Source organism: Pholis gunnellus (genome assembly GCF_910591455.1).
Source record: "Pholis gunnellus genome assembly, chromosome: 4".
Taxonomy (NCBI): Eukaryota; Metazoa; Chordata; class Actinopteri; order Perciformes; family Pholidae; genus Pholis; species Pholis gunnellus.
Window position 1 is genome coordinate 3739616 of NC_136530.1, and position 137336 is coordinate 3876951.

Sequence of the window (137336 nt, forward strand, 5' to 3'; positions counted from 1 at the left end):
TTGTTGCTGGTATAATATTGGACAAACTCTGTAACAGGTAAGCATAAGTACATTTAAGAAGATTTGATGTCACCTGGAATTTTACATTTATTTTGATTATCCAAGATGGAAGCCAGCAGCAGATGACAAGGCCGTCACAAAATGCAGAAAGCCATCCATGTTGCTCATTTGAGGGTTTTTTGTGGAGGATATTCATTTTTAAATGACTATAACATGCGGTTACCATTATTGCACAGGGGTCTTCGAACCGCTATTGTTTATTCATTGTAAGGCGCTCTAATGTGATTCCTTCAAAGTCATTTATTATCAAGATAACACTCATACCGAGAACATGACTTTCTCCCAAATAAAAGGCACGGGGCCGAATCCAAGTGCTGCGGGGAATGCACCTTTTATCTGACAGCGTACCAATAACAGCTCTAAGGGGGTCCACCACGTATCTATTGTTTTAGTCAGCAGGAGGGTTCCTGGAATTGTACAGTATGCACTAAATCTCTATACATTGCTCACAAATAACAAGTCTATGAAGCTTAATGCTGCTGGATTAGTTCACAGATATACTGGCAGGGAGCTGCAGGGGGGGTCCCCCGTGCCATGTTGAAGCTGTTTAGGGAAGGCAACAATTAACACGGTCAGCGGTAGACAAACAGCTTTGAGAGAAGCCCACTCATGATGTGATATAAACGCCTATTGGCCCGTGTGGAGGTGGTACCGACAAGCCTGGTTGTATAGCTGAACATGGGGGATTCCCCTGTCCTCTGTTTCCGTCTGCATTTCTTCCTCCCTTCTCCCTCTCTCTCTCTCTCTGCCTAGTATCCCCTCTGCAGTTTCATCTCACCCGCTGCCACATGCACGCACACACACAACTCTTTTTGATTTTCCATAGAAAGGTGTGAGATGTTTTTAAGTAGGTCTCTCTCTTGCACCTCCGTTGTCCCTCTGACACTGTCTTCTCTGATGCATAAGCGGATTCACAATGACTCAGCCCTGCAGCAGAAACCTGTTCCACACGGCTCTCCGCTCCCCACAGCCATCACACTTGCAGTTTTGGGAGCACAGTACCAAAAAGTGTGGGTGGGTTGTCCAAGAAATGTGCCCATCTCCTCTCTGTGTGAATGAAATGGAAAGTATGAGTTTACCAGAAATGTAGGCCGCAGATCGGTCGATTATATATACAATCGTTTCTGCAAATAACGGAGCAGCTTTTAACTTACTTTACTTTAAAAAATAAATAATGAGTTAGCATCTCTAAATAATGAGTTAGCATCTCAAAATAATGAGTTAGCATCTCAAAATAATGAGTTAGCATCTCAAAATAATGAGTTAGCATCTCAAAATAATGAGTTAGCATCTCTAAATAATGAGTTAGCATCTCAAAATAATGAGTTAGCATCTCAAAATAATGAGTTAGCATCTCAAAATAATGAGTTAGCATCTCTAAATAATGAGTTAGCATCTCTAAATAATGAGTTAGCATCTCAAAATAATGAGTTAGCATCTCAAAATAATGAGTTAGCATCTCTAAATAATGAGTTAGCATCTCTAAATAATGAGAAAAGTTCTCAATATTTTTTACTCAGTGAAAACAAGATGCTGAGTCAAAATATTGAGTTAATGCTGGACTTGCAAACGATTCTTTTAGATTTGTAAATTACGTATCTGTAGTGCAATTAATGACAACCAACCCGTACCGATGGTTTTGATGTGGCTCTCAGAGTTTCAGCAGTTTGGTTGAATGTTGCATATTCTTGCCCTACTGTTAGTTGGTTTTATTAGTTTATTCGTCTTGTTTTATGTTATCAGTTATCTACAGGTTTTGTTTGGGAATTTCTGTTTAATGTGTTTGTTTTGTCCCTTATCCCATCAGATCCATTTATGTTGGGTCCCTTTCCTGTTTGCTTTCATAGGTCACCTCCACATGGATCACGTTTTGTTTTACTTCCTGTCTTTGAGTGTTTCCTGCCTCCTTGATTATCCACTCCTGCCCCTGATTTTGCCATTAGTCCACCCTGTTTATTTACTTCCTTTTGTCTCTTTCCATCCTCTGTGTGTTCATTGCTTTTCTGCATTCCTATCGTCTTACTTATTTTGCTTTGTGTCCTGCTTTTTGGATTTTTTGCCTTTTCGTTGCCAGGTATTGTTTGCTGTTTGGACTGATACCCATGTAAGACCACACATCAACACACATTACGGCAGATTCTTTCGCTCCAGAGTCACCAAAGTAAATGTTGGACCCATTTTTCCAAAGCCACATATTTTAAGAACATTCTGGCAATAAAAATAGCATTTTTTTCAGACACACACATCAAGAGACAATCACTTTGTTTCGGACCTTTTATTTTGTCTCTGCAACACACTCTCACGAGATCTGGCAACTAACGTTCGTGAAAGCCGTCGTTGACTAATCTTCGTGATGCTAAATATGTCTGTAAGCTGTCTACATTATCTAATGTTAGCAACAGATAATATAAATACAGGAGGCAAATATAACCCAATCTGCTTTCATCCATCTACAACAGAGACTGACTAAGAAGTGGATTTAGTCGTGTTGACGTCGTCCATCAGTATTTGGACGTTTTGAAGACTCTGCATTCAGAGCTTGTAATGTGTCAGTTTTTTTATAGAGCGTCTTTGGTGTGAGGTTGTTACGACAGGCCCAAGCTAGTTATGAAGCACGCACACACACACACACTGTTATCACATGATGAAATAGAGACTTGACATTGGACAGCACAGCTACATACATATTACCCAGAAATTATTATTTCATATATTTATGAAAATACCAAAGAAAATGTGATTATTCCTTTAATTGAAATTTGTTTAATAGTTTATATATGTTATTTATAATTTATGTAGAACAAGTAAAAACCTTAGTCAAGTTGCCTGTCTCAATAACTTTTTAGGACAAACCCCCAGTAGAGCAACTGCAAACCCTGCACTGTCTGTATCTGTTTGGCCCGGGGCTCTACTGTTAAGAAATGAGGCAGGATTGGAAGTTAGAAGAATTCACGATACATTTTTTAAACATTAAGGATGCAAGTTTTATTACAGGTGTCTAAGGAGGAGGAGAGGGGGGGGGAGGAGGAGGGAGATCAGCTGTTTTATATGAGCAATGTGGTTTCACAAGGAAACACGACTTGCTGCCGCTTTTTAAACCGTTGTGGTTATTTTAAATGAAAGATTTCTTCTTTTCTGAGTTGAGAACTCTCATCTGAACAAACCACTAATGAAACAGAACAGCTGAGCTTTTGACTGTGAGGCTCATGGTTCAATCATCCCAAATCTTTACTGCTACAGTTCACACACACACACAAACATTTTGCCTTTGAGGAACATTTTTGTGCTAATAGAAGAGCATGTTACCGGCATCTGTGGTGCCACCAGTTGTCCCTGGCAGCATGATTTGAAAACGTTTTTGAAAGCAGTTTCTCTGACCCATATAATTAATCTGACAGGAAGCAACCCTTCCTTCCCCAACATCACATGCTGCTGTTGTTTGTACCTTTTACAGTAAATCAATCAACCAAATTCAGATTTGACATTAAACTGTGTGTTGATATGTTCAGTAAAACCTACAAACAAAATGACTTAAAACTGAACCAAACTAAGGTACTTTCTTTGATTGCTTTTGTAGATTGAATCTTTTATATTTCAATGAAACTGGGAAACTTTCTCACAGACAGCGGTGGTGGAGCTGGTGGAAGTCCCCCCCGTCCATATCATCTATATATAAAATGTCCCACTTTCCCTGAACTGATGCTGAATCATTAACCTGCAAGAATCACCTCAGGTCAACTACATTTTCTGCATTACACTGATTTTTACATTGATGTGCCCAGCAAGAAAAGAGATTTAGACATCCATTACTACTGTGGATGAATGGATGATATGTAAGACAAGCCTATCCACCAAGTATGTATTTTCCGTCCAAAATAGTAGCATTTAAAAAAATTGATACAACCACATCACATTTACACACAAACTTTCATTGTTGTTTTCGGAACAAGTCCGATTTCCTGAGTTTTCTGCATCCGTCAGAATTGTTTGACCCCCTCAGAGCCCTAAATGCAAACATCATCATCCAAAATGGCATCTGATGAGCTGAATTCACTTTGTTTATTCGTCTCCCGCCACAAACCACTCTATGACAAACAAAGTAAAGAATACAGAGATGTTGAATTTGAAGATCGATTTTTTGGCAGGTGGTTGCAGAACAGCCTGGAATCAGGAACAGTAGGCACTAATCGCTAAAACAAAGGATGTACGAAAGATTGAACAGTAGTGACAGTAGTCTTTTTGCAAAGAATAGAATATCAAAACACATCGGTCTCAGTGTGCAACGTTTCTGAGAGGAACGTTTTCTCTCGGTTGAAAAATACGGATTTGGTTTGCAAAGACCTTAAGTTCAGGCAGCAACCTCCAGTAATGAAAAGTGTGGCAGCGCTTTAAACTTGCATTCTTCCTAATGTCCATTAGGGGGCGACTCGTCTGGTTGCAAAAAGAAGTGATTGTATGGAAGTCTATGAGAAAATTTGTTATTATCTCAGAAAACATTGTAAACATGAGTTTGTGGTCTTAATCTCTAGTTTCAAGTCTTCTTCAATACAGCATGTTCATTTCGTAAAGCAGAGTATGCTTTACGGCAGGGCTACCTTGGGATTGACTTGAACAAAGTGCTCTCACTTCAACATTTTAGTGGCCTAAAAATAGCTTTGGTTAAGCTCAGCTGTAAATAACTCCACCCTCTCTTGTCACCTCCGGTTGCAAAACATTCAAACGAGCCAATGTTGACTTTTCATTTAACACGGGACAGGAACAGCAGTCTCCTGCCAAAGAAAGTGGGGATTCCTGCCAACAGGGAGTGGATGAAGGGATGAACCATGAGTGGGAGGGAAGAATATCTCCTCGTTGTGGGCTAGCAAGGACGTGTTGTTACCTGTTATGTTGTCTGAGACTTAGAGAACAATGAATGGACAGCTTTTTCACCTGCCCTCAGCCCCAGGCAGTCACGCAGGAAGTCAGCTGACCTGTGTGGTGGGAGAACTGCTATCATGAAGGGGATGTTTATGTGTCACAGCGGAAAGACAGACCAGTGATATTGGTAGATATATTGTGTTCCAACTTCACCTCCCACGGTAGATCTAAAGCAAAGCTGATCAGATGGGCAAAATGATGGACTGTGTTACAGGGGGGGAAATAAATGGTTTTGTGACGTACGGCAGCAAACCACAGACTTTCCCAAATACACAAGAAGTGAAAAATCCTACTCCTACTTATATTTTCACGTATCAGATTGTAAAGAAACTTCAATATAATCTGAGGTTTAACCTCAATCCCACTCAGGCAGTACATTTTAATCTTAATCACAGAGTTAAGCAGCAAAGCCAGTCAAGTTTCATTTGGCACACATAATGTAAAGAGTTTTGCTAAAACTTCCACTGACATTGTTTTTTACAGGTCGGATGCATAGACTGTATAAAATGTGGACGAAGTCTTCGTGATGTCACCTGTGGGCGTCTGAAGAGCCAATGTGAAGCTCACAGTGGGTGGCTCTTGCCGGTGACCACACAGCCTAAAGCCCTCGTTAAACTTTCCGCAAAAAACGGCCGCACAGACGAGCTGACGTGGACTCCTGACAAGGAAACATTTGGATCTTTTAAACTCCCGTGTCAGGTTTCTCCTAGCAGCAAACAGACATTCTCAAAGCTTCTCCAATTTCTCCGCCCAGCCACATCCGCGTAGTCGTTGGCTGTGCGGACACTCAATATAATTAAAATGGATAGATTGGTACCGGGCTGTAAACCTGGTACCAAAGCATTTTGACATGGATTTCTATGGAGATTGACTCGTCCCAAGTGTCCATTTGAGAAACTGCAATTTTTGGCACTTCTGCTTTGGCTTCATTATTCAGCACGGGAAGTTGCCGCTTGTTAGTCTACTTAGTCTCTCATTTCCACTTCGGGAATCATCAATACTTTATCTCTAATGTATCTAAAATGATAATGCACAATCTATTATAACATGGTTGCTAATACGATTTTGTTCATTATTTTTTAATTGATATTTTTTAATGATTCCTTCCACTTTGAACAACTGATACTGATGCATGCTGGGGGATCTAATGTAGGAGCTAAATACACAACCATCCAGACCCTCCACTGTCCGGGCACTGATACACACACACACACACACACACACACATTCATGTGTCCATCACTTTTGAGGACATTACATTAATTTGCAATCATTTCCTTGAGACTAACCATAACCACTACTTGCCTAAAACCTAACCAGTGCACTAACCTTAACTTTAACCTGACCTTACCCTAGCCTAATGATTTATTTTGTAGGGATATGCATTTGGTCCCCAAAAGAAGTGGGAGTCCCCACAAGTCACGCTCATGCTCACACATACACACACACACACACACACACACACAAAATCAACGAATACTTCCAGTCTCTCGCAAACACACACCAGCGGTTAATTGCTATTTTCTTGACTTCACGAATTGTAACCTGTTCCTTTTCTTTATGATCTCATTTTAACTTGACGCTTTGGCAATGTTGTCCTTGTTACATTCATGTCAATGAGGCAAATTGAATTGAACTGAATGCAAAAACTAAAACTCTTCCATTGAATTTGACTCACTGGTATTGAGTGTACCTCCACAGTCGACTAACCTGGGACCTCACCGATAAAGTTTTTTTTGGAAATTCACATATTTGTGGGTTTCTCTGCCACATCTCTGTGCAGCTTTTTTCTTTACCTGCAGTGTTTCTAAGTTTTGATTTTCAGGAAATGAAAGTCTTGACTAAACACCCCCATACCTGCACAACAAAGTAGGTAATGTGTCCGTGCCAAAACGTTATAGCAAGAGTACGGTGAAGTTTAGGCATCAAAATGTTCTGTTTTAAGGTCAGACGTTTAAGTTTGTGAGAATGGAACCACACTCCTTGGCATCAAAAGCTTAACATAAACAAAATGAAATGCTTGACGTGGAGAGGTGGTTTGATATTCTATGTGATTATTTATTTAACACCTCTGATGTTGTAATGAAACAGAAAGAGGTCCTGTTGCTACAAAAAAAAAAAAAGCCGACACTTTTAACCTAAAAACATCATATCAAGACCTAATAGTGTAAGAAACATTTTAATAAGATGACGCAGAAGCTGAAAAGCCCCTTCAGCAGAGAAAGGAAGGAAGTGCATCAGAAAAAAAAGAAAGAGTTAGAAAGAGTTAAAGTTGTAAGACGAAAACACAGACAACGCCACAGTAGTGACCTGACAATCACAAGGTAGCCCCGCCCTAAAGCACACCCTGCTCTATTTCACTCTAAATGGAACTATAATGTATTAAATGAACATCATGCTGTATTGAAGAAGACTTGAAACTAGTGGAATAGAAATTATTATGTAAACAAAAAAAACGTCTTTCCTCGAATTATAGCTTATAGCTTATGTATGATATTTAAATTTACATCATCTGCAAATATTAACTTCAACCAGCCCAATGTTCATCCCAAACCCACATTTGCTATGTAACACTGTTAGAGTTGTGCCTCCACTTTCGGGTGAAGCGTTTATTTAGCGGACATCTGAAATGTGGCTCCTGAGCTCCTATTTTAAATGTTGTACATCTGTCTGTCCGTCCGTCCCATTCTCCTGGGTATGCAGACTTCCCCTCTGAACCTGAGGGCACTGCTGTTTAATTTACTGCGTGCAGAAGAAGAATGTTGGAGCCATAATGTAGTTTTGTTGTTTTCTTTTGTGGTAATGAGAACCAGGTGCGTGTGGACGGGAAGCTAACAGTTTTTGAGCGTGTCAAGGCAACGTGTCGTGTCAAGGTATCGTGTCAAGGCAACGTGTCGTGTCAAGGTATCGTGTCAAGGCAACGTGTCGTGTCAAGGTATCGTGTCAATGTGGCGTGTCAGCGTAGAGTTTCAAGGTGATCTATTATCTGGTCAAGTATCCCTTTTGTTCTGTTTTGGTGTCAATATGCAACCGGAATAAATGGATCAACGGATGGACAGAAAGACAGCGCATTGGACAATAAAATGTTTGTGGAACACGCGTCCGAACAAGTTCTCCCGTTCGTCCCCCAGTGGCTTTAAGATATAAAATTGGATATTTGTTAAAGTCATTACACTACATATCAATATGAAACCATTCAACAGTGCTGTTATTTTAAGTTCACTTTTGATTTTAGTGTTGCAAATTTCCGTTCTGGGCATGAAATAACTTTTAAAAGCCACTTTTTGAGATCACCTCGTCTCACATCTTCTGTTACAAGAGATGTTGATGTAGATCAACGTTGCTGAGCAACGTTCTATGACTGTTTGTGAAACTGAGAGCAATGCTGCTTATTTGAGGTTACCTACCGAGGCCATTGCCAGTCCACAAAGCAACACCGACTAATCTATGGAAGTCTCGTCCATTCCCCTTTTCTTTGAGGCCACACAATACAAGCAAAAACATTTTTTTTATTAAAGCACTGGTCAAATTTGGAATTTGGGCTATTTTGCTTCCATAACATGTGTTCTTTCTGCATCTGTAGATGACTCCTAAATTCACCAAAAAATCCCAATTAGATAATGCCTCATTTGCATATTCAAACATTAGATTTTAGGAAATTAGCAAAATAACAAAATATTGTCATAATGTAAGTCATCAACTGGTGAAGTTTAATGGTGATACATATTATTATTATTGTTATTATATTTGATTGTACCGTATTCACCTGTAGTGTCTTCAAATTGTATGTAATTTAACTAAACATCTCTTTGAAGGCTGTTTTCTCTAAATACATTTTTTCAGAAATCTCCACTTCAGCAGTTCTTACATTCACCAAACTCTACAGTTTCATTCCTCTCTATGTTCTGAAGGTGTGTGCAGAGGGGTTTGTTCATAGATCATTCGTAGCCTGATTTATACAACATTTTCCTTCTAAAAACATGTCAAAAGTGTTTTTTTCATGGCTTAAGACAACATGTTCTTATTTCTGTAGTGATACAAAGAGATAGTCAAAATATTATAACATTTATTCAATGTTCAGGTTTCTGTATGCAAATTCCCATCCATGGAAATGTGTGCAAATGAGCACATATTTAATAAGATAATGCCTCAGTTAAATATTAAAACATACAATTGCTAAAAACGTTGTCTTAAAAATATTGTCTGAATGTAAGTAATCAACTGGGGAAGTTTCATGGTGATATATATATATCTGCAGTCCGATCTACATCTCGCTTCCTCTGTTCTCTTCCACAGTCTCACTCCAACATAACTGCCATTCTACAGTCGACTAGTTCCTGCTGCTGGGTTCTTGTCCATCACGTGACCTCATTACCTGCCCTGCTACCTTGCTACCTATCACTCATTAAACTCATTAGCCTTAGTAGGAATTGTGACTGTCGACACTCTCAACAGCAAATGTGTACAAATGTAAAGATTGTACAAGACAAAATGAAACCGTTGACACTGAAAGTATCTCTAAGTCTTATAAAGGCATATGTGATAAGTGAGACAACCTGTATTTCTGAAACTCAGATATTTTATAACAAAGGACATAATATGTTTGCTCTCAGCAGGAACAGTATCATCTATCCTCAGGTATGTAAACAGCCGTGTGTGTGGGTGGATAGGGCGGGGCATTAACCACAGAACAGAGCCATCATTAATGTTGTGCTGTTGTCTCTTGAGGAAATAGTGGTGAGAATATCTGAACAACCATCTTCATCTGTCTTCCTACTCAATGTTCCACTGAGGAAGAAGCAAACGGAGTACACTGGAAGTTAGCCTGAAAATGAGTTCATCCAGGAAATAAAAAGTACATTTTTGGAAAGTACGGATTTTGAACATGACCAGAAAAATCTTGAGTAAACTAGCGATGTGTTTTTCAACCGTACAATCGTGTTCTATCTATTGGTGCAACGGATCATAAAACTCACGGTTCGGATCGTATCACGGATCAGATCACAGATGAAAATGACAAAGTGACAAAGTGAATGAATACATGTTTTGCAAAGTAAATACACCGGCCTTCATCAGTGACTGGTGCAACTGGGCAACAGCCCCTGGGCCGACCCATTAGAGGTGCCCCCATGTTCAAACAAACCCCCGCAAAAGTGCCGTCCTGGATGCTCATATGGTAGAAAAAACATGATGAAGTGCCCTGAAGAAGATGGGATGAAATACCCTCTGTGGTGCCGTTCCAGTGGAGGAAATGTTTAGAGTAATTTGTGTAAAACTGCCCCTAATGTGTACAGATATTTGAAGTTGTTCGGTTCACTCATACAAAAATATGAACTACATCATTTTAACTCAGTTTGTAAAATAATTGCTTGCTATTAATGTTGTAAAAAAATCTACTTTGTTGTATGTGCCAGTTTTACTGAATGTCACATATCGTGTGTGAAGTACTTGTTGATGCAGCTTTTCGTTTTTACTCTATTAGTCATTTTCGTGTCCTCAGGGCCATATTTCATTCCCAGACTGCCCCTGGGTTGAAAAATGTATTATAAATAGCACCAATTACAGTGAATAATAGTCCCATGAGGAACATTGTGGTTTGTTTGGTTTTGGTTGGATGAAGCAATGCTACTTCAATGTGTATGGGTGGATGCACAGGTGGGAGGAACGGAGGCGTTTCTTCAAAGTTTGCATCATGGTGATAACTTTCACTTCCTCTTTGAACGGGAAGGATTGATTAAGAGTACACAACAACAGCGTGTAGGAGTATAACAACGTGGCATGCCGAAACAGGTAAACGTTTGAAGTCTGAGAGCAGGTTAGTTCAGCTGCATAATTGTTGCAGTTTCAGCTTAATGGCTGTCTGGCTTTCTTTATGTACAATTCAACATCATAGCATATAAAATCAAACAACAAATCATTAAGAGTAAATAAAAAAACACAATCACAGCACTTTTCTCTGTATCAGTGCAGAGCCCCTTTGGAGTAGTATTGCATACTGTTCTTTTTTATAACATACTATAACATGCCTTTTTATGAGATGTGTTGTGACATTTTACAACTGTTTGGGAACATGCTATGCTATGATATTGTTTTGAAGTACGGTATTATAACTTTTTTTGTGACTTACTATACGATGACTTTTTTTAGAACGTACTATACTTTGACTTCCCTACGACATTTCTGGTGACATACTCTGCTGTATTTTTTCTAATGACAGTTTTATGTCGTACTACAGTACTTTTAAACTTTTTTAAACTATACTAAATATGAGTTTTTTGTTTTATTTTCTGATATTTTCTGAGGTACTATACTATGAATGTTAATGACATTTATAAAGACATACTATAGACATATTATACTCTGATATTTTTCAAAACCTTTTTATACCATGTGTTTCTTATGTTTGTGACATACTATACTCTGACTTATTTAGGTTCTTTTTTGTGACACAGAGCCTAAAATCAACATACTTGACAGTGTCAACAAAAAGCACAATCTACATCCCCCAACATGACCATACAGTTCAATCAATACTTCTCTAAGAGCACACAAAGGGAATGTTGTAATTTCAAAAGATACCTGCTTGATTTGTCAAACTCAAACTGCTGAAGCTTCAAATCAGCTTAAGATTAACTTTATTATTCATCTGTTGTGAGTGAGAGAGGTTGAGCGAGTTGTCTGTATCTGTGTATTTGCAATATATGTTCTGTAATGCCGTCTGGTTTGTATGCGTTTTATAATATTGTGTTTGTCTCTCTAGGACTCCCTTGAAAATGAGACGCTACATCTCAAAGTGCTTTCAGAGGCAACAGAACCACATCACAAAGTTACGAGACTTTACAAGCTTAATATTCAAGTCAAATTTATTAAATACATGGCAAAAGAAAATCACAAATTAGTTTCAGACAGCATTAGAATCTGTTGATTGTTGATATGGATTAAATGGACTTATGGCAATATGACATTCCTATACTCACAACATATTCAAATTAAATACAAAGCAAGCTTAAATCTGCACTAAAGAATTCCATCATTCACAGAAAGCAGTGAGGTCTTCAGGATTTGTAGAGAGTGAAGTCTTCCACATCTGTAAATTCTACCATCTTTAATATGACAAACAGTGAGTTGCAAATTGAACACGCAGCCCTCGCCTTCATAATCGGTCATCCTTACCGGTAAAAGTAGTCAATCAGAGAGAATAAAATGACTAACAAGAAACCTTCGTAGAATTGGTGTCAAGAAAGTAAAGCACATTATGAGTTACCATTAAGGTTATGAGCAATATTTGGGCTTTGTAGCAATTCCTTGCCAATATATATGTTTCAATTTAAACTAGCAGCCCCAACTTATGGGACTTTATACTTTAATTTAGTGTAGCAATCATGAAAATGTCTGCTACAACAGAGTAGTTTGTTCAAGCTTGCGTGAAAACACCTGTGACTGCATCTTTTTGCCGCTCACCTCTGGAGGAAAATCACATCCCTCCTCGTCCTGAGACCTCAGAGCAACAAAACCCACCGTGTCCACGGCACAACACAGCCATGAAACCGCTTTGCTTTTCATGAAACTACCTTCTGGTAAGTGCACACATGTGGAGTAGTGGCATGCCGCACATAAACATAAAGCCCTGACAGCAGTTTGTGTTGCTTAAATGCAGGCAGTTTGTTTTCGGCCTGGTCAGAGTTCAGAGAAAAGGAAGTGGCAGCTGTCTGGGTTGGTAGACATTAAGTCAATGCTTATTCTGGTGCCACTGTTCAGTCCAACCGTAACTGAAAATATAAAGTCAGAGTCTTGTTCGCTCGTGCTCTTTTGGATTATAACACTGTAATTATTCCGTGTTTGCACGAGAGCAAGCTCTTCGCTGTTGGCGTTCTTCACCTTTCCGTAGATGAAGTAGCGTGCCGTTTTGGTCACAGTGAAGATGACGTATCTTCTCTGTTCATCCCTCTCTACGGAGCAAACAGAAATATTCTCCATCAGCACAAATGAACATTTCAACAGGAATGTTGGAAGCAATTGAAATACAAGTGATGCTTACTTTTTTCTTCACAGGTTATGTTGAATTTTTCTTGAGCCATCGATGTCCTTGAATCCTGTAGACAGATCGATTATAGAGAGACATGCATTCACACGCAGAGACGATATTTGGTTGGAGTACTTTAATCAATGCTATGAGGTGTTTCTCACCTGGTTGTATGAGGCCTTTGTGAACATGAAGAAATGCAGGATGAAGCCCGCCACCAGAGCCAAAGTGACCAGTCCCATCACTGTTGACAAAGCAACCGCACAGCTTAAGCAGCCATGGCGGTGTGCAGGTGAGCCTTTGGGTCGATGAGCGGCTTCCAAACAGTCCTTCTCCACCCTGACCTCCACCAGTGTGTCCTTCTGTTCTTCCTGTCTCTCCATAATGCAGACTGTAATGCTTGTTGTGGAGATTGTCCCGTGCTCCTTAATATAGTCCATCTTCCCACACACAAAAAGAGAAAGTGGGAATCCTGAGCTCCAGTTAGTCCCGCCCCCTTGCGCAATAAAAAGCAAATAGAGCGAGAGCAGAGGGAATCCCTCGGCACCCACGCATCAAAACCGGATTAACAATGACGCTGTTTTCTTCCTTTGATCGCAGCTTTATTTGAGTCTGTTTCACAGAACTAGAATGAAAGACATAGTCTTGCCTTTAGGTGTTTTTGTAACGAGTGTGTGTTTCAGAGTCAATTTCATATTTGTTGAGTAACTTTCATTATAAATCATAAAGTGTCTTTGCCATTCAGTCTGTCCTAGCATGTAGGATTACTCTACTCCCTCACTTCTGCCCACTCATTTCAATTCCGGGAGAGGATCCTGGGTGCTGGATTGATGATAACTCAGACATTCATCATCGCTCTGTAATATGTTGTCTGTAGTGCATGCCCAAACAGGCACATGGCTGCTTTCTGAATATTTAATCACATGACTATCTTTGTTTCTGTTAATAAGGCAGAGTAATCATCAAGCACGAGTGAACACCCGATGCTACTGCTCTGTCATTTCTGGTTTGTGCAGCTTTTTCATTCCTCCCGCATGAAGAGACGGTGTGTAAAGTGCATACGGCAGGATTTATCAATATGGCAGCACAAGTGAGGCTGCACAATATCTTCATGATAAGACTTGGCTGGTGCACATGGTGTCCAACTTTATCTATTTGTGCAACCGGTTTTGCTGAAATGCAGGGGCGGCAAAAAAATGGGAGCTTGACTGAAACGCGGAAGTACAAAGAAACATGAAAGCAACCTATCTCCCTCTCTTTCACCATCTCTCTCCCTCTCTCTCTGTCTCTCAGTCTCTGTGTTTCAGTCTTCTGTAACCCATTAAGTAGGAAATTCCTCCACGAGAGAAACTGCCAGGTGTTGCATCACTGGTATTCCCTCCCACACTTGAAGTACTCAGCAGAAGAACAGCTCTTGCATCATCGTTGCTGTTCTATATCCGTCTTGGCTGCGGTCCTGTCTGATAGCAGGTCCCACGTTCAGACTTGAGTGGACACACACACAAAACAGACAAAATATCTGTCACTCTTTGCATACTTATCTAACGTGTGTGTGTGTGTGTGTGTGTGTGTGTGTGTGTGTGTGTGTGTGTGTGTGTGTGTGTGTGTGTGTGCGTGTTCAGTTTCATTGTCTTCAGCGTTTCAGTCTATATTTTTCTATGGTCGTAGAACATCGGCCTCATGAGACAGCTCACTGTGAATTCATGAGCTGGGAAACACTTAGCTGGACATTAAATGAAACCTTAAAGAAGTTCAAATAACTTGTACTACAGGTTTCAATGATAATGTCTGTTTCTTCAAGAAATCCCCTTCAATCAATGTTCTATAGTTGCAGCTTGGCCATGGGAATAAAGTACAATAGCATTACAGGAAACTCCGTGTCATAAACTGTTCTTTGAACTAACGGCAGAGAGAGAAAAACAGGGCAGACAGTTGCAAACACATTCCTCTCCAGTTTTATTTGTGCTGAGTCTCTGTAAGCACACAGAGGTGCGGCACTGTGCAGAATGTAACGTGGGCTCTTAATCCAAAAGTCCAACTGTTAAACCATGCAGGTTATGTGTTCACAGCTGACTTAATATTAAGGGTAGGATATTTTAAATGTAGAACTATGCTTGGGAAACAAAACAACTTGTAAACTGTAAAAGACAGCAGTGTCATTTTTTTTTAAGTGCATACTAGCCTGCAGGCCTAATAAAATATGTCTATGCACAAAATAAAGAATTGCAGCTCCTTAAATATTTGGAAGCAACGTCAATATTTCAACCGAAAGGCAGGCCACAGCCAACCACAATCAACAGTAAGCATCCATAATGCAGATATCAAAACAGAGATGTGCGGTCCCACCAACGATCAGAGTGCACTTTTAAGTTCTTTGTGCAACCACAGAATATAATCATCTTTCATTTTTCGACCTGCAGAGAAACCTGTTATAGTCGAAACTGCTGTTAACCTGAAACCACGGTAGAGTTATTACTCAAACCCGCAAGGATTTACCCATCGAAGATCCCCTTCTAACATAATCTTCAAAGAGCTTTCATGCGTTGAAAAGATATCGGTGCGGGGTTTTGGACGAGCTCAATTCCACCTGACGGCTTTTAATGAAGCTTGAAAGACAGTCGATGAAAGTTACATTGTTGATGTATTGGAAACTTTCCAAACTTAGGACATTCCTCATCCTCTCACTCTCTTATTCCAAGCCTCTTGTGCTCCATGCTGCCACTGATGGCTGGTGACTGTACACCAGTTTCTCCTCACAACACTGAGAGCCCACAGCCGATGCGGCTTCGTGAGTGTGTAGTTAGACTCTTTGGTGCTTTGCGCTAAATGCTAATGGCAGCATGTGGACAATGCTGACATACAGACACTGAGTAGGTCTAATGTGTACTGTTTATTTTTTACTTTAGCGTGTTAGCCGGCTAACATGTGTTTGCTGAGTAGCATGAAACACAGAAGTAGGCCTGTACGGTTGAGGCTGATGTCATTAGTTTAGCAGCTATTTAGTCATGAACCAAAGCATTGAACCCTTTGAAATAGATCACTTGAGTTTTTTACAATTCATCCCGCAAAGAACATGAATGTCTAATTTCACAAGAATTAGTCCGATAGATGTCCAAGACATTTCACTCAGAACCAAACATGTGAAACCTGCTGCTGTTGCTGTGGAGAGCACAAACAGACAGTTATGATACATCATCTGGGAACCATGAATATTTGTACATGTAGATGTTGAGATATTTCACTGGCTAACCTCATGGTGACACTGGAGGAAACTATGGGACCACCAATAGTAGGATTCATCCTCTGGGGACCGTGAAAGACTAGATCTATAAATGAGATATTTCAGTCTTGACCACTGTGTTCTCCAACTTACTCCAGTCCCCTCATAAAAGTCAGAAATAAGTCACGTGAACAAATTATCGTTTCCATTTAATCTTCTGCAAGACTCAAGCTGTGAGAGTAATGCTACACTAAGCTCAGTTTCATGATTTTTTTTCCAATTATCAGGTAAAATCTGACTACAATAGACCTGCTGCAAATATGAAATTAGTGAAGCTTGTAATGCTTTTTTTATGACTAGCACTTGAAAATTCAATACTGCTTGCTACGACAAAACCACAACCAACTGTCTGTCTTGAGTATCTTTTATCTTTTATGTTCTGCCCTTTGCACTTCATGAGGTTACAGTGTAGTTACAAGAGCAGCAGTATCACCATGAAGGCTCAGAGTTCAGTACCTGCAAAGAGTCTATAAATCAAGTCTCATAAAAGAGGCTTCTGTTGCTCTGTCGGAGGGTATGGCCTACCATCGAGCACATTATCCACGAGCAGGAATAAAAACATAAAAACGTCCCCATCAGAAGGACAGAAAAAGTAACTGTTTTAAATGTGTGTCTGAAATCATAGTTATTGTGTCTGGTGACCATAAAATGCAAATGTGTACGTAAATTGACTTTTAATTTGAAATGTTTTATTTTTTGGTGATTTTTTTTCCAACCACAATATTTACGAGGGATAATGTCGTTTGTTGCAACCTGGTGTAGCAGTTTTCCTTTAATACAACATGTTCAATTTGAGCTTTGCACTATAAGCACCATGTCTCATGTCTGTCCTAAAAGTAGTGCTCATTGTTTACTGTGGGAGGATCTCTTTCAAGGGTCTCTTGTTTAGCTTTTTTAAAACCCAAAACAAAAGGGCAGCGGTGGATGTAATGGGATGAACTGAGTGTTTCTCTGACATAGCTGTGACTAATAGCATGCCCAGCAAACTAGCTTCCTACTTCAGAAGCAAACTAGCTTCCTACTTCCAAGGCTGAGGAGCTCCACATCACCAGTGTTGGGCAGTAATGCATTACTTAATAACACTTTACAATTAGAGAATGGGTTCAGTCAACCAATGCTTTTTTTGTCCAGGTCTTCTACAAGTAGCATCGATCAGACAGCTGGCTTCATGCTAAGACCTGTAACTTTAGCCTAATCAAGTGCACATTTAAGATCGTTTGACAGGGAAAGAAACAAAGCAGCTGAAGACATCAAAAAACTCTGTTTGAAAAAAAACTGTAAAATAGTATGTTGCTTAAAATTTAATTTGAAAGTCAAATTGTGGTATTGAAAAAGTCATATTTTAAGAAAGTCATAGTACGTCCAAAGAAATAAATTAAAAAGTCATAGTATAGTACGTCAAAAAGGTCACATACAAGTCATAGTGTAGTATGTCAAAATGTCATAAAAGGCATAATATACAATGTCGAAAAAGGTCTTAAATAAGTCAACGTATAGTGTGTCATAATAAGTTCATAATTTAGGATGAAAAAAAAGAGTCAAGGTATAAATTCAGTTTATAATTATAAAATATCATTAAAAGTCACTGGATAGTATGTCATACAAATATCCCAAAAAGCAATTGTATAGTAAGTAAAAAGAGTCTAGTATAGTATAGTATGTCGAAAAAAGTCAGTAAAAGTCATTGTATAGTATGTCACAAAAAAGATGTAAATAAGTAATTGTATATTACATTATAAAAGATTTCAGAAAATGAGTCATGGTATAGTACGTCACTAAACATGTCGTAAAAATGTGATAAAATATTCATAGTAAAGTAAATAAAATAATGTATAAAGTCATATAAATGTAAAAGTATAGTAGTAATGGAAAATATCATTCAAATGTGATATTATAGGATGTTTTAAAAATATGTCACTAAAAATGTAATAAAAAAGGTGCAAAATAGTATGTTATAAAATGGCAAGTTATAATATAGTATTTTATAAAATGTTATAAAATGTTATCATCGTATTTTGTGAAATTGTCACACAAAGCCACAGTATTGTATGTTGAAATGTCAAGTAAAAACGTCAGAGTAATGTTATATAAAACATAATATAATATAGTAAATCATACTAAGGTTATAAACATAAAAAAAATCATGGTCATAAAAAAGTCATAGTATGGTATGTCATACAACTGTCCATTGTTTAGGCCATTGTGTAGTATGTCATAGAACTTTTTAGAAAAAATCATAGTTTCGTATGTTTAGTATGAAAGAATCCTTATATTTCATTGTACAATATGGTATCAAAAGTGTAAATACAAAGTCAGAGTATAGTATGTCATAGAAAGTGCCATAAAGAAGTCAAAGTGTCGTATAAAAAAATGTTATAGTAGAAGTAGTAATAGTAGAAAGATGTCATGCAAAGTCATAATTCAGTGTGTTAAGCAAATATTGCGTTTGCACTCACACCTACACACCTGTACATACCTGTGGGTGGTAAATACAGCTGTGTCGTGACATGCTTATGTTTCAGCTCTCGGCAGGAGTAAACCCATGCTTGTTCCTTAGAAAACTATCAAACTGTTGCAAAAGTCTTGGAGAAAATCTTCCACACACATCCTGAAAAGCCTGCTGTGCCTGAACATCGCTCTCAGTGGAAATATTGCCGTTGTTCTATTATTAGAAATGAAAGGAGACAAACTTAAATAACGGCAAGCTGGCGATTTAAGCTCGTCAAACACCTCCGTAATAATTAAATCATTAATAAAACACACGGGGAAAACCAACCGTAAGCTCTAAAAGCCCTCCGGCTGTGGAAGCGTGCAAACGGACTGACGTCAGGTCGTGTGACGCGAGAGGCCTCCTTCTTCAGTTCACTTTCACTTTTGGCTAAACAATGTTTTTATCGGGCCAGGTGATGATGATGAAACTGTTGACTCTCACGACAGCCAGAGAGAGAGAGAACAAAGAAGAGAAGCTTATTGCAAAAGGGGAACTTTGTTTATTATATATTCAAGTTTCATCCCAACCGGTGATCAGTGCCAAATGCTTACATCAGGTATCCACTGGATTAATTATACAGTGGCATTCTCACATCACAGCATTATTTCACATTCACATGAAAGCCATTCCACTGATATTCATCTTTTGTTAGTTTTTTTTGTGAAAAATCAATAAGTTCCTCCTTTTAAACACATGATCTCTGATAAAATATTTTATTTATGATATAGTCAGGATCAAAACAACCATTTTAAACCACAATAATGTGAAACATGACATCGTTTAATAAAGCTCAGCCAAGATGGTAAACTCGCCTATATTATGAGTATCAACAGTACAATGTACCTTACAGCATACTTAAAAAGTATTATTCATCGTTATTACAACATAGCTTTTCACTGAAAATATCATAGCTTCTCTTATACCATACATACAACAACACAAGTACAAGTATCATTAGAAACACACACACACACATTACATAGAGCACTGTGCAGATGCAGCACATCCTCTGGTCTTTACCCTGAGCCGTCATCAGACCTGTCTGACGCGTGTTTAACTCTCCGGGAGCTCCAGCTCCACTCTCACCGAGATTAAAAACAGGCCGTGTTCGTTAGCACATAAGGTCACAGAAAAGAAGAAGAGAGAAGAACAACAAACGGTGATTGGACGGTAAACTCGTCAGCGAGACTCATTGTTGTGGGGAACGCTTTGGTAGCCACACAGCACACACACAACATTTATGAGACTCAGATTGGATGCTTCACCGGAGAATAAATGCACCAATAACATTATACATTCATTAGGTACCACGCAAATAAAGTAAATTGATTATGTATCTACATATATTAAATCTAGAAGGCACCGGAGGAGTGCAAAAAAACGCTTCTTAACATGTTATCTGTGTTAACCACTTCATCCCAATGTCACAGCGATACGGTTCATTTTGTAGCAGGGGTGCTTACAAAACTTTTTCATCATGACTGTACATGCCGGGACATGCCGGGACATGACGGGACATGCCGGGACATGCCGGGACATGACGGGACATGCACGAGTTGTTGAGATTTCCTGCCGGCGGTCAAACTACCAGAAGCATCCCTCTGTCGAAGGTGTGAAACACCACACAAGTCGCGCCGCCGGGGCGAGTCCTGCTCAGAGTGTCAGAATTGACACTGGCTCCCCAGCATGTAGCTCAGGGCCACGGTCACATTCTTGATCTTGAACCCATCAGTGGAGTTCAACTGCAGGCTGAGCGTGTCCTTGTCCCTGAGGTAGGCGATGCTGTGGAGCCCTCTGCAGACCTCGTGCGAGGCCTGCAGGGGGAAGGAGCTGACGGGAGCTTTTCTCCCCACCACCCGCAGCTGCAGTGTCCCGTTGGCTCCCTTTTCATCCTTGTCCTTGTAGCACGCGTACATGTACAGAACGTAGGGTCCGGTGCAGTTGACGTAGATCTGGTCTTTCCCCTCCTCGGCCAGACTCATCATGTTGCTGCTGTAAACTTCGCCGAACTTCACCGTCACGTTTCCTGAGAAGTCTGAAAGGTGAAAATGTGAGAATGATAGAAAGTGAGGGGAGGAAGAAAAGGTGTGTTAAGCTTGTTGAGAATTTATTTACATTCTTCTGATATGAGTGTGCAAAAAGATAACAAGATAGAAATGACAAACTAAAGGTATTCTTCTCACCTGAAACGGGATTAAACCGGATGTGAACGTTGTCTTTAGATGCCTGCTCTGCTCTTGGTGTTCGAGTCTGGGAAACACAAAGCGGTTTGTTTTGTTTGTTAGTTTGGTGGCTGACAGAAACTAGGGAAAGTCTCACAGAGAGATGATGAATAATGGTAGTGAGAGCGGCATCGCAGCCTAAATGTAGAACGAATGTTAGTCATTAAAATGATCGCGATACAGTAACCGCGCTCATGTGTCCGTGCAGTTAATCAGTCATCCAGGTCATTGGATGAGCTCTTTGCAGCTCTTCTCTACCAGACTCAAGCAAACTTTTACTGGATTTTAATACGACTCTAGTTTTAAGATTAAGACTGAAAACCACCAGTAAAAGTTGCCCCTTTGAAGGCGGTTTCTTTGTTCCATGTGATCATAGTGAAACGTCCAATGTGGCGTCCTGTTATGAATATGAGCTCACTCTACTAACAAGTCCCCCTCCAAATTTAGACAAACAACCAACTTCATATTTTCTGGATGAGAAGGTTTGTCTCACAAGGCAAGGCAAGTTTATTTGTAAAGCACATTTCAACAACAAGGCCATAAAATAAAACCATTAAAAGCATCAAAACATAAGGCAAAAGAAAAGGAGATTTAAAAACAATTAAAAACAGTCATTAAAACACTATAAAGCTGTGTAAGAAATAAAACACAGTAGTGAAATGCAGGAGATTGATTAATATCCTTGAATCTGGTTGAATTAAAGGCAGCAGCAAACAGAAAAGTCTTCAGTCTTGATGTAAAGGCGCTGAGGGTCTCAGCAGACCTGCAGCTTTCTGGGACTTTTTTCCAGATATGTGGAGCAGAAACACTGAACGCTGCTTCTCCATGTTTAGTTCTGACTCACAGGGAAAATGTTTTAAATGTAATATCTGCCAACCGAATATCACTCTGTGAAATCCTCCTCAGTGAAGGTAGAACAGCTGCTCCCGATAAAGGGCAGGTACAAGGAGCCCTTATAATAACGTTCCAGCCCTCTCATCAGTTGGTCATTTGGAATTCTGACCAAAGTTCAGGTGATTGTTTGATTTCAGAACGTCCAATAAGCACGAAGCTCTTTGTGGTGGTAGTCTCACTTTAAAATGACATGTGTTGAAGCAGTCTACAGCTTGCATGCACAACTTGGACCTTTAATCACAAACAGTGTGAATGAAACAAGGCTGCTGTGAGGGGGACGTTTCCATATATGCAAAAAAAAAATAAACAAATAAGCCAGACGTACAATGTCTGATAAAGATAAATATCTTAAAGATATTAAGAATCCACTTAGATGATTATTACATCCACTAAAGCAGTAGTTTTAGGACACTCAACATGTTTGGTTTAACAAGTTTTAACTAATTTGTGCAAAAGAAGTTGCTTTTGTTCAAATTATCACATTTTTGAGGTGAACATGTTCAAATCTGCAGTCAACTCACCTGAACGTCCCAGCAAATGTAGAGCGTGACCACCAGGCACGCGGTCACCAGCACGTTCTGCACGGCGACGACCACCTCGAGCTTCCTCGTGCGCCTCTCCCGGTGGACCGCGCGGCCTCTGTTAGCATCCATCCTGCTCCGCTCCATCTCTCTCTCTGAACGCCCTGCAACAGTTCGGCGGGGCTTTTTAAAAGTCAAGAGTGGGCACGGCGCGAGGAGGGGAGTGACTGGAAAGAAACCGCTCGTGAGATCTGTTTTCTTGTTTTCCCTTGTTGCGTTTGAGTGTAGGTGGGGGTGGGGGGGGGGGTTGAAGCGCGCCCGTGCAAACACACACGCACAGAAACAGACTATGCACGCGCGCTCCCCCACAAAGCGAGTGAGCGAGAGAGAGAGAGAGAGAGAGAGAGACAGAGAGAGAGAGAGAGAGAAAGAGAGAGGGAGAAAGACAATGTGTGTGCATTAAGAAGCCAACTGGCATAAACATTTAAATTATGTGATTGATTTTGTATGTACATTTATAATGTATTCAAGTATTTGTTTCATATTATTGAGCTGTATTTCTCAAATAGTTTAAGAGAGAGAGAGAGAGAGAGAGAGAGAGAGAGAGAGAGAGAGAGAGAGAGAGAGAGAGAGAGAGAGAGAGAGAGAGAGAGATGCTGGTGATGCTGGCACACACCTGAATGGAGTGAAACCGCCCACACCACCAACGCTTCCATCAGTCATGTTCCCATAATATTCATCAGGGGGGGGTTGGGAAGTTTAACCACAACTTGTTTCAAGGAACCCAAAAACAAAAGCGGGTCCAGAGAAAATCCCTTTATGCAATATTCCATTGAAATATTCACCCTGTAATAGATAGTGAATCAGTCTGAGGTTACGTCATCATTCAATAAGACACGTTTGAGTCTCTGGGGCTGCTCCAGAGACAATGAGTTTCAGCTTTGCATCAGTGTATTGTTTGTCTTTCAGCGTTCTTTCAGTGTATTACTTGTTTCAGCGTTGCATCAGTGTATTGCTTGTGTTTCAGCTTTGCATGAGCGTATTACTTGTTTCAGCTTTGCATCAGTGTATTGCTTGTTTCATCTGTGTGGGTAGTTTCCCCTTTAAAAATCAAAGTGCTGCAAGACTCAATGTGAGTCAAGCTAAGTGAAAGTAGACTGGTGATTTCAGTCGGGCCTTATCAGTGTGAGATCTATTCATATTTTGGAGCACCGGTGGTCTTTGCCTCACTTTAAAGAGCTTGTTTGCGATACTTGTAGAAACTGTCATAATGTCATGTATGACTTCATCTTCATCTCCCACACAAACATATTTTGATTCCAGGAATGTTGATACTCCTGTAATAGGTGTTGGGATTTCTGCGGCGTCTGTCATAATCAGTGGTGAGTTTACAATGACTTTAGTGAAACTTCACACGCATGAATTATCCTAGAGGGATATCTAGCGTTTGTGGTACGTAGTAATTAATTACAAGTACTCGTGTGGTATAGTTGGTCCACTTTGTTGACCCCAGGAGAAACATATTTAGAGACCAAAGGGAAGGGGGAAAAGTCAGATGGTACACGCCGAATGTTTTATGGCATGATGTCAGCTACAAACAGACAAAATGAATAATTAGGTGAGTGTTAATCAAATATAAAAGATATGAGGAAACTAAAGTGTGAAGAGGCACATTTAGCATCTACTCTGACATGTCCTGACATGATCAAATCTGTGGTTTTCACCAAAGTTTCAATGTTTTGGTAGGCGTCTCAAGTAAAACACCTGCTTAGCCCAAACGAAACAGGTGTCCTACATCTTCTGGCTTGTTACTCACATAAACAGAGAGAGAGGCTGGATGTGACTGCAAGACGAGCAGGCAGCTGAGTGTGAACATCTGCTTGTGGGAAAGGGGGGGACCTATACCCGCCGTTTCACAATGAAGTTTCCCTTCTGTGGCTGAAGCAAAAACAACTAAGATCACTCAAATCAGAGATTAAGATTATAGACACTTTACAGCCGTAACGCCATGCAGGGCTAACAAACGAGATGAAGTAAATGTCAAGTGAGGAGGGTACTCCTGTGGTGAAAGATGATCTGTAACAGGAGTACAAGCTGAAATGGGGAAATCCATCACCAGAGGAAGTACTGTACATTTAGATGTGTTCACAGGACACAAAATATTGATTCAAGGAATACCGGGTTTGTTAGATTCAGTGGGGAAAAAGGTTTTCTTTTGGTTCTTTTGGACAGGCCGGGGATTTAAATGTCAACTGACAGAAAAAAGGTCAAGAAACGATTTGAGTTTGTGGAAGAAGAGTGTCGCCCACACACATCCTTTCTTACAACACCCAAAGAGGATGTGATAAAAGAAAAAACGCACACGAGGCTCCGTAATTAAGGTTAAATGTTGAAATTCAGAAGATAACATTCAGACATGTTTCGTCTGCTTGCAGCCAGCTGCTCTTACAGTCTGTACAGCATCGGTAGCTCAGAGCCTGAGACAGCTGGATGCTGCTGCCGACTCAGGTGTGCGAACCACGACTGACACCCCCGCCGCACACACACACACACACTTCTATCTTCAAAGTCTGCATCCAAAGTCTCTGACGCTAAAGCTCCAGATGACATTTATGAAACCAGTCAAAAATACGGCGAGAAATCAGACAGTGAGGCACTTAAATGCACACGATTTGATAGAAATAATCAGATTGCAACAAGTTTGAAGCCTTGTATTTATCGTGTAGCATTATTTATTCATTAAACTATTCTTAACATAAGCCTGTTTTATAAAAGAGAAGAGCGCTTTGTTTTGTTACACTAGATCAAACAAAGCCGGCATGACGCTGCTTCAGTTGAGATTTAAGATGACATCATGCTGGTGTGACGTGTAACGCAACAGCCTCTAGTGCGTGTGTGTGTGTGTGTGTGTGTGGTCCCTTTGACACAGATGTTGATTCGTCTCATTAACAGACTGCTTCTCAGTGGGTTCTAGAGACACAACCTCTGTGAGGACGTTTCAGCGGCGCGATGGGAAACTGTCGTGCATGTTCTGCGTCAGCTGATCGGCCAACGGTGAAAGCGGTTGAAAACGAATATCGACCGATAGAGATCTGTGGCCCATCGATCAGAGCGTCCTCAGACACGAGCGCCTGTAATCACATCTGTGACTAATGTGTCACTAAAAGGAGTTACTGGAGACTCAGACGTGAACTAAATTTAGGGCACGAGAGGTGATTAAAATGTGAAAGTGAGGCGAGGAAAGACTAATCTATTTATTCTAAATTAAATGTCAACTATAACCAGCGTGTTCCAGATCTGAGCTGTAACGTATCTCAGGACCAGTATGACTAAAATAAAAATATCTGAGCGGCCAAAGTGAAAGTCCCTTCCAACAATGCAGCGCATTAAATCAAATGGGTTTCTTTTCATAGTAGCAGTGACAGCATCAACACTTCATTACAGACACTGTGCTCTTCAGCGGTGACCACAGGGAAGAAGAGATGAGAAGAGAGAAGCACAATTAAATAGATCATAGTTTAATGCTGGAGATGAACCCACACACTGTGTGCCCTCACTTCAAGTCCGTCATGTCAGTAGCTTTTCTCATATACGGCACAATATGGCACTCTTCCATACATACATATACACACACACACACACACACACACACACACACACACATACACACACGCACACACACACACCCGCCCACACACGCACTCACGAGTTTATTTAATATTATCATCCACAAATGTATATTCTTTTGTCTCATAATTCTACGTCACTACTTAGTTAAATATATACACAATGAAGGAGGAAGAGCCGAGTTGATTCTCCTTTCCTTTACGATCAAAGTTCATTTTCAATTCGAGGAAAACAAACAAACATTTTTCGGGTTGTCAAATGGATTTCATTTCCTGACTTTCCTTCGACAGGAATCTCCTCTTCAGTTTCTTGGGCCGTGAGCTCCAAACAGCCGTCGACGCGGCCGTACGGTGTCTTCCATCGAGCCGTCGGTGGCTCCTTGTCACCTTCCCTCCTGCTCCTCTTGAGTGTCTACTTCTCTCCGAGCTCCGTCCTTCCTCCTCGGTTGGAGGAGAAGCCGGACTGGGACGGAGAATTTGGCACAACCAGGAGGAGACGAGGGAGACGTTCTTACAGCAGATACCGTCCTATCGTGTACAAGCAGTCCTGAGAAAAAGTTTGTATAGGAAGTCCACTCAAGTCTCAACAGAGTGACACGGGCCAAGGGGGGTGGGGTGGGGGGGGGGGGGAACACACAGTTCTTGTTCCACCCTGTCGATCCTTTTACTCCCTCTTTACCTCGCGGGCCTGGAGAAGAGAGGAGGGCCCTGGTGTTAAAGTCCTGGCCCTCGTCTCTAGGGGTGAGGGAGGTTCATGCGGTCCTCTATCAGAGTGTTGTCGGGGCCCTGCGCCTCCATGCACTGCTTCACGGTGGCTACGACTCCAGACAGACGCCTGTCCAGGGCGGCGAGGTGCGGCTCGGCCAGGACCGGCTGGATGGGGTCGAACGCCAGCGCCTGTCGCATGTCTGCACTCAGAGCTCCGCTCCTCAGCAGGTTCAGCCTGTTCCACGTGGACACGCGGACCCTGACGGCGCAAAGTGAGAGATGTCATGTTAGAAAAAGACTGATCGTAACAGTCAAGAATTGGGATCTGAGCCTTTCCTGAGTACTCACATGCAGCACTGGTAGAGCGGTGCGAGGATACTTCGCTCATCCAGAGCCGCGTTCCCAAAGCTGCATACAAACAAAGAAACAACATAAAACAAAATTACTAAATAAAAACTTAAGTAAGGCATCTGGAGCCGGAGGCCTGTCTGCACTGCGGCTAGGAGAATCCATCAAAATGCATTAGCCACACTCCACTGGCCGTGGCTGCACACACACACACACATACGCCAAAACACTCTTTCTAATGCTACGACACGCTCCACTCAGCACAGCCAGAGAGAGCTCATCTGTCTGGGTTCTGTGTCTGCTGCTGCAGCAGCTTTCCTGTCAGTCGTGAGCTCCTCTGAGGAGCCTTCAGGGTTAACAGTAGGACGACATCATCTGGTGAAAACAAGTCAACCACCTTTCAAAACGGACTTTGGGATCAGCTGGAAACGCACAACAGACTGAGATCAAGTGGGAGAAAAAAGCAACACATGATTACTACTCAGCATCAATAAGTTATTTGGGTTTTTAAGTGTAACAAGTACAGTCCTGAGAACTCTTAATAACAGTAACGATGAATGAATCCGTATATTTTCACACACTGAGGTTCAGGTTCCTTCTTTGTCAGCGATGCTCCCGACATCATGTGGTACGGTTGGTAAACAGTTTTTTTTTACAAAAACAGATATTACATTTTGTCTCAATGTATGATTATTATCATGCCAAGAACAACGCTTCTTTGATGATCTGCCAACTGTGATTCATTCTTGAAAACATGTTTCCATGTGAAGCAGAACATTTTCCACGGTTTGAAGTTATTTTTGGTTTTAGAAGATAAGAACAACGAGGGAATGGCGGCTCGACGTCCTCACTTCATGGAAGCGGCGGTTCAACATGAGTCAGCAGTTTCAGTGTCGATAAATCAAGAGGAGGGCATGCGGGAAGATGTCAAAACAAACTGCAATTGAAAATGAAAATAAGACTTCATGTAAAAGATGAAAAGATGAACTTTGTGGTTGTTCTGTTGACAACGTGCCAAACCATGTCGGTTGAAATGTGCAGAAAAAGTGCACGACTTCCCAGTAAGCCAACTGCTGTTCATGTTAATGCTGAAAGTAAATCTAAATCATTTCATATTCATTTAGTGTGAGACAGGAATTCAGACAGTATTTCTGTACCCTTGTATTTTTTTTTTTTGCTGACTCGTATGAAGTCGACGTTGATTGCATCCTGTACTGACTGCAGTGTAATGACACCGCTGACATTTGGATTGGTTCCCTAAACCCATCACTTTCACTCTGCCGCGGGGTCGCGACCTGCAGGGAAGACGATGACTCGACTTACGGCACAAAGGCAGCAGACAGAGTTGAGCGTATAGTTATAAAGGTTATAAAATAACACAGAGTCTCTGTAGTCTGGACCAAGAGGAAGAGTGATGAAAACCGCCTACTACGAGAGATCAGTCATGAATAGGGTTGGGTACCGAAACCCGGTGCCAATATGGAACCGGTACCTATACGACCGGTACCTACCGGACCGAAACGCAACGCAGATTTCGGTGCTTCTTTTCGGTGCCTGAGCCGATTGAAATACTTTTTTTTAACACTACTCTGATGACTCCGTCCTGGCAGCAGGTAACGATAGCTACCGTTTGTATAGCTACAGCAGCTAGCTAGCCATCAACCTTTTAACAGAGAAAATGCCGAAAGGTAAACGGTCAAAAGTGTGGCTGTTTTTATTTTGAAAGTCCGTTGCTCACTGGCAGCGGTGGAGGAATGGAGACTACTGGACATCGCTGCGGTAAAGTTAGCAGACACTCAGGTCTCCGTGGTCAACTCAGCAGACACTTAGATGTTAGTGACCTATACGCTGAAATTCACGGTAAACGCATTCAAACGGCACAGATCGGGAGCGAGCGAAGGACTTTGAAAGTTAGCGGAAAGATTTAACGTGAGACAACATCCGGTTTCTTCAGAGGAACATCCGATTTTCAGAATAAGATGCCAACAAAGTATGAATTAAATTCACATTAAGTATAAAACATGCTACCTGCATCTCGTGAGTTAAAGGGAAAATACACCTACATTGTGCGTAAGTGTGTCTTTATTCTTTGATCGCTGGGTAACCATCATCACCTCTGAGTTACAGCATTATATTGATGAACAGTAGAGCTGCATTCACATGCTCTGTCATGAAGACGACACACGTTTAGATGAAACGTGCTCAAACATTGTATTCCTGTTGCACAGCAGTGGAACGTTTCACATGAAGTCACACACTGAGCACAGATAGTGAAGAGATATAACTGCTACTGTGTAAAGGGAATACTGCTGTTAAAAAGAACCTTATTTGTTTAAAGTGTTTGCAAACCAAATGTTATTGACCTTTTGTTCATATAGCAGTACTTTTAAAATAAAAGTGCACAATACACTACCTTTGAATTAATTATTGAACTTTGCCATAACAATGAGATTAATCGCAAAAAATCCATGCGATTAAAAATTGTAATCGTTGCCCAGCACTAATATGTATAGTATACTTTAAACAGTTAAATATATTGTTAAATTTGACTTGGCAATAAAAAAAGTATCGGTTCAGGCACCGTTTAGGCACCGGTATCGTTTTAAAAGTATCGTTTTAGCACCGGTATCGGAAAAAACCCAAACGATACCCATCCCTAGTCATGAACAAAACCTGGCTACATATCAATACCAGCTACCGGGTGTTTTACTCTAATCACAGCACTGAGATCTGGGTTCTTTCTTGCTTTGGACAGCAGCTAACGGTGGCTAATGGTAGCCATGTTGCTAACTCTGTTAGTAGTTACAGACTCTGAAGAAAACAAAGCTTTGCAACAGTAGCACAACAATAATACCACTGGGGGGGGGGGGGATTATTCTCTGGTCACCTTTGACATTTAAAAAAAAAAAAAAGATAAAAGAATCGATCTGTGTTTGGTTAAAATCCGTCACGTGAACACTCGCCTCTTTGCGTTGTCGAGCAGGATGAGCATGCTGGCACCGCCGTCGTCCTGGAAGCTCTCGTAGTGATGCCGATCGGCGTTCCCGATGAGGTAATCAAAGATGGCCGTGTCGATGACGTCCAGCAGCCGCGGCCCGGCGTCGTACGGAGGCATCTTCTTCACCGCCTCGCAGTAACTCTCGTCGTACTCCCACCTGGAACACACACACGCACACACACACACACAGTTACTTAAGCTGCAGTGCACATCTTATCAGTTTAACGTTCCACGGCTCCGGTGTCTCCCTGCATTCAGAGCAGCAGCACCGCTTCTACTTTGTTAGAATATAATGCAATACATATACTAGGTCTTTTTACATTTAAGATTCATTTTCTATCTTTTATGGAACCTCCCAGAAAAAGAGGGTTGTCTGGTAACCGCAAGGTCGGCGGTTCGATCCTTGGCTTGACACGTGTCCCTGAGCAAGACACTGAACCCCTAGCGGCTCCCCGGGCGCCTGTCATAGGCAGCCCACTGCTCCCTATATACAGGGACGAGACACATTTCCCCCTTACCGGGATCAATACATGATCATGTTGTGCAACAGTGTGTGTCTTGCATATTTTTGTGCTCTTACATAATCCTACATTTCTGCATTTTGATCAACAGAAAAGGTCTGACGAGGTTATGAGCAGCTGAGCTCAGCGAGGTTGCTCAGCTGGTCTGCGCACATGTTCAGCTTCAACTGAGCAGGAGACCTCGCTGTCCTCATCGACAAGAAGCTGAACCAGCGTTCAAGTCCAATTCTGTCAAAATCCACTCGTCAGCGAATCTGTAAAGTCAGCTTTTGCTCGATGTTCAGCGACCGAGGAGTGGGTGGGAATCGTCAAGATCGCAGGCAAATTTGCCAAAAAATCCTGTGAATTTCCCCGCTGCAGGACGAATAAAGGATCATCTTATCTTAAATTCTCTTTGATGTCAATAGAATGTGCTGATGGTCCCGCTGTATCGACACTTAGCCATCAGTCACAAAACCTGTGGGCAGCAGAGTGAAGATCACCACTGCTGCTGATCAAACCATCAGATAAGTGATCAAAGCACGCTGCGCCCTCACTCTTCACTCGTCCTCCCACTCCAGGAAGCTTTTCTCAGAACAAAAAGGAGAGAGTCATTGCCCTTTGAGGTTAGGAAAGTACAGGTGGACCTAAAACACCACCACTATGGAAAGGCTGTTGATGGTCAGTTCCATTATTCCTTCTGAACATCACTAACAATAACGCAGGTTTTTTCCCTGACTTTGGGACACCCACCTGGCCAGCTTCCCCTCTCGGTAGGTGCGTCCCCAGGGGTGTCTGTGTTTCTGCAGCGGCCAGACGTCCGGCAGCCAAAGGGTTAACGAGCCCTCCATGATCTCTCCCTCCGCACACGCCGGCTCGCTCTCCCGACAGTAATAACACTTTCCATAGAAACATGTGTTGTTACCTGGAGAGAGAAGAGGTAGCCATGAATATGAAGATGCAGCGTTGGCAGCTCATTTTAAACCTTCATAGTTTAAGTTGGGGGCGTGAAGCATTAACGACACCTAAATGCAAAATACTGTGCTGCAAATACGTTGCATTAAAACTATTTATACCAACAGCGATGCAAATTTGCGTCACCTTTTCAATAAAAAGCTTTCAAATAGATTTGTGCAGGCGGAGGACCAACAGGATCCCGTTGACCCAGAGCAGCATCTGAGCTCCTCTGACATGTTTTAGTGAGTTTCCTTTCAGCAAAATGCTCCGAGTGAATCAGAGTTCTCTCCAGTAAACAGTCTAAGGAGAGTAGATAGTAGAATAGTGTACGTTTTGAATATGTTCGCTCCACACAACGTGATCGGTCGATGCCTATTTATGAGGAACAAAGCTCAGGGGGAAAAAAAGTGTCGTCGCTTTTCTGCTTATCTGCAATATTCACGTCCTGTGAGAAAGAACAGTTTAGAAAATGTTTTAAAAATAAAAATAAATGTCTCATAAGATCCAATCTTATGATTATCTGATGAAAAACAGGTTGAATGACTCAGAATGCTGCTTAGCTACATCTTTATGCATTATAGTGACACAGCTGGTGGCTGAGGAAGAAGAAGAGCGACGAGAAGCTGAAAGGTGACGAAAGTAAAGAGAGATTCTGGTAAAGTTTCTATTTTCTAAACTACGTTTCAGTTTCTTCTTTTTTATGATATGTTGGATGAAACGTATGCCGTCACAGTTCTTTGAAAGAAGTTGAGTCAACAACAGACTGAATAAATGTGAAAGAATTCAGAATAAAATGAAGCAAATCTACTACTGTGACCTATGACTGGAGCCTCATAGGAAGTCCCAGTTACACCATTTGTTCTTGTCTTTAAATGTCACTTATTTAATAAAATCTGAGATATGGACGCTGAGAAATCACCCATACTAGAAACACAACAGGGACAGACCTCCAATCTGAAGCTATTTAAGCAACATCTCATCTTTTTGAGGTCACGTTCACAAACCAAGTAACAGATATGAGGCAGACGGAGTTTACACTACTCACACCAGAACCCACAAACAGCTGATTACACTCAGAGCAGATGTTCAGAGCACTGACTTCATCTCTACTTGTGTCTGAGCTCAGCGGCCATCTGCAACATGCTCACTAAAGTTTGTTTTGTCCCGGGGGCTGTGGATAATCTTTTTGCTTTGACATTTTGTTGTTTCCTGTGGAATATTTGTAATGTCCGCTGCAGATCATCTCAGCTGTCTACAGATTGAGTTTTTGGTGTTGATGGTGGCGTGCGCTCGATGACTTGATCTGATCACAGAACGCTGGCTTTAACAGACAGAATAATCCTGGTTCTTACTGTCTTATGCTCAATCAAAAACATGCTCTTCACCATGTTCCCTCCTTTACTGAGTCAACTTCATGAAACCCCCCTCGTCTCCCTAACGAGCTGCTGTTATAATATATATATATATATACGTATATATATATATATATATATATATATATATAGTAAAATCCATGTAACAAGGTGGAGATACAAATCTCATCGTTAGAACCTGGACGGATGAAAGCTTCAATTGTTGAGGAAGCAACCCGTCTGAGTTCTGCTTTATTAAACTCTTCTGTTGGCGACTAGATGACACATCCATGCCATTTTGGACGTGGGTGTCATTTTGCACAGCGGCTGTAAAGGCCGCTGTAGAGATGAGTCATGTTAAGTTCACTGATTGGTGGTAAGTGACAGCTTTGAACATAAAGCAACTCGCACAACTTCAAAGATGTGAGTGGCCTGAACAGCTGACTGACACACACACACACACACACACACACACACACACACACACACACACACACACACACACACACACACACACCTTCTATCGACATGTTAGACGGAGGTTTCACAGAGATCCGGTTCATCAGGTCACACCTGTACCCGGACTTGGGATCCATTCAAATAAAACACTCTGAATGCCACGTCGCTAGTCAGCAACGGGTCAATGTGGCCTTGTGTGCTATTTGGCACGGAGCTACCACACCGATCATGTTGTTTTTTTATAAAAACCCACTCAGCTGGTGTTCCTCACCTCTGTTGTGGAGGAAGGCAGTAACGGCAGTAACAGGAGAAACACTGTCATTGATGAATCTGACGATAATCTCTCTGATGAATCGATTGTTTGGTCCACTAATCATGACAAAATACTGAAAAAAAAAATGTCAATCCAAACGTCTTAGAGCCTAAGGTGACATCATCAGATGCCTCGTTTCGTCCCATCAAACAATCCAAAAAACCCAAATATCACATCTAACTATAAAGAAATGAATATCTGTCTGCCTGTCTGTATCTGTGTGTGTGTGTCTACTGTAACGGTGTGTTTACAGGTCTCTGTAAAAAGTAAATCAGAGCGCTGCAGCTGGAGTCCTCACTAAGACCAAGACAGTGGATCACATCACTCCAGTTCTGAGGTCTTTGCACCGGCTTCCTGTCCAACAAAGACTTGACTTCATAATCCTGCTGTTGGTTTATAAAGCACTGAATGGTTTCGGGCCAAAATACATCTCTGATCTGCTGCTACCTTAAGAACCATCCCGACCCCTGAGGTCGTCTGGGACCGGTCTACTTCCTGTTCCCAGAGTCAGAACTGAACATGGAGAAGCAGCGTTCAGTGTTTCTGCTGCAGGTCTGCTGAGACCCTCAGCTCCTTTACATCAAGACTGAAGACTTTTCTGTTTGCTGCTGCCTTTAATTCAACCAGATTCAAGGATATTAATCAACTTCCTGCATTTCACTACTGTGTTTTATTTCTTAGGACTGCTTTATAGTGTTTTAATGACTGTTTTTAAATCTCCTTTTCTTTTGCCTTATGTTTTGTTGCTTTTAATGGTTTTATGTGAAGCACTTTGAATTACCTTGTTGTTGAAATGTGCTTTACAAATAAACTTGCTCTGTCTGTCTGTCTGTAGTGTGTGTCTGTCTGTCTGTCTGTCTGTCTGTCTGTCTGTCTGTCTGTCTGTAGTGTGTGTCTGTCTGTCTGTAGTGTGTGTCTGTCTGTCTGTCTGTAGTGTGTGTCTGTCTGTCTGTCTGTCTGTCTGTCTGTCTGTCTGTAGTGTGTGTCTGTCTGTCTGTCTGTCTGTAGTGTGTCTGTCTGTCTGTCTGTAGTGTGTGTCTGTCTGTCTGTAGTGTGTGTCTGTCTGTCTGTCTGTAGTGTGTGTCTGTCTGTCTGTCTGTCTGTCTGTCTGTCTGTCTGTAGTGTGTGTCTGTCTGTCTGTGTGTGTGTGTGTGTGTTCTTTGAAAACAATCGCAGCAAATTTCCAAACATGCATTATTTGAATAAAGTGATGAATGATGATGAATGAAACTAAATGGTTGTTTCCTTGCATGAAAACATAAATCCACAGTTAATGTAATTACATAATATCAATATGTGTCATGGTGATACAGTACATGTCCCGGACAATGAAGTGGGAAACTGTTTATGGATAAAACATTATTAAATATCAATAAGTGACAAATGAAGGTAAAAAATATCCTAAAAATACAAATACATTTAAAAAATCCAATATTCAAATTATGCAATACACACAAAGATATTTAAGGAGGAGCTACAACGACCCTGAACGACATCATCGGGGTTGTTTTGTCACAGGAGACGTGGTGTCACCGTTTCACAGGTGGAGCAGCGCTCCGAGGACCAGCAGACTGACCTTTATGTGCAGCACTGCCGGAGTTCCCCTCTAACTAAGGCAGCGCTGACTGCAGGGATCACGTATTAGTTTAAAATACATCTACGTATCTTTGCTTCGTGCTAGAAAAATAAACATACAAGAGGAGAGTTAAAACCTCTTCGAATCTTTACAGGACTAAATATAAACCTGTGGTTTTAGCAGTGAGTTAAACAGGGTGCTTCTACTGCCTTAACTGTCACACCATCAGCAAACAGGATGAGGGTATATCCTCGAGTGTGCTGACTGATAAAGAAAAAAGAAGAAGAAGAAGACAGGAACGGTGGGAGGAGTGTGAACACTGAGATCAGAAGGAGAAAGAAAGTGGACCGATGAGTCAAAGGAAAGATAAAATCACCGGTGCAGTGACTCCACACTCTCGCTCTCCGACTTACTAGAAAGTCTTCTGAGCGGTGCGGAGGAGTGGACGATACTAACCCTGCATGAGGAAGGTGCCCAGCAGCTGGTCTGTGGCCACGGGTTTGATCTCCGTCCGCACGTTGACGTTTCTGCCGACCACTAGAGGCGCTCTCCTGAAGCCCAGGATCCTGCAGACGGGACCAGAACTTATCACACAGCGGTTTGAGGAGCGATTACAGAATTGTTTCACCTGTTACCTTAGCTTTGTCCTGCTCAATGTTCTGTTATATTGCCTCGTATCCTGCTTTTGCTTTATTTTAAGGCACTTTGTAAACACTGTTTTTTAAAAAGGTGCTATATGAATAAAGTCATTATCATTATTATTATTATTATGCTCCAATAACAGATCAGCGAGGCTGAATGTCGGACACTCTGATAATGACGTTTACACACCTGTCCAGGTGAAAAGCAGCCACCTCCGCGTTGTGTCGGTCATAGCCCGCGTACGGCTCGCCTTCAACCACGTAGTCTCTGTTATATCTACGGACGGGCGGAAAACACACAAACAAGACGTTTGAATCGCTCCTAAAGCATTAAACAAGTGTGTGTAATCTTAATATTTACAAGTCTGACCTCTTGGGCTTAAAGACCACTTTCTGCCCCCCGTCCAGCACCAGCAGGGCTTTGAGCTGCGTGCCCTTGTAGCCCACGTCCGCCCGCTCCACCCGGGCGCTGCTGAGAGAGGTGAGCACGGCCGCCAGCTCCGGGGTCTCCTCGGGGTACACCTCTCTCGGGCCCACCCACTGGCTCGCTATCTCCCACGGAGACTGGAGGGTGTGTGTGAGGCGGGCTCCCCGCGACAGAGAAAGGCCGGCTTCCATCTGTCAAGAGGTGGGCGATAACACGATAACGTCACGTACGTGTCTGGCAACAGCTCGGAAGTATGACTCTATACAATCACGGTCTTGTGCATCCCTCCAGATGACAGTACTTTTTGTAAACAAGACTGGAAAAAGAATTGCTTAATTGGGACTCTGACCTTCCGAAACGCTCTGAGATCCCGTCGGCTGGCCGCGGAGCCCTCGCCTCCATCCAGCAGGAAGATCTTGGCCAGGCCCAGCAGGAGGAGCACGGCACACAGCACCACCATGCGCTGCTTGAGCTTCATCTCCACACCAAACCTGCCCTCGACCTCCTCCTCACCCGACGCTGTGTGTGTGTGTGTCTCTCCCCTGCAGTGAATCCCCCTCACCCCTAATGCATGACCCCTTGCAGCTCTCCGTCTCCGGACCCTCCCCCTCCCTGCCTTTAGACGAGCTCTTCTGAAGGATGAGTGCTGCTGTCCTCTGGTGCTCCAATCAGAGTCACCTGGAGAGGAGAGGAACAGAAATGAGAGAGGGCTAGGAGGGAGGAGACAGACGAGGACTCAGAAAAGGGAACATGAGCTGTCAATAATATGTGGCAGAGAAAACTGATCGATTTGCTGCCCGCTCAGGCTTGTTTTCCCCCCTCGAGGGAGACGATGACCCAGTACTGCAGCATAGCTGAAGCCTGTCCAGGATGTGCAACTACAACGGGATGACACGCCAAACACACAACATGTACTTTGTGCACAAGCTGTCAACTAAAAAAGCATTTACAGCATTCAAAACATCCCCGTTTCGGCTCCCTCTCCAACACTGGATTTGGGGGGAAATGGATTATTTCCAGTGAGCAGACTGATGGACAGGTAGTCCTGCTGTGGTGCAGAGAGAGAGAGGGAGTGTATGTGGTGACAGCCTAACCTTGCATAAGAGGAATTGGGCTGTGATGTTGCTCGAATTACAAAAGAAGCGCCATGTTGACTTCACCTGGCTGCTCCAGCAACAAACCGGTTGAGGAGGAGGAGCCTAAATGTTAACATGTCAGCAGTCAAATTAATACAACTGCCACGTTCAACCGGCAGTTAACAGACGTTAGTTAACGGACGTTAGTTGACAGACGTTAGCTGCCAACGGACACGGCGCAACGTTTTTCAAAAACGGTGACATAACGGCAGCAAAACTAGCTATTTAAAAACGGGTAAAATGTTACAAATGACGGTTTTAAACACAGCTCATGGCCACGCAGGCAACCGCTTCATTCACACAATCGGTCTTTCATGATGCTGCTGCCTTTTTTTTTTTAACAACTGATTATTTGGACGTTAAATCAGGTCACCATAAACAACGACATATAAGTCACACCTATCGCTACAGTGCTTGCTATCTGCTTTAGCAAACCGCTGCACACCTTTGCTGTGTCGGTTAGCTTTACGCTGCCTGTTAGCTGCTGAACGTCGTGGGTTGTTTTTACTGGCTGCGGACCAAAGCGGACTTACCTTATATCCATACGCCGATCACCGGAGACACAAAGTAGCCCCCCAGCGTCTGTAAAGTCCTGCGATATTGAAGTGAATAATAATAAATTGTCCCGCTGGTTTTTTAATCATTTTTTCCTCTTTCCCCCCCCCTAGTAGCTCCCTCTCCTCCGCCCTTTTCCTTCGATTCCTTCTCTGCCGTCAGTGTTCACTTCCGAAACACTTCCTCCTTCCTGTAGGAGCTCCGTGCGGCCACCAGGTGGCGGTAGTGCGCCATGTCCGTCCATACACGGCTGGAGATAGATGCAAGAATCACTAATGCAGTTACAGCAGTGGTTCCCTTTTTGTTTTGTTTTTTTACAAAAGGCTTCATAGTTAAAAGAATATTTAATGTAATATAAATAAATAAATAAAATAAATGACAAGAATATGTTGATTATAATATAATATGTCGAATATTATACTATACTATAGAAGTGTAAAGAAATTGGTGAAATAATTCCAAGTTCCCCAGATAAATTCTCTGAATGAGTTCCAATACCAATATAAGCGAACTATTTAGTATGTCATAAAAAGATTTAGGCCCAATCCCAACGTCCTCCCTAAAGCCTTAAACCCTGAATCCTCAGGGACTTAATGACGTCACCTGTTAAATGGTTGAGTGCGAGAGGCTGCGAGGCCTTGAAAGGGCGTAAATACGAATGAGACTTGATGAGCACTTTGATGCAACATATCACGTTACAACGACGTCGTCACAATATCTTTAATCCTTAATATTTCAGTGTAAATGAAATATGGAAGGCTGAACACCCATGTGCCTTTCTCTTTGTTTAACCTTTTTTTTTACGTCTCCGGCTTCCACACTTCAAATTTAAACCCTGACATTGCTATGAATTCTGGGTTATTCCCTCTGCAGAAATGTGCACTCACAGAAAGTGTTCCTTAAGGGCTCTAAATGTGTGCGAGAGAGCCCTCAATCACTTGACGATTTGAAAGTGGGACAGTCCTAAACCCTCGTGGACTTTGTGGGAATGCGCCTCAAAGGCTGAGAGTCCATGAGTGTGGAGATTGGGACCTTAGTGTGTCCCAATACATAGTGTGTCAAATGCAGTATGCCAACAAATACCAGGATGTACTGCATCCGGCTGCATGTTTGCAGTATGCAAGCCAGCGTGCATTTCTATTATTATCAAAATCTGTAATTAGTAAATAAAGTTGTTATAGAAATGTAGTGGAGTAAAAAACACAAGATTTCCCTCTGAGATGTAGTGGAGTATAAAGCAGCATAACATGGAAATAGACAAGTGAAGTAAAAGTACCTTAAATTCTACTTAAGTACAGTACTTGAGTAAATGTACTTAGTTACTGCACCACTGTTACTGACTATTATATAATAATAATAAGCAAACATCTGCATGGTGATGTTATCATTGTAACTGCAGCCGCATGATGTAAAGCTTCATCAAGATAAAATAACACTATTACAAGGTAATGTACGTTTTTTGGGGTATTTCGTTAGCTGATTCAAGAATCTACATTTTTTTGATAATATTTTGGCAATATTGTCTTAAAGAAATGAAGCCGACTCTGCAGAATAAATCCCTTCAGGACACTTTCCTCGACGGTTACAGTGGCTCTCCATCATCCCTACAACTCAAAAGATAAATAAAGGAACTGATTGTCAGTATTTAAAGTCTTCAACCATGTGATGCAACCGTGATACACACTACACACTCACATACACAGTCACACACACTCTCCAACTGAACAATGAGCGGGAGGCCGACGTGTGGAGTAAAAAAGGGCAGAGTGTTTATTGGTTCTCAGTCTTCACACCAGGCAGCGCATCACTCAGCTATGAGGTCACAGCGCTCGCCACAGTCATGACACAGACACACACACACGCACAGACACACACACACACACGCACAGACACACACACAGAGCCAGGTCGTCGCCCTCGGTAAACGGTGATGCTCGTCCAGATTCACATTGATTTTCCCCAAAAATCAGAAGACAAAACGCACTGAAAACTTTTCCTCTGGTCGAAACCTTCACCTCAACTGTTAAACAATTATTTCATGACCATTAAAAAAAAGAATGAAATCAGAAGGCAGCTTCACTCTAAACAGTTCATACAGGGCGAGTTGTGCATTTGTAGACAGTGGGGTCAATTTAAAAAGGAAACAACATGAAAACAAGAGATTTTTCAAACATCAAGTTTCTTTGTAACAACCCAAAATAATGTTAAACTGAACCGTTTGAACACTTTTGAACTTCCCGCTCTCATCCCAAAATAGATGATCACAGGGGTCAATCCAAGAAATGAGTCGGCTAAATCCCCAAAACAAGAAACACGTGTTTCCATTATTTTGACCACACACTGTACAGAAATGATAACAACAAAAAGAAAAGTGTGTAAACTCAGGTTACAGAGAGGGAAAACCTCACAAAAAGCGCTCAACATGATCTGGATAATTATCGATGGGCAACATCGTTAAATCCAAATAAACCTTCCACGACCGCTTCAAAAGGTCTGCTCGAGTTCAGAACTGAGAACTCAGGAAACCGAATCATCTCACTGCACATCAGCAAATAGAAAGAAGGGAAACGTGACTGGGATGCTGACTGTTTACATCCCAGCTCCTGCTGTTTACAATCCTTTTTTTTGAGACAGCATTAATTCTTGTTTAAGGCACAGTTCATACCAAAATAAAAAAACAAAAAACATTTTTTCTCTTACCTCTATAGTGCCATGTATCCGTCTAGATTGTTTTGGTGTGAGTTGCTGAGTGTTGGATATATCGGCCCCGTATGTTGGAGAGAAGGCCGAGACCTCCAACACTCGGCAACTTACACCAAAACAATCTAGAATGATAAATAACAACAGGAAAGAGGTCAAATATGTACATTTGGGGTGAACTGTCCCTTTAACTGCACCTAAATGTCAATATATTGCAAATGACAGCAGGTTAAGCTCCACCATCCGTCAATACACATAGATAAACAGCCTGTAACCCCCCCACCCCCACCACCACCACCCAAACTCTGTCTCACCCATTTCACTCAGACCCTCTTTGTCCCGCCGGCCCACCGATGAGACTCAAACACCGGCGATGATCAGCCTCCAGAGGGCTTCAGCTCTGGGATTTTTTTTGGCTTCAAAACAGTCTCTGCTCCCGTTGTGCAGCGAAGAAAAAAAGCCTCAGTGGACACAGACGAGCACCAGTTTCCACTTCCTCATCTTCTCACGGTGTCCCTCCTTTCTTCACACAAGCCAGCGTGGAGTTGTGGCGCGAGTCGGCCTCTGTGCAGCGTGAATTAAAATGTTTTTTTAGAAAAATAAAGAAGTGTGCACAGACGCACGAATGCATCCACATGCCCGTCTTTGGCTTCCTCATTCACTCGTCCACAGGTTCATCCGCTTCCATCTCTCCTTTAGTCAAAACACAAAAGGACTGAATGTCTCTTTACAGGCACGTAATTGTCTTTTGTCTCAGTTTGTTGTTGTACGTTTGACCGAAAAAGCTGAATAGTTGACTTGGACATTGTGTGTTGAGGGCAGTTTAAATGCAGAACACTGACTGAAGCACATCAGAGAGGATCTGTTCCCACCCCGTCTGTGTCTGCACACTGTAATACTAAAGGTGTCTACAGTCCACGTGGAGCATCGAAGGGATTGTGGGGGCAAACGATTGTGTAAACGTACAATGTAAACAGCTGTTTGAAAAAAAAAAGAGATTAGAATTTGATAAATATCACTGGGCGAAAAAGCTTCCCATCAGTGTCACCTCCATCATCCATTTGCTCACAACGAAGAAACAAAAACAGCAATTTGTGGCACCGTGAAACATCTGCACCGACTCCACCGCGGCTCTGCTCTTCCTAACGTTTCGTCAACCTGAAGAAAACTACGGTGACGTTACATCACTTGGCACTAATTATAAACCAAGGTGCTTATTCCAAATCAGATGTACGGGTCTAAAACTAAGCCGGGTCCTCGTTGATAGAATAAAAGGGCAAAAAACACACACAAAAGATTCAACATAACTTCTCCAAAGAAGGAGAAAAACACACAAAAAATGTAACATTCAAATTTAACAGACAAAACTACACAAGACGTGTGATCGTTTACTACATGGTAATACTGTGAAATGCACCCCCCCCCAAAAAAAGGAAAAAGAAACAACTACTAACAACAAAAAACATAAAGAAGATATAAAGTAGACTCTGCATGGCTCCAGCTAGCTTTGAATGTCCAGACCAGAGCTCTGACCACATCAAGCAACAAGAAGAAGAGATCAAATCATGGATTGTGAGTTCTCGTCGCTCTCTTCTTTTGGACTCTTTCACAGTTTCAAGTCTTTTAGTGTTTAGTGTGTGTGAGAGAGTGTGTGTGTGTGTGTGTGAGAGTCTGGTGAAACAGAGCGTCGGACTGACAGAGAGCAGACAACACTGGAGAACAAAACAAAAACAGGTGTGAACGAAATAAAAAGGATGAACTCTCGTCTACCCGACCGTGAACACGTCTTAGCTTAGACTCTGGGATGATCGTACCTTTGTGGATTTGCCGTCCCGACCTCAACCCCTCCCTCACCCGACGCAGTTACACACAACAACTACATACGTACACAACAGTTAGCGAGTATATGAGGGGAAAAAAAAGAGACACATTCAAGGAAGTGTGGGAATTGTTTCTGCTGGAATCGATTGCGAATCAGAGCCCTCAACGTTTACGCCGACGCGATCAAAGATGCGTGAGAGTGAGAGTGCGCCGTAGTTCGTCTAAACGAGCCTGTGACTCCAAGCCCAACACGTGTGAATGAAAAAGTGAACGAGTACGTTTTTTTTAAACGGGTTAGTCCGATGTGAGTGTGCGTCATGTGATTGTGTGTCGATTAAAATACAGAAATCTTGCGTTTGAGCATAGTGGGGGAGACACACAAAAAAAAAAAAAAAACAGAGGAGAGGATCGTTTGTGTCCGATGGAGGACCGTCCGTCTGAGAGGGAGGAGAGGAGTCGAACGGTTTCATCCGAGTCCTGGACAGTAAAGACAAAAAGACGCTGAGAGCGAATGGGAGACAAGAGCAGTGGTGCAGGTCTTTGTTCAGTAGTCAGTACGCCCCAAAACAGTCACTTCCATAGACGCACGCACACACACACACACACACACACACACACACACACACACACACACACACACACACACACACACACACACACACACACACACACACACACACACACGCACACAGGGTACTCTGGTTAAGGCAGTGGTGGCAGGTGAGGCTGCAGTGGGGCCGGGGCAAGAATCAGAGAATCGGCGGTCAGGGCTCATGGCAGTGAAAGCTCCCACTACTGATATAACACTCCTCCTCATCCTCCTCCTCATCATCATCCTCCTCTTCGTCTGTTTTCCCATCATCCCTCCCTCCTTCTCTCTCTCTCTCACTCTCTCTCTCTCTCGTCTTTGCTCAGTCACACTCCTCAGCGTCGGTCACTCGAATGACATCAGATTGGCTGGCACCTGGGGGAGAAAGAGAGTGTGTGGGTGAGGTGAGTGCTAAATAAGGTTAAAGAAGTTTCATTTAAAATGACTCATCGTGGTCCTGTTTTTGTACTATTCATAAGTTAAATTGATTTAAGCTGCGCCTTGTGTGATTCCAACACTGAAATAGTATCCGTCATTTCAAACTCTACTGGAAACTCTAAATGTTTCCAAACCGATCTCATTACAATGTTTGCATAGTTTTACATTCATAAATGTAAGTTAAACGTGAGTGTGTGTGTGTCAGTGAGTGAGAGTGTGTGTGTGTCAGTGAGTGAGAGTGTGTGTGTGTGACTGTGTGAGTGACTGTGTGTGTGTGTGTGTTAATGCAGCTTCGTACCTGTTGCCTGTTGCTCTGACAGGCAGCGCTCAGATGTTTGAACCACAGCAGGGCGTTCGTTCGGTTCCCTGCTTGGTACTTGTAGGTGTTACCTAGGCAACGGAGACAAACAAGAGTGAGAAGGCGAAGCCTCTCGTTTCCACCTGCTCTAAAAAAACACTCACAGGAAAGATGGCAGACGCCTCACTCGACCGTGGCCCGACCGGTAAAATAAAAACGAAAGAGTCACAGTGTGTGCGTGTGTGTGTGTGTGTCTCACCCTGCTCGGAGTCCGTCAGCAGGAAGACGTCGGGATGCTCGGGATCGTCGGCCTTTATGGCCATCAGACCCACCACACACACGCTCTTACTGGACGTGGACTTGAACTGGGCAGGAGGACAAGAGGAAACAAGAGTTTGATTTTCTTTCACATGGCGACTCTGTTCCGTCTAAATGCTACTTAAGAAGAAGAGGAATCGTTAACACAGGCTGTGTGTGTGTGTGTGTGTGTGTGCGCAGAGCCTGCATGTGCTCTCCACAAGGTTCTCATTAGCCGGTGAGTGACACACAGGACTGCAGTGATGTCATTGGTCTCATTATTCAATGAGTGCTACCATCTGTCTGTCCCCCCCCACTGCGTCACACTCCGTCCAGTCCCCACACACACACACACACACACACCCACACACCCACACACCCACACACATTCACTGTTTTCTTCCAGTTCTTATTGTCCTTCCTTCCCTCCTCTGAGCTCCTGTACAGTTTCAGTAAATGTTCCTGTCAAAGTGATGAAGTCCACACACACACACAAACACGTTTTTAATTTATGCCAAAACTACATGAAGAATCTGTAAATGTTCTCATTAGCATTTTTTTCCATGATTTACATTTCCTGTGCATACAGACTACAAAAAAAACAAACCACACACACAAAGAAGAATCACTAAGTGTGTTGCCCTGAGTTCATTCTGTAATGAAACCTTCTAAGTGAGTAAGTAATGGCTATCATGTGTCCTCTCCTTGTTAAACAGTGTTTTGGGGCTATTCCGTGTATTTACACTGATTTCTATCAACAGCTGCGGTTCACATGGAAGAAATCGGAGACTGCAGTTATGTGTCATCAGTTGTTGTCTTCGCCTGCCCAAAATAAACCCAACCTCTGAAATCTCTATCGTCTGCTGCAGAAACAGTCAGAGGACGGCGACTTACATGTTTCCTCTCAGTGGCCTTCAGGGACTTGGCGGGGTAGTAGTAGAGCTGTGTTCCGCAAAGAGCGACCCAGTATTTGGTCCATGACGCCACCTGGAGACACAAAGGTGAAATCAACTCCACTTCAGCCTGATTGAGTCAATGAGATGCCTCAGTATGGTCCTCATGTGCCATCAGACTGTGATATTATTATGTGTGTCTGGTTCTGTGCCGCATCGCTGACTAACAGAGCCGGGACAGATAAAGAGACCAGATTAGAAGAGGCAGAGCCAGGGAGACGGATCACAGGGGAGAACACGGTGCGGTTTGGGGGGAATTTAAAGTCCTCGCTTGTCTGAGCTTCGTTGGATGACCGGAGAATAATTATGCAACATTTGCATCTTGTTCCATAAACACTGAAAGCTGTGGAGACGAAAGGCCCAGACACACCAAACCGACATCAAAGAACTAGTGGCGCCAGTGTCTTGGCCAAAAAAGCTGCACTTGAACACAGAGCAGAGAGCACAGTCAGCGGCCGAACTAGCACGTACGTCCTGCGCCCGCACGAGAGGAAATAACTCTCCACACCAGCAGGTGGCGGTAGTCTGTGTCGGTCATACAAGAAGGGGAAACTCTCGCTCAACACTTATGTCGTTGTGAAAATCGTCATCGTGTATTTGAACGACCAGATGAGAGGAAAATGAAAAATGAGAAGCGCTTCTCTGCGTGTGGCCTCTTCTCTTTAGTCGTTTGCTGGCTTTCCTCAATTCTGTTTCTCTTCTCGTGCAACGATTTGCTTAAACTGAAACGATCGGAGTGATTTCTCTCACCGACGGACTCAACATGCTGAATTGGCTAAAAGCCTCCAACACAATCGTAAGGCCAACAAAGCTAAGGTAAAAAAACGCTCACGTGTGTCAGGGCCTTTATATGAGGAAAATAAAGAAAGGTTGAAGCACGTAAACGGAAAAAAAGGGACAAAGTCAACCTGCTAATTAACAGTCTTGGTGGTGCCACCAGGCAGACTTCTCCTGATTGTAAATGTTTTTTTCCAGATTGGGAACATTTCTTTAAAACCTTGTTACATCATCAAAGAAGCTCGAACAAAAGCAGTGGGGGGGGGGATGAGGAAAGAGGAACGGACAGAAACAAAGATGTTCTGCAAGTTAAGGAGTCCCTGAGGCCTTCAGACAGCTTTTACTGCCCATCTGCTCCTGGACAGTAAGTAGGAAGGTACAGGTGTATGAACACCAGTATGGATATGTGTGTGTGTGTGTATGTGTGTGTGTGTGTGTGTGTGCACGTGATCTCACTGTTGGTTTCTTGCCCTCCTTGAGCACAGTCTTCCTCCTCAACACCCCCTGCACTGTGACCGCTCCGGGATACAAGTGAACCGCGAGCTCCGCTGACTCCGCTGAGCTACAACAACAGGACAAAGAAAAAAACATTACGAGCTGTAAACGCAACCACACACGCGCCCACACACAAACACACACACACACGCACGCGCACGCGCACGCGCACACACAAAAATGCATGTTCTCAAGCACGCCAGATCAAAATCAAGAGATGAACTAGTAGTAAAAAGGCTGACGCAATCTGCAAAGCCACCTTAAACTCTGCTTCCTTAAAAGTACTTTTTTTTTAATCTATTTCCGTCTTGCTTTTACAGGACTGAATTTCACAGACATAAATCTGAACACTGGTATTGGCAGAGAGAAGAGCAGCGGTGCACAAGGTGGTGTGCAGATTGTGTCTGTCTGGAGGATCAGAGCAGGAAGCCCAGTGCAGGAGCCCAGTGAAGCCTGGTGGAAAAAGAGAGAGAGAGCGAGAGAGAGAGACAAAGAGAGAGAGAGAGAGAGAGAGAGAGAGAGAGAGACAGATCGCTCTCTATCCGCAAAACGGACACTTTTATATGCAACGTCTCTGAGAATTGGCTTCAGTGACCCTGAGGAGTCTGTTCCTCTCTACCTCAGGAATGAGGATGCAACCGTTTGTTTCCAGCAACACATGGAGCTCGATGTGACTGTGGAAACTTTTCTTTTTTTTTTTAGCTCCAAGCTGTGAAAATATCTTGGAAATGTATCACAAGAAGAAGTCCAGGTTGACCGTGTGTGTGTGTGTGTGTGTGTGTGTGTGTGTGTGTGTGTGTGTGTGTGTGTGTGTGTGTGTGTGTGTGTGTGTGTGTGTGTGTGTGTGTGTGTGTGTGTGTGTGTGTGTGTGTGTGTGAGAGAGGCAGACATGCAAGAAGTTTAAGAAAAGCAAAAGGTGGATAATAGACTGATGGTACGCAGCAGAAGATGAAGAATCATGAGCTCAGACAGATCTTTAGCCCTACACCTGATTTCACCAACACACACACACACACACACACACACACACACACACACACACGTTTACCACCACCAGCCTATCCCAGCACTACACACACACACACACACTCTAAGCACCAGCACACAGCGGCCCCCCTTTGCAAAGGACTGAGGGGCTGTGAAGTGAGGACAAGAGAGGGTTTGGTTCAGCTCAGGTTGGTTCCGGTCGGGATGTGTGTACCTGCTGGGCCTCAGGACTCCTCTGTAGGGGATGCGGGCCACGCGGGTCACTGGGCCCAGAGAGTGATAGAACCGAGTCCTGTTCAGAGTAGGATAAGACAGGATAGAATAGGGGGGGGGGGGGGGCACGGGACACTGTTAAGGCTGTGAGGGTGTTTTATTTCTGGTTGGCTGGATGAAGGGAGCAGTCGTTTGGTTAGAGGAGTTATTGATGAATGTGTGTTTACAGGATTATTCCAACAGTTTGAAGAAAATGGTGTATTTTCAGGCCAGTTGATTGTTGAACTGGTGAGTGAGGCTACGGACACTCGTTTGCACAGAGGGAGTTCTGGTTAGGAGGGGTTTCAATGTTACGCTCGTCATAAATGTCTGCAGAGGCATCTGTGAGCAGCGGGGTGGAGGCGTGGCGGCTCTCGCTGCAAAGCGGAAAGCAGGGCAGGGCGCGGCATTCGTGCGCAAGTTTTAATGGCCGATCATTTTCGCGTAGCGGTGTCTTGAGGCCAGAGCTTTGAAAATGATACAATCACATCGGGAACGGGGACGGGGGGGGTGGGTGGATTTTATGATCTTACACGTGGATGTGATGGAAAGAAAACAAACACTGCAGACACGAACGTAGCAACCTTACCTCTCAAACGCCGGCCAGGACACCTCTTCGCTGAGCTCAGAGCCCTCGCTGCTCCCTGTGGACGGATGCAAACCGTTTACACACTCATTGAAGATACAAACTGTGCATTATGGTAATAAGTATATACACGTGTGAGTCTTACCGAGTGAAATACCACTAGACAGCGTTGAGCTCTCTGCTTGTCCCCTGGTGGGACTGTGGCTCTCCATCACGCTGTCGTCCAGCAGGTGCCGAGAACCAGCGTTGGGGAACGTGGCACTTTTAAACTCCACCGTATTCATCTTATGGATAAAACTACGTGGACACAGAAGGAAAAAGTAAAGAGGTAAAGATTTCTGCTTCATGACTGTAGATGCTTTTATGCATCATAGAACGATGAAAATACGGTCCATCTACAGTACCTCATAGTAATACAAACAAAACAAAGCAAACTGACTTGTAGCCCAGGCTGTGGCACTTCCTGTGTCCGTAGGGCAGCAGGTTCCTGGGGGAGGGCGGTGTGGCCGGGACTTTGGTTCCTTCGGCTGCTATCGAACATTTACGGCCGCAGAGAGGAGACGCTGCCGCTTCCTGGCCTGTAGGTGAGAGAACAGGGAGGGAACGTGAGACGGTGTAAAGTGTGGACGTAGTCTCCGTGACGTCACCCAGAGGTTTTCTGGAGAGTCATTGTGGCTCCGGGTGGTCGCCATCTTGGTGGTGCCAACTCTGCCTAATTCCCAGAAAATACCCAAAAATGGGCAAAGGGGTGGATTGTCAGTGGAGCTGAGGCGGGCTACGAGGAAGACTGCAAGCGTTTATCGACCTGAGACGGCACCCACCTGTCACTCAAAGTAGCCACGCCCGTATTTATGCACAACTTAAAGCCGCAATATACTTTGAATGGGGTCGTTATGTAAAAGTGCAGCCCCTGTAAAGTCATCATGAACAGGGAAATTAGCTACAGAGACCAAAATCTCTGCTGTAAAGTTTTTCACATGGAGGTTAATGGGAATTGACTCGCTTTGGACTCAGCCTCAAGTGGTCAATTTGAAGAATTTGGATTTTTCAGCACTGGAAGTTGCCGCTTGGGAGGAAAGGATGAAAGTACAGCTCGGGAAGAAGAAAGGAGAAAAAAAAAGATGATTAACAGGTTTAATACGACACTTAACACCCAACGTACCCACAAGATCCTCTTTGGAGGCGTTTGCTCGTGGTGTGCTGGTGCCTGGCTCAATCTTCTGTGACAACCTAAATAAAAAAACATAGATTAATCCATCAGCTTGAGTTCATCCTCTGAGAATTCTTCATCATTAAAAAAGAAGGATGGGGATAGAATATTTTTAGGGGAAAAGAGACGAGCACTCGAAAAACTATTTTTGATCTTCCTGGCAGGAAAATTGCTCCTGCGACGTCCAAGTTTGGTTTCTTACTTGTAATTGTCGTCCTCCACAAACTTCTGCAGCTCCTCGATGTACCGGACTGAGTTGAGATACTTCTGCACGTGAGGCAACACCAGTACATCTGAAAGACAAACATGTCATCTCAAACTAACAACATATCCAGGCTGTAAAGCATGTCTGGAGTGAGGATAGAAATTCACTAATAATGTGAAACTTTATTAATTATTACAGAACATTTGTACTGTAATAATTGCTACGCAATTGGTGCTTAAAGTACCAAAAAAAAAACCTTTACATGAAAAATGTCTTTTTAGGAATAATGACCCAGTTACTCAAGATAATCCACAGACCTTGTTGTGAGCAGTTTCATGCAGGAACTATTTTCTTTCCACCAAACTACACCCGGCAACCGTATCACCGCGCAGAAGGAAGCGTGCATCTATACTCAATACCGCTCGCTTACTTAGCACCTCTGAGCTAGCTAATGTTACAGCTCAGTCGAAGAGGACGCCATTGTTGTTTACATGTTCATGAGTAGATGTACACTTCCTTCTGCGCGGCGATACGGGTGGCGGGTGTAGTTTGGTAGAAAGAAAATAGTTCCTAAATTAAACTGCTCACAGGGTCTGTGGATTATTGTGGATTATGGGGAGTAACAGTGTCTTGATTTCTGGACAGACACATCTTTTTGCTGCTTTGAGCACCACAAGCTGAATACCATCTAGGTCCATCATATTAGAGAGATAACAGACATCTCTACGGCAGATATCTAAAAAACTCTGCAAATCACACAAAAACAATCTGATAAAAAGCACTAAAGGGAACAGGACAGACTTTGACTGTTGAATGCTTAAGAGACTCTTTCATTGCGTCTCCATGGCCACAGAAAATGAAGTGGCCGGGCTTTGATACAGAGACTCCCTCCTCCTTTGTGCCATTTCTTTGTTCTTCCACATGACGGACATAATCAGACCTCAGGGTACAGTGAAAACGTGTAATGCCATTCGTGAGCTGGCTTCCTCACACACATGAAAAGCTAGAGTTGGTTTGCTGAAATTCTCATTACATGCTAATGAATGTGATGCTCTAATAAAAGTAGAAGGACCGCCTCCCGGGTTTATGCCTCTGCCAACCAGTCATGTTGCAAAACGGTCATAATTAACATACAAATTGTTGAGTTACGGGAGTAAAAAAAAGACGTGTTTTGTGACCAAATTCTAATCGGTTCCACCTTGAGTGTGAGCGGCCGTTTGTGCCAAATTTGAGAAGATTTTCTCAAGGCGTTCCTGAGATATCTGGTTAACGAGAACGGACCAGATGGACGGACGGCCGGCCAACACAAAAACTAAATGCCTCCGGCCCCGGCTATAGCTGGCAGAGAGGCATTAAAAAGGAAAACATTGTGGTATTTGCGGCTGTGTCATTCGGGCATAATTTACTTATTGGCTACCTTCTTACACGCACTCTGCCATCATCAGAGTCTTCTACACGCTGCTAGCTTGACAGCTGTGAGTACTAACAACAGCCATGTTTGTTGTTTATCATCATCATGATCATTTTGAAGGAGTCGCTTTGGAGGGAGGCCTGAAAATATGTGCCGTAAGTGTGTTGCTGACTTGGCAACTTTCTCCCTAGATTTATCGAGCTTCAGGTCAGCAGCGTCCATTGAAAATGACTCGCAGCTTAACTCACCGTAGGTACAGGATCTCTGCAGGTCCGATATGATTCTGAGAATGTTGTTCATCAGGTTCGATCTCTGTTCGTTCTCCAGGATGCTGCCCGTGGAGGGATAGGCCGAGTCTATGTAGGTCAGATCGGACAGGTACATCCCTGAAATAAAGCAGAAAAAGACGCCACATGTTACATCTCGTTCTTCCTCTCATCCTTGATTGAGTCGAGGGCCCGAATGAGGACGCCGTCCATCTGTCGGAGGCGTTTTTCTAAAACAGCGGCGAGGTAATCGGGTATTTTCATGCCCGAACACGGAACGCTCAGCTCATTAGAAAGCAAACACGAGGCTGGACATCGCAAACAGGGCCAGTGTTTTGTTGGTGCCTGATGCAAGCTGCAGCTGTGGATCTCACGGCGTGAAGACCAGCTGGTGATCACAGACTGCTTGTTTGATGTGAAGGAGACAAAGAACCCTGCACAGACTCTCATATTCGCAATAATTTGCTGAAGTTTCAAGCAGACCTTCTTTTTTTGATTTTCTGTCCTGATCTGCTCCCCATGGATCCACGTCTAAATGCCTTGGAGTCGATGATTGATCTTCTTCAGCCTTTCCAACTCAAGTCCACCCCCCCCCCCATGCTCCGTCTCTTCTTCCCTCATATTGGCAGACTTGGAGCAGAGCTGAGATTTCTTAGTCTCTCATTACATAAATATTAACATTAAGAAACAAATCCAGGAGCCATTCTGAAAACAGAGATTAACAAGCTTCAGAATCAAACTGATGGTGTGCCGTTCCTCTCTCTCGCTTGATGTTTCTTTCACACAGCAGCAGCGAGATTGCGTCCAGCTGTAAAATAACAGTCGATAACATGACACCCGCGCTCAGAAAACGGTGTTTTACTCACAGATGTGCACACGCAGTCTAAACACAGATGTACAAATAAAAACAACACAACAGCAGGACCAGATCCAGCAGATAAAAAGGGCCGGAGCTCATCTTCAGGATCTCACACACACACACACACACACACACACACACACACACACACACACACACACACACACACACACACACACACACACACACACACACACACACACACACACACACACACACACACACACACACACACACACACACACACACACACCATCTGACTGGCAGGGCCGGGAGAAGCATGGAGAAAAGCTCACTCGCTATCTGCTGAACTCAAACACATTTAAGTAAACGACAGCGACGATAAAGGACCAGATGAGCTCAGACTTCACCCGGAGTGAGGATTTTGCTCACAAGTGGGCTGTCCCCCCCCCCCCCCCCCCCTTCTCCTTTATATCTGATCTCACATACCCAGCTGAAGCTCAACAGGAAGCTGCTCAGAAACCTCAGCAGCATTACAATCAGCTCTTCCCTCTGCTGAAGGTGCCACCAGTGCAGTCTGGAAAAGGGAGTTATTACCAAGCCAGACTCGACTCTCATCTTTGCTGGACAGTTTTTAACAAAAGTTAATACAAGTTTTAATCACAAATGCATAAAATGCCTTTTTTTCTGTATCTAACTGTCTATTTAACATCTTTTGTTGATTCATAGACTTTAGTTTTTATGCAACTTAATGAAATGTTTTGTCTTTGTTCCATTGTACGTATGAAATCGACGTGCATTTGACACTTAACTTTGATGCCTTCTTGGCCATTCGCTATTTTCTCAATGGATTTTATCTGCTTAAATGAAGGTTTAATACATTAAAAAGGAGAAAGCCCCAAAAAAAAGAGGGGGATTGTGGGTTGGTAATACAAAAAAAAAAAGGGGGGTCAAAGCGGTTCATGCCTGTGCCTCAGACTTCAAGCACTTCGTCTCCTGTATTAAAACTACGACGCTCATTGTTGAGGATGAGGAACTTAATGAGGCCGCTCTGTTATTCTCTTTTTCTGTCTTTTTTTTTTCCATAAGAGTGACATCAGAGGTAGGCTGGGCCACTCCAAAAAAAACAGAGAGGAAGAAAAAAAAAAAAAAAAAAGGCAATCTCCAACTCCCACCCCCCCCCTTCTCCTCCCCTCTCTTCCTCCTTCCCCTCCCTCGCCCAGTCTCCCCCATCCTTTGTGAAAAACTCAAGGCATCAGTCGTCAGAGCTCAGTCTGTTGAAGTGGCCGGCTATTGAACCATGCCCCAGCCCGGGCCCCAGGACAGCTGAGTCCACAGAGAGGAGACCATCGTTTTGGGGAAGTGGGGCCTCGTTCAGAAAAAAAGACTTTACTTCCTGTGATTTTTCCAACAGCGGGACAGAAGTGGAGGGGAGAGCAGCTCAGAAGACGGGGACAAAGAGACAAGAGAGATGAGTCCTGAGCACTGCAGCTCGGGGAAGACACGACACAACACACACGTGAAACTATAACTGAAGGGAACACACCCCCACTACTGGTAACACACACAACTAAAGAAGGTAAATGTTGCCCGAGTTCATTCTGTTTCCAACTTTGTTTTTGGAGTGTGTGTAATGTGTCAGCATGACAGCATGTGTGTAGGTATGTATGAGTGTGTGTGTGTGTGTGTGAGTGTGTGTGTGTGTCTGGGCAGCTGTGGGAGCTCTGGCTGAGAGGTTGGAGAGGTTAGGACGTTTCGTGACTGGAGGCTCCGGCAGCAGACAGAAACATTTAGCAACGCTCCTTTGGCTTTCCTCTGGAATCTGAGGCCTGAGATACACTACGTAGAGCATCGTGTGTGTGCATGCAACACATGTAAATGAGACCGGGTCAGGGACGTTAAGGGGGGGTGTAGGGTGCCATTTGTGTGTGGGGGGGGGAAAATACAGGAAAGAACTACGGTGCTTGGTGATTTTGGCGTAAATAATGAAGAGCTGGTGTTGGTGCCTTTGTGTTTTATTTATGACGTAACAAGGAAAAACACCTCAACTATTAACATTTAGCTAAAATTCACAGTACGCCCGACCTAAAGAGAAACAGAAAGCTAAAGAGAGAAAGAAAAGTAGGGCATTCCAGCAGAACACTGGAGGGAGGCTGATCTGATGGGGAGATTTGAGCTTTGGAGCCAGGCTTGTTTATTTTTTCTCGGCTTTCGGTTTCCTAATACAGCACCATCTGAGCCTGGCCACTAACAGGATGGGGGGGGGGGGGGGGGGGGGGAGTTTAACCCGGTGGAATCAGGGTTAGATCAATAGTATCACGACTAATGAGGTGGTGACATGTCTCTCGGCGAACGCCTCTGATCAATGGAATCCTTAAGTTGACTTTCCCTTTAACAGACTTGTGAGGGGAAGAAAAAGGATGATACACTATAATCCAACCATAACCACATCCTCCATCCGATGCACTCCATGGACAGTCGGGACCGTTTCCCTGATAGGGGAAAAAAGGAGAAGCTTTGAACACTTAACAGCATCAATCTGGTGCGCTTCCATATCACCGACTCACAATTATCTTCAAATGTTTTCACTTATGTTCCCGGCCTGTTTGGTGGGATCTGTGGAAAATACTGTGTTCGCTACAAAGCCACATCTGTGAATGCTGTAAACGGCCACGAAGAGGACACTATAGCGCACACACACGCATGAGAACATTCACGACTCTTTGAGCTTCAAAAAAGCTTGAGGGGGGAAAAAAGGCCAAAAACGGCAAAAGGCAAAGAAAACATTTCATGTGTAGAGCAATAAATCACGAGATCAATACCTCCAATAACTCAGCTTGGAAAAGAAGAAAAAAAGCCGAAAAGATAAAGCGAAGGAGGGAGCAGCTGCCTGAGAAACACCCAGAACATTCTGTGCCGGCAGTGCTTTGGCCCTCGGGTTCACCTGCATGGGGGGACAGGGTCTGGGAGAAAGCTTTAAATGGGTCATTACGACCGATCCACACGTAAACCAACCATTCTGTTCACCCGAAGCCCAGGACTGTAAATCACAGAGCAGCAAAGACTTCAAACGGAAAGCCTGTCGCAGGACAAGCCAATACATCGCGGTCAGGTCGTGCATGTGCGATGGACTGTCAGAGCTCGTTACCCCGCCGCCCCACAGCCGTCCTGTCACACACCATGTTGTAACGCAGCGGGGGATTGATAGCTCACTCAGCCAGCACCGGCCCGCTTTTAGGTTGTTTTTTAGGGGAGATGGGCATGCGGCCAATCGTGTCTCATATGTGACCCGAGGCTCTGTCTGTCTGTCTGTGTGTGTGTGTGTGGACCCCTCACAGTGACAGATAACACACATACACACACACAGGATACAGACGTGAGCTTGTACAAAAAAAAAAACAACCCCTACTGATAACATGCGGTTAAATCCCAACCACAGCACGAGAAGCCGGACTACATTATGAGCTACAGGGCAACATGTAGCTCTACTGGGGTGAAGAATCGCAAAAGAATTGTGAGGAAAAAGAGAGAGAGAGAGCTACGATCACGTCTCCAGCTTCACCGTGAAGCTCATTTTGAATCCGCTTAATTAGAGCTTGGACACAGTTGAACGGACAGGTCGCCATAGGGAGGAAGAGGTCAGCCTGGAGGGTCAGGACAAGTGGAGGTATGTAACTAAGTAGGGCCAGTGGAAAATGAGAGCGTTATGCTGTGTGTGTGTGTGTGTGTGTGTGTGTGTGTAAGAACATGTTCTTCCGAGCTGATTCAACTAATATGAAGCATGTGCGGTCGGAAGGTATGAGCTGAAAAGGTGCGACTCAGGGAAGCAGAGAAAGAGAGAGTGGTTACACGAGTGTTTATCTCCCAAATCTGAACATTTCCACAAACAAAACATTTCTATAAATGCTTTTACGGTTTTTAATAACTCCCTCCTCCCGGCTCTCCTCTCTCCCCCGACCCTCCTCCAGCTCTGTTCTTTCAGCGGCGTTCGTTGTTTAATTTGAGAGAAAAGGGAAATCTGTCAGCTCGGGTGATGCGGCACCGAGGGGCCGATTTCTGTTGTTGTTTGAGAGTGTGTGCGCACAAGGAGAGCTGTGTTTGTGTTGAGGGGCAGGTTGTGTGTTTGTGTTGTGTAAGAGGATGGGTGATGGAGGAGGGTGATGGAGAGTTTAGAACCCTTAACTTGAACAAAGTATGACGGATAAGAGAGCGACGGCCAGATAAGAACTCTGGATACCTCGGACATGAGAGCGACGTGTTTGTGCATTTATGTGCTGTGCAAAAAAAAAAAAGAGGAAGCGGGGAAACCCACAAAGGCCGATTGATTGCAGGGGTTTGTGGAGCGGTTGTGTTTGTGTGTGGCTGGGGAGGGGGGGGAGAGGAAGGGTGGGGCGGCTCCCTAATCCCACATATAGACCTCTGACCCCCCAAACATCAGCCCACATGTTTAGAGTTTCACTACAGAAGAAGGAAAACAGATGGGGGACCCGGGGCCCCGGGGCCTCGGCGCTCCCTGCTCAGTAATACAGCATCATGAAGATGAACAACTCCTTATAAATACTAACTAGCAGGAGAACCCATTTGGCTTCCTGGCAGACCCTTCTACAAAGTTTTCTTCTGGAACAATTTCAGAAAGTTCTACCAAGAATCCAACATACAAAGTTACAAAGAACCATCTGTAAAAGGCTCCACCCACAACCCCCTATAAGGGGTTCTTCGGAGGACCTTATGGTGCAATGATCTCACCCAGAACCCTCTCTGGATGTTGAAAGCAGCTAACAAGAACCTAGCCAAGGAGTTCTCCCAAGAACCCGTTGACATTCCAAGAGTTTCATCTAGATTGTACAGAGAACCCCTTTTTATATACACCGATGCTTTAAACAATCCTCGAGGAACTCTTTCTTCCAAAAGGGGTCTTTGGATGAAAAGGGTTGTTAATGGAACCCTTAATCTTTAAAAAGGGGTTCTCCAGAAGCTAATGGTTCTGGGTAGGTAGCCACAAGCTAATGTCTTTCTAAGTAGAACCACTCAATCTCACTTCTCCATTTTTCCACCTCATCGTTCATTATTTGTTATTATTCCAGCGGCTGGCCCATGTCTTAATTACTAAGTCAAGTTATAAATACAGAGAAAATCTTATTCTAGCTCTTTGTATCTGCCTTGATTTCCCTTTAAACATGTACTGTTTAATAAAACAACTCCACGAATGCCGTACCCCGATGTATTTCCTGTTCCACTGTGGTTAAAGTATTTCATCTCTGTGAGGTTTCTACATTTTTGTTAATGAGGCTTTTATGAGTTTTTCCTGGTTGTTAGTGCCGTTTTTAGTGTAGTGTTGTTTTCATGAATCGCTTCATAATCTCAGTACTTTTACTGCCTCTTCCCCGGGTCATGCTGTGCTCACCTCTCCAGCCCACATCCTCGATAACCTCACGCAGCCGTTTTCTTTTGCTCTCATTATAATTCCATCCTTTCTTCCTTTACTAGTCGGACAGTTTCTCAGCTGTCGGCTCTTCTTCCTTCTCCCACTCGTGGCTGTGTGACCCCGTTGCTTCAGCAAGCACAGACGAATGAGTCGACTTGTGTCTTTGAGGGACAGAGCGACCGAGGTGGTCGTGTAACTCCTAAACGGTGGCTCATCTCATCCACATCATGTGTGGATGAGATGCTGGGAGGAGGTCTCGGCCTCTGGCTGTGTACCAACAGCCGAGCTGGCAGAGCGCCATGTTGTCATGTAACGCAGCGCTGCCGTATGTTATTGCTCCCTATCCAAACCTCCAACACGCCCCCCCCCCCCCCTCTCTTTCCTCTGACCGGTGATGATGGGTTGTGTGTTTTAGGGCATATTGGACTTGTTGTGGGAAAGTCTGGAGGACCAGATAGGGGAGCGAGGGGAAGCCGGGGGATTTTAGAGGCTGGGAAATACATCGTCGACAAAAATATAAATCAATTTCTCTCCTTTTTTTGAACTGCGATCCATCAGGCTACAGACTGACACATCAGAACTGGTGAAGTACCACAAGAGACCAGGAATTCAGAAACCCTACACAGCGTCCAAAACTATGAAAAGACGCTCCTGGCAGGAGGACAGCCTGCATCTGAATGTTACAGTCTCGTAGGCTCTCGTTCGTGCTCCTCGTCGGATGTGTGCATGAGAAGTCCAGCGCACTCCAAATGTACGAGCACATCGTTACGACAGATTCTCCCGGCTTGTGTTCATTTCGTGTGAGTGTAAAGCCTCAGGAAAGATAAACTATGATTATCTGACTTCCTGCGATACGTCACGATGACATTTTTCTTCTCCAAAACCGATTCTGAACTTACGTATCGGTCGATACCGAGTACCGATGAGACATCAGAGCGTTAAAAACATGAATGTGTATTTATTATTATTATTATTATCATCTTTAAACAGCTGTATTCAACTAACCCTGTATGGGTGTGATATGATTGCCGTCATTGTCGTATGGTCTGGTTCAGGTTAAACCTTTTATATAAAACAGACAGCAAACACATACAGAGAATGAAAGCCAAAGAACTTTATTTTATTATCTAGTTTGACAGATATTACTTTGTAAAATTGCCATATTTCTGACATTTAGCTCGCTCTGTGACACGTGCTGGCGTTGTTGTTGTTCCTATGCAGCGTAAATGATCTGATAAATGATACGGGCGCGTGATATATCGGACTAATGCATAGACTCACGGAAACGCCGATACCCAATCCAGCTTTTAAGGCTGTATCAGAGGCATTTATGATACAGGTATTGGTATCACAACAACTCTACTATCTATGAAATATATATATATATAAAAACAGTGACAGTTTATTAGGTACACCTCGCTACAACTAAGTCAGTTCTGCAACAAATCCTACCTTCATGAAGGTTATAATGATCGTTTTTGTTGAAACTCTTTTAGATAAACTCTTGTAAGTATGACAATGACATACAGCCCAAACCTGCACTGAGCCAATTTTCCATGAAAGCAGTTCTTACTAATTGTTTGTCAGTTCATTAAGCGGTTTGCTTTGGCTCGGATGACAAAATGATGCATGCGTTGTACATACAGAGTAACCCGAGGACAGCAGTGAGACATGCGGCTGAGTTTCTGTGCCAACAACCGGCGTCTTTTATGCGGTTTAACCAACGAGAAAAAAGGGATGTTTCCCCATCTAGCAGAAATGTAAGCAGCCGTCTAGCTTAATGAGTTCTCTGGTAATTTCCTCCCTGACGACGTGCAGAAGAGGAACATTTCTCCTACTCGGGAGCAAAGCTGATCACTATTAATGTACAACGTCTAAACAGAAAAAACAATGTAAACGAAAGCCAGTGACTGAGTGTGGGGGGGGGGGGAAGATAACTAAAGCAAAAATAAACCCAACCTGAAATAGCTGTGGGCTTTATCGAGGAGGTAGTGCGCTACAGATGAACTCTGCTCGTCCTTGGACTGTTCCAATAACAGCCATGAAAATAAATTAAACCACAGCTCAGACAGGCGCAGAGAGAGACGGACAGCGGGGGGGGGGGGGGTCAATTAAAAAGTCACTGTCATGCGTCTCCTGACTATTAATAACTATTAGCAGGGTGAGGACCCAGCAGAGCACTTTGGAAGACTTATGAAGCTCATACTGTTGCCCAAACATAAGACAGGCGGAGTTAGATTGGCTGCTGCAAGTCCTGTAGTCCACATGGATGTAATGGAATACCAGTTTGTCTGTAGGGCTGAGCCAACAAGACATTTAATAAATCCTACTCATATTAGGGAGAATAAACGACTTTCAATTCCTCTTCTTTGCTGCGCTGCTTACAGCCTGTGGCTTTCAAACGTAGCTGCAATCTGTTGCTTAAGTGATTTAGCTGTAACCGAAAGAGGAGAAGGAATACAAAACAGAGAGAACGCAAAGAGAAAGGAAAGTATTCAAAAAATTGGAAGGAAGGGAAAGTGAGGAGGAGGAGGAGGAGGGTTAAACAGAGAGGAAAGTAATTAAATGGAAAGAAACAGGCAGAGATAAGAGTGCAGATTTGTCAAGATTAAAAAGGAGAATGAGAGTATTTCATTTAAGAGAGTTATGCTCATGTTATGTTCATGATACCTGGCCAGGAAGGGAAAATGGGCCAGAGTCCATTTTCTATCGTTAGTCTCATCCATCTTTAATCCACTGCTGTTAAATCTTTGTTTCACTCCTTTTCTCCTTCCCTTGTTCTGTCTCCGTAGTATCGTATACAAAGCTTCGTGCTCCTCCAGGTTCTGATCGTCGGTAACATTTCTCGGAAGCACCTCACAATGCATTCCCAGCAGAATAACAGGAAACACTGCTCATTCTAGACAAGGCACACTCCTCCAGACATGCAGTACTAGAACACGTGAGCTTAAGGAAAACTACACGTGAATGAAATAAAATAGTACATGCACTGCACTTGCATTAACCTGTCATAAAAAATGCACATACATACATGCAGGACTAGCTAAATAGTTCCATTGTGAGCTAAAAGCAGAAGTGCTGGGACGATGTGCTGATATCTACCGATTCGATACAATCATGATACTTGGGTGCCGATTCAATTTAATTCAAAAAGGTATTAATTATTGCAATTCCACAGGTATTAAGATTCAATAGTATGAATTTATTGCGATTTTGGTTTATTTTCTCAACACTAGAGCACGGCAAAAGGTTGATTTCTTTTGGCGTCTGTAGTCAGAGATGCGAGTGACATGAGACGCTTTGGGCTTTGTTGAAACAGAAGTCACGTGAGTCAGACTAGAACAATACAAGTTCTACCTCAGCGCAGACTGATATGAAGCAATTGCAATCGATTCAGGTATTTTAAAAAAAATTCCATTCTACAAAAACAATGTATCCGCTTCCTGACTGTAACTCACATTCACATGCATTAAGTTTTACTCCCAGAGGTGAACACTTTATGTTTTCTGCTCAATGGCCTTTCCTGGTCTCCAAGCACTTCAGCAGGGTTTAGTTTCCACTTGTTGGGGTAGAAAAAAAAAAAGAAGCCGCACTGCATGTTCTGAGGGAACGCTGTAAACCTTGTACCTTCAAAAACACACCGGTGACCTTTCCACGTTCCCTGGAATGTCTTTGATATGTTGTGGTTCCATGAAAGAGACCAGGCCCCTCGTACCCAGAACCACCACCCAAGAGAAAAATCAGACTCCAGAAGAAGACAGGAAAGAAAGGGAAGGAGAATGGGGGGACAAAAAAGAAGAAAGAGATGGGAAATGAAGGAGGTGACAGCTGATGGATGATCTGTAATGTAATGTGAGCTGTTCATGCTAAGGGGGCATGTGGATGATGCCAAATATGGACACTTTGTGGCGCTCCCAGCAACAGTAGAAAGCCAGTCATAGCGACACTGCTGACGCTGCTGTTAAAGTCATTAGCGGCTCAGCGAGGATGCAGTACCTGGATACGCTGTCAAGACACATTCTGCTGCTGGAAAAACACACAAGCATGAAAATGCAATGGCGTCTCTGGATAGTCACGCACACACACAGCATTCAAATCATACAGATGGGAGATTACGCGTACCAGCGAGATCTGCGGTAACTGTAACCCTGTCCCCTCTCCACTTTGTTCCAAGTGACAGAATTGCCAGAATTCCTGAAGAACCACAATGGCGTCATATAGGAGAGACGCGGGGGCCCCGGGTTTCAGGGTGGAGGTAAAGGACTTAATCATGTGGCATTAAGTAAAGAGTGGCTCAAGAGTGATGGAGCGGATTAGGAGGGCTAAACCGTCTCGGCCTTCCGCGGGACCAGGCCAGGCTGTTAAATGGAGCAGTGTGTGCGTCTGTGTAAGTGTTTTTGTGCTTGTGCATTGATGAGAAACAGAACCAGAATCAGCAGGAGGAAGGAGGAGGCGGTGGGAGTGCCAGCAGTCACCCCCTCGGATTAGAAAAGGGCAGAAGACAACTTGTCTCACACCGTTTTCCTCACTTTCGTCTCTCACCCCTGTAGAGGCGGCCTGTTTGTGAAATCTTTCAAGTGAAACACAAGTACCACCTCCTACTGAACATTCATGTTGAACGTATGGAGCCACGTGGAGCAGCGGGCGCTCAGTGGTGAGCATATTTAACCGGTCTCACAGGAAGCTGCATCGGAATTAAGGGTCAATGTGCTTTACTGGGAGGGCGGCGCTGTGCTCGTACGGGACAGTAGGGTCAGATCTCTGAGCAGGAAGGGAGGTCTTGAACCCTCTTAGAGACCCTTTAACCAAACACTAAGAACACAAATCAGGAGCCAAGAGTTCATTAAGTGTTTCGACTTGCATATCCGTTGCATCCAGACAAGTGTGAAGATAATCTTGCACGTGGACCGTGTTGCTGGAAAGAAGATGCAGAGGTAGAAAAACCATAACAAAAGCAGTGAAGAGAGTATTTCATATAGTGTCTAATTGCATTGAAACAATAAGCAAATGATATCAAACATAAAAAGACTATTCTCATCCTTATCCTGAGGTTGTTACTAGTTATACGTCCCGGACACAACAACTGAACTAGGTACCTGGGAAAAAAAAACCCATTCAGGTTCATACTATGCAAGACAAGAGGGTGGAAATATATGAAAAAATAATCTTCATCCCCAGAGTAAAGAAGACGAAGAAAGACTCAGGAAAGGTACCAAAGATAAGGCACAGCCAGCAGCCACATGGCAGACCTTTTTAAATAGGAGGGAGACCAACAGGACCTCAGAAAAATGGGGCGTCTGTCAGCAGGGGAACCAACTGAGACAGAACGCAGACCTCGTCCTGTGGCCTGAACAGCAAATGTCTTTCAATCTTTCCACACAAACAACTCTTAGTGAACACTTTCCGAAACAATTGCTGATTGTCTGAATATTTGAAAGTGTCAAATAGATTTCCAGATAAGTTTCTCTTGCTCTGGAACACCATACAATCAACACCTCTGCGGTTAACATTCCTTCAGAGTCCCAAGTCTTAAGATCTTGTGTTCTTGCAGGGAAGGCCTGGGGGGACTTGGAGGGAGCACCAGCAGCTGTCCATCGATCCATCAAACCAGCCAGCAGCAATGCAGGGGCTGATGTGGAGCCTGTGCGCCCTGCTGTGCCTCTCGCTCTGGGAGGAAAGCTACTGCAGGAGCTCCAGGGAAGCCCGGAGGACCAAAGGGCCTTCTCTCATCAGGAGTAAAAGAGCCCCCATCGACCCCGATGACAAAAAGTGTTCCTACACCTTCCTCGTACCCGAGCAGAAAATCACAGGTTCGAAGGATAACTTCTTTTTGTAATACAGTTTCAGATATTTATCGTATGGCTGTCCTTATTTAAGTATCCTCTGCTTTTCTCAACTCTAAATAGCCTCTTGGTAACCTGAGTAATTCATATCTGTCATCAGGTCCAATCTGTGCAAGCACCACGGGCCCAGAGCCAGACAAGGACAGAGTGACCCGTATAGACATTGCAGATGTGCGGGAGGTGCTCAGCAAGCAGCGGCGTGAGATCGAGACGCTGCAGCTGGTGGTGGATGTGGACGGTAACTTGGTGAACGAGATGAAGCTGCTGCGGAAAGAGAGCAGGAACATGAACTCCAGGGTGACCCAACTCTACATGCAGCTGCTGCATGAGATCATCAGGAAGAGGGACAACTCTCTGGAGCTGGCCCAGCTGGAGAACCGCGTCCTCAACGTGACCTCGGAGATGATGCGACTGGCTTCAAGGTACAAGGAGCTGGCGGCCCGGTTTTCCACAATGGCCGGGGTGGTCAACAACCAGTCCATTCTCATCTCGGCACTGGAGGAGCAGTGTCTGAGGACAGTGGGACGCGGCGAGCTGCCCGTAGTTCCCCCGCTGGTACAGGTGGTACCGCAGCATCTACCGGTTAACAATCGCTTCACCAACGAGATACAGAGGGACCATAACAACCGGGCCTTTGCCAGAGAATCGCGCATGGACTCCCCTACTGCGAGCCCATTTGGGATCAACCCTCCACCACCACAGGGAACACTTACCTCCGATGGTATGTACCAATTTTAAAAAGGGGGATGGGGATGATGAAGAAATAAGTGACCGATCACTTAGGTAATTGTACTTTAGCGTTTTGTGTGTGCAAATAATTGGGAAAATTGCTAAAGGACTGCAATTAAGAACGTAATTTCCCGCAACAGTTGGTATTGCTGAGGCACAGCGGGCTGATTCTTGGCACGGTAACGAGGCATTGAAATCATACATTCCTATGATTCCCACTTGGCCGTCTGTATTGGCAGCACGGCTCTGAGCATATGTACCAAATTAGTAGGAGGAGGATTACGCCTCGTTGAACAGCATTAAAAAAAGACCTTAGAGAACGGGGATATATATATATATATATATCTACTGCAAGGCTTTAGTGAGACTTACATTAAGTCTGTGGAAGACATGAAGGTAAACACAAGAAGAGCACAGTGATGGTAGTCCATTAAGTCTCCGGCCCTAGACTAAGCTATCAAATCAAGTAAGTGAGGCTACTTTTGCACTTTTGTCACGGAGATCGACCGACTCTGAAATCTGAGATCATCTCCAATGTGAAACCAATTTGCAAAGTTAGAACGCTACTTTGAATTGACTCCGTTGTATTTTGACTGGCGAATAGACTGCGGCGGGGAATGTCGACAGAGGGTATATACAACCAGAGGGTGAAATGGATGAAATCATTCCTCACGTCCCTCAGACAAAGAGGGAATCAAATGTTTGAATACTGACAGAGGAGTTCCTTAGTAGGGTGACATAATATGCCAGACTATATAAAATAGTTCTTAAACATCAGCTTTCTGTCCCTGCCATGCCATTACAAAGAGGATATCTCTTTTATAGTATTTTAACGATACTGTTACTAGTATTGGCAAGAACCTGGCGATACGATACATGTCATGATACAGGGGGGTTGGGATTCAACATATTGCGATTTTTAAAATCTATTTTTAGGGAAAACTGTCAAAGCATAAAGAACACACCCCCATAAACGGATAATCTGAGTAAAATGTTGACTTTTTAATGAGGGCATCTCATAAAATCAAGTATTGGCCGGATATAAACTTTGCATGTAAATTAGTTATTAAAATTGATACCGTTTTTGAGAATCACAGTATAACAAAGCATTATATAGCAATACTCAATATTTTCTTACACCTCTGCTTTAAAGTAATACAAAGTGTGTATTCAATACCAGCTTGCAGCACCGTCGATCCACTTCAAGCACTAATAATGATTGGCCTTTCAAGTTCAGAGGTAAAATGGCAAGAACTCCACTTGCAGATGACAAAAACATGGCAGAGTGTTGAAGCAATGCTGTTCAAGCGTAACTTTAGCGATTTAATAGTCAATTATAGCTCATCAGAGCCGAGAGCTCCTATGTAATACTCCTGTAGCTCCACAGGCCTCAGCCACATCATGGATGACATGGTAAGCATTAAGCTGCTGCTCACACAAACTGCCAGAGCCTATTTGTTTTGTGTCCAAGGCGGAAACAAAGCTCTCAATCTGGACACCCTTGATTTATCTACAACCAAGCCAAACGACGGAAAGCCAGGGACGGATCGTATTTGCTTTGGTGGCCGACACGTCATCCTTCACCGTTTCATTTTCAGGAAAAGAAAAACAAATCCCCCCTGAAATATTTCCACCTCTTGTCTCCATAAAACATTCCTAGTGATAACACTGGGGTACTTCTTCTTTGCGATGAGATTTAGCATACATGGATGAATGTAGGCAGAAAGAAGAAATAGGCAAAAGGTCAACCGAAATAAAAGTCACCAAATACCGCTAATATGTTCTCTTCCATGTAGGTTCCCCTACTACTGTAAATACACATGGCCTGACCACAGTTTGGTCTAGCCGAGCCATTTTTAAACTACTATGACTTGTTGACTGACATTATTTTTAAACTCAACCCCTCAAAGCTCTGTTTAAAGAAACTAACAAAGTGACAGAAAAAGGAGAAATATGTCAGAGAACCCCCTCACTGACAGGTCTGATGAAGACGTATCATTACTAGAAAAATACAAGCTTGTGCTGGAGAGTTTTAGGTATCTGTGCCGGGGCAATACACTGGGTCCCTATGTGCTCCTGCACTCAGCTGAGAAAACCATCTTCCATGGGCCTTCGGGCCCCGGAGGCCCCCGTACAATGCCGGTGTTCATACTGGTTTAATACATATTCACACAGGGGAAAACAGAGGAAATATGCCGGGTTTAGGTTCAGCTGCATCAGCTTTTGGGCGCAGTGCTGCCACGCGGCTTTATTTCCGAAGGCTACCTCCAGGTGAATATTCATTTAACAATATAAGTGTGCGTGCACATGTATGTTTGTGTTGCTTTGTAAAGTTTGGCTGGTTTGAGCAAAAAAGGAGCAATTTTCCAAAGAATGTGGCCACATTGGTGCATCCACTCAGACCCAACGCTCGCTCCCCTTCTCTCTCTTTGTCTGCCGTCTAGAGCGCCTGGATTGATGATGATGACTTTTGCATATGAGATAAAAAAAAGAAAAAAAGAAGCCATCTTGGTCAATTGAAGGCGTAGTATGGTAGACTTGTTCAGGGGGATAAAACTGACAATGATTTAGGAAATGGATGGTTTTAGCACAAATCAAGAGGCTGTAACAAAATGGATGGATATAGCATCGATAAGGCCATTAAGTTATATGGTCATTTCTAGCTTTTTACTGGCCGGTACAAATCATTTCAACACGTTGTTTTTCCCAAGGGCTAAACGATATCAACTACTAAACCCAAAATACTTAGTAAACGGAGGAACATTAAGAATATTCTTGACTTACAAATTGTGGAAAATGGGAATATGGCAATAGGTATTTCTTTACAAATCAGACCACCAAACATATACAGTATTTTTGTCTTCCTCTGTTCTTTTCCGACCACAGGCCCCTTCAAAGACTGTTACCAGGTGCGACAGGCCGGCCACACCACCAGTGGGATGTACCTGCTGAAGACCAACGTCAGCGATCGGTTGATCCAAGCCTGGTGTGAACACGGCCTCGACAATGGAGGATGGACCGTGTTGCAAAGGAGGAGAGACGGCTCGGTTAACTTCTTCCGGAACTGGGAGAACTACAAGGTAAGCCGAGGGGACAACTAGGGGGGTCCCGACATTTTCCTCCGATTCTTTCGCGGAAAAATTAAATAAATATCTCCAAGCATGACAGAGAACTGTGTTCACAGCTTTTCCCCTTCCTAATTCCTTAGTGACCCAGTCTCAGCGGTTCATTTTGGGCCACTTGCTCCATCAATGTAAACAGCTTAGCGGTGGATTTCCTCACACCGAAATCACAGCCAAGAGCTGGAGCCGGGGGAACCGACATACAAATCTACGCAATCAGAGAGTCACGGTCGGCTGAGAGGGACATACAAGCTCAACCCCACTGGAAAGGATCCGTTCACACTTCTCTCCCCTCATGCGTCAGCCGTGTGATTGAGATGTGATCCAGGATCTAGCTGAGCAAGAACTAAAATGTCTGGTCTCCCCGTTTTCTCTACAACAAAAACTAAATTAAAAAAAAAAATGGCACGGGTCAGAGTTTTCCTCTTGTTCGTAAGATTCTGTTTAGAAATCAAATACTTGCATGCTGTTTGGATCAGGAACAGACGTGCGTCTCTGCAGCTCTGCATTCGATGCATTCAAATATACATCAAACTGCAGCCAAATTCACCGTTGACCCTGCCATGCAACTAATTCGCCGAAAGTGAGAAACCCCAAGTTTAAAGCCGTAACACATTATCATGTCAATGGGAAGCAGATTGTACTTGATTGCCGGCACCAGACTTCTTAAAGTCAGCACTCTTGATAGGAAGTCGTGTTAACCTCGCTCCGCTTTACAGTTTGTGTTTCTTGGAACACAGATTGGCGTCCAGCGACCACAGAATAAAAAGAGATCCGTTCTTTCAGCAGTTGGCTCACGCACAGTGTCGGCTAACTCAATTTAATACTGCTCTTTGTCGGCCAGCGCTGACATTTTTTAACATGAACCACAACCGTGAACACGCCGTGGCGCTTTGTCCCCCCTACAGAAAGGCTTTGGGAACATAGACGGTGAACACTGGCTCGGGCTGGACAACATCTACAACCTGGGGAAACAGGGCGACTACAAGCTGATGATAGAGCTGGAGGACTGGACGGGGAAGAAGGTCTACGCCGAGTACAGCAGCTTCCACCTGGAGTCGGAGAGCGAGGGTTACCGGCTGAGGCTCGGCACCTACCAGGGAAACGCCGGGGACTCGCTGAGCAGCCACAACGGCAAACAGTTCACCACGCTTGATCGGGACAAGGACGCGTTTTCTGGTGAGGGGGGGATGAGCTTTAAATGCATTTTGAGTTCTAATAATAGTCGGATAAAGGCCGACCTTTCATGATGATTAATCACTCAACTGATAAATATATGGACATCACCTCGATTATTTTTAAGTTAACAACTTATCGTACTACATGACCGTAATCCTTTTTACTTTATCGACTTACTGTACGATATATTGAAAGGATCTCAATCCTTTTTTTATCCATTATTATATTATATTGTTTAACGGAGCCTGAGAATCCATTTTATTTATTGTTTTGGTCGTGTGATTTGAATATAATTTTATTTATTTAGGATATTTAAAGAAATTCCAATATCTGAATATCCTTAAGAATTAAAACTTCATTGCTCTTTGAAAGCCATCATATCACTATATATTTGGCATTAAAGAGTCTTAAAATGGTTTTACATCATCCAACAAGAGTTATCTAAACAGGCCTCGTGGTACAGCGACACAACCGGAGGTAAGCTGCTCCTTCTTTGTCCGTCCATCACAGTTTATGATGTCGCGTCCCTCTCTTCTAGGTAATTGCGCCCACTTCCATAAGGGCGGCTGGTGGTACAACGCGTGTGGCCAGACCAACCTGAACGGCGTGTGGTACAGCGGGGGAGTTTACCGCAGCAAATTCCAGGATGGGATCTTCTGGGCGGAGTACGGAGGAGGTTTCTACTCCCTCAAGTCAGCCCGCCTCATGATCCGACCCATCGACTGAAACCTCGGACTGCGGCTCCCATCAGATGCACCTCAAGTTTCCTTCCTTATCTTTATCTACCCATAAAACAAAAGACTGTAAAAGGCAGAACCAGGACTTCCCCCGCCATCGTACAACAGTGCCGAAAGGAGGAAGAGGGGGGTGGCAGGTGTTCATGGCCAGACAATAAGGACTCCAGCAGTCTGCGTGGCTCGCTCCCAGGTTGACTTTGAGAGGAAGACCGATAGACCGAGAGCTCTCCTCTACCTGTCAGTCTGGAAAGTAACGGTCCAACCAGCTCCCTGGGACCATCAAGTATTACTCTCACGTGTCCTATTTTACTCACTCTTGTATGTAATAAAAAGGGAAATGGTCATTTACTAAAGACATGAGATTTCTTCAGAGCAGCTAAAGGTGACTTTTTTTGAAAGTAGTGTCGCCCATAACCAAAGAAAGCATTCGATGGATGTTTAACTATAGCATGGAAAATGTAAAGTTGTGTTGCCGGTTAGAGTCCCTCACAGTCAAGCGGTTCGACGGCCGGACTTGCCAAAACCTACTGTCGACTCGTTTCTGGGTTTTGTCGGGACTTTGTGGGAGGATTCCTTGGACCCTCGCAGAAAAATGAACTTGTGCAACAACGTGCTTGTCCAATGTGCATATGGCTGAGCTGGCTTTGGTATGTAAATATCTTTGGCTTTGTTTGTAAAAGGTAATTTAAGGAGGTGTGATGCTACTCAGGCCCAACGTTCACAATGTCGTCACTCTGCCATTCTTTGTTATTTATCAGTGTATTTATAGTAAACATAGTCACGGCCATTTTATATCAAAGCCCTGTAACAAAACAATTCTTCATGTGATTTACGTTTTCCCCCCATGTAGAGATACACTAATGACACTTGAACAACACACACACACACACACACACACACACACACACACACACACACACACACACACACACACACAGCCAATTTTCATCAAATTAAATTCTTTTGTAAACATTGAATGGTCTTTCACTCGTCACTCAGCTTCTTGTCAATGAACAAAATGATTTCCAGTGTGAATGTAAAACATGAGCTGAAAAGGAAGCAGAGGCTGAAGAGAAACATGTCAAAGTCAGCCGTGCAGAAGCAGATCAAGGTAAGAAACACATAACACGGAGGATATTATAAACGATGTCGCTATAAAAACATTTTGATAAAAACTAAAGAAGCGGAGAGAGACCGTGAGGATGATAAAAAGGCAAGAGAAAAGCAGACGAGGGAAGAGAAGGAGCGGAACATTCCTTCCACATTAAAACCGTTGAACGTATATCTTGGAGTTGTGGCTCCCCTGTGGACCGTTCCCTCCGAGGACCCGTAAGTCAGGACAGATAGCAGAGCAGCCGCCTGACACAAACACGGCAGCGGGAGAAGCTCACGGACACGATCAACACATTTTGGCTCAAACACACACACACACACACACACACACACACACACACACACACACAGTCAGTGAGCAGACAAAAAACTGGCTGGAAGGCTTTACTGTGAGTCCTGTGAGCCATCTAAAATACTGTATACCAATGCGGTCCAAGAGTCCAGGCCAGACCAGGTTCTGCCTGGCTGTACTACCTCCTGGCTGCACGTCATTGGGGACCAGCAGGGAGAAGAACCCCTCAGTTGGCTGGCTTTTCTGATCCGACACCTTAACCCTGGTGCTTTCCACTACATTTGATTATTCCACACAGTGTTGCTACACCAACAACTACAGCAACAGCATGCTGGAGCAGAAGGCCGTCAAAGGCCCCCATGCTGCTTTCTGGCCCTCCGAGTCTTTCTGCATTGAAGGAGACCAAGTAACAAACGGCTCCTACAGGATCCCAGCACGGAGCAGAATAACTTTACACAGGTACCGTGATCACGAGTCCTCGCTCAACAGAAGTGTAATGGTAAAACAATTATCATCTGTACAATAACTACTATCAATTACTCACCCTGCGATACCTTTAAGTCTTGGAGACAACTTTGTTTTTCTCTCGTGCCTCCTCGGTGAACGGAGAATCAAAAAAACTGAGAAAAGTCTTGATGAATTGAAGTAAACGTTTGCCAACTCTCACACAACTCATTCAGATTAATCCCAGTCTCATTTATCCGTTCGTACGCTCACTACCTTTAAAACGCATGCACCTTCTTAAGGCTTAAAAACACTGTAACGAGTCTCGCTCTTCTGCCGCTGCCCTACTCGTCTGAACGAGTCCCGAGTGTTTTAAATAGTACGGTTTCAGCAAAGTTGCATGTGTTCGTGAAGTAGAGAGCAAACGGATACATGAGACCTGGATTATACTGCATAAGGTGTGTGACAGTTTGTTAACTAGTGTTAATATCATTTACTTCAATTTATCATCATTTCATCCGTTTTTTTGGATTCTCCGTTCACCGTGGAGCGAAGCGAGAACAATAACGTTTTGGTCGAGAATTCAAGGTAACACTGGGTGAGCAACTGAGACACAAATGGTCATTTTGTGGGTCAAGTGTTTCTTTAAATCAGTGTTTTACAAATTAAACTACATGATGATGCATCGGGCTGTGAGCGCTGTCAAAACACAGCGGTGCTGCACGTCGCTGAACAAATCCAGCGTACACGCCGACGGAGAGCGCTGCGGCCTCTGCGGTCTGTGCCGCGTTCATTTACGTGGCAGCCGGCGTAGACGTGAAGGTGAAAGCACAACGGGTCGGGGGGGAAAACATTTTTTCAAAGCGTGTGCGTTTTCGTCACAGTGGAGCCATACATCTCTGTGGGCTCTTTGTCCTTGCATGATTGGAAGGAGAACAGGAACAAGCTCATCTGAGCATTTAACAAGCTGGCCCTGTGGTGAGCGCAGACAGGAGGAGGCTGTGTCTGCCAAGACTAATAGCAGGTCAGAGGTCACACAGTCGCGCACACACACACACACACACACACAGTTAAGCACAAATGTAGCACTGTGGAAAAACCGAAGCTCGGCGACTGCAGGGCAGACACAGCGCTCTTTATCACCAGAGATAAGCATCACACCTGCAAAGATGCAAATGGAGCGAAGACAGAAACACGATAGGAAGTCACAAAAGTGGCACAAATACACAAACACACTCGTTACACAAGTTAACTCTCCTGTGGTGTATTTAGCACTCAGAAAAAAACACATGTGGTTATTTAAGCCCCTCAGCTGTCTTGGTTGGGACTTTAACTTGAGCTTCAAAAAGGAACTTTGTTTTAGTGAGCAGAGATGTAATCATGTGCACCCACACATCAGGAGAAACCCCCCCGACCCGAGTTTAACCATCACACGCCCAGCACTTATGTTGGGAGGGATGCTCTGGAACAAGCACTGCGGTTTTCAGTCTCCCCGCTCGTTCATTCATTCATCCCCCCGTGTTCCCCCTTCAAGAGGAACGGTAGATTTATATCCCCCCCCCCTCCCGTGTGCCAACTTGGCTCGGTCCAGCCCCCCGGGACGGCCAAGCTGGTGACACATCACACGACCACACGCACCACTGACGGGCTCAGACTGAGGAAACACCGACCTACTCACACGAAGGAGGCTCCACCCTGAGAACGACCAAGTAGTCTTCCCTTCAAACACACACACACACACACACACACACACACACACACACACACACACACACACACACACACACACACACACACACTCTGAGGATGTACAGCTGAACTGGCAAATGTGTGCCGTTTCACAGCATTAAGCTTCGCATTTGTCTCCCACGTTCTGTCATTGTTTCCAGACATCCGTGACAGAGCGCGACGGTGAAAAGTGCCGTTAACGACAGACAGACTGTTTGTGTTTGTTTGCACATACTTGAGTGGCTAAGTTTGAATCACACGGCGGTAGCTACGATACGAGCCCGACGGTAAGAGAAACAGCCGTGGCAGCAGAGCACATCGGAGTCATCATCATGTCCAAACAAGAACAAACAGTACAGCAATAAACACACACACACACACACACACACACACACACACAGCAAGGAGGGGGTAGAAATATTTAAAAGGGTAGTTTGCATCTTTTGAAGTGGGGGTTGTCTGTACTTATCCATGAAGACCAGCTACTTCAAGAAGCAGAGAGCGAAATTAAAACTCAGGAAAACTAAAAGATAAACTTAGAGACCACAGTGGAAACAAGATGCTTATTGAAGGAGGTACTGAGGACAGAGCGCAGACAACAAATGGTGACTGAGTGATGACTGTGGCACTGAATAATCCATGAGATAAAAAGGTTCCAGACACACGTGCAGAGACAGCTCATTTAGTAAAAGCCAGGAGGATTTGTCCTCAGATTAGCCGCCGGCCCGTAAAGATAAGAAGCTGAGAGAGAGAATCTTATTGCATCCTTCAAAGACCACGCTGTGTATGTTTGTGTCGGTTACCTAGGTACGGTATACAAGAGACCATGCTCTGGCTGCTTATGAAGTCTCTCAGGCGTTTGTAGTTGTCTTCTTTGGACATCAGGTAGTCGAGCCGATCAAACGTCGCCTTGTCCTTCCGACTCAGTAACTGTGAGGCAGAGATGGAGAAGCAAAAAAAAAAGGGGAGCGTGAGAAATGAAAGCAACACATACGGCCGAGGGGAAATACGGCATCATTGAAGACGCCTTCATTCAGCTGCACTCACTAATAAGTGAAATCTGATACACACCAAAGGGGCTGGAACAACAGTTAACGGGAAGAAGAGCGAAGACCTTCTAGTGACAAACAAATCAATTTTGTGATTGAAGTGTTTCTTTTCAACATCCAACACCGTCTGTGTCACCCTGTGACACAACTAGAAGAAAATGTTCGGGCATGTTTTGCTTTCCAAATAATTTACTACCCATTTCAAAAATTAGTAAAACCACATGTTAATACTCTGCTATGAGTTGCATTAGTCACGGTCATAATAAAATGCAGTTGTGTTGTGCAGAACAAAACCACGACTCTCTAAGCTGGTTGCTGGTTTTAATGACTTGGCCACAGAGCCAGAAGCAGCCGTCCAGGTGGAGACAGAGCGTTTGCGTGATGTCTGTTTGTCTGTTTGTCTGTTTGTCTGTTTGTCTGTTTGTCCAGCTACAGATGTGAAGCGTCCTCCTGCAACAGGGCTGCACTGCAGAGTAGTTTAGCTTGAGTGGTAAAACATCAGACCACAGTACGTTTCATCTGCTGACAATGGATACTTCATAGGTTGTGACGAGAGCAGAAAGTACCAATGACAGCTGCAGGGATCGTGCGTGTGCATGTGCGTGTGCGCCCGTCTGTCCTCTCAGAAGCAGGTGAGCTGTGTCCCTGGCAAGCAACAGAATTTGCTGACTGGCTAAAATAATCTGTGGTTTTTTTTTTGTGGAGAAATTTCCACCATTACATCAGAGCATTATTATGCCGTTATGTAAGCTCTACGTCTTCCATGAGAACACTGCAACACAGCGGTAATCCCTCACACGGTGTTAAAATGGATACTGACGTTTAATATTCTGCCAAAAAATAAAAAGGTCGACAAATGATGACGTGTTCAAAATAAGCTCTATTCTGTACGAAGGGGTCACTAAGAGACGGACTGACAGCACGAAGAAATGACAGAATAAGACTCTGAAAACCTCGACCCTTCCTTTATCTCAGGAACAGGGAGGACTTTAAGGTTTTGCTGTATGAAAGACATATTTACTCTCTGCGCTTCGTAACGTTTCTGCTCGTTTTAGTTCTTACTGCAAAAGCTCAGCTCAGCTCAGCGAGTCCACCACGTGAGTCGGTTTAGTTTATATGGAAGTTAGCCTTGTACAACAGTAGCAATGGCAACTGTACACACAAAAAAATGGCCGCCGCTCTGACCGTCCTGCTACGTTAATTTGAATGGGGATGCGCCTTCTACTTCTATGTTAAATGCCAAATAAATGTTTTCACTTAACAGGTTTTTTTAAATCTCTCATCAGTAAAACAGAACATTCAGGCTTCTTCATAAGGCTTAGAGGTGTACTGCAGATACTTTTAAATAAAAGTCTATGGAGGAATTCCCCCTCGGACCCAGCGGTGGATCCCGACCCAGTCTTCGGGAACGACTGCTCTGAACAGTCCTCTTGGTTTATTTATTGTCCCTGAACTCCGCCATTCATCGCGTCGAGCCGCTAGTTTTTTAATCAGCCCACATTGTTTATGTGTCCAGTGTTTTGGCTACAGATCTGCGTGACATCCCGGTTTATCGACAGCACTCTTACAAACAAACAAACCACACTTGCCTTCAAAGTACTGTAAATATACTCACCGCCCACGTTTTGGTGAGCCTGAAGATGGGGGCACTTTGTAACGCCGACACCACAGCCATGACCGCGTGGAGGTTGTTCATGTCACACAGTTTCTGCGAAGAATTCAAAGTACAAAGAGCATGCATTAGGTTGGGTTTACAACGCAAACATTCACAAGGATAGAACAACAGTGTTGTGTCAAGCGTGGGTTGTGTGTGTGTGTTTGTGTGTGTGTGTGTGTGTGTGTGTACCTTGGCAGTGCGAATGTACAGACTCAGCACCTCAGCTCTGATCTTCAACGTCTGCGCATGAAGGATCTCTCGTACCACCCAGAAACTCGTCTACAAAGAGAAAACAAGAGATTACGACACCGATCAGCTTTCACAAACTCGCCAAAAACAGAGCCGGGGGAGCACAAAACTGACAACACAGAAAGCATTATCTCTTCTCGTGTTACACTTAATGAGGATTTCAGGTGCGTGCATAGACTCCAGAGCCTCGCTGAGTCTTTGGAGTCCAGAGCCAAGGCCCGCAGACATGAGAACTCTGGGCCCAAACCAGTACAGAGCGGCGCAGGAGAGCGCGGGGTCAGACCGCTAACGGGGACGCGCTCCATTAGAGTCGATTAGGAACTCGCTCTTGAGGAAAAACAAAAGAGCTTCGGAGGAAAATCCAACCGATTCCAACTGATTACACAACAGATATACAGCATAACTTCTAATATGTCAACCGAAAAAAAAAAAGGAGGAGTGTGTTCAGAGTACTTGGCCAGACCGAGAGCGATGTCGGAAATCTGTCTCTTCGGGGAGAATGCTGGAAAGCCAAAGTTCTGATTACACCCTCACACTCACGAGTCGGTGAATCAATCAGTGTTAAAGCTCTGGGGAGAGAGGGAATGGAAAGAGGAAAAGCAGAAGAGGGAAGAGAGGTAAAGGAGGGGAAGTCGCCGCAGGGCTCTCAAAGCCCACAGATGTCTGCACATCGTGTACTGATAAGACCGTCCCGGGCGGACTGACCATCTCCACGGTTCACTCCCTCGCTCTGCTCCACGCCCGTCCTTCTCCCGTCGGACTTCAATCTGTGCTCGATTAATTGACTTCGCCGAAGCGTCTCAACAGTCCATCCTCCGAGCCGCGGACCACGAGGTGTGCTTCTTGTGCGCGTCTATAAATTAAAGTGTGTGTGTGTGTGTCTGCTTTACCGTGTTTTTACTACATTCTTGACGTGCACATAATTTGAGCCTACAGCTGGCTTTTCTTTTTTTTTTTTTCTTTCCTGGCAAAAGACCCTCGACTTGTTTTTGTTGCAGGCAAGAGGTGAGGAACTGAAGAGTGAAGAGATAAATTCACCCAACGACTCACTCTCTCCGTCTTCCCCCTATAAACACGACACGCGCACACACACACACACACACACACACACACACACACACACACAGACACACAATCTACGCAGGTAACAGTAAACAGTCAACAGAGCCATATGGGTTTCATTTTCACCATTTGATGAAGAAGTCGGTAAACAAGACGAGGGAGTGATGGAAATGGAGAGGAGATACATGGACGGGGTGAACCCTGACTTCCACTGGCTTCTACTTTAACTTTTATTTGCATCTCTAGCGTTGAGATGAGACGGGGACCTCATGTGAAGAAGCAGGAAACAAAACAAAAAAAATGTAAATGCTGTCACATCTTCCCTCCAGCGTCAGTTTACAGTAGACCGGAGTTTCCTCTGCGGTCTAACTCGATACGCGAGGTCAATCTGGACGAAGCGCTTCCGTCCAAATCGCTGTACCGCCGGGGCTCGTTACGGGCTCCTGTGTCCTCGTCGGCCTTGGCCTCCCAAACTGAACAGCGATGACATAATTTAGGACGGCAGCGCGCCACACGGGTGCATTCACAACGTGTGTACTGTATGTGCGACTGAGCGAGAGGGTTTTCAGGGGAAATGGGGGTCGTCTTTGTCTTTTAAAGATCTCATTTTGTGTCCCGGAGCAAAGACGGTGTCTTTTGGGGGCTCCGTTTATGAGCGTATGAAGGCCTCCAGATGGAGCAGGGAGGCCCCAGCGCGTCAATAATCATAAATTAGCGGAGGCAGATCCAAACCCAAAGCCCATAGCCGTGGATCAAACCACTTAATGGGCTAAAGGGGTGGAGGGGGGGATGAAGATCCGGCCAAAGATGAAGGAGAATACTGCGGACTGACTTGAGGTGATCTGATCCCTAATGGCCCAACGCTTGTTCAACGGCACAGATTGTGTGCCAAGAATGACCCACAAGCCATTGACCAACAATGAGTTGGAATAAACTGGTGATGTTGCCCTTTAAAAGTTTACAATTGCACTTGTGACATGAAGCTGATGCTCATTTGAGAATAAGCTACATCGGTCCTTGTTGTTTGATTGCCTAATTTACATAATAACCGCAAGCTAATATTTTAGAAGTAGTAGTAGTAATACGTTATATAAAATATAATCTTTATTAACAGACAGATTACATTTTTACAAGACTACTGATATCTGTTTGTAGTCTGATTAGTATTGACCAATCACATTTGAGTGGGCTTTGGTTGAATTAAAGCTGCATTCTCTCTAATGTCCACCAGGGGGCGACTCCTCTGGTTGTATAGAAGTCTATGAGAAAATGACTCTACTTCTCTCTTGATTTATTACCTCAGTAAACATTGTAAACATGAGTTTATGGTCTCAATCTCTAGTTTCAAGTCTTCTTCAATACAGCATGATGTTCATTTAGTAACTTATGGTCCATTTAGAGTCAAACAGACCATAAAGCAGGGGATGCTTTAGGGCGGGGCTACCTTGTCACTACCACGCCGTTGTCCGGTCTGGAAGTTGCCCGTGTTTTCGTCGTACAACTTTAACCCTTTCACAGAGTGTTTTTACATTATGAAAGTTAATTGTAACCTTTTTGGTCGGCTAAAGATGTCCGGTTGTACTTCCCTCTCGTGTCACTTCTGGTTCCAGATGAACCCAATAGAAAATATTGAATTCACACCATTGTGATGCAGTCTGTAGGTCTACCCTTCTGCTGTGAATATAGTCTATTCCCATTTGCTTATAAATCACCACAAATTCTCCATTAATGCTGTAATGATTTCTGAAAAATGAAACATTACATTTTTGACTACTGTATGCAAGTTGCTGCACAAAACCCAATAAGAGAGAATTATTGTGCATTGATCATAATGGGCTCTGAATTATTCTCTCCTCGCCTCCTGGCCAGTTCTCTTCTGCTCCATTGGCTCCCGGAGCACCGTGCCAACAAACCGAGGCCTGAAGGAAGAGGAATACGTCTTTGGCTCGTGCTCCGGAGCTTTCTGGGACTCTCTGCCCTCGCAGTCCAAGTCCCATTATCCAAGAGAAGCTCATTTTACTGAAATGTGTGCTGCTAACTTCTTGAATCACCGTTTGGGATCAGCTATAGATGCTGAAGTTTCCACAGCAACACATTCTTGTTAGATCATCTCATATTTTTACTGGAGGGCAGTGAAGTGGGTCTTAAAAGGGAGCCTGGCAATAACACTGGAAGGGGATTAAAGGGCACGGCTGCCCCTTACATCATTACCCACAACTTCCTGTTGATGATTTCACAGAGCACTGGGGGGAAGCGTGCCATACGCACTCCTGCTTACGTCTGAAAAAATGTTTCCACACGTGCTGCACCAACACGCAGGAGCGCATTAATAAACGCCATGAGCGCCAGAACTAAGGACTAGCAGAGGACGAAATAAACTACCTTCTGTCAGACATCCTCGGGACTGTTTATGATGAGGAGACGTGGGGATATTTAGACGCTGCCATAACAAGCCGGGCTTCAAAACAAACCACCTCTGGGAGAGCTAGAGGTGATGATTTAGTGCTCGGGAGGACGGAGGCAGAGGACACGATGGAAAGAGGAGCTGTAATTTCTCCATTCCTAGATGACCCAGGCTCATAAATCCTTAACATTGCAGCAGGAACTGTTTTCTCATTTCCCTCTGGGTGCGACCTGAAGCAGCACCGAATGTGACACCTCACCTGGTTGAACCGGCGGGTGAAGGCCACGACGTTTGGAGCGGAACTGTGCTTCTCCTTCTTGTTCCAGCCGCAGCTCGACAGCTCCTGAAAGAACAACAAACAAGCAGGGAAACAGACATTACGCTCTGAGCCATGAGGGTTTATTTCTTATTTATGCCAGCATTTTAATGAATGTACAAAACAGTCAAGTCAGAGGTCACTCAGTGGGAAGCGCAGAGGAGGCTGAGAGGAGAGAAAAGCAGATGAGGAGGAGGAAAGAAAGCAAGAAAGAGGCTCAGACAGAGTGATGGATGAACGCAGGAACAAACGGGTGAAGTTATTCAGGAGCACGCTCGGCCTCAGTATGAAGCCCAAAACTCAATATTGATTAAAATAGGGCGAGGAAACTCATTTTATTTTATTTTCAATTACGATTTTTGGCTTCCAAAGATTATGAAAACTAGGTAATTGAATAAAAGGATTACTGTCCCGCATTGCATTTCACAATGATGCTCTCGTCTCCCGTTTCCTTTTGAGAGGTGCGCTTTACGCCCCGCCGGTCTGTAACAAGAGCAGCCGGTTCTGTGAGGAACCGGCACTTTTCATTTTGCTCTCAAAGTCCACCAGACTGACGCACTCAACCTTAAAATGTACAACATGTCGAAATGAGTGATGTTTCCAAAGTCAATGAGTCAATCGTGCTAAATCATCGCCAACTCCATTTTGAACAACAACAATGGTGAATATGATTTTTGCTTTAATCTAACTGCCTGAGATTGAAACTGGTCCAATATTGGAGCAAGTCTGAATCCAAGAATTCAACTTTGAAACTTTAGAATTTCTCTCTGTGGACATTTTGAGTTGCCGTGGCAGGAAAGTCCCTGAGTGACATTAATGATTACTCAGTGTTAGTCAGCCCTGGAACACCCAGGTCTAGATGAACAGGTTTTCTGTGCAGGCCGATGCACGCATGAGACACACGTTTCAGCCAACGGTGTAAAAAGCACAAATGCCAAATTAAAAGAGAAGAACACAAAAACTGCATGCCAATGTCATCATTGTTGATTTAAAAAGGCTTTGTAACTGTTTTATGGGGAAGGAGATGCATAATTATCTAGAAAACACACAAAGCATTTTGCTGAAGAATGCCTTTTGGTTGGAATATAAACAATAAAAACAGTGCACTACTTTGTGGACTTTAGTCTAAAATCTCTGTCCACTAGGGCTGTGCATTGACAAGACTGATGATATGATACGTATCATGATACAGGGGTGACGATTCAGTATATTGTGATTCTTTAAATCTTATGTCAGGAAAACTGTAGCATCAAAGCCAAGCAGCACCGTGTGATCTGCGTTTGCATTGATCACTGTTTTTGTGCACTTTCAGCCACGAAGATTGGCATGAAAACTATTTTTAATTAAAAATACGTGTTAAAAAGAGATAATGATGTCTTTTAGCTTTGAGGTCCATCACAGGTTCCAAATTATTATGTTCTTTGCTAACTGTCAAAAAGCTGAAGCGATCCAGTTTACAGTGACAAGCTGCCAGTCTCCACACGTTTCTTTACTTAATTCAGCGTTGATCATCTAATCAACGAATCCTTCTAATATTATTAGTCTTAAAAAGTAGCAGCAGCTGTGAAAGAAGCGGCGCCGATAGTCATTTCATTACACCGCTATGTAAAAGATTCCGGGCGGTGATTTTGGAACAACAAGCTAAATCACTTCTGAGTACACGGCTGGACTCAGTTTGGCCTCGGGCTGCTGACCTCAGTGCCGAGGTGAAGACGGAGACCACACAAACTCTGCGAGTGGGAACCCAGACCCCCCCCCCCCCCTTTGGCCCCTACAGAGCGCCTGTAAGGCCAGGGACACCGACGTCACAGCAGGGAAAATGTTGCACAAGCTCTCCTCTCAATCCCTGCCAGCCAGCCCCGGACGACTTGGGCGACAGTAAGAACAGCTGAATCAGGCTCCCCCCCACACAATAACCCCCGACCCCCCCCCCCCCCCCACACGTGAGACCGACTGTCTGGAAGCAACAACCTCTACCTAACTGCTCACAACGGCCCCGACCTGGACCGCATCGGGGCGGGTCCTTGCAAAGAGGAGACGTTCAAGGGTGAGTCTCTGGAGTGGTTGGAGGCAGCCGGTGGGGGGGGGATCTCCTATCTAATACAGATGTTAAAAAGCAGACATTCATGCATGGGTGAGGTGATGTCTCAAGGCCTGTATTGCCTGAGTCAGGATGAGGAAACGAGGAGAGAGAGAGAGAGGAGATGAAGGGATAAGGTCAAGACTATAAAAGACAGCATCGTAGAAGCCCATACTGCTCATCTCCCCACGACCTTTACGAGCATATGTGGAGCCTCCTCAGAGTCGGAGCATCGACCGTCACAAGATGGGACTCCATCACACACTAGGAGACACTGGCCCGTCTCACCGGAGAAGCGCTCGCCGTTTATTTAACATCTCTCCTTTTTGTTTTTCAAATAAGCGCTTCCTTTTCTTCCTGCCATCGCGTCAATCATTCTCTCCAGCCTCCACGCGACACCGTCGGACCACCACCACCACCTGACCACCCAGGTAGGCGATGCACCCGAGCGGGCGGTCCCACGTCTCACCGAGACCACAACGTTTCAACAACCTACACTGAGCCTTCAATCCCGGAACCGTGTGGGCATCATCCATCTGCCCATCACGCTGAGCCTGAAGTCATTAACGCAGAGTTCTTCTTCAGCTGTTTCGTAATAAACAGACGCCTCGTGTGTGTTTAAGCGGCAGGGAAGTGATCCGCAGCCTCTCCAGAAACAATTAGGATTTAAATGCATTCTTCTTTTTGCCTTTATGGTCTCTTTTTTTTTTTAACAGTTGAGTCTTTGGAGAAAGGAGGAGTTTTAAATGCTGCAGTTAAAGAAAAAAAAAAAAAAAAAAACCTGTTCCACTAAACCTTAGACAGCTCTTCATTTCCACATGCGGGTCTGGCTGAGCAGCCCAGTCCTGTGGGGCTGCTAGAAGCCGACTGTATCTACACTAACATTAAACAACAACTGATGCGGTAATAAAACATTCTCAAGGATCCAACCAAAGATAATAAAGATCCGATTCTAAGCCAAACATTCCACACCAAGACTTTACTTAATCCCAAACATCTCTAAAAATTACAGCCTCTAGATCTCCCCCATCCATTCACCACGCTGGGAGGAGGATCACATAAAGAAGATAACCAGCTGCAGCTAAGCCACAAATTGCGATGACCTCATGTGAGATACCGCAGCAATTTCTTTTGTCTTTCGTCTTCATGGAAAACTGAAGCGTTTGGGATCCGAGGGGATATTAGGGAGAGGCCCCGGGGCTGATGAAGATGAGGAACAGGGTGGAAAAAGAAAGGAGGATGAGGAGGAGGGGGGAGTGAGCTTGAGTAAGAAGGTTTGCAGCAACAAGAGATGACATTTGTGAAGAGCTCCTGATGACGACAGGAACGAGCACAACGGAAAATCTGCAGAGTTATGTCTGTTGCTGATCTCAACTAGTGGTGAGACAGAAGAACCCCAAACTGGTCTACAGACGTACCCGTTCTCTGTACTGGTATAAACACAACTGGAATAACAGTCTTGCAGTTATTTGCTTCATCACTTGTAGTTTACATCATCACTTCAATATTTTATCTTATCACACACACTTGTGTGAAATTGTCATAACAGACTCTCTTAAAGCCACTTTATCAGAAATATTGGTGTACATGTTGTCAATTTTGCAGCTTTTAAATTTAGGATTAGAACCGTTAACGGCATCAAAATGTCTGGTTGTTGCATGTTCGGTTGTCAGATCTGATATTCCAGCAGCGGACTCGAGGTCTACAGAACTACAAGGTGTTTCAGTTTAAAGAGTCACCGTGTTAACTGGGGACATTCGTCCGACTGCCTCCGCGGTCGCTCGAAGCAACTTGCAGAAATTGGTTGGCGTAGATGATAAACGCAGAAAGAAAAATGGATAAAACAACACTATTAAACATGTTCACTCCCACTGGACTGATCACAAACGTGGTTGTAGCGCCCATTTTAAAACTAAATAATCTCTTGAGTCCATGCCATGGTGCTTGACGTCCTGTAACTGAACACAGATAACAGAGTTGGAAGCATCAACCATGTACATCTGGTCACTGAATATTGAGCTCCTTGCTCATGTATTCTACACACATACCAACGGCACACGGATCTGGAAAGTCAATTTGTTTAGGTTGCATTGGCGGTCTTTGGTGGTTAAAGCTCGACAAGCTGCTGCACTCCACCGTAGTTCCGTTGCAAAACTGGGTTTTGGCCAAAAATGTGTTCTGTGAGGTCCCAGTGACCTTTGAACACTAAATACTATCAGTTCATCCTTTAATCCAGGTGGACAGGTGTGCCAAAAATTGAAGAAATTCCCTCAAGAGGTTCCTGAGATGTTAACTGGCGTTAATGAGAGCGGTATTGACGGACGAACAGACAAGCCAAACAACGTTAATTCCTCCGGCCATGGCTGTCACCGGCGTGGACGCATGAAAGACAAAGACGGAGCAGGAACAGTCAAAGTAAAGAACAGAAAAAGGGGAAAAGAAGGCCGTAAGATGAGTTATTGTTTGAGCAGTATTGTCGAGCCAGCAGCAGAGTCCATTACCTCGCTGTGCACACCGTGGAAAGAATGACTTCCAGGCGTATTGTTAGTACATGCACTCTTGTGTGATTGTTATGGCAGTAGAGGCCATCTTTCACGGCTAGTAAAAGCAGAATATGCATGTTGCTATGTGAAGATTTCACTGTGCATTTCTAGCATAGTAAAAGTCACAATTATATTCTAAAAGAAAACTGTAAAAACATGTTTTTGGACAGATTCTTTTAGGAGGTTTTATTTGCCACCGTGTTTCAATCTCAATGTTTATTCTCACAAACACAAAGAACACAATCATGCGCTGTACACATCATTTTGTCCCATCCAGTTCTAACCTCCGACTTCCCCCCCAAACTGAATCTGGTACGGTCACGTAAAGTTATCTTTGACAAACCACTTTGATGGTTTTTGAAAATCCTCTTCGACAAGGACAAAGCTGTCCCTGTGGTTTTTAAATCCGTGTCTGCTGCCAAAGACATTCTTTTCTCCACCTTTCAGCCGTGATGAATGCGTGATGAATGCGTATAGACCATCGTGCTGACAGGCTGTAGTGTGGGCGGGATTCCCCACTGTGGTTGTTGTGGAGCAATTGTTGTCCAATCCATCCACCAGAAAACAACATGTGACGATCACAGGGCCCGGCGGAGGACTGTACTCAGTTTCACTGAATCGCAGAAAAACACAATATATTGAGTAAACGTTGTTCATCTCACAGTCGGCGCTGAAAAAAACATTAAGCCTGCAGGCGAGACAGGCCAGAGTGTGTGAGAAACGTTACCTGCCTCCAACTACTTGTCATCGTCGTCTCACACGAGACCTTCGGTCTGTTCAGAGGAATTCTACGCCGGGTGTTCAGACATGAGAGGAGCTGACGTACTACTCAGCGGTACGTCCACTGCAATCCGATAGCTGTTCCCTGAGAGCTGAAGCTCGACAGCCGAAGCCACTAAATTGCTAACTTGGCCGTCGTCATGGCTGATAAAAACAAAAAAAGTCAGCCGCAGACCCACATCTCTCAATCTCAGTTTTTACTCTCCGCCTTTATTTCATTTTCAACTAAAATAAACATTCAACTGAAGATCATCACCGCATGTCTGGTTATGAAATGGTGTACTGGGAGAGAAAAAAAAGAGAGATGGTGGCAGGAGAAGTCCTCCAACGTTTCCCCTTTTTTACCCTTCCTCACATGGGGCAACCTCTGGGTCTGAAAGGTGAAGCCGATGCTGAAGTATCTTAAAGCTGCATTCTCTCTACTGTCCACCAGGGGGCGACTCCTCTGGTTGTATAGAAGTCTATGAGAAAATGACTCTACTTCTCTCTTGATTTATTACCTCAGTAAACATTGTAAACATGAGTTTATGGTCTCAATCTCTAGTTTCAAGTCTTCTTCAATACAGCATGATGTTCATTTAGTAAATGATGGTCCATTTAGAGTCAAACAGACCATAAAGCAGGGGATGCTTTAGGGCGGGGCTACACGGTGATTGTAGCGTTGTTCCCACACCAATACCAGCATCAATACTACACACCTGTGGTCGAACAACGTCGTGCACCCTATTTTTCTCAAATCCACATTGAAATCGGCAGGAGATAGTCAATGTTAGCGGTTAGTAGCTGGTGGGTCTGCTTGGCTAAATAACGGAGCCAAACGTTAACGTACGGCAGTAACATTATGATGCGTTCAAGCTCCATTCAGTAAAAATTCGTATTAGGCGAAGTTAAGTTAAAGCCTTATCATGGTGTTTTACAACGTTATTTTGTAAAATGTAGTGTTTCGGCGAGAAACGTCAAGTTGTTTGAAGGAGATCTTTCACAGCAGTGTAAATTAATATTAGAGAGGGAATTATGATCCGTTTAATTCTTTTGTTTTAAAAGCACTGGTATCAGATCGGTATTTGAAAACGGCCGACAGGTAATTCAGAACATCGCTACTCTCGTGTCACTACCGGTTCCAAGATGGCGACGGTCTAAATGCCGAATTCGAGGCTTCAAAACCGCAGTCCACAAACCAGCTGGTCCACCTTATTTTACTCTTTACATTCCTCTTGTCAGCCGATCTGTCCGTACAATAGCGAGCTATCCAATCCCGTTCACTCTGGATAAAAAAAAATATTTCTTTCACCGCCTCGTAAATTTAGATGAGAGGAAAAGATTTAGCTACAAGTCCCTAGCATCCTTTCCCCTCCCCCGTCTCTGTGATCCGTCTGGTCATTTCAATGGCGTTTCACTTTGCAAAACCAACGGCCAAAGAACACATCAGCAATTCAGCGGAGGGTTGTAGATTCAACATCAGTCTGCTCTGCACTATGGATTATTTTACCATCAAAACACAACGCCGTCGACGCTCCGCTCAGCAGCTCTTCGTCAACTTCTCTGCCATCTTTTTTTTTTTTTTGGTTCGCAGACGAGAAGCACGAGCGGTATCGTGCTGACGTGGGTCCATTACGTGTGTAGGAAGTAGAGTAGAGCAACCCTCACGCATGGCAGTGTCTCATGAGCTGTCACTTAACGTATCATCAGAAGCAGATGTGTTTAGGCTCTGTGCTCTCTGCTGTGTCAGAGTGGCATGCGCTCGAGGTCTGAGCTTTCCAAAAACCCGGCTTTCTTGAGGCCTTTTGAGGAGTTCTTTCGGAAACACTGGCCTCTCCCGTTATCATCCAGATTTCCCCCAGCTATCTATGAAAAAGAGGATTTATTGCTATTGTGACGGACGGTTATCTTTTCTTCCTCGTCCAGCGGCGGGTTTGGTCCCGGACCGTCCCGGCTGCTCTCCATACATCTGCTCCATGTCAGCGATGGAACACTTGAGCTAATGAGACCCTCTGTTCTACTGCGATCCTGTTCGGGGGTAGCTTTTTTTCCACGCTCATGCCAGAACGTCTGTTTGTGCGTCATATACACATGTTAAAAATGTTGTAAACACCAAAATCAGCGTTGGGACAGTCTCACACACACACACACATATTATATTAAGATTGTTATGATGCGTTTATGGAGAGGGAGAAATCAAATATTTATACACAGACACCAACAAGCCAAGTCATAGCTAGTTCATGGTCGTTTCACCTATTTCAAGTACAGTTATTATGGAAATTAGCGCATTCTTGGAAGAACGGCGGAAACGGTAACATTAGAGCAGCTCCTGCAGGACAGACTGCCGAAGCAGCAAATTTAAAGCATGCAGACGAGATGATTTGCAGTGATGAGACTAAAAGAGCGGGCTCGTTGTATTTCTACAGTAACGCTGTTGTCAGGGCATCGATAGAAAACATTTGGAATGTGTGCAGCCACAGACCAGCGGGAACACTTGGAACCGATCTGGTGGAAAATCTGATGCATCTACCGTTTGTTATCATGCGAAGAGTCAGATATTGTCAACTTGAAACCCTCAGAAGAACATCTGGTCCTGTCAAAGTTCAGTATGTGTGAAACTGAAGATATATCTGATCGAAACGTTTAAAGCTCGAAAAGACTATTTCAACAAATAAGAATTACCATGGAAACTAACAATATTTATCTTCACTCTGAAAATGACTTTGTTCTAAAAGAAAATAATGTCCTTTAACCTCAATTATGTCCATTACTGTTTCCCATAATATGCATGTACATGTCAAGTGTCGTAACATGGCATTTAAAGAGTGCAGAAAAAGGCCTAAATGGGCTGCATGTCAGTAAAAACATTATTGCACAACTCACAGATTCAACAAAGTTATTTAATATGTGCCTATTCAGGCAGTGACACACACACACACACACACACACACACACCTGCTTTCCCCATTATGCGTCTGTGAGGAGGGCGAGGAGACGGACAGCAGTGGAAACTCTAGTTGAGTTTCTACGTCGGTCAAAGCTGCTGTGGAGCTTTTTTTTGTGAGACAAAAGCACCGTGAGAGCAGGAACGGCCTCTCCAGAGCGCTCCGTCTCTGCCAGGAGGCTGCTGGGTCACTCTCCCTCCAGCCTGCAGCCTTCATCTCCTTGTCAGCCCTCCTCCTCAATCAGACCAGGGACTCCTTCCCAACTCTTGCTCCCCATCACCCCCTCCCCAACACACACACACACATCCCACTACAGGTCTCTCCAAAAGATCTCACCATCTTAAAGCAATAAGTGAGCCGCGGTCCCCGTGTACCTGACCCTTTGAATTGTATTTTCCAAACTGCTACATTGGACTGAAACGCACGGACACATTTTCATTATGCTTATAAAACCCCACTCAGTCAGTCGAACCAGACTCGAGCACAGGAGCGCGTTTGCATTCACAAACCCTGCAGTGTGGGAACTTGGCCCCCCGTGCAGTTAAGAAGACGGGGCCGCCGTCCGGACGACGTCAAGGACTCCCCCGAGAGATGAAACAGCAAAACGGGGGGAAATCTATTCCATTACTCAGCCACAACCAACTATTTAAAAAGAATCCGAAAGGTCACACCACACGACGACATCGCTATCTAAATCAAATCACAATGCAGGACCGGGAATGTGTGTGTGTGTGTGTGTGTGTGTGCGCTGTTAGCTGAGACAAGTGTTGAACATGTGCAGAAGCAGGAGTCAGACTGCAGCACACCACACTGGGATGTGGTCTGTGTGCTGCTGTTATAAGGCCACAGTGGCCAACCTTAAACACAGGTTATCCATGACTGCTGTCAGGAACGGCCTAACTATCCAAAACAGAAAAAAATAAAAAAAAATAACCGGATCTCACTGAGGCGACAGACCGGGCGAGAGACACAGATGCCCCCTTTTTTTCTGCATCACTGAGGTACGTGTCACAGCTGCTCGAAGCACAGCGCGGTGCAGGAAACCAGCCGCATGGACATTTTATAAAAAGGAGAAGAGAGGGAGAGAGGGAGACAGACAGCAGAGAGGAGTCAATTCTTAAATATACATGCACACAATTATGTTAACTGTCCACTGGACCCGTTTTTTTTACGACTCAACATTTGTTTTGTGCGTGTTGTCCCGTAAATGTTTCAGGCCGTCACATGCGATTTTAGACATTCACTCCCGAAACGTGTTGAGTTCTCACGCTAGAGGACAAGAGGGAAGCTGTCGACACCCGTCGTAATTAATAAAGAAGAAAAGTGTTGGTCAGCGTCCTCTTTTCCCCGTGACTAAGACGAGACGATGGCAAGACATCAAACATGCGGTACGGTTGACGGAGAAGACGAGAGTTTGCAGTTGGGGTTCGGGAGGTTGATTAAAGCATATTTTTGCATGTTGGGCGATGCGGTTTGGCTCTCAGAGCGGACTGAACAAACCCACACATCACTACTGAGCAGAGTCAGGAGGTCTCGGAGTAACAAAGCTGCATTCTTTATCATTCAACCCGTTTGTCAAAGGACATTGTACACAGGACTGAGACTAAATCAAAATGGGACAAAATTAAGAGAGAAAATTATTTGACTTAAATGTAAACTGGACTAAAACTATGAAGGTTAAAATGTGACTAAAGCTGCAACGTTCGTTTAAAGGCTAAATCTAAAGACAGCTGCCGAAGTGAACGCAGGTCGAGAGCAGATTGGAGAGCAGCTCACCTCTGGCTGGATGGCTTGGAACACGGGAGCATCCATGAGCGTAATCTGACCCTGGAGGAGACAAAACACAACGGTTGTTAGACTCGGATTTGTCACAACTGTTACAGCACGCTGGCACTCCAGAGCTACATTATCGTGTACTGGAAAAACAACAATACATCTACATCCAAGTTTACTAAAATAATGGTTAAAACACTGCTTTTGCTGGAGAGGTTTTGTCGTCTCAAGCAGGTGGTTGAGACAGAGGTCTTCTATAGACTGGACCTTTATATAACGTGATACAGCATGTTATCGATGCAGATGTTAAATAAACACACTAGAGTTTAAAAGAAGATAAAGAGCGCCCTCTTGTGGCCGAACGGTGAACACCATACGTCAAAGATAAAGGATTACAGACATGATGCAGAACATGCTTTTATTTGATATATTATGGGATAATCCCGTAGTCTTAGTGCTGCAGACCGTTTCTCAAGGCCACTTCTTGGAGGTCTCGACCACACATGCACTCGGTCTTATCTCTGCCTCAGACTATCAGGACTCAGGATTGTATTACAAGGCCGATCAAGACCACAACTGCAGGATTAATATCACAAAGCTACATTTGTTTTCGGTGTCTATTTTTATGGGAATGTGGATCTTTTCACATTAATCTGAGGAGGGCCTACGTTCCACATTTCCTTGTAAGTGTGTCACGCGGTGTGGGACTCGCACAGCCCTGGTCTTGGTCTTGACCCGGTCTCAACCCTTCAAAAAAAGGGTCTCGGTCTCAGTTTAAGCTCTTTACTACGACACTGGACAATCCTGAGCAGCGTTATCCCTCACAACAACGTAAAGGCTAATAATTAAATGTGTGACGTGTGTTTGTTCGTAGTTGCCATAGAAAAGGTTTGTGCAGCTGAAGCCAGATGAGATCCATCGGCGCCCGCTTGGCACTGCCAACCATCATCAATTATTACTGACGCAAACTCTGACCCCATTTCCTCCTCCATCATCCTCCTGTCAGCACATCGCGTTTTTGTGCTTACTGAACATTTGGGTTTTCAAACACTCAGACACACACACACACACACACACACACACACACACACTTAAACTTCACTTACTGCATATTCTTCGGGAGTGACCTTCAGCACATCGAACACAACGGCGTCAAAACTCTTCTTCAGGTCTGAAGATCCTCTATCGCTGAGAGACTCACAGCTGCTGCTCCTCTATACACACACACACACACACACACACACACACACACACACACACAGTTTTATTGTGAGGAAAGAAGAACGATGACGGTGCCGTTAGGAACAAGGTAATTATTAAGCGCCTTAACATTTCAATACTTCATCTTGTCACCTAATTATCTAATTATCACGCACTCAGCTTTCTGTTTGGAAAAGTGCACACGGGGTGAATTTTGAAAGCAGTGTGCGGAGAGTGGACGTCTCACCTCAGAGACTGTTGCAGTGGTGGTGATGATGCCTGATTGGCCATTGGGGAGGTCCATCATTCCCACACCATCTAGCTCTAGATGAGACCATTCATCATCCTCCGCTGCAGCAAAGCCCGCCCGGCCCTCTGAAAACACAAACACACAATATGTCACGGTGAGTTTATTTGGCACCACATCTTGACAATCGTCACCTGCAAACACAAGCAGACACTCAGCTTGTAGCAGCAGCAGCACCACCTGCTGTTGGAAGTGAAGAGGACTGGAGAAGCAGAGAGGAGAACCAGCACAGAAGCAAAGAAATGTACTTTAGACACCGAATAAATGAAATCAATATCATATTTTCACCGCTTTACTTGCTGTCAGGGAAGTGAAGCCGTTATCGTTACTCTCTTCAAAGCCGCAGGACTCCATCGACAAAAACAGTAGTTTTACTTTGTAGTAGTAGACCAGCAACTCCCGTGTGAAGAGAGGATCGATAACGGCCTCAGTTCTCGTGGTAAAGGGCTGTCTGACAGTAAAGCAGTGAAGATACTGTACACATGGCATGCACTTAAACTGAAGTAGGTTTCTCTCACAACTTCACACCAGTCATGGCTTCTGAAAATAAAAAGACAATGTGAGTATTCGTATACTTCTGTTACTAATATTCTAGTGGAGAGATGGAAACCCAGCGAGATCATTCCAGCTTAATGATTTTACGTGGCGTGACTGTACGGCTGGAGGCTCAGATGTCTACATCTTTCACAGGTGAAATTTCCACTGTGGATGATTTCCTGTTAGGATAATATATGAATGTTTCTGAATATCCTTCTCTGCCCATGACTGAAAAAAACCAACAACACCTCAGAGGCTTTTCTTTGCCAAAAGCACACGGAGAGAGACAGTAATGAAAAATAAGAAGCGGCTTAGAATACTGAAAGCGAGCAAAGCCGTCCCTTGTGTACTTGACAATGCCGGCCTCTGTGTGAGCAGAGTCTCGCTCTATCTTCCCGTTTGGCTCAAGGCTCCAGGCTGAAACAGGCCGGTGCTTTAGGAGCCATTAGCTGCACTCTGCTAAGCCGTGGGCAAACACCACTACATCACGTCAACTCCGCTCCCTTTGTTTGACAGCAGCGCTTAACTACACAGGAAGCAATAGCCAGTGTGTGTGTGTTTACAAGCCCGAGTCTGTCTGCTGTTTATGAAGTCGTGCATCTGTGATCATCTTACTTCCTGTGAAAATAACTGTGTAGGTCTTCTCGTTTTGTCTGAGCACACAAACACGCATGCCAGGTATTTCTTTCTAAGTGTGAACAGACTATAAGACGAGGGGGGGGGGGGGGGGGGGGGGGGGGGGGGTGTGACGGTGATGTGAAGCGTCACTACGAGACAAAGAACAAATCTTTTGAGCAAACATACGAACTCAAATCATAAATGAAGGCACAGAAGATAAACGTGAGAGTCCAATATGATCAGATGAATTCACTGCTGCTATGATGCCAACAGAGAGAATAGAGCTGAAACAAGTGTTTAACAACCACAGATAGAGTCCCTGCACACAAACTTCTCTTTTTAAACAATGAGAAAAAATATACATTTTACTGACATCACTTCACCCTGAATGAACTGAGCTTAAAGCTACAGGACAACTCAGATAAATACATTTTTAACATTAAGTGCTTCATTTTAAGATGCACATTTTTCAAAAGCTTTCTGTATTGTATTTTATCTTTTAAATCCAGCACTTACTTTACTGAGAAGAACATGTATTTATTATTAGAGTATGTATTATTTACAATTAACCCTGTTCAATTTAAAAATGGATGATAAATATTGTTGAGATATTATTAAATTAAACTATTTATTTATATTATAAGTACAGACGTTGATACAACTGCTAGGCTACTTCAATATATATATATATATATATATATATATATATATATATATATATATATATATATATATATATATATATATATATATATATATATATATATATATATATATATATAGAGAGAGAGAGAGAGATAGATAGGACTCCATCGTAGCGTAAGTTAGACATCATTACTGTGATGTTCCAGATCTTTGTTTGAGGAAAGTCTCTCTAACTGGACCCGGTTGAATATTAATGGAACACTCCTACCATAAGACATGCAAGTGTCACAAACACACTAAATGCCTCGGCAACTAAAAGTTGCCTGTGTGACACAGCAACTCATTTGGTTCCGTTTGGCTCCATCTCCACTCCTGTGTATCCGACCCAATAAGCAACGCACAGCCCTCAAACTGTGATCACACGCTAAAATAATCAAAAGACAGGTCCGTGCTGCCACCACAGCTCCGAAAAAAAAAACCCAGCCGTCCTTTGCAAAGGCCAAACTCACCAGTTGCGTGTGTCAGACGAGCATAGTGTCGGAGGCGACGTTGTGTCGTTCTGTATCGCCGTCTTTTGTCTATCGAGTCCCGTCTTCCTGCGGCTCCCGCTGTCTGTGTGAAAGAGGACAACAAAAAGGAGAGCGAGGCTGAGAGGAAGGCAGGATGAGCAAAAAAACCCCACACACACATTACTAATGAACACCGCCACAAACATCCCTGATCGGGTTTTGTGTAAGAGCTCAATAACCCCAGCAGCCATCGCGTTGCCGTGATCTGTAGCTTCTGCTCTAGTGGGAACTTTTTAGCAGCTATGAGCTCACTTTGGGTAAAAAACAGTTGTGTTTCTGAGCACCAGAGTCTCTTTAGAAAACCTCTCGTGTTCCTGCAGCAGGGTCCGACAGTCTGCCCCGCTCAGTCCTGGTCCTCCAGTGCCTCCCTTCCCTCCAGCGGGCCCAGCGAGTCGGCATCAGTACTACATTGAGACGGTTTCATTACTACTTAAAAGTTCCTCGCAGTGATCACTTGGCCTTATTGCTCACCTGAACGCTAAATACATTCATGACGAGGAATCACAAAAAAAGCACCACTTTACATCTCGTGCTTACCAGAGATGTGCTCATGAGTTTCTTGGAAATGAATCATTCAGCATGAAAAAAATAAATAAAAATGAAATAGTCTAAAGAAATCTTATTTGACGAAGAGCAAAAAGACTGATTGGTCACTAATCAACTAAGAAGGAGCAGCTCTAATAATCTCATTTCATAGATTGTCGACAGTAAATCGCACTGCTTCAACCAAACAGAAATCATTCATTGTCTTTAAATTGCTTGTTTTGTCCAACTAATAGTCAGGAACCCACTCCAGGCTTTATGATATTGGGGGAATTCTGGGTTCGTTTTGAACAAACTTTATTCACTGGCTTTGTCAACAAGGACAAGTGAAACTCTCCAAGCCAATCGAGTGTGTATCCCATCATGCTCTCTGCCTCCAGGCCTCTGTAACGTGAAATGCCTGACATCAGCCAGCAGGCGTCTCACTACTCTTGAGAGATGAAAGCCTGATCTGGACTGCGAGGGACTGATGAAGACTAATGCTGCGTGCTGGCAGACGGCAGCTGGCCCTCAGCCATCAGGTAGTGGCTCAGGTCTGGTCATCCCCTCCAGGTTAGGGTCGTGCTGGGTGAGGGCACAAAGCTCACGAGCAGGACAAACAGAGGATTAAAAGGTTTCCGCTCATCGGAGTAAACTTTAAAACACATCTTACCAAGTCAACAGCATCACAGAGCTCGATAACGACCTCGACGGGCGACACCTTTTCTCTTTGTGTGCTAGGGATACAGAAATAACGGCTCTCTGTGCACAAAGTGTGTCATTGTCACATAAAGTGCTGATCTGTCCGGACCCTGAGCGGTGTAAACACCCGCCAGCAACCGGCCGGTGTGCCCTCTGTCCTGATCCTGGACCAGTTTTCATCTTTACAGCTCCTTGAGACGCCCACGCCTCCAGCTATGCTACTTCAGAGACACAAAGAGAGGCGGCACGAACCTCCTTCTGAGCACTGCCCTCCTCATCCAGAGCTCCTGATGTAAGAGCCCCCCTCCCCCTCCTCCTTCTCTTGGCAGCATCCATGCACCTTCTTGACTGACACTGAGCTGAGCCGACATGTGTTGTGTTTGGTGACATAATTCCACGCGGTTGTGTCCTTACCTCGCTTACTGATTTGGCTTTTCAATTCGAAGGTTTGATTATTTGTTTCTTCGCAATCAGAAAATCCATTCTCATTGAGTTTCAGTGATGCTTTCGACCACATGAACGTTACATTAAGCAGCCCGCCCTCACTGACTTTCAGGGGACAACCCTAGAATGTGTACACATCCAGCTAAAGGAATAACATGAGAGGAATGATAAGGTGTGTGTGTGTGTGTGTGTGTGTGTGTGTGTGTGTGTGTGTGTGTGTGTGTGTGTGTGTGTGTGTGTGGATGGGCTGACATCATGTCGGCATCCCCTTCAGTGGGACGTGACGGGGATTAGAGGAGGAAGCAGAGAATAACAGAGCGTGGACTGAGTCGTGTTGGAGCTTGTAGCAGAGGATGTGTCGCTGTTCAGCTCTATGTGACTCATTACACTGCATAGCAGGTGCTGTTGAATAATCACACCTCTCTGGATTGGATCGGCTCCCCCTCCCTCCCTCTCTCCCTCTCTCCCTCTCTCTCTCTCCCTCCCTCTCTCTTGTCGTGTTGTCAGACGGCTCTTTGACATTCACATGCGCACCGCAGTTCAAACACAAAAAGGTGCCGGCAGCCCAACAGGCCTCGTTACCGACCGAAGGGCACAGCGAGTGTTTTTTGTGTGTCCCATGCCGGCGCTGACCCTTCACATGCCCGTCTCCAGCGGCCCTGAAAACCGGTCTCTGCCACCTCTGTACGGCCAACACTCTGTCCTCCTCAGGCTGCTCATCTCCGGGTTTCCTCTTCACCTCGGCCTCATTTTACGGTAGAAATGAAAAATGATTTTCCAGGAGGTAAACGAATCTGACAGCATACACGACGCTGGCCCTTTAATTGGTTAATCAAGAATAATAATCAGCAGATTATTTGATTATAAAAATAATCGTTGCGGCTCTAATTACACTACCGTACCAAAACAATCACAAGAAAGGTCATCAACAGGTTGGAGAGGCTAAACTCCATACAGCTAAATACTATCATATCATGCTAATATGAATCTATGGGTGGTAAACACACTGAGCCCTCTCTGTGACAGCGGCTGTCCTTCTTCCCCCTTGGTACAGATTTTTGATGTATAATTAAATGTTGAGAATTGTTGTTATTCTGTGACAAACTGTGGGGCGGTGCCTCCCAGATGGCTCTATAAAGTGGAAACACCGTAAGAAGCACCAAGCTGCTCTGAGCCGTAATCTCATTAACTTTGTATGTTTACAGGTTTACTCACGAGGCCCAACACGAGGCCCAAGCTGCCACATGGACGCACATTAAAGTTACCATAAAAGGAGCTTTAATGTTATGAACGGGACAATCAGTGAGAAACATTATAGTTGAGGAGTGAGGAGGACTACGGTACCAGTTAAAAAAGGAAGACAGGAGAGATTTTCTTTAGATATTTTAATTTCTGATGTTATATTTTTGGGTTATGTCTGATACTGGAGCAGGACCGACAAAAACTAAATCAAGCGGCAGCCTGCAGCGGGTGATCGAGGTGTTTTGGCTTCTGTGTTTAGCAGAGATGTCATGCAACTGTTGCTGCAGCCTGTGTATCCTGAATGGTGCAGCTGCAGTCCAAAGCGAAGAGTAATGTACTGTATATTACTCACTATTCTAAGTCTTATTTTGATAGAAAGATGTGTACATTAGCAGTTATGTAGCACGATCACGGAAGTTAAAGCAGTGCAAAACAAACATTTTGGCCCTGAAATCAATGAATAGTCGTGATTCATAATCATTCACCATAATAATGCCGCCCAACTGGACAGGTTGTCATACGTCTATTTAATCTTTAAGACACATTACGAGACGTGGTTTCTGGTGGGAGGCGAACACAAAAGTTGACTTTGTTTCACCTTCGTCACATTGCAGTTATTAATCTTCTATAACCACTAATTGATCCATTAAATCATCACCATGCATCCTGCAAACACCCGTTCATAAAAGAAGAATTGAATCAGAAATAAATTGTCTTTTTCCCAAAGCAAATGCACACCATCTAGATCACCATCTTTACTTTTTAAGACGGTGGAGCTCGTGGAGATCACTACCGCTGTTGTCCACAGGGGTCGCCAAAATCAACACAAGATCAAAGTTCCTGGTAAAGCTGCTTTAACAAAGGATTAGAACTGAACCGCAAGTGTGTTCAAGGGAAAGGTCACAAGTTGTGAGAGTACGAGTAAAAAGGTCAGACGAGAGATTTGTGTAACGTTGTGCGACTTCAACAAACGCTGCCATTTCCTGCCTGAAGCCTCGTCATTATGAACACGGTCCCGGTGAGAGGCGCTGGCCTTCTCACTGCAAAAGCTTGACAGAAAAGAATCCACTTCTCCTTTTGCTCCACTGTGCACTTTCTAAATAAATGCACAGCCCCGCCTCTCTGTAATCACGCATGCACTGTAGAGACACGTGCTTTCTGTTGTGCCTCGCAGCGGCAGAGCGCCGTGCAGTTAAAAAGAAAAAGCATGCCGCAGATGCACCGAAGTAGGTCAGTGTGTTGAGCAGCGAGGAGTCTGACAGCCCATTAAGCTGTGCCCTCTCCTCCTTCTCTTCAGCACACACAAAAAATAAGGCCATTCACACTTTTCGGAGCTGCTAGCCTCAAAGTCAAAGCAATTATCTTTCAGGCAACTTATTTTTGAACTACATCTCTAAAATCGTATCCACAATTGGTCAAAATTGGGATCACGATGAGTTAATACGGCTACTCGTAGACTTTGGACACATCATGCACTTAGAAAGTGCATATTCTTGCTCGATAATCTTGTTTTCATCATCAACGGGAGACAAAATCGTTATTGAAAGTATAAAACAATTAATTGCCCAGCCCCACAGGTTTGCTTATTAGACACTACACTGGGCTGAACCTGTAGACGAGTTGGGACACGACCCACTTCACCATCTTGTATTTACAAGCATTAAAGGATATGAAATGTGTGCGTCTGCTCCGACAGTCTATCTTTACGCTCCCGTAAAGAGGAACAAAATGGAGAAGCCACACTTCCAACTTTGGTCAGAACTACTGCAGAGCGCCCGTTTATCACCGCGGAGCTCGTCGGTGCTTCAGTGACGTTATAGCGTCGAGGATCAGATCCCCGGCTCCATCTTTCCCCCGAGCTCCAGTCAAGCCTCCCCGGAGAACACTATTGATCTGGAGATAAGAGGGGCCGTGTTGATCTCTCTCTCTCTCTCTATACACACACACACTCACCAATAACCTTCACACGCACACAGGGACACGGCATGTGGCTGCATATCACAGCAGTTCGATACACACTGCTTTCACTCAGCAGGTTGGCTGTTCACGCCGAGGTTCGTGGCACAGCCTGCAGGGGTGTGTGTGTGTGTGTGTGTGTGTGTGTGTGTGTGTGTGTGTGTGTGTGTGGGCACATGACCAACACCCCCTTCACACCATCACTTAACTGATGTTCAGATGGAGGTCAACCAGTAGGAGTAAGAACTGCAGGAAGGGCAGAGGGGGAAACAAACACACTGCAGCTACAAACACAATCACTCACATCTCTACTTGGAGACAATGTGCTCCATTTTGAACGGCAGCTTTTATTTTTGCTTAAAGCTCTCCAACTCATCCTTCCTAGAACAGAGCGGTTCATTATTTTAACTCTCAGACACACAGAGCACAGTTTACAGCACACTCCGGTGCCCCGCTGCTCACAGCGCGAGGCTCCATCGACACAGACTGCACATGCGACAGGAAGTGAGACGACATCTCTACGGTCCAGGACCACTCGCGCTTCCACACGAGGAGGAGACTGCGTCTATCGGGCTCAGCACAGCAGCGTGGTGCAGAAAAACGAAGACAAAAAACTATTCAATGACACCACATCATTTGACAGTAAAAGCATTTCTTCTGCTGTGCTCCACCCTCCTACACAACGAGCCGTCACTTCATGAATATTTAGGCCCGTCTGCGACTGGAAATAAGCATAATATTGAGGGGAAAAACAGAGCGCACAAGGGCAAAGTTTGAACCTTAGAATATAATATTTTAAAAAGGGCATTGATTCTGAAAACAACAGCAGCATTAGTTCTAGTGTATCTAGAATGACGTGAACTTAAATCAACAAAAGGTTAACTCTTTCTTCACCTCTCTGCTCCTCATCATCTTCATCAGTAGCCACACAGGCGGCGTGTCTCTTATCTCAGGGTGTTTTTCAGACCTGCAGTTTGTTTGCTTTGTTCCGGCTCACGGACTAATTCCATACAACGGTTGCATTTCCCACTTACGTTTGTTTGTGCTCACACAACAACATTCGAGAGCGGTCCAAAAGTTGTAGACAAAATGCCGTGCGCGAGCAAGCTGTTCGGTTAAAAAAGAATTTCCCTCAAAACACATCCTCCTCCTCTTTCTTTTCTTTGCTTCATGTTTGCTTCGCGTTTAGCTTATTGTCTATGTGGTTAATACACCAGCGTTCATTAAGTGAACACCTGGAGCATCTCGACTGCCACACACACTCGCGATTATTCTTCAGACGGTGCATCGGGTAAACGTGATTAGATTATCTTGGCAGGTTCATCATCATCATCTCATTTTTTCTTTCATCCATGAATCAGGCAATGGCCGATCCAGATGTTACAGATGTGCTCTGACCGAGTGCGATTGCTGTGTTAGCATACGCCCAAACGAACCGGGCCTGGAGACGTCCATAACAAGCTAGCGAGTGAATACACCTTGAGATTACATGTTCTGGTATGACCACGATACATCCAATATGAAATCTATCTCTCGTGAGGCGTTTGTGTCCGGACCAATCGGCGTCCTGTGAAGAGCTCCTGGCAGGAACAGGCGGGGCTCGGGTGTCGGTGTGACCGACGACGAGGAGGAGAGAAGACCGTTTGTTCAAAACAACAACAATGGCGGCTCCTGAAGAGGTTAGCGCAGACGCTGCAATAGAATCGCCGACGGGTTTTCCCGATGGAGAAGATTTTTCTTTGATCAAGTTGCCTTTTTTTTCAAACGGCCATGTTGATTTTCTATGTAGGTGATTTTGACAACTGCTGCATTACATCTATGTGATGACAAATTATGTGGGAACACTGTTAACATTCTGCTCATTAGATTATCAATGAACGCAAGGAAAAGAAATACCGTCACCAGGTGTGTCAGCTGAAGAAAATACACATCGGTCATGGTGCGTATTAAGTAGACACACACACACACACACACACACACACACACACACACACACACACACACACACACACACACACACACACACACACACACACACACACACACACACACACTTTAGTTAGATGTGTACACCCTGTTTGTGAAATTCCACCGGTTCTAAATCGGTGTTGTAGCAGCAGCTTGCACTGTGGGGTGTGATTAGGCTTTATTTAGACACACTTGCCTCTCTCTCTCTCTCTCTCTTTCCTTCCTTCTCCCTCGATCCCTGCAGCGCTCCGGGTTGATAATTAGAGCTCAGGCTGTACAGACAGGCTGTCCGGGGCCTCGCTTCTGTCTTTTCTCCTGGAACACCCCGTTCCAATGACACACACACACACTCGGTTTGCACAACTCTCACAGAGCTAAGGTGACGCCTATACCGTCGATCGCCCGGCTGACGGCTACAAGCAGCAATCACACTGAACTGCGGTCAAAAAATGTTAAAACCAACAGCCACTATCATGGGCCCAAACTGGTGTTTAGAACAGTATCTGGTTCCCGGAGAGAAACTACGGTGCCCAGCTTGTGAGTAGCGGCATGTGGCAGCAGGCCGTCACGTGTGGGCAGAGCACCGGCCTACAGTTTTCTGTGTGTGTGTGTGTGTGTGTGTGTGTGTGTGTGTGTGTGTGTGTGTGTGTGTGTGTGTGTGTGTGTGTGTGTGTGTGTGTGTGTGTGTGTGTGTGTGTGTGTGTGTGTGTGTGTGTGTGTGTGTGTGCTGGCTTCAGCCTGATTTGTGGCCCAATTGGGAGCGGGCAGGCGGCCCAGTCCAAGTTCAACTCTACTGCTGAAGACTAGGCGACCTCAGCGTGGTGACAGATGAGTGGGGGAGTAAAGGAGCGAAGAGGAAGAGGAGGAAGTGCGGAGCTGGCAGCATGCGCTGATGTCTGCGGTCGTTCCCTGCACGGACTATTAACGAGGAAAGGATACAGGGCAGCGGAGCGCTCCGTAATGTTTAGAGGAAACTGATACCATCTCTATGTCTTCCTCTACGAGTCTCTGAGGACCGGCACAAGTCAGACCCACAGCAGTAAAAGCCTCCTCACGGACACGAAGCAAACACCAGCTCAGGCCTTAAAAAGTGATGCTGCACGCCAGATATAAAGACAAAACCATCACGATGTTACGGACAAGAGACTAAGTGTGTGTGTGTGTGAGCAGGATAGAAATGTGACTCCTGCACAGCGGGCCATGGTGTAAAACCTGCACGGCATACTGATCCATCAGTTTACTGTAATTCCGGTCCAACAATGTAGCAGAGGAGTGATGACATTATCATCCGATTCATTTCAAAACACTGAGACTTTGTTAGATTATGTGGGCGGCCATCGGCTGATATTTCTTCTTTCTGCTTCTTTCAGTCTCCGTTCCTCACTCTGCTGCAACTTCCCCCTTCTCTTTGTGAAGTAAAGCTTTTAGTGAGTGAACGAGACGTTAAATGCTCTGAACTTGGCAGCATCCAACAACAAAAATAGAGTGACTAGAATGTGAAAAGGGTTCAGGGAACGTCGTAAACAAAAAAGGACATTCGTGAAGTCTTGGTTGTGAAGCATCCCGGCATCTTTGAGCCGGACGGGAAATTGTACTGCAAGACGACACGACGTCACATTGTCATTATAAAAGTATAACTGTATCCAACCAAACGCTGATGCCTGGTCACCATTTATCCTAAAAATGTTTTTACGTGGATATCCAGATCATTTATATCGTCACTGCCACATAGACAAGTTTTAACTTGAAGAACCATTTTAAAGTAATTACACAAAATGTTTCAGTGCAGCTCAGGACGACGACACACAACACACTGCTGTGTTTTGGTAATCCAACACTTCCTGTAGCTGCTTTTCACAGTAAAAGCAGCATGGCTTTTATTGTGGCGGTCACATAAAACCTCGGGTGATAAGAGAGTGGAAGTGGCTTAGTGTAGGTTTTAATGAAAGTTGGATGTTTGTACACAAATCGGACATTTTTGTCATTTTTGAACAGCTGTTTGGACATTAAACAGCTGTTGCTGCCGCTAAGATTGTAACCCGCCAAATATAAATCCAATCATACGAGGTGAATATATCCTCACCATAATTACGTCAAATAATGTTTGCAATCATTTTCAAACAGTTCTTCATTGTTGCGGTCATGAGTCACGCTTTAAACAGAACTTCCTCGTCTCAGAACACGGTTCTTCTGCCCTCACGTTGAAGCCGCCACAGAGACAGACCGGCAGCATGACTGATGACTGATGACTGGGATCCGGTCGGGCTCTCAGGGCTTTTGAGTGAGACACTTAAAAGAGACACGACATGCTGCAACCTGACCAACCAAACAATTATAAAAGAGCAAACACACACACACACACACACACACACACACACACACACACACACACACACACACAGACACAGACACACAGACACAGACACACACACACACACCTAAGGTCCTGGGACAACAATAGCTTCTTTCTAGAAAGAACAAACCGACTATAGTTGTAGACTATAAGCTCCTGTCAGCCAAAAGGTCGTACAGTCTTAATGTTAATTTAAAAAACAAACACTCGTCATTTGATCCCAGCTGCACACATGTTGGAGCCATGTTGTGGGCTATAAATCTACAACCTCCATAACAACGAGCTCATCCTCCTCCAAGTTATTCTGTCGGCTTCTACGTTGGTCTCCTCGGCTCAGATACTTGACCCAGAGGAGCAGTGCAGCAGCAGCCGACACCGACGCGGTAAACAGGCCGTAGTCGAGCTGCTGTTGGTCTGACATCATGCGTAAGATCAGTCAGACAAAGAGCAAGGAAACCATAGCTGACAATATCTCCGTGAGCTTTTGAGCATTTAAGATTAGTTTTGATCCAGGACTCGAGTCACTTTGAACCTGCTTAACTGAGCGAGACTGAGAAAACAGGCCTCCCATTACAGCTGAACACACACACACACACACACACACACACACACAGCTATACGCATGACTTCCCCTAACACGGCATTGCCCCGTCTCCAGGGCCTGATAAAATGAGCAATTACAACTTAAAAACACAAAAGGGAGCGCTGCCAAGGGGGACAGGCAGGGGAAGCAGAGGGGGGGGGGGGACACAGCTTCCCAACACTTGTGAGAACCAGAGCTTCATCCAAACGGTCACCTAAAAAGCTGGTCAGTTCACTGGGTCAGAGGTCACATGGGGGCATAGAACATGACACCCACCCAAACGGGGGGGGGGGGGGTGCTGAAAAGTTAATAAAATTAAACTTTCATGTTCGAGACAGAAACAGAGTGAAAGACAAATAAAAAGGAGAAACAAGAACAAAATGTGTTGAAAACAAAGAGAGACCAACGTCTCCGGCTAATATGAAGAGTCCTCACTCCTCCCATCTGATAGCAGCTATGAAAGATTGACTGTTTCATCTTTCTCATAAGGCAGAACAATGTCACACTGTGTGCTTCTTCCAGTTAGGGTGTGTGTGAGGGGAGGGAAGAGGAGCAACAGCTGAGGCCGGAGAAACAGCTGTATCTCTTCTACGCCTACACTCGTCCTCCCTCCCTCCCCCCCGCATCCTCTCTCCCCCCCTGAAAAGAGCCCCTCACACCCCCTTTTCTGTCCCTCCTCTCCCACAGTGCAGCATGGCCGGGGGCTACACTCCGATCCGATGTGTGTGCGCCGGAGCTTCACAGACGACGAGTACAGACAGGAAGCGTGAGCTGCTAAACATTCATCTATTGACTAAAAATAGGAGACATTGTTCCCCAGCTTCTCTTCTCCCAAATCCTGCCGGCTTTGTCAGATTCTAAACTACGAGACAAAAAGGTAACCAGATAAACATTGAGGTTATCCGTTCACATATATAAGCGTAGGCCCGTCCATCAGGTCCCTCTGAGTCACCTTTAGTAGACTTAAGATTTCTTTATTCCGATTCGTCGTTTTTATGCTATTTTCTTGCTGAACAACTTATTTTCATGAATATTCTGGTAAACACAAGATTTAAAGTTGTGCTTTTGTGTGATTCTTTGCAAAGAAACTCAGTCGACAAACACGCTTTAAATCTTTAAAACTAACAATGTCTTTGGGCAGCTCGAGCACTGAGCTTAGCTGGTAACAGTAAATGAGTTTCCCGTCTCAGGACTTGTTGAATCTGCATAATATACAAAGAAAAACTTCCAGGAATTCAACATATTGCAAATATTCTTTAAACAAACATTAAAAACAAACTAGGAGCAGACAAAACCTCCACCTGTGTGCAGTGTGTGGTGGGAGGAAACTAATTATTCATACAAGTTGCACAGACGCCACATCATGTGGGAAGAGGAAACTGAATATCTTCTACTCATGCAGCGTTGCATCTTTTTATTCTTCTTCAAATAGTATTAGTATTTTTATTTTTACTTCCTTTGCCAAATATTCTGAAGCAACTAACGACTATTTTTAATATCAATTATTCTGCCTATTATTTACTGGTTTCAATTGATTACTCGTTTGGTCTATGAAGTGACTAAAAATAGAGAAAAATCACAGTTTCTCAAAGTCTTTAAATGTCTTGTTTTGTCAAAACAAAACAAAGATTTTCAATATAGTATACTGCATATAAAAACAAAGAAGCAGGAAATATGTATATTTGAGGCTTAAAACCGCATTTCTGCCATTCTTGCATGAAAGATTATTTAAAATTTGTTGCAGATTATTTTTTTATTCGTTGACTAATGGTTGAAAATCTACTTTTAATAAAACGTAAACTTGTCGTTTCTCCTGTTCTCCATGTAAAGCATTACGCATTGCCTTACAGTCTAACATGCTGTATGAATAAACTCTTCTTCTGTTCGTAGAACGTGCTGCTTCTGTCACTGCCTGGTCTGGAACAAGCAGAAGAGTCTCACTGCACTCTCACGTCAGGTCAGATGACATCGACGTTTAAAAAGGAAAATGACATGATGAGAAGTGTGTGACTGTGGGCGAGTGTCTGTCTGCATGTCAAGACCCGACCGGTAGGGAAACCCGACAAAGGAGACAGGAAACAGGTTGTCTCAGTCACACAACACTAACCGGATTACTTTGACACATTGAAACACATCTTCTTAAGACCCGAACCATCAAAGAAGTGCAGCATGGGTAAAGACGAGAGATAAAAGCAGAACAGGTGCGGAGGTTGAGGCTTCGTATTTATATTTACGCTGCTCTAAAAAAGGGCCAAAAAGCCGACAGAGCACCTGAGACGGGCTGCCGGTGAGGAAAGAGTGCAAAAGAAAACGTTGGCGAGCAGAAGAGGAGAAGGAACCAGAGGGGGGAATCGTGTTTGTCTGATCTATTGTCTCTGGCAGGGATCAGGACCGAGTTCACGAGTTTCCATGACAGAGCCGAGGGCTCAGCTCTCGGCCAAAAACACTCAGGAAGATCGACGAGGCCGTGTTTGTGAGGAACGGCCTCGTCTCTGATGCAGACTGGTGGATCGGGACAATGTGAAGGGGAAGAGGAAGAGGAGCGGCTCTCTGTTTACGCACAATCGGGCCGGTTGGGAGTGGGTGGAGGTCATGGCCTCGTCCTCAGTCTGTATCTGTAGAACAAAAACACCACAATAGTCCCGCCGACATCCATTTCACTGAAAACACCTGAGCACGCACGCACACGCACACACACACACTTGAAATGTGAGTGCACTCTCTCGGTTTGGATGAAGTTTATGAGTTTGTGTGATGCATGAGGTCGGGAATACGCTCGGTTTCTAACAGCCTTGCATAAAACTGAGAGGTGTTCCTAATATTTTGTCCATCCTGTTTATATCCTTTCCTGATCGAACGCCTACTTAAAAAGTCAGATTTTCCTAAAAAAAACAACAACATTTAGACAACTAAAATAATCCCTCTTAATCATCACTTAGGAGACACTAAGTGTGTGTGTGTGGTGGTGTCAGTGACACAGACAGTGTCCTCTGCCTTTGCTCTTGTATTTTCATTTTGTCGTGTTCAGGGACAACTCTGGGCGTCAAACTCCGTGCCGGATCGTACGCACGCGTCCAAGAGGAAGCTACGAAAATGGGAGGATACAGCGAAAGAGAGAGAAAAAAAAAAAAATGCGATTGGAGCGAGGCGACGCTCCAACAAAGCTCGTTCCAAAACCAGTGTGGGAATCTGGGGTTGGCTTTCACCCGCTGGCGAGCACCGTAACCCTCGCTGAGCCGGGGCCCAACCTTGAATGTTGCATTTACAAACCGCGACAGAAAGACCCGACTCATTGTGCCGTTAAGCGTTGTTTTGTCAACCAACACCACTTCAGGAGAAACCACTTAAATCCAGGTTTAAGTTGAAGCCTAATTTGCCAACCATACAATCTCCTGTATTATTGACATCTTCCTTTAAGCAGCCTGCTGCCTTGAAACTTCCTCTGGTGAGAATATTCCAGATATGCAGAGTCACATGACACAGGAGGCAGAGCAGCAGCCGGGGAGTGTCCGGTGGAGCGAGAGACCCTCGTAGCTGACATTCTGACCTCCTTAAAGGCTGAACCTCTTTACTACAGGCCTGTCCCTAAACTCACCTCTGACCCCCCCCAACCTCATGACCTCAAACTCCTACAACCTGACACAACAACTCTGGCTAACACACATGTGCTAGGCGAGCTGAGGCTGACCTAAAAATACATGGATTTAAGAAAAGGACATAAACATACATGGATTCACATGCACAGTAACAAAGTTAGCTGCTTAAACCGGCTACAAACAACACGCAGCGCTACGTAAAGATATATAGGACAATGCAAGCAAGAAGGAACGCAGCAGCACAATTTAGAAACTATCTGATGTCGGTCTGGACATGAGGAGGGATTGTGGCCTTGAGAGGCCGAAACTGTGAAACTTTTCTCCAGAGCTGTTGGCAGCTGAAGCAAGTGGAGCAACACACACACACACACACACACACACACACACCCCTAACAAATAAAGGCAAACCTAGCACAAGCTTTTGCCTGCCTATATCTATACATATACATATATACATATAGATATCTGAAGCTGGAGAGTTTCTCTGTGGTTACATACAAACAATGTAAAAAAAAAGAGCCAAACAATGAAATCAATGTAACTGCAGCCTATGATGAAAAATGAAATATGCTAGCTGCTAGTGTACGCATAGAACCCGCCTCCGTATGTGGATGAAGCCAGCCTAGGAGGGTCTTGTTTTATTATTTATTAATAAATAAATGCAAAGATTGTAATTTAAATGTGTCTGTAACTTCCATACCTTCTAAGGTGTGATACCACGACACGGACGTGTAATTTGACACACAGAGAAGCTCCGTGTGAAGTGCTGGTCTAGACCTGCCCGATTATAACTGACGAAACCTGGAGAATAAAACAAGGCGGAGGCCACTGGAGGCAAAAGAGCAACATTTCAACACTCACACACACACACACACACAGACACGAGCTTCACCAACAGCTGGGAGGGAAGCCCCGGGGTTTCCTCAAAATATTTGATGACTTTTGCATAATTTAAAACGAGGAAATAAGTTACTTTTTTGCAAAGGCGTGTAAGGGAAGCGGTAAAAGGTATGTTGAGTCAATATTCTGATTAGACTGCCATCACCCCCAAAAACTATTGTGACATTTAAATATCAATGCTGTGGAAGTACCCGGGGTTTTATCAAATCACATCTCCAGATGCACGTCTCATAAGAACAAACATCAACATGCTGACGAAGGCAGAAATGGATTTTATAAAAAGCAACAGCATTGTCGTTGTCCGTCACAGCGAAAGAGCACTTATAACAGATGATGTCAGAAGAGATCTGCCTCCTGAATCAAAAGATCATCTTTCATGACTCAGCACATCTCCACGTGACCATGAACATGTACGAGTAAGGCTCGGTATCAAACCTATGCGAGCATTTAGGTCAGATGCTTCATGAATACAAATACATTACACGATGACGATTCATGAACGTTACGACAAAAGAATCGTACTCGGTGATCTCAAATGAGACATAATATGTACAAACGTCCCCAGAGGACGAGAAGACGGAGCAGGAAGTAGGGGCGTGTGTGTGTGTGTGTGTGTGTGTGTGTGTGTTGGTGAGCTCAGCGTATGTCGAGGCATTGTGACGGATGTTGCCTAATAATTACACCGCGTGAATCTTTAGGCGGATCAGAAGGGACTGAAATAGCATCACAACAAGAACGCGACACGAAAAAAAAAAAGAAAAAAAAAACCGAGAGCGAGGTAAACACGAAAAGGAGAAGCTAGTAACTCGAGAGAAAGAGACAGTGTAGCCCTTCATGTGTGAGCCGCTCCCATCAGCGGTTAAACTCGGGATAAAATGTTCTCAAAGCCCCCCCCCCCGGGGCCTCCTGCAGCCGCTCGGCAGAGTAGTGTGTGTGTGTGTGTGTGTGTGTGTGTGAGAGAGAGAGAGATTCAGTCACCAGTCACGAGTGTGACCCTCCGTGTACACTCTGCTCTCTGAGGCCTAAACAAGAGCTGTGATTACAACACTGCAGGAACCACTGATAACAATAAGAAGAGGCAGCTTTTGCACAACTTCCTCAATTGCTTTGTTAGAAAAAACAATAACAAAAAAAAAAAGGCACATTGCTCAATACGCAATGAAACGTAGAGCCGGCCTCTTGAGGTTTTCCTGGAGTGGAAGCCGGGGCGTCCATTATCCTCGTCTTTTATCTTCCTTCTCACACATACGCACGCACGCAGTCAGCTAGTCAGGCGCTAGCCAAGCTCACATCTACAACACCCACTTCACCCGACTGCCAGCTACATTACAAACACCTCATATATTTAAAAAAACGTCCTTATCAAACACACAATCTTACACAATATCATTATCAGTGTTCCGAAACGACTTGTCAAGCGCAGAGGCCTTCTACTGAGAGGAGCCGGGTGGCTCTGTGGAGCAGAAAGGGAACACAGATAGCCGGCTTTGCCGGGGCGGCATCGGAGGAAGAGCGTGACGACGTGTGACTTCGCAGTTCCCCATCTGTGCCGAATGGATGTGCCAGACACATCAAGTTACCCTGGCAACTGAGCAACAGCGAGCACCGGTTGGAGGTCACACAGAGAAAAAGCTTGTGAACGCCTCTAGAATGTGTACGGCGCTCAGAGGGAGGCCAACGGGACGGGGAAGCCAGAAAGCAGCGTGGCAGCACGCAGAAAACATAACCTGAGGAAGACCAGGGATTGAACTCGATGACGCACAAAAAGCCCCGCGGTGGTTTATCCCTTTCTCTTGTAAACACACGGCTCTGAGGGGAGTTTCATTTCACATACACACACACACACACACACACACACACACACACAGATGTAATCTCTAACTAATCACATTTGCAGGCCTCGGACAGAGCAGCCGCACCACGGTGCTGAACAGATGGGCCCCCACGTACACGAGGCATCTCTGGGATTAGCTCAGCCCAGAAGGTGGAGGTGGTATGTGGAGTCACAAAAAGTAGCTGCACATGATGCTGAGGGGACCCTACAGACATCTACCTGTACCATCCTCCTCATGGTTGCAAAGACAAGTCATTCAGCCACAGATAAATAATGTGTAATACTCAAAGTGATGCAACTGAAAATGAGAACAGCGCTCCAACCAAAAGAGTGCTTGTATATCCTCCAGGGCGTTCTCATTGTTTCTGTTGGCAAGCAACACATATGCAACGTGACGCTTTTTGTCTACAGAGACGAGGAGCAGGACGAACCCTAAAACACACAGCGATCGTCTGAAGCGGCGTTCTTAAATAGGCGTACAGACGGAACTTGTGTGGCTTAAGGCCGACGGCACAAATCTCCAACGCTGGATAGAACACTCAATCAAGCATATTGGATTGGATTAAAGACCGAAGCCCCAGTGCTGAGGCTACTCCTGTAAACGTTTCAGATGTGGCCCACTGTCCCGTAGGGGAAGCTTCCTCTGGTGATCTATAACTATGTGCAGCTCTCCTCCGGGTGTAGAATGAATCAGAAGAAGAAGAAGAAGAAACCAAAAGCATGCATTTGGAAATAATTAAAGTTCCGTCTCCTCTTTTGGTCTCAACTCGGGTTTTATCTACCCACTCAATCATTCGACGCTTTCAGAACTAGCATGACTCAACGTATCTAAATGAACCAGATAGATGCTGCATCTATTTCACTGCTGAAGCCAAATGAGATTGTTTCAGTCTTTACTGCACAACACGACACCGCAGCACTGTAGAAGGCATGCCAGTCATGAGTCCGGAGTGACCTCTGGGTCATATGTTAAGTGTGGAGAACAGCAGCGGCACACAACCGTGCAACATATCGATATGGAACATTCCTTAGAGTCCTTTAAAAACAGGGCGGGAGGGGGGAGCTAACCCAGGACGGTGACAAAGAGTGTGTTAGATAGGAGGTTTTGTTTAAGGAAGAAAAAGGCGGCCTAATAGTGAAAAAGGGCGCGAATTCATCTTAAAACGAATTCTGCTTGACAGCTAACAGGACAGGCCCACTCAAGTGTGTGTGTGTGTGTGTTCCCAGTACGTGTACATATCTGTGGATATTCATGACCTCACAAATTAAAAAAGGAACAATGCTAGATGAAGCTACCTTTGGTCAAAGAGCTTTCTAAGTTTGAACAATGCAGATTGATATTGATATATATTGTGCACCGTTTATCTATTATCACACATGCATTTAACATGAAATGATCAACATATACCTTCATCTCAGGTGTGACACAACATCTGAGATAAAGCCTCAACATCAATACATGGTGGGTCTGTAGATACTTGGTATAATGGATTACAGTCACTGCTTTAGACTGATATTATAACACGTGCTTGCTGGGTGTTGTTGAGATGAGAGTGCTGTATTTGCTATATACATTTATCATTGTATATTATTAATGTATATCAGCATCTATCAAACTGAACATGGAACTTTCCCCAGACTCAAAACACCCTCACGACTCGTGCTTTTGCTTAACCGAGACATGCTACGGCTAAGACCAGATAGGCTGCAGCTGTAAACAGTATTGTTCGTGGGTGAACCCACGCCACACCCAAAGCACTCCCCGGAGGATAACCGTGCAGGGGGGGGGAAGAGATTCACCGCCAATGAGCGCGTGCAGTAGTTATGTTATGGCTGTTTGGGCTAACGGGACATTAAGTCTCCTCCAGTCTAACCTAAAACACGAGCAAACTGTGCATCGACTGGAGTCAAACAAAGCGAAGGAATCGCAAAATGCAAACTCACCCCGGCTCTCTCACCACTCTCTTCTCAAAGGGTTTCCACGTTAGCATGCTGCAAATTCTCGCTAGCTTGATGCTAACTTAGCTTTGGTAGAGGGAGCGCATGATTTATTACTTATCATTATGTCAAAAAAAAACTCTCTCGGTGGTGCTTATTCCCGGTGCGTGGTGTGGGGGCGACACGTGGGTGGAGGAGGAGAAACAAATAATGTGCTAAAATAAAAACCCGTGCAGCCAGCTACACATGGTCTGCATTACAACAACAACAAAACAAAAAAAGAACCACGACAAGTCTTAACATCGGTTCTATCGCATCTCCCTGTTAGCCTCCTCTTGATGGATGCAGATAACGGAGCATCCTGCGCGTCAAAACGAACACATCCAAACGAGGCTGAACGTTAGCTCGCTACCTCGACGGCTGGTAGGAGGAGGAGGTGGTGGGGGGGGGGGGGGTCTTTAACTCACCGAAGTTCTCCGTTTTCCTCCTTCTTCTTCTTCTGGTATTCCAGCGGGTACATCCGAGGCCGACAAAAGACCACGCGAGACAGCTAACAGGTTTGTTTCAACGTTCGGGACTCGACGATGCGCCTCGCTACAGAACAGCTGTGTTCTGTTTTGAATGAGGGCTGAAGGGGCGGAGCTAAGCGCTCAAAGAGGACCGGTCCGCCCATTCATCCTCCTCCTCAACACGCCGGCTTAAGTTCATATATTCCCTTACAGACAGAAATATGTTGTTGTTTTTTGTTGTGCACATCAGTCAACAGGCTGCTGATACGAGTGTCGGTTAAACATGCAGACAGATGGTGCCTCGTGCCTGTTGGACCCCCGGATCAAGATAAAGCGCACTGTGAGATTAAAAAAAAAAAAGGCGCAAAGTTCATGTCTTTGATTGTGACTCCCTCTTGTGGTCCATCAGTGATTGTAAGACTAACCGGTATTACATGGTGGTTTTACATCGTTTAACTGAGTACATTTACTCTCAAGTACTGTACGAACTTCTTTACTTGAGTATTTTAACGTTATGCTACTTTCTACTTCTTCTCCACTACATCATAAGGGCAAACCTCATACTTTTTACATTAAAAAAATATATATGCTTATAAGAATTGACATAGTACTATACTAATCTACCCAGTAAAAGTACACAAAGTATATTAAACTGGCTCCACATTGACAAACTACAACATTAAAATACTCTTACATATATTTGTACTCACAATTTTGACGTATTTCTTTGAGTATACAACTTTCTACTTCTTCTCCACTACCTCTTAAGGGTACATCTCGTTCTTTTTACTGCACTGTTACTTTAGGTGTTGCTTTTTTCTACTTTTTACATTAATATATCATATATGCTTTAAGAATTGACGCAGTACTATACTACCCAGTAGTAGTACACAAAGTACTGTATATTAAACTGGCTCCACATTGACAAACTACAACATTAAAATGCTCTTAAATGTATTTGTTAGTGATAAAAACTGAATAATATAATATTCTATATTAATATAACACTGTAAAAGGAAGCACTCTGCATAATGACTACTCTAACTCTTGATACTTTTAAGTACAGTTTACTTGTAAACTGTATTATGAGTACTTCCACCTCTGATAATGTCCCCCAGTTATTAACAATTATATTAACACAATTATATTTTTCTGTTTAAATTACATTTGGTAATTTTGAGCTTCAACATTTACTACACAAGGTTTGTTCCAATTAAAGTCAATTAAATGTGTTGGCATACCATTCTAATAACATACACAATGGTTATGTCTACATAGTATTATATGAAGGTTGGTGCACACGACAATGTGACGACAGTACACTGAGTTCTATAAGTTTATACCACAAGTCATAATCCTTCAAAAGACATAAATGATCTTGTACTGTACATGAATCATGACTCATTTTTTTGCTCTTTCATCTACTGTATACATCTTAGCTGAAATCTACCAATACAAATAGTCAATACTACTCCCTGAATTTGACTGTCGACACACTGCGAATGAGGCAAACGTCCATTTAATAATTCTATATTGTATAAACACATCATCTCCTACATTTGAACCTCTCAACAGGTTGTTGTTTGCACACACAATCTTGTCCCCACACAAACAACCTGACTGAACACCAAATCAAAAACAACTTCATAAAGTGTCACGTTCACTCCCCGAACTTGAGCTGCCTCTCCTTCTCCAAACCGTGCAGCTCCTTCGCCCGGTTCTTCAGCTCCTCGGCTTTCTTCTCGTCCTTCTCCGTGCCGTCCCCGAGTTTGTACATGCGACTGGCGTTGGCGCAGCCCCACACGTGTCCCAGCTCACAGGCCCTGTTGGCGTACTTCAGAGCTAGACTCATGTCCGGCGGCACTCCTTTGGCGTTGCCGTCGATGAACATAGCGCTGAGGTTGAAGCAGGAGGGAGCGAAGCCGCCGGCGCAGGCCTTCTCGTAGTACTGCCGGGCTGCTGCCAGGTCAGGCCCCCCCTCGTTGGCTCGCCCGTCGTGGGCCAACAGGCCGACGTTGTGGCAGGCGTCTACAGACTTCTTACCGCTGGTGTGGCAGGAGCGCATGAAGTAGGAGTAGGCTGTTTTCAGACACTCTGTCACGCCGCCTGGTGGGAAGAACTTTAAATCCATCACTCGAATAAAAATCAGACATCAAGAGAGCAACAAAAGAAAGGGCAGCCTGCAAGTATCAACATTTAAATATGAAGAGTTTCATATTATGATGTGTTCACAAGTAAATCATATTCATCAATATTCGTTACTAAATGTTTAGCCCATTACAAGTAGGGCTGGGTTATAATACAATAATATGATAATGTACATCTTTCAACTGAATCCTATAGAGATATCATGATTTGTCTTAATTGATAATAAGAAGCACATCAAAGTTTCTAAGACAATCTAAATAAGAATTCTGCTCATGGGGATTCCTGAGTGTTGTTAAATCTAACTGTCGTCTTAATCACATTGCTCTGTATTTGTGTGCATGCATGTCAACGTAGTCAGTGTATAGCTGGAAATATATATTATTCTTTTCTCTATAATTTCACTTGGAACTGTTCTGTTAGTTTTGCACTAAAGTTCTTGATTAAATGAGAAAATACTCACAAAAATAGGATATTTCATATAGACTATTTATTCACTTACCAGAAAACATGCCATATTGTGATTTATATCTTTATGGAGATATGACATTTTGTCCTCATGTATATTTGCTTAGAAAAACTTTATCTTGCAATGTAACCAGTGACTTCACTACATCTATACATGTAGAGTTCACTGTACTTTGCTTGAATACTTAATGTCATACTATTAGTCCCATTCATACGCACAATGTAACCGCAAACACCAGAGAGGATGAAATAAGGAAAGCAAAGAGCCACGTTGCCGTTCTACCTTTGCCGGTGACGTGGTAGGCCCCCAGTTTATAGCAGCTCTCTCCGTGTTTATTTGTTTCACAGTTGTGTTTCAGCACTTGTGCCGCAGACTCGTAGTTTTTCTTCACCCCTTCCAAGTAGTCCGAGAGCCTTTGGCACCCTGAGAGCAGCATGTCACAAAGAGAAGGAGGCAGACGTCACACATCAAACACTCAAAGTTACATCTCTGTCAGAACTAAAGGAGATGCCTTTTGAATCTGGAAACCCTTCCTTTATAATCTTGGTAATCTTGACAGGGCGCATGGACTTTGTTTTCACAAATAAGTCATAGACGCTGATTTTCCTTGTCTTTGAAATGGTACTAATGTATATACAAATGTAAATAATATAATTCATATGTAGGCATAAGTTATTGCTACCCAGGTTAACTAATTTATTAATTTGTGTTCTGTAATTTGGCAATATCTGTGCTGTGTTGTTCTTAGTTTGGTTATGTAGAAAGTGATATTATACACATATCTATTAAAATAATAATAATGTCTAGCTGGTGTCCAATGTTTCAGCACCATTGATCTGTGAACAGCGCACGAGAGTTACCTTCAGGATCGTTTTCTTTGTAGCATTGGAAGCTGTACTCCACTCCCAAATTGTCCAAAAACTGCTCCACTTCCTTCTGATCTTCAAAGTTTATAAGTCCGGCCATAATTATTGCACTTATGGCTTTTTTCTAACGTGACTTTAATTGCATGTGCTGAAGGATTAGCTCCCACTACGTCCACTGTGACCTTGTTGAATGGGTAACCCTGCACTGTTACGAAAGCGTTTCCTTAAAATAAAATCAATTAAAAAAAACCCAAATAGAGATGATTACCGGTAAATGTAATGTTGTTGTAAAAGCGCACTATGATTACTTATACAATAGCTTTCCTTTGCAAACAGTAGAAGAACATGCTCACGCGTGTCTCACCGGTGTATCTGCTGGTGATCTCTTCCTGGTTTAATAACACTCCTTTACAGGCTTCCGTAGTCCCGCCCCCCTTTTTTTCGCGAATGCACTTCCAGTGTTGTGACGGTTGTGACCTTTTGTTTACTGTCTGTCTTGTCAAAAATAGAAACTAACCAGCTGGCCGTGGGAAACCATATTCCTCCCTCCTGGTTACGTTTTTCCTGAGCCTCGGACGTAACGGGGATTAGTCGATATATATATATTTTTAAAAACATGAATTCCGCCACAGCAGGCAGCTTTCGACGTGTTTGCACGGAGAGCGATTTTCCTCAACGGAGGCGACAACAAGTGAGCTAGCTGGTTAGCTAGCTGGCTAACGAACCGGTCGGTGCTCACTCATCGTCCTCCGGTCCAGGTTACTGTGTTGTTAGACAGGTTAGCGTAACGTCCCGGCCCTCAAGCAGGTGGAGACTACAAACTGAAACTGCTAAAAACTGAGCCGTTTTAGCATTTTTCTTTTTTTTTTTGCCGAAATATTTTACAAACCATGGCCTGTAGTTTCCTAAACACGGTGAGTTTTTGTGCTCTTTAATCACAAAAGTAAAACAAAGAAGGGCATTGAATGCGTCTAACGGTTCCCCCCTTTTTTGCTGTTGTTGTTTTGTAGGATGAGGCGTCTCCGCCGGCTCTGACGGACCTGTGCCTGACCCACGTGAGCCAGAACCTGGAGTGTTTTTGTGTGAAGCGTCCCGATGGCTCCCTGTGCTTCAGAGAGGCGGTGCTCTTCCCACAGGAGCTGGCGGACCAGCTGCTGGCCAAGATGGCCACTGAAGGTAAACCTAGGCCCCTTTTAAAGACTCTCTTACACAGTTCTTACACTTGTCAAATCACCTGTTGAACCGTCAAATATCAACCCTGAAGAATATCAATAATCTCTTGATAAAAACAATACTGCATACTTTCAAAAGCTACATAATCTGATGTTATGCGTGTTGTCACTTCAACCAAAACCCTGCTGTTGATAAACAGATGCAGTTTTGTGCAAGTTCAGCTCAGCCCTGCATGAACCCAGAAATTAAACATGACTCATTCCACCGCAGGTCTGTTGAATGACAGCACCGTGGGTGTATTTCGGAACTGTGAATACCTGCGGCTGAGACGGGCCTGCATTCGTACGGCACGCATCTCGGCGGAGGCCTTCCAGAAAGCCCTCTGCTCTCACAGACTGCTGGAGCTGGATGCCGCCAGGGTCAACGCGGACCTCACTATTCCTGATATCCTACAGGGACTGGCCTCCAATAAGTATTGTCAGGTAAAGTGAGAGTTAGTTTGAAGCACCCTTGATATTAAAAATAATTGAAACTTGTTTAACGTTTGTTTTTTTTCTCCCCATACGTCCTGCAGGAGTCCCTCCAGCGACTCGTCCTAACGGGTCTCACCATGTCCTCTCTGGAGGAACCGATCCGGCATCGCTTCAGCTCCCTCCGGGGCCTCCGCTCCCTCTCTCTGGCCAACGTCGACTTCTACGACTCCGGGCTCGTCGACGTGTGTTTGCTGCCTCGGCTGGAGAGCCTCGATCTCTCCAACACCTCGGTCACCAACCTGAGCCCGCTGCTGGGCCTGAAGGAGCGGTTGCGCTCGCTAACTTTGCACCAACTGAAGAGGCTGGAGATGAGCACCGCTCAGCTGCTGGGAGTCATAGGCCAGTTGGATGTTTTGCAGGTTAGTGGGAGGAAGGAGCCGCGCTGTGTGTCTGCTTTTATACCCGTTTTTTATTTGATTGATTTGTACTGAGAAGAACACTTTCTCCATGTTTGTTTCGTTCTTTACATCCACTGCTAATGCAGCACCTGGACATCAGCGATGATAAGCAGTTTACCTCTGACGTGGCTCGTCAGCTGCTTGGACAGCCAGGCATCCTGCCCGCTCTCGTTTCCCTGGATGTGTCTGGGAGGAAACAGGTGTGTGTGTGTTTGTATTTGTCTCTGGGCATTTCAGTTAGATTGCAAAGGAAGCATACGGGCTAAATGTGTGTGAACATCGCAGGTCACAGATGCAGCTGTCAAGGCGTTTGTGGAGGAGAGACCGGGGATGACCTTTGTGGGACTTCTGGCCACCGATGCTGGGTTTTCTGACTTCCTCTCAGGAGAAGGAACTCTAAAGGTAGGTGTAGATGTTTGCATTATCATTGCAACATTACGCATAGAAATGCAGGTTTGCTACAGAAAGCTGTGTCTTGTGTGTAAACAGGTAACAGGAGAAGCCTACGAGACCCAGATCTGCGAGGCCCTGCGTCGCTACAGTGAGAGGGAAGGTTTCGTGAGAGAAGCTCTGTTTCATCTGTTCAGCCTCACCCATGTCATGGAGAAACCGAGGCCCGACATCCTCAAGGTGAAACCACGTTGTTGTACTTTGACATTAAGTCTTTTGTCCACAGGGACCGCCAAAAGCAACACAAAATGAAAGGTCCTCATAGTAGCTTTAAGCATTACATCTAATGTCTGAACCACATGTTCATCTGAGAAGCTCTGGGGTGTCATATTTCAATTTTGCTTTCTTCTTCTCTTGTTTTCTTTCCCTAGCTGGTAGTTTTGGGTATGAAGAATCACCCCGCCACTCTGAATGTCCAGCTGGCAGCGAGTGCCTGTGTGTTCAACCTGACGAAGCAGGACCTGGCAGCAGGAATGCCGGTGCGACTGCTGAGCACCGTCACTCAGCTCCTACTGGAGGCCATGAGGACGTTCCCCAACCACCAGCAGGTAGCTTCCATGCCTGCGCTGCCGTCGTAGTGGCTTATCAATCACAATCAAACGTGAACAAATTAAAACCTGATTATTGCAACCTGATTGAACCTGTTTATTAGCACAGGGAACCCTGAGAAAAAGGTTGTTTGCTTTTCCATCGAATATCCCGATACAAATATCTTTTGTTATAAAATGTCACCAGTTTCCATCAATGACGGACAAGCCAAGCAAGGCACAGATATCTGTAGAAAACTGTCTCTGCTGAGCTACAAAACCTCAGTAACACCATTTCTAAAATATATGTAATGATTCATCTTCACGTGCTGTCGAGCACAGATTGTTTTTAGCCAGTTCAGACTTTATCCCCCAATATTTATATATTCTTCATTCCCACTCCTTGTGTCCATAAACAAACTTGAGACATACACCTAACCGACCTGAGCCAACTAGATCACCGGCTGCAGACGGTCACAAAAAAGACGAAGAAGAAGTAATCAGTGAAGCTTGAGGGTGAGCTGGGAATGGAAGCCTTCTCTGACGCTGCGTTCAAAATGTTATACGAACATCCTATTCATGCTAAGCATGAAGTGAAATAGAGTGCGAAGGGCGTTCCAACTGCTTAGAATGTGGATTTTGTGTACGCGACAAATGCCCAGATGTATACTAGACTCGCACCAACATGCATTGCAGCTCTTAATGGCGGACTGCGAGGCAGACGGCGTAATTAGTGAACCTTTTGATAAGATAATTAGGAGTGATGACGAGTGACTTTAAGTTACAGTAACGAGGCAAAACATATTTATTACTAAAATATAGAATGATTTCAATTTGCTTCATCATAATACTGGAGTGTCAAAGTAAATGTTGTTTACATTTGTGAATGAACTGTTTTCATCGGTAGCTCGGACCAGTGAGGCTGTGATCGATGCGGTCGTGTGATGGAGAGTAGACGTATTGCTCGAGTTGATCAGTCTGCTGTTATTGGCATATTTAAGCAGAAGTTCATTTAGTCGGCAGGATGAAGCTCGCGGTGGGACTCTTGTTAGTTTAGTAAAATCCCAGCGAGGACAAGAAGGATTGTATGCAAACTCACCTCATTGTGTCAGCCTGAACATTGTGTTGTGTTGGGGAACTTCCCACAGCCCCAAAAACAGTGCAGCTTCCCTTTTTTATTTGTTTTCCTCACCGTGGATGGAGAGCAAATAGAGAATACAGTGCACTGCAAGACCATTGTGCTTTGTTAACCGTTAATGAAATATTGAAATCAGTGTGACCTTCACTGGAACTTTGGGCTGATGCCTGTTTTGGTTTCTCCGTCTGCAGCTGCAGAAGAATTGCCTGCTGTCTCTGTGCAGCGATCGCATTTTGCAGGAGGTTCCATTCAACAGGTGAGAAATACAAATACTACAAAGTCTTTTGAGAAGGACGAAATGTATAAAAGATTGACACGGTCATACCATAAAAGAAAGGTTCTCTATGCCTACAGTAGAAACGTGTTCCTCCTCTCTCTCTGTGTGGCAGGTTTGAAGCTGCCAAACTGGTGATGCAGTGGCTCTGCAACCACGAAGACCAGAACATGCAGAGGATGGCCGTGGCTATCATTTCCATACTGGCTGCCAAGGTAAAAGTTATACTGTGTTTATATCACATGTGCTTTCATGAATGCATTCTCGTTGTGTTCTTCCTAAACACTAAAGACTTTTGCTTTTCCCAGCTGTCCACAGAGCAGACGGCTCAGCTGGGAGCAGAGCTGTTCATAGTGAAGGTCCGGTTCTCTTCTCAGCTCCGATCATTTAATAATAAATAATGATCATTTTCATTGCTAACATGCTCTCTCCCTTCCTGCAGCAACTGCTCCACATCGTGCGTCAGAAGGCCACTCAGGGCGTTGTGGACGCCACCCTCAAGTTTACGCTGAGCGCACTCTGGAACCTCACCGACGAGTCGCCGACGACCTGCCGCCATTTTATCGAGAACCAGGGCCTGGACCTGTTCATCAAAGTTCTAGAGGTACACAGAAGTGTCCACGTGCAAATAAACAGCAGGCGCTGCCTACAAAACAACTCGGGGGGCCAGATTAGCATGCTCGTTAGTCATCGCATGTTGCTCCGTAGAAGTATGCGTGACTTCGGGGGCCGGCTGACTCACTGTTTTCTTCCCACTCTCCCTCCTCCGCAGTCCTTCCCCATCGAGTCCTCCATTCAGCAGAAGGTTCTCGGCCTGCTGGTGAGTTCACCGCTCGCTCATTACCCTTTTATAGAAACGGAATAACTTTACTTCATTAAGACATCATTATTCCCCTTTTCGCCGTGTAGAACAACATAGCGGAGGTGGGGGAGCTGCACGTGGAGCTGATGGTGCAGGGCTTCCTGGACCACATCAGCACCCTGCTGCACAGCCCGGAGGTGGAGGTCAGCTACTTCGCCGCGGGCATCCTGGCACACCTGACGTCACGAGGAGAGGAAGCCTGGACGCTCAGCCGAGAGCTTCGGTCCTCGCTGCTGGCGCAGCTGGTAGGAAAACTGCGAAACCACTTCCTGCAACATGGATACCGCCGTTACTGTTATTTAAAAAAGAAGTTTGTTTGAGTCGTCTGCATTTTGTGTGTCTCTCTAGCATGACGTCATCATGAAGTGGCCCGCGCCCGAGTGTGAAATGGTGGCCTACAGGTGAGATGCAGCTTCTCTACAGTAAAATAGTTACATTTCTCACCTAAAAGTTTCTTCATTTTAGTCACGGGACTAGTTTAAAAGGAACTCACAGGTTCCTTCAGCCCATCGTTGACAAATTAGTCCACTGGTGTATGAAAAAGCAGCATGACACGGGGCGAGAAACACTCGCCTGCAGCTCAGAGCGTCTGTGTTCACAGTAAATCATCTGTTGATGGTTCTTTATTTGTGCTTAGAACGTAACCGCCGTGATGCAATCAGAAAATAATGTTTTTTTCTCTCATTCAGAACGCTCTCTCTCTCTTCTAACACTCGCACGATCCCTCTCTTTTTAAAAAAATAAGTCAGAAAGCGACAACAAATTATTAATTTATTTAGACGCTGCAGGCAAAACACAGTGAGTTTCTCTAAAGGTTCCCAGTGTCTGAGGAAAGAGGCTCATAATAAAGCACAAAAACAAAAAATCTAAACAGGAAGGCCTGCGTTTTACACCGATGTTATGACCAGAACCTGATTCAGCATTCATTACCTGTGACACAAGTTAAAGAAGGATCTCCGATATCACGGCCATTTTCATACAATACTCATAAATCTATTTAAAGGAGCGACTTGAATACAACTCTGTAAAATGTTCTTTATATTGAGCTTTGTACCTTTTGAGTCAGAACATACTTTTCTTAAGCCATCGATACACAGTGAAGAACGCGTGACGTAGACTGAATACTAAACATATTCTTTTTGTCTCTTCTTCTTTAGGTCATTTAACCCCTTCTTTCCCCTCCTGGAGAGCTTTCACACCCCCGGTGTCCAGCTGTGGGCGGCCTGGGCCATGCAACACGTCTGCAGCAAGAACGGTGAGACGGACACATGCAAATACACAACTAATCGTTATGCTAGTTTTTATAAATTAGGCCATTCAATCGTAATCCAGTCGCTCGCTCACTCGACCAAGCGGCTGACAGGCTTGGATGTTGTGTTGTTTCTGCAGCCGCTCGCTACTGCAGCATGCTGCTGGAGGAGGGCGGCCTGCAGCAGCTGGAGCTCGTTCATACGAACCCGCAGACCCACAAAGACGTCAAGCTGTTGGCTAAGAGCATCCTGGAGAGCCTGCAGCGCCACAGAACCCGCACCGGGCAGCCCGCCGCCACCATCGCCTCGCTGAGGTAAAGACTCACGCGCCGAGTACTGATCGTGTGCTACGGCGGCCTCGCGGTGGACGGAGGTCTTTCAGTCTTTTTACAATGTTTCTCTTTCAGAAAATGAGGCTCCCGGACCAAGAGTGAGCGGACTCCCACCACAGAGGGACTTCACCAAGGAAACACTAGAGGACAAAGACTCCGCAATTCTTTGCACACACACACTAACTGTATTTATTTTCTTTGTTTGTTTCTTGTGATTGAAAAAATAATAATTAAATTATGAGAACCGGTGGTCAGTTAAGATTTTAATACCAAAAGAATGAAAAAACCTTTCAGTGCTCACGTGCAAATCTCAGTTTAAGGGTTCCTGACCCCCTCCTGCTCCTGCGTGTCACCGGCGGGGCTCTGGTTGTCTGAATCCGGTCCGTTTAGCTCATTAGATGCATGACGCCGCTTGGAGCTCGAGCATGCTGGAGTTTGTCTGAATGCTCGCACCGCGCCAGCTTGTTAGTTTATGGCTGAAACTCACGCCTCTGGGTCCTCAATACTGCTGCTGCTGCTGCTGCTGCTGCTGCGCTCTTTATTTAGTCTTTTTTTTTTACCAGCTAATGCCTTTGATTTGATGCAACGGGACACTCGCCGAGGGCGGTGTTCACTGGGTTCAAATGTTCCAAACGTTAAAGATGAAAACCGAAACTAAACGCATCTCTTTGAGAAGCTCCGGTTTATTTACTTTCCTCAACGTTTGGCAGCCGCTAAATCAGAAGGTCCAGAGTAGAGTTCTAATGAGTCTGTAAGCATCCCCTCTGGACACGAACGGCAATAATGTTTTTTGGTCAGTATAGCCATGACAGATTTACATGTGTGTTATGGAATCACAGCCGTGTTTTCTCGTTGTATATAAGGGTATGTTCGCTTTCATATGCGTCTCACATTGCGAGACAGCGCTTCGGTGTGAGCATGCGTGTATGTACGTCTGTACAAGTAGCTGCATCTTTAAAATAAATAGTTTGTAATTTGTACATAAAATGAGAGAGAAACAGGACGTCGGGGTTGTTCAGTATTTGGTTGCATGGAAATTATTATACTGTGTGTTCCATTGTTCATGTGAGAATTATGATTAAGAACAAAGTAAACAGAGAGATGTGGGAAATATTCATGAGTGGAAACATTCGTATCCCACCGGCTACACTTCCACCGTCCAGAGAAAACACCTTTCGCTGGAGCCGATGACCTTCAGCCCACATTCTCTCTCATTTAGGCCCCAACATCCTCCTCTATGCAATCAAAACTAATGTTGCTTATGAAACTGCTGTCAAACCCCGATGCGGTCCCGATACGACTCGTTGGACGTACGGATACGATATTGGGCTACTTAATGGTACTCTTAAAAAAAAACAGCCATCAGCAAAACACACATCACCTCATCTGCTCAGTGAATTACGGCCTCGTTGTTTTCTGTGGATCGATTGTCGTAGTGTGAGCTTGCTAGTCGTGCATGAGCCGATCTCATCGGCTTCGACAAAAGGCAGAGAGCAGCAGAATCTGTTTCCGTTGCTCCTGGTGCGTCCGATTGTTCAGTCGAGCCTCCCGAAAATCGGCCGGTGTCAGTTTGATTCAAGATGGATCCTGTGCGTCTGTTAGGACTGTGCCATGTTGCTGCTGAGAGTCACGTCTTCATGTTTGGAAATAAAGAATGTACATTCCCATAAACTGGAGATGACACTTTGTGCGATTTGTCTTTTTATTCCAAAAGATGACATGAAGAAGTACGGCATGTGTGAATTAGTTATTTCATAGTTTTGATTAAATAAAGTAGCAATGAGACATTATAAAGAGAAACTATCTCCAAATAACGACACATTCTCAATATTTTGACTTAGTATCTGAAAATAGTTAGAAACTCCTAAAATAATGACACATTCTCTATATTCTCATTTTCAGATGTTAACTCATCGTTTTGAGAATCCTTTCTCATCACGGTGGCTTCCATAAAAATCTCGCTCCGTCAGTCTGATCCTGAACGTCACAAAACACTCGCGCTGACCTCCACTAGTGAATTGACTCAGTGGCTGGGATGCACACACCAAATCAATTAGTGTTAATTGTCTACCAGACATGAGGTTATATCTGAGTCTGTGCGAGAGAGAGAATTCAATAGTGCAAAAGAGTTCATTCCCCAGTGTAGCGCGGTGGCCTCTTCTCTAGGAAGGCAGCCATTCCCTCCTGTCTGTCCCGCGTGGGGATGACCTGCAGACAGAGGGGACGGGTTACATGAATGTGTACCGCATCACGGGGATCATTAGCGTCTGACACACAATGTTTTCAAAGCATCAGAGAAGCAACGGGAGTCGGTCTTACCCGAGCGTAACACATCCTCTCTATCGCCATCGCTGCATTGATGTCGACCTGGAAGAGACAGCTTTCAGTCACCACCATCACCGATGTAAAAAAACATGAAATCTATGAATCACGCTGTACCTCAACGCCTCTGTTCACCGCCTCTTTGGCCAGCCGCACAGCGATGGGAGCCTGGCCAACAGAAAGGAAAGACCGTTAAAGCCATCGCCATGAAAGGTAGAATACCAGTACCAATTTAAAGCTACTACAAGGAACTTTCATCCTGAGTTGATTTTAGCGGTCACTGTGAATGAAAGCGAGTGTGTCTTTGAGTCCCTTTAGAAAACCTCTCATTTTACTGCAGCAGAGTCTGACTCATTCCTGGTTCTGGTTTCTCCCGAGCCCGCTGCCGGAGTCTGAGCTGAAGAAGGTTCTGGTGAATCTTCACATCGTCTGATTTCAGAGAGTATCTGACACGATCACAGGCATGAAAACAACTGTATAGAAATAACCAATATTCTCGCCGATGGTCTCGTTTGCTTATGTAGGTCCTATCGAGGCATCAGTACTGAATCAAGACTGTTTCATTACCAGTTAAAAGTTCCTTGCAGTAACTTTAAAAAGCACTCAAATGCAACGGTTCGGACTCCGAAACATTTACAAGCCGAAGCCTTTTTCTCCGGAGGCCACAACAACACGAAGAGAAAAATCCTCGGGCTCAAGCAGCTCATTATCTCCTCCGTGCTACCTCACTTTCATTCAATGCAAACTCCTGTCAATCACTAAATCCCCATCAACACAGGCATGTCTCAGTGTGTGAGTGTGTGTGTGTGTGTGTGTGTGTGTGTGTGTGTGTGTGTGTGTGTGTGTGTGTGTGTGTGTGTGTGTGTGTGTGTGTGTGTGTGTGTGTGTGTGTGTGTGTGTGTGTGTGTGTGTGTGTGCAGTGCTATTTGCGGTCCATTTCTCCACTTGACTGCCACTCTGGCCCTGCAAACTGAGGTCATCTGAGCTGGAGTGAAAGAAATATGGAGCGACAGAGGCCTGGAGAGAGGGAGGAGAGAGGGGAGAGAGAGAAAACACAAGGAAAGGGACTGAAGAAGAAGAAGTAGTGTGTGTTTTGCTCTCTAACCTGGGGCAGTATCTCTCTGGCCAGGCTGAGCGCCTCTGCGTACGCAGCGTCTCCGCTCTGGTTCTGTTCAACAGCTCTGTTCACGAGCCCGATCTCCAGAGCCGTCTGTCCTCCCACACGCTTACCTGACAGACAGACAGACAGACAGACAGACAGACAGACAGACAGACAGACAGACAGACAGACAGGTCAAAGTGTGACACACGAAGCCCCTCGCTGAACAATAACCATCCTGTGTCTACAGCGACGTGTCAGTGTTTCTGTTACACCACCTGTGAAGATGAGCTCTTTAGCCAGAGCGATGCCGACCGTCCGCGGCAGCCGCTGACTGCCCCCTGCAGGACAGAACCACCTCAAGGTTAACTTCTCACAGCGGCTTTGTCTCTCTCTATACATGCCCACTTTGCAAAGGCCTCTCATTGTCTTACCCGCCCCCGGCAGCAGCCCCCGCGTCGTCTCAATCAGACCCATCTGTGCAGAGTACGCTGAAACACACACACACACACACACACACATAGAGGACAGTTGAAGGTCTCTGTGCTGCTGAGGGCCATTAAGGTGTGGGTGTGTGTGTGTGTGTGTTGGGGGGCGTAAAGTCTGACTGATGCCTCTGACGCAAACACCTGCTAACCAAGCTCGTCAGCGCTCAGCCAATCACTGAGCTGCCACGAGCTCGGTGACACGAACAGCTGGGCAGATGTGTCTGGCCTCGGCAGCCATCATTAGTCCCCCGAGCTCAGCAGCAGATCATTAAAACCACGTGAAACGGGAACAACGACAGACTTGTGTTTTAGCTCGACCGCGGTAGATTTCTAGAAGTTTTTGTTTAAATAGCTCAAAAGCTTAACCCCTAAACATCTGGTTTTAACCTTGAGTTTTTAGATACTGTAATTACCTATAGGGAATGAAAACATTGATAAATGGTTCTACAGAAGCTTCTGTCCTGACCCTCACAGTTTAATTGATTGAGAACCACTGCTCTGATCAACACCGATGGGTTAAGGGAGGCCTGTCAATCTAGAACAATGGCCGCTACTATCCGTCCCGCTGAGCCACTGATCCGATACGAGCGGACCGGTGACAGCTTTTGAAGAGAGCATGACGTCCCCTTTCACACACAGTTAACGTCACCTGAGGGGACCAAAGAAGAACATTAAATGTGCTCAAAAAAAAGGAAAATGCGGACTCATCCGGGTCAGAGGTTCACTCACCGGCAGTGCGGAGGTCACAGGCCATGGCCAGCTCCAGCCCGCCTCCCAGGGCGACGCCGTCTATCGCCGCGATGGTCGGCATGGGCAATGAAGCTGCCGGGGCGTTACAACAAACAGAGGAGGGTTCATAGATGACACACACTTCAGCGCTGGGACTCACTCTTCACCTCACACGCTCTCTTTCTTACCTATCTGAGTCATGAGTGATCGCAGGCCGTGAACAAACAGATCGGACTCAGCGTGGTTCATCCCGGCCCTCTCCTTCAGGTCTGCACCTATGACAACGGACACCATCGCACGCCATTTAAAAAACAGCCTTTGAGCACAGATCCAGAGGCTCGGCAGGTTTTTTTTTGGACACAAACAGACAAAAACCTTACCTGCACAGAAAACACCCGGCACCAAACTCCTGAAGACGACCACGTGAGCGGCTGAGTCAGAGGACAGAGTGTACACCAGATTCTTCATCTGCACACACGGGACACGGTGTCTCAGTCAGTGTGTGTGTGTGTGTGTGTGTGTGTGTGTGAAAGAGAGAGACAGGTGATGAGGATGATGATGAAGGGGGCTGCTCACCTGTGACACGAACACGTAGCCCAGAGCGTTTTTTGCCTTGTGTCGGCACAACAACACCTCCACTATGCCTGAGAAAGAGAGAGCAGCAACTTACGTTAAAGCTATCGATCCTTCTACAGGTTGATCAGTTGCCCGAGGGGCAAGTGAGAGAAAAACATTCATCTGGTGATCCATTTTTATAAAGTCTGATTACAATTGTTTTCTCTCCTTCATTTATAATTTAAGAGCAAGTGAAAAAAGTCTTTGTCAGGATCGTTTTCAAAATAAGTATCTTGTTTATTTCCATCTGTGAAACAGGTGGGTAAAAGACATAAAAATCATTTTTTAAGTTGTTGTTGTAATACCCATTTCGGCCACAGGAGGCAGAACTGCACCACTACCACATGTTCTAAACAGGACTAAAAGCATTCATGTTTCCTTACAGGTGAGTTTAAATGTACATAGCTAGCTAACACAAGAACATAAGTACCTCGTGTTTGAGGAAAAAAAAAAATGTAATCTTATCCTGGAAATAACTTTTTTCACCTGTTCAAATGACCTCCTGACGTCTATTCCTAACCACTTGACCTTGACCTCTATGGAACACGTCATGGGGTCAAGGAAAGGTGTGAAGGAGAATTCAGGAGGAGTTAGGAAAAGACGGATTCTCTAATCCGACTCCACTTTCACTGAGCTAACTAATGTGATGCGACGGCGGATGTCACTGACGTAGGTCTGCCACGGAGAAACTACAACAGAGAAGGACTACAAAAAGAGCAACTAAAGCATGAGGCCGTTAAATCTGTTACTCAACAGCATGCAGGTTATATAAAAAGCTTCTTTTGTGACAGGCTGCTTCACTCGTGGTGTGATGGAGAGAAACCGGAGCTCCTTCCTTCCTGCTGCTGTCGCACTTAATCAACACGCTTCAAACCGAGAATTCACTAAATCAAGAAAACTGTTCAATATCAATATTTCCTTTATGCAATAACGTAGATTCAACGGTTGGGTTATATTCTGCTTTTTAACAGTTTAATAACTTATCATAGGCCTAGCTTGCTTTTTTTGTATTTTTACTGGTGGTTCTTGCTACTGAGAATGTGTTCATTGTTTGCTATATTTACTGTTTATTTACATGTCCAAGGTAAATAAATACATACAAAAGGCTTGTCACGGTCTACTCGTTCATTAACATAAATGCTGTATGAGTAATTATTAAACCTGTGTAAGATAAGTATATCTTTTGTTTTCATGGAAGGTCGAATGTTGCGTCACAAGGAATCGTGGGGCTGCGTCATCTACTGTCCTTTCGTAAAGGAAGGTCCAGTGTTTGCTCTGCTAAAGGAGCTAATAAAGGAAGCATTGAGGCACCTTTCCTTAGCATTTAGAGAATTCAAACAGCTCTTATTGTGGCGACCACTTAAGATACTTCCGGGTCATTTCACTCAGTTAGGAACCTTTCTAAGCAAAAAAGGAATATTCCACCGCAGCCCAGAACGGTTCTCTCTCACTGGCCTCTCAGGGCTTCCGTACGTGTACTATGTCGTGACTTACAGTCAAGTCAGTGTGGAAGTCTATTCCTGTCTGAGGAATAAGTAGAGCAGCAATAATTTAATGAAAAGAAGAAAAGAAAATGCACATTATATGATCAAAGGGATTAAATAAGCGTTCATGGATTCATAGTTCCTGTCCATTCATGAAATTGTTTCGATTATGAATAATAGTTGGACCCTCGCTCGTCTTATATTGTAACTGATTGAATATTTTTGGGGATTTTGAAAAATATCTGGAGTTCTAGGAAACTGATCTGAGCTGATGTGGGTTGTTTTTTTTTTAACGGCTAATTATGATATAGTAGATTAATCAATCAAATACATAATCTTCAGTTGCAACCCTAATTGAAGAAGATTGCCTCCATAACTCACATTTGAGATAATTTCGCATTGATTTTCTTATTAAGCTTCATGTGTTTAATAATTAACTTGCCATGAGTGACCTTCCTTAAAGTCACAGCATTTACAAGAAATGTTTTGATACTATTTTATGTGAACAAATGTAAGGAAATGTGAGGAAAATAGACCCATGGTCCATATATTACTCTACAGAGAATTATTTATATTATAACTAAAACAATTAAACAAGCACCCTCGATACAACTTCCCATTTAAATACTTTTCCAGAAATAAAAAGCACTTGTGGGAATATAACCTGTTCTTCAGTAAGTAAGCAAGCCTCCATGTATTTGTGCAGAAACAGCATAAAGTATACAGAACAGCTGTAGTACCACATGGATCCCGGAGAGTTTCATGTCAAACAGTGACTGTGCATTTTAACTGAATGGCGGGTTCGTCAGTGTGCATTTGAACAACGTTGAATCCCACATGTGTGTGTCTCTCCTACCCTTGTCTTCCCCCTCTAACCGCTTTACATCCACCTCCACTGGACCGGCCGCCTGCGTGTGCTGCCCGCGGCTGTGTGCGCGACAGCACGCCGTCAGAGGGCGGCCGTCACCGGCCAGCAGCAGCGGCGGCGATCCGCCCCGGGGGATCAGAGCGGACGTTCGGCCGTGCGCTTCCCGCAGAATCACTCCAATCCACGGCCCCGACGAGCACCTGCGACCCGCGAGTCTGCGGAGGAGAGTTGCCATGTTTGTTGCTGTTCAGTTCTCAGAAGCAGGAAGATCCAGCAGAGCAGCAGGAAGTGTGGGTTCCTTCCTGTGAGAGGAGGGACTTTCAAATAAGCAGTGACGGACAGTTTCAGACTCATAAAGCTGTACACACCAGAGAAACACGGGCGGAGGACACGGTGGGGCCCCCGGGCACAGACATGCAAAAGGCCCCACCAACTCTGCTGTATATAGAAGACATTATAGAAATTAGTTGTTCAGCCTTTTTGTTTAATGTCTCTTTGTAGTTGTTTTGCCCCTTTTCATAGCTGTTGTGAGTGTTTTTGTGCATCCCATAGCAGCTGCTTTGCATCTTTTACTTGTTTGTTTCTCTTTTTGGTTGTTTTGTCTCTTTTCATAGCCATTGTTTGTATCTCTGTGGTCTCTATGTGTGTCATTGCAGCTCTTTTGCATCTTTTTGTAGTTGTTTTGGTCTATTTGTAGTCCCCATGAGTCCCTTTGTAGTTGCGTTGTGAGTGTCATTGTGGTCTCTTTGTGCCTTATTGCAGCTGTTTTGCATTTCTAAGTTATCTTGCTCTATTTGGAGTGTTTTTTGTGTCACTGTAGTTTTTTGAGTCTCTTTGTAGTGGCATTGTGTCTCTTTGTTGTCATTTTGTGTCACATTGCTGTTGTTTTGCCCCTTTTCATAGTTGTTGTGAGTCTTATTGTGGTCTTTGTGTCAATTTGCAGCTGTTTTGTATCTCTTTGTAGTTTTTTCTGTCTCTTTATTGTAGTCATTTTATATTTTTTCGTGGTCATTTTCAGTCTCTTCCTGGTTCAGTTAGATTTTGTAGATGAAGTCCAGGGAGGCCTGTTCAATAATCCATCCATGCAGAGAGCTAAAATATGATATTCTAAAAATGTATCATTCATGCCTGAAATGAACCGATTTTGGAATCAGGATTTATTTAGTTTTGTGCAATACCTAATAACAGTCACTATCTCACTCAGCAAGACTCAAAGTGAAAATGTCTGTAATTGTGAGAGTTTGTTTTTACTTCCTCTCTGTCTTCACACACACACACACACACACACACACACACACACACACACACACACGCACACACACTGTGCCCCAGCATCTGTCCTGTCTCTGGAGTGTCCGGTCTTCGGGCAGTCATAGTTGAGGTAAGGTTTTCCGTCACGCTGCCCGTGTCTAGTCTGACCATGCATTATTGAGCAGGACTTTACAGGTACGTTATGCAATTACACAGTCAGACCGTGGCTCTGATGACACAACAGCCTGAGCAGAGAGAGCCCGGTCTGTGTGTGTGTGTGGTCCAGACGTTGTAATATAAATATTGTTATTGTAACAGATCAACTGTGAAATAAAGTTATTTTAGCAGTCACGTCTGATTTAATTCACATCAATCTGATGACTTCCCTTCTGCCACAGCGAGCTCATTTTATTTTTCCTTCTGGTTTTGTTTATTCTTCCCAATTGACATGGATGCCAGCGACTGGGCAGTGAATCATATTCATTTGTAACCGAGATGTAAATTCATCCCCAGTGTAGAGCGTAGGTTGGCCTCGTGCTGCAGGGCGTCGGGTCAGGAGGGTGAGCGGGGTTAAGTGGAGCTGAAACTAAAACCATAACCGAGTAGAAACACATCCATCACACGTACTTTTTACTGACGTACATTCGACCGCCGCTCAGATCCAGATCGGATAAAACGGAAATAAAGAGACAGCAAGAGATCCGAAGAGGTCATCCGAGAGGTAAACAGAGATCACTCAGGTTGAAGTCTGCAGATTCTGTTGCAGTGAAGTGAAATGTCACCTGGTGACGGATTTCTACGGTTCGGCTCTGGAGGCCGACAGGCTGCTTCGATGTGATGTCTGGCGTGTGCGTGCTGCGTATTCCTCCTCTCGCGTGTACGTGCCTTGAGATGGAGATCTGATGGTGGGTGACGTTTGAGTGACGGACACCGAGCCTGATGGTCTGTGACGATCAGTCCGTCCTCGGAGAAGACGTGCGGATTTGGCACACGTCACAGCGGCAGGAACACACAGACTCTGAGCACACACACAGGACGGGGGTTGCCATTAATCATCACAACAAAGGAGAAGGGTTGTTCTGTACAGTGTGTTTTTTAGTTATCTTCTCCTGGCTTCAACTGGACAGATTTACACCCTTCGTCTCTGCCAACAAGCGTCTTGTGGCACATTCAGGCCCAACATCCACACTCACAGGCTTTGTGGCTCGTTCCAGGGAAAGTCCATTAGGTTTAGACATTTTGAGCCCTTCTTATGCACACTCCTTTCCATCACTCCGCATTTCTGCAGACTTTGCCTGAGGGAATTACCCACAATTCATAGCTTTGTGACGGTAAAACACGGGGCTACCAGGAGGATGCCAAAGGCGTTAAAAAAAAAAAAAAAGCTAAACAAAGACGACAGCACATGTGCTCAGCCCTGCATCCAAAATGTTCCATCATCAACCCTTTCTTTTAATTTAGCTTATTGAAGCTGTTTTTGACAAAAACTAACTCTCTTGTATTCAAACCATTTCAAAGCTTTGCAGCCATTTACCAGGTTGATTTAATGCTTTAGGCTTTATCCGGGCCTACAGCAGATGCCAACCACACAGCATTTCCCTTCCTATCCTGCAGGGGTCAGCCTCGTATCAGAGGGTGGATTGGAGGTTTGTTTTCTCCTGTCACTCTTCTGCTCCCTTTACCCGCCACCACTCATGTCACATCACAATGGGGCCAGTGGATTCCTTCATCATCATCTCACGGTGTCAGCGGTGGACTACCGTAGTCCAAAAGACACCAACGCACCCTAATCCTCCTTTTCCAGCAGACGGATAGAATGACTGCCCGTGTGACAGCTCATCCGCGGCCTCATCAGAGCCCGGGGCCGAGCTCGGGCCTGGTGACGGGGGGGGCACGAGGCCGGGGCATGAGTCAGAGGGAGTGAGTGGCGTCCTGTTACTGGAGCTGTCTGTCATGAGCGGGACAGCGCCGGGCTCGGGGCATGTACAGTGTGTCTGACTATTGCGTCTGACGTTTTTCTCACACAGATAAACACACGTAGTTCTCCATTTTTAAGCTGAGTCTACAATGATGGACTTTATCGCGCAGTCAAATATGATTAAAAAAAAAGAAAAACATCCCTGAGGCAAGGCTGTTTTTAACTCGTGTTCGGAGCTAATTTACTTATGAAACCGTGGAAGAAAACAACACTGCCGTGTTTCTTCTTGTTTGTGTGTGTGTGTGTGTTCGTGTTCGTAGTGGGAGGATTAGTGACGGAGATAAAGAATATGAGAGGAAATATTTATTCGGGGTGAATTTGTTTGTGAGTGTCAGACTAGTGGGGCTGTCATTACGTAAGCACACCAACTCTACTGAAGTGCACATCAGTTCTGCTGTTACAGCAGAACCAAAACCCATCAGCGCCTGGTGCTATTCCATTTTTTCTTTCTGCCAACAAATCTCATTAAAAAAGCAAAACCAACCATAATTTGATCCAACAAAGAAAATGTCGCTATAGCACATTTCCCACTTAAACCTGGCTTTTGTCTGTAGTGGGGAAAGGTTACTATCGGCATTTATTCCCGAGACAAATGACTCGATGAGCGGCAGTGATGGAAATGAGACGCACGAGTTTCCCCTTTTCCCTGCGCTTTCTTTGTCATCTCAGCCACAAATTCTGTCCGTCTCCGTCCAAGCAGCACCCGAACATCGCTCCAAATCAGTCGGCAACGAGTTTGAAAGAGAGACTGAATAAGCAATTGATTTGAAGAAAAGAAGTAACCGCTGTAACGTTTTCACTGTTCACTAACTCTGTTTCTTGAATGCGACAAACCAGAAAAACAGAAAGACATACAAAGGAGTCTATCGCCTATTTCTAGCGGCTCATTATTAGGCGGTCAGAGCAGCTGACGTAGTCTAAAGAGCGAGATAGTCCACACAGGGCGGGTGGGAGTGGACCTGGATGGGTCAGACATACACAAAACAATCATCCAGGAGGCCGCTGTTCGAGTCCCGTGTAAAACTAAACGTGAACGTTGAAATTTTATCACATGAGTCGTTAGTCAGTCAGGTTAACGTCAACCACGCTCTCCTCCTAAACCTGACTAATTGGTTTTGTTGCCTAACCCACGATGCTGGATGGGAAGGGAGGCGCTTGGAGATCCAGACTGTGTGGTAGACTGTCAGACCCCCGCTGCAGTAAAATGAGAGGTTTTTGTAAAGGGAGTCTGGCAGCTGCAGCTCTTTATGACACAACGTGGTGGTGCCCATGGAAGCACGACCGCTTTTGTCCACAGGGGGCGCCAGAATCAACACAAAATAAAAGTTCATGTAGTAACTTTAAAGAGGAACGTCTTCAGTTCAGCGGGAATAATTTGGCTTAAAGCTGAGAGCGGCAGACGAGGAAGGAACGTCGGACGGTAGATGAAGTGAAGAGATGAACTAACACATTTTATAACATTGTATAATATAAATCACTATCCCTTAAGATGTGTTCAATGTGGAGCATGTTTTAAGTAAATTCTCCATGCACAGCACTTAAACTAAACTATATTCTATATTCAAGCAATTTCAGATCAGTCTTCTATTCTTTACTGAGGAATTATAGGCCACAAATAAAATCAAATGTCAATTTCAGATGCTGCATTTTTATGTTTCATCTTCTCAGAGCACACACACACACACACACACACACACACACACACACACACACACCATCCAATATAGAGGCAGTCAGGGTGACTGATGGAGGATCGTACTCTTGGTTTAGTTACATTAGAATGATGGAGTTGGTTATTGTGCTGGAGAAATAAAAGAGCCTCGGACTCAGTGGATAGATAGTGAAGCAGGATAGGAGAAGAGTTACGGCCGTACTGAGCCGCAGTGAGAAAGAGCTACACATGGAGGAAGAGAACGGGGCAGAGGAACAAGTTTAACCTCTCATTGTTTAGTCCAGGGACGCCTCCAAAACAGAAGCTAAAACATGTGAGGTAATGGTTGTGAAGTGACGGTGAGTGACACCTCTGATGGGGAGGTCGAGGATCAGACCGGCTGTCTGGCAGTTGACAGCCGACACTGCGTTCACCCTTATTAAAAAGTAAAGATGAGGCCCACACGTGCACACACACGCACACACACACACACACAAGGAAACATCCAAGCAGACACACACACACAACCTTACAAACACAAGGCCTCCAAATAGCATGTAACTGTGACACACACACACTAACATGGGTATACACAAGCACCTCTGGAAGCTGACACCGTTTGGAGCTGTCAGTCAGGGAGGAAAGTCACGTTAATGATTCTGAGAACACGATCCGGAGAGGCCATTTAGACAGCCAAGTCCACGACAGAGGGATCAGAAAGGTGTTCGTTCTCGCCCTCCAGGCTGCCCTGCACTCGGCGGAGCTTGGCGGTGCAGAGCTTGGTGGTGCAGATCTATATGTGAAGAGCGTCACAAAGGGCCGTCAGTGTCAAAGCACTAAGATGTTCTCCATTCGCTCAGTCCAATGATGTAGCTGTCGGGACAGTTCGATCTTGATTGCCATTAAAATGTAATACCTCATAATAAAACGCATCAGACTCAGTGTGCAAGGTTTCTGTGCATAACGATTTATATTGGATAGCGCATTGAAAAAAGACCTTAGGTCGTGATGGAAAATGTTTTGAGGTTTTATATTATAAGCTCACATTGTTTTGTTTACTCATAAACGTTTTCTTCTTCAGAACCCTGAATATGAAGCAAAGCCGCACTTGTGTCCCCTCGTCACAGTTTGCTTGTCAATGACTTATGACAACTTTAATTAAAGACTTATTTTCTCACATTGTTTCATTTGAATATACAAAAGATAAACTTTATTTTATTTTATTATTTCCAACCCTGATAATCATTTAATAACAACCTCCACTATAGGGGAGTACTGAGCCCATGCTGGCTGGAAACTTTAAAGGAATAGTTTGACATTTTGGGAAATTCACTTGATGAAATAATAGATACACTTTCATATCTATACAGTGAAAATGTAGCTGGAGAAACAGTCACAACCATCTGTTAAAGCATCATTTTGTCGTTTTACCAATTAAATAAACGAGATATAACGTGTTGGTTAGTGAACGTTAGGTGCTGGTTTGTGCTAAGATAAGAAAGAAATATGTCGAGCTTTCCCTTTAAGTCTGAATTACACAACATCTGGGAAAACAGGATAAAAGCTTTCATTCATTGGCTGTAATGATGCTACAGTGACATCTGTTTGACCCTTGAAGAAAGCACTCTTAAAAAATGCATTTATATTGCATCCAAAAAGGAGTAGCTGCTCATAAATTATCAGTAAATATACTAATTATTAGAATATTGAAATCTCTTTACTAAGGACTTTAATTACAGCTAATCATTCATTATTTATTCATATCCATGGAAATCAAAGGAAAATACCACCACGACAAATTTATGCATTTAGCATTCAAATGTTATAAATCTTAAATTAATCCGTCAAATTATTCCAAAGTCTACCTTCAACTGCTTTTGTTCCATTGAATGACACAGTAATGAGACGTTGGCAGCAAAATGTGGACGCCTGAATGTGTGACTTCCCAAATTAAATATTTAAGTATGCCCAAAAAAACAACGAACACACACATCCAATTTGTTGTCAACAAGACATTGGGGGGACAGAATGAGGAGACACTGGGCCACATGGGATAAGAAGGCCTGTTAAATAGAGGATGCTGCGCGCGTGCACACATAGAGAGAGAGAGAGAGAGACAGAGAGAGAGAGAGAGAGAGAGAGAGAGAGGGAGAGAGAGAGACCTGTCCTCTCATTACTTTGAGTTTCTCTGGACGCCTGGTTTTCTCAGCAGGAAGAGCGCCGCCTGCTGACGTCACCATTGCAATCAAACCAGCGCCAACTCACGCGCAACACAAAGCACGCACGTGTGTACGCGTGTGCGCGTGTGTGTGCAGAGCTGCAGAGTGTGTGCGGTGCGCACAGGGAGGCGGAGCGCAGGGGGCGGTGAGGGGGGAAGAGTGGGATCACCACAGCGCAGCGGAGAGTCAGAGCACAGAAGCGGTCTGAGCGCAGGAGTAGAAGCACGCGCA

At 44.4% G+C, this 137336-nt stretch overlaps 6 protein-coding genes across 7 annotated transcripts; 2 read left to right on the plus strand and 4 right to left on the minus strand.

Annotated features, from left to right (window-relative positions):
* Positions 1–25919: 25919 nt before the first annotated feature.
* Positions 25920–38102, minus strand: fam20b (FAM20B glycosaminoglycan xylosylkinase). The gene is made up of 9 exons (XM_079157711.1): positions 37983–38102; positions 36663–36991; positions 36257–36504; positions 36077–36163; positions 35702–35811; positions 31342–31513; positions 30054–30245; positions 27091–27150; positions 25920–27001 (listed from the first exon to the last, which is right to left on the minus strand). The coding sequence occupies exons 2-9, from the start codon at positions 36789–36791 to the stop codon at positions 26770–26772; spliced, it is 1230 nt and encodes a 409-aa protein (XP_079013837.1). The 5' UTR covers positions 36792–36991; positions 37983–38102; the 3' UTR covers positions 25920–26769.
* Positions 38103–39758: 1656 nt separating this feature from the next.
* Positions 39759–91128, minus strand: ralgps2 (Ral GEF with PH domain and SH3 binding motif 2). The gene is made up of 19 exons (XM_079157260.1): positions 91009–91128; positions 90668–90775; positions 89565–89615; positions 79402–79485; positions 75617–75706; positions 75386–75478; positions 73525–73651; positions 51272–51409; positions 49610–49700; positions 49360–49427; positions 48637–48775; positions 48343–48494; positions 48201–48255; positions 47574–47651; positions 46334–46439; positions 45042–45134; positions 44110–44215; positions 43851–43942; positions 39759–43489 (listed from the first exon to the last, which is right to left on the minus strand). Exons 1-19 carry the CDS (start codon positions 91066–91068, stop codon positions 43460–43462), a joined length of 1761 nt encoding a protein of 586 aa, XP_079013386.1. The 5' UTR covers positions 91069–91128; the 3' UTR covers positions 39759–43459.
* On the plus strand, positions 53589–69900 carry angptl1a (angiopoietin-like 1a). Its single transcript, XM_079157734.1, has 6 exons — positions 53589–53688; positions 63086–63344; positions 63478–64098; positions 66993–67186; positions 68137–68407; positions 68946–69900. The coding sequence occupies exons 2-6, from the start codon at positions 63155–63157 to the stop codon at positions 69131–69133; spliced, it is 1464 nt and encodes a 487-aa protein (XP_079013860.1). The 5' UTR covers positions 53589–53688; positions 63086–63154; the 3' UTR covers positions 69134–69900.
* A 22246-nt stretch (positions 91129–113374) lies between the features above and the next one.
* Positions 113375–115837, minus strand: coa7 (cytochrome c oxidase assembly factor 7). Its single transcript, XM_079157637.1, has 3 exons — positions 115459–115837; positions 114881–115021; positions 113375–114090 (listed from the first exon to the last, which is right to left on the minus strand). Exons 1-3 carry the CDS (start codon positions 115562–115564, stop codon positions 113645–113647), a joined length of 693 nt encoding a protein of 230 aa, XP_079013763.1. The 5' UTR covers positions 115565–115837; the 3' UTR covers positions 113375–113644.
* A 29-nt stretch (positions 115838–115866) lies between these two features.
* zyg11 (zyg-11 family member, cell cycle regulator) lies at positions 115867–123245 on the plus strand. The gene is made up of 18 exons (XM_079157638.1): positions 115867–116378; positions 116475–116640; positions 116908–117119; positions 117212–117529; positions 117655–117768; positions 117854–117970; positions 118058–118198; positions 118390–118566; positions 119875–119939; positions 120073–120172; positions 120266–120316; positions 120400–120561; positions 120730–120777; positions 120867–121064; positions 121168–121220; positions 121977–122074; positions 122209–122383; positions 122477–123245. Exons 1-18 carry the CDS (start codon positions 116355–116357, stop codon positions 122481–122483), a joined length of 2226 nt encoding a protein of 741 aa, XP_079013764.1. The 5' UTR covers positions 115867–116354; the 3' UTR covers positions 122484–123245.
* Positions 123246–124100: 855 nt separating this feature from the next.
* Positions 124101–130280, minus strand: echdc2 (enoyl CoA hydratase domain containing 2). Of its 2 annotated transcripts, XM_079157640.1 has the most exons (11): positions 129995–130280; positions 127616–127683; positions 127420–127507; positions 127228–127314; positions 127040–127132; positions 126257–126313; positions 126101–126163; positions 125829–125953; positions 124841–124891; positions 124721–124768; positions 124103–124609 (listed from the first exon to the last, which is right to left on the minus strand). In XM_079157640.1, the coding sequence occupies exons 1-11, from the start codon at positions 130239–130241 to the stop codon at positions 124532–124534; spliced, it is 1005 nt and encodes a 334-aa protein (XP_079013766.1). In that variant the 5' UTR covers positions 130242–130280; the 3' UTR covers positions 124103–124531. The 2 variants fall into 2 exon arrangements, with proteins under 2 accessions (XP_079013765.1, XP_079013766.1); XM_079157639.1 differs by having other exon boundaries at positions 124101–124609; positions 126101–126313.
* Positions 130281–137336: the final 7056 nt, after the last annotated feature.

Bases quoted from the DNA above. Each gene is read 5' to 3' on its own strand.
- fam20b (XM_079157711.1), bottom strand. From the start codon at position 36,791: ATGAAGCTCAAGCAGCGCATGGTGGTGCTGTGTGCCGTGCTCCTCCTG. The intron at 36,164-36,256 runs GTCAGACTTGTA...GCCCGTCCGTAG, and splicing joins GTGGTCTTTAAGCCCAAGAG to ATATAACAGAGACTACGTGG. The intron at 27,002-27,090 runs GTGAGTACTCAG...TTGCGCCGTCAG, and splicing joins CCGCTCTACCAGTGCTGCAT to GGTCCGCGTGTCCACGTGGA.
- ralgps2 (XM_079157260.1), bottom strand. From the start codon at position 91,068: ATGATGGACCTCCCCAATGGCCAATCAGGCATCATCACCACCACTGCA. The intron at 51,410-73,524 runs GTAACCGACACA...GCTTTATTTCAG, and splicing joins CTCTTGTATACCGTACCTAG to GGATGTACCTGTCCGATCTG. The intron at 47,652-48,200 runs GTAAGGTTGCTA...TACTCTGAACAG, and splicing joins TCCTGGCCGGCGTTTGAGAG to GACTCGGTTCTATCACTCTC.
- zyg11 (XM_079157638.1), top strand. From the start codon at position 116,355: ATGGCCTGTAGTTTCCTAAACACG. The intron at 117,769-117,853 runs GTGTGTGTGTGT...TGAACATCGCAG, and splicing joins ATGTGTCTGGGAGGAAACAG to GTCACAGATGCAGCTGTCAA. The intron at 117,971-118,057 runs GTAGGTGTAGAT...GTGTGTAAACAG, and splicing joins CAGGAGAAGGAACTCTAAAG to GTAACAGGAGAAGCCTACGA.
- angptl1a (XM_079157734.1), top strand. From the start codon at position 63,155: ATGCAGGGGCTGATGTGGAGCCTGTGCGCCCTGCTGTGCCTCTCGCTC. The intron at 63,345-63,477 runs GTTCGAAGGATA...ATCTGTCATCAG, and splicing joins ACCCGAGCAGAAAATCACAG to GTCCAATCTGTGCAAGCACC. The intron at 64,099-66,992 runs GTATGTACCAAT...TTCCGACCACAG, and splicing joins GGGAACACTTACCTCCGATG to GCCCCTTCAAAGACTGTTAC.
- echdc2 (XM_079157639.1), bottom strand. From the start codon at position 130,241: ATGGCAACTCTCCTCCGCAGACTCGCGGGTCGCAGGTGCTCGTCGGGG. The intron at 127,684-129,994 runs GTAGGAGAGACA...TCTCTTTCTCAG, and splicing joins GTTAGAGGGGGAAGACAAGG to GCATAGTGGAGGTGTTGTTG. The intron at 127,315-127,419 runs GTAAGGTTTTTG...CCGTTGTCATAG, and splicing joins GCCGGGTGTTTTCTGTGCAG to GTGCAGACCTGAAGGAGAGG.
- coa7 (XM_079157637.1), bottom strand. From the start codon at position 115,564: ATGGCCGGACTTATAAACTTTGAAGATCAGAAGGAAGTGGAGCAGTTT. The intron at 115,022-115,458 runs GTAACTCTCGTG...TGCTGCTCTCAG, and splicing joins CAAAGAAAACGATCCTGAAG to GGTGCCAAAGGCTCTCGGAC. The intron at 114,091-114,880 runs GTAGAACGGCAA...TCTTCCCACCAG, and splicing joins CTACCACGTCACCGGCAAAG to GCGGCGTGACAGAGTGTCTG.